This window comes from Podarcis muralis, chromosome 6, assembly GCF_964188315.1.
Source record: "Podarcis muralis chromosome 6, rPodMur119.hap1.1, whole genome shotgun sequence".
NCBI classification, from domain to species: Eukaryota; Metazoa; Chordata; class Lepidosauria; order Squamata; family Lacertidae; genus Podarcis; species Podarcis muralis.
In genome coordinates, this window is record NC_135660.1 from 55,507,092 (window position 1) to 55,651,270 (window position 144,179).

At 41.4% G+C, this 144,179-nt stretch overlaps 1 protein-coding gene across 1 annotated transcript; it reads right to left on the bottom strand.

Annotated features, from left to right (window-relative positions):
* Window positions 1-17,523: 17,523 nt before the first annotated feature.
* CHST15 (carbohydrate sulfotransferase 15) lies at window positions 17,524-91,190 on the bottom strand. Its single transcript, XM_028730010.2, has 8 exons — window positions 90,462-91,190; window positions 42,889-43,900; window positions 38,650-38,989; window positions 34,268-34,405; window positions 31,010-31,166; window positions 22,209-22,365; window positions 20,944-21,091; window positions 17,524-18,215 (listed from the first exon to the last, which is right to left on the bottom strand). Exons 2-8 carry the CDS (start codon window positions 43,432-43,434, stop codon window positions 18,025-18,027), a joined length of 1,677 nt encoding a protein of 558 aa, XP_028585843.1. The 5' UTR covers window positions 43,435-43,900; window positions 90,462-91,190; the 3' UTR covers window positions 17,524-18,024.
* Window positions 91,191-144,179: the final 52,989 nt, after the last annotated feature.

Consider the following 144,179-nt stretch of genomic DNA (forward strand, 5'->3'; position numbering starts at 1 on the left):
CTGACAACTCCTCTGGCAATTAGGTTATATCCTGATACACTTTAAAATCAACGTTCACTCTTCTTTCTCCAAAACCTCCAGGCCAAATTTTCACTGACTTTATAGCCCTTCTAGCAGGTGAACTGATTAACAAACTCAGCACTAATACAGATATCTTTCCACCTGAGCTTCAGGTGGCCTCTCCATCTTCCTGCATTTGGATGTTTGCTCAGGTTTGTTGGTTTTGGTTTGTAGTCAGAACTACCTTTTTAATAGTTAGAAAAACTGCTTGGGGGCAGGGAGTGAACATGTCATATCACAGGGGTCAGCCAACCAGTGCCCCGTGCAATTAGCTTATGTTGCAAACAGGAAGAATCAGATTTCTGGGATTCGGTCCTGGAGAGAAGACTATGGTTCCTCTTCTGGTGTCCCACTCATGTGATGAAAAAAGTGGGGAGAGATTGCAGCAGCCCCCACTCATAGAATGATATGTGTACATAGTCCTCTATTGCATGAATGGCAAATATGCCACTGATTGGACACCTGTTCACCTATACAGAACCACCTGTACCTTCAGGTGTTTGCATGGGGCCTCCTGTCAGAATTTGTACATGAAAGGAAAGGGTCCATAGGGTCATTAATCTTGTGAGCAGAGCCCCTGAAGGGGGTGGTACATATCTGTGGAATATGGCAAGTGGAATTTCTCTGTGGGGTTAATAACTCCAAGTTGTGTATGTCATGCACAGCCTAAGCCTTCAAAAAGAACTCTCTCTTTGTTGTTCTCGCAATAGGTGTGTTACTCTCTTGCATTCAGAGAGAGAGGAGCAAATATCCCCATTTCTTTCTGCAATAGCATTTATCTTCTTAATCTTGGTAGAACTGATTTTTCTTTTGTTTCAAACCCTTGATGATAAAGTACAGTGGTACCTCAGGTTACATACGCTTCAGGTTACATACGCTTCAGATTACAGACTCCGCTACCCCAAAACTAGTACCTCGGGTTAAGAACTTTGCTTCAGGATGAGAACAGAAATCATGCTCTGGTGGTGCGGCGGCAGCAGGAGGCCCCATTAGCTGAAATGGTGCTTCTGGTTAAGAACAGTTTCAGGTTAAGAACGGACCTCCAGAACGAATTAAGTACTTAACCCGAGGTACCACTGTACATAGTATCTCAGACATTTAAAAACAATGAATAAAGTATCTAAGCTTGTATACTATGTAACAATATGTAAAGCTACTTTTGAATAGTATCACTCACTAGCAAACTACCAGACTGTGGAATGTGACTAAAATAGATTTGTTCCTGTCCTGCATTTGCCAACACAGGTGGGTGGATTAAATTATCCTCTAACTGGCAAGACCAAGGAGCTTTCCAATAGGTCAGAAAAGGTTGCTAAGAGAGCAAGAAGCTGTCCAGCTATAGAGTCACATGGAGCTGAGACAGATAAGATGGTACACCAGGATTGTCTATGCACCACTTGCATTAGTTCTGGCCCACCAACTAACCCTGCCACTCAACTCCTTCCTGGAACATCAGCTGGGCCCTGATCAAGACAATGTGTTTGGCTATTGCCCCCTTTTCCCAAAAGTCTTGTTCCTTGTGGTCTAAAACTCTGCTTGAACACCCTTTCATCTCTTTTCTCAGGATTGTGGGGATAATTTGGGGGTGAGAGGTGGAACCAGCCAGAATGCATTTGCCCCCTAAAATCTGGGATCCCTACAAGTGTGGCACTTTCCTTGGTGGTATATGAGGAGGTTTATGAGTCTCCACTGGCCCCCTCTTGATTCCCATATAGGAATTAGGGCCAACAATGGGACCCTCCTCTGAGCAGGTAGATCTTACCCGGATTTAGTTGTAGTTCCTGTAGGGCAAAGGTGGAAACTTTTTCCAGCCTCTTGAGCAACCTTACAAGGGACATATGCTAGTAGTGGCTGGGGCCATAGGCAAAAGTGGGACAGATATGGCTCTTACATTTATACAACAGGTTGTACATTCCCAAGGCAGAGGTTTCCATGTACACTCACAACTCTCCATACAAGCAAGCAAGAGGCTCAATGACACATTCTAGGCAAGAAGCCAGCATAGCTCAAGGACACATTCCAGCTGGGCCAAAGCTGGTAAGGGATTAGGGGAAGAGGATGTGACATGGGAAGTGGGTGGGGCCTAAGGAAAATCCTGGGAGTCAGACAGAAAGATTTAGATGGTGACGCTGGGCCCCCTAGGCCTGAAATTCCCCACCCCTTTAATAGATCATTACCATTTTGCTGTCATCAAAGTTGGTGGTAACACCAAAATTGCCGTTTACTGGGTTGTTTTTTTGTTTTTGTTTTTTTGCTTTTAATTGATTTTATTTGTTTGCATTTTATCTTAAGTTGTTTTGAGATTTTCTTTTTTATATAAAGCAACTAACAAATGTAATAGGGACACGGATGGCGCTGTGGGTTAAACCACAGAGCCTAGGACTTGCCAATCAGAAGGTCGGCGGCTCAAATCCCCGCGATGGGGTGAGCTCCCATTGCTCGGTCCCTGCTCCTGCCAACCTAGCAGTTTGAAAGCATGTCAAAGTGCAAGTAGATAAATAGGTACCACTCTGGCGGGAAAATAAAGGGTGTTTCCGTGCACTGCTCTGGTTCACCAGAAGTGGCTTAGTCATGCTGGCCACATGACCTGGAAGCTGTATGCCGGCTCTCTCAGCCAGTAAAGCGAGATGAGCGCCGCAACCCCAGAGTCGGTCACGACTGGACCTAATGGTCAGGGGTCCCTTTACTTTTACCTAACAAATTTAATAAATAATAATAGCTCACATAATCTTCTTTTTCTCAGTAATAAAAAATAAAACATCAGACCTGTTACTATTACAGGTACACACTTGTAACAGGCCTGTATCTATAGCTTTTCTAAAGTAGCTGTCATGTTGAAGAGAGAAGAAGAAGAAGAAGAAGAAGAAGAAGAAGAAGAAGAAGAAGAAGAAGAGTTTGGATTTGATATCCCGCCTTTCACTCCCCTTCAGGAGTCTCAAAGCGGCTAACATTCTCCTTTCCCTTCCTCCCCCACAACAAACACTCTGTGAGGTGAGTGGGGCTGAGAGACTTCAAAGAAGTATGACTGGCCCAAGGTCACCCAGCAGCTGCATGTGGAGGAGCGGAGACGCGAACCCGGTTACCCAGATTACGTGACTACCGCTCTTAACCACTACACCACACTGGCTCTATAAATAGAAGAGGCCTATTTATTTATAAAATACATCTAATACATAATAAAACCATGTGAAATGTTGTTAATTATCTCCCCCCCCCCCATGGATTCCGAAATGTGAGAAGAAAGTGACTTTTTGGTCTTACTCATCTACTGAAATACAGAGTGCATCCATTGAAGTCTCAGCAGAGTTAATTCCCTCTTCAAATTAAATTTAGCTTAATCCAATAAAGAGTATTCCAAGGAATATTCTCTTTCTATATCAGGATGTTGGTTAACATTGGCCAAAGAGGTTAGGTCTTTTTGTATAAATAATATGTCCCTGGGGCATTGCTTACATTCCAGTTTAGTACCATGCCATCAACATAGTACCCAGAAACCTCGGTAATTGGATGAATTGAGCAGTTTTGTAACACCAAGCACTTAATCTGGTTTGATCTATGCACATAAACATATCCTTGGAAGTTGCATATGATTTAATTTTAGCAGGAAATTAAATAGACACGAAGTGCTCATCCTTTCTGGGAGTGCTACAGTCACTTCTCAACATCATCAGCATAATGACGTGAGCGCTGCTTTTCTGTTGCTGAAGATCCCTGAACAGAGCCCTTCTAGCCACTTCTCAATATGTGCAGAAAAGCCTGAATTGTGGCCATACTGACTTCCAAATATCAAGTAAAAGATCCAATATTAAATATTAGTTCTTATCAAATAGAATCAGATACCAAATGTCAAGTGTCAATAATCAAACCCTGACAACATTTTTTTTTTAAGCCTGATGGCCATTATAAAATTACTTTAGGCTATATATGAGTCTCTGAGAATACTGGAAAAGTTGTTTGGTATCCCGGTGGTCCTAATCAGAGAAACGTGAAAACCAGATGTCAGTTTGGGAATATTCTACAGCCTACAGCATGCTCCCTTTCTCCTTCTCCACATGAGTAAAATATCACAGTTCTTCATGTGCCTCAAGCAATTTTTCACTCTATTTTCTCTGCATTGAAAAGGATCTCCCCTTGCTCTCCACTATCAAAGCATCTGCACTGGGGATTGCCACAGAATCTAGGGAAATCTGCAGATTGAAGTCCCAAGTGACAGTATAGATAAGATATACAGTAATTTGCGCACCCTGGGATCTTTGGGAGAATGATAGATTATAAATACTTTTAACAAACCAAATCAAATTAAATAATTAAATTCAGCTGCTGGGCATGGAAGCCATTTCGAAGTTTCCACGCAACTAGCAAATTGCAGGCAAAAAGTTGGGCTCCAACGGAAAGTGCCCAATAAACTCATCCTTTCATACAAAGTCTGCTGTGAGCCAATATATCAGTGAGAAACTGAGGTATTTCCCCTCCTCACCTCCACTTACATAAGCAAACCTAAGTTTGTCACAATTGCAATGGAGAGCTGCAGCCAATCAGAGCACCCCAAACATAGAGCTGAAGCAAATTAGGTCACACTGCTGAGCATATCTGTGTGATGCTTGTGTTTACAAAAACTTATTTGTTGCATTGTACTCTACATTTTAGGTGTTGTCAGAGATTGAGATCTCCTGAGAATAGATTTTTCCTTAGAATGTGGGAAGCCAGCAGATTGACCATTGAATTTCACAGGGTGGCAAGGCCACTACTCTCAAATGTGTTGGCTCTGTCATTGAGTTTTGCTTTGACAAATAACAACCGGAGTGATTCTCCATGTTTTTAGCCTTTTAATGATTTTTCTCCCCTTTTAATTAAAAATGGATCAAAATGTTCAAAAGCATGGTTGAATTAAAGTCAATAGTCAATATAAACAGAAGTCATTTCCCTTCTCTTAAAACATCTTTGGCACATGCCATGAAAGTGTAATTTGCTGAAATGTAACTTGTGCACCTTTTCTTTTTTTAAAAAAAGAAGCACTGCAAATGCATAGCAAATAGGTATTTTAAAAATGAAGAGCAGAGCAGCTGCCCCCATGAATCTGAGAAAATTGTAATAACTTTGCTTACTACAGGAAGAACTTGGATTTTACATACAATATAAAAGTGTTCTGTGTAAAAGAGCTATGTGGTGCCATTAGTAACAGTGCTTAGCATTTACCATGGCAACTGCTACTTCAGTAACAAAGAGCAAGCTGAGATCTCCTAGAATCTAGCACACAAGTTTTCATCAATTTCCTATATGCCTGTAATGTGTAACTAACGGCTAACTTCATTTTGTACTATACACAGTGGCGTAGCGTGGGGGGTGCAGGGGGGGCCGGCCGCACCGGGCGCTCGCACTCACAGTGCTAAAATCAGTGCTAAATTCCATGGGTTAGGGGGCACAAATTACTTGCCTTGCCCCGGGTGCTGACAACCCACGCTACGCCACTGACTATACACAAAGAAGAAAAATTGGTTAAGGCGACTTGGGGAAACTGCAAGATATACTTGTAACACATGTCTGGACTTCGTTGCTCTGTGTGGAAACTTCAGGAGAGCAATGGCAAAACAATCCAGCCTCTCAAAGAGAGATGGAATCTGAAAGCCACATTGGCTCAGGAGAAATGCACTAAGAATTTCATAAATTACATTTATTTATTTAATTTGCCCCAGCAAAATGGCTGTCCTTTCACAGTCAAGCTGAGGGTTAAAAGACAAAAGGTGTGCTTTTGCTGCTGCTTATTCCATGACTTGCTTCTTTATCTAACCATTAGGAATCACTGTCATCTACAAGGATTCCCAAAGAATTGTTTGTGTCTACCCCTGGATGTTCTCTGCAAGCAGCTTTAAAGTATCTGCAAAACATAATGCCAGTTAAGGTAAATATTTGTGGTCTCTCTGTTTCTTCTACCCAGTGATCTATCTCTCTCTCTCTCTCTCTCTCTCTCTCTCTCTCTCTCTCTCTCTCTCTCTCCACACACACACACACACAACATGATTTCCAATGAGCTGAAATGTTTTGAAGGCTAAGAGACGGTCCTTCAAAATCAGGTATGTTCCTGAAAGGACCAGCTACTCATCTTGCCACTGTGGAAAACCAGCTTTTGCACATCCTTTCCCAACTTGGTACCCTACAGATGTTTTGGACTACAACTCCCATCAGCCCCACTGAGCCTGCCCAATGGCCAGGGATTATCGGAGTTGTAGCTCAGCAATATCTAGAGAGCACCAGGTTGGGGAAGGTTACCTTAGAGCACAGTTAGCCAATGGGATGTCTTCCAGAGAAGGAGCAGAGCTCTTAAGGGGAAAGGCTATAGCTCTGGAGTTAGTGCATATGTTATGCATGCAAAAAGTCCCAGGTTCAATGTACTTTAGTTTTCAATATTTGTTTTTAAAAGTATTACTAGTTTTATCTGTGCTTTATTGATGATTGCTTTATGTAATTGTTAAAACAATTTTGTGGATTTTAGCTGTGTTTTATCAGTGATTCTATTATGCACATCACTTGGAGAGTTTTGTGATTAAGTGGTTTATGAATATAAATAAGTAAAAATAATTCCCTAGTGTGCTCAGTGAAGGCTGGAAAAGACTCCTGTCTCAGACCCTAGAGCAGGGGTAGGCAACCTAAGGTCTGGGGGCTGGATGCGGCCCAATCGCCTTCTCAATCCTGCCTGCGGATGGTCTGGGAATCAGCATGTTCTTACATGAGTAGAATGTGTGCTTTTATTTAAAATGCATCTCTGGGTTATTTGTAGGCATAGGAATTCGTTCATCATTATTATTTTCAAAATCTAGTCCAGCCCATCACATGGTGAGGGACGGTGGACTGGCCCACGGCTGAAGAAGGTTGCTGACCCTTGCCCTAGAGGGCCATTGCCAGTCAGGGTCAACAGTATAGAGTTAGAGGGTTCATTGGTCTGACTTACTGTAAGGCAGCTTCCTATGTTCAGATCTTGTTGGACTACAACTTCCATCAAAACCTCAAACTCACAATTCCTTTGTCCCCAAATAAAGGAGAAAATTTTGGATGCCAGTTTTGCAGGACAGAATTTTCTTTGTTGCTTACCTCAGCTGGGGGGGGGGGCGGTCCATCACTAAACCTATTTTGCCACTTGCAAATAGGTTGGGGGATTTGGAGAGGCATTTTTTTTTGCTCAGAGCTACAGAAGTAGTAGTCTGAAGAGGTGGCTTTGCATGGGATGGTTGATCATGTAGCAGCATGTTTGCAGTCGTCTCTCTCACAGCACAAGCCTATGTATATCTACTCTGACGTAGTTCGATGACATTTACTCAAAGCTAAATTTTATCGGGGACGTGGGTGGCGCTGTGGTCTAAACCACTGAGCCTAGGGCTTGCTGATCAGAAGGTTGGCGATTCAAATCCCCATGACGGGGTGAGCTCCCATTGCTCGGTCCCAGCTCCTGCCAACCTAGCAGTTCGAAAGCATGTCAAAGTGCAAGTAGATAAATAGGTACCGCTCTGGCAGGAAGGTAAACGGCGTTTCTGTGCGGTGCTCTGGTTTCGCCAGAAGCGGCTTAGTCATGCTGGCCACATGACCCAGAAAAACTGTCTGCGGACAAACATCGGCTCCCTAAAGCGAGATGAGCGCGGCAACCCCAGAGTCTTTCACGATTGGACTTAACTGTCAGGGGTCATTTATTTTTACCTTTAAATTTTATAGGGTTACAGCCTCAATCTCTCTATTTCTTACATGTGTCTATACCTGCAATAGAGAATATCTAATGCTGTAGGTATCCATTATACCGAATGCCTTTCCCCACACTGACTTCAATACTGTATGTTTCTAACTTGTACATAAATGAAAACTCTTGTTCCTCTGGGTTAAAAACAGCAAACTTTTTAAACTGGTGGAAAAAAAAAGCAATAGTGCCCTCTAGTGATTTGCCAAGCACTGAGCAGAGCTGTGTAATAATGCATCCCAGGGAATTTAATCTAGGGCCATAAATGGATTAGAATTTACTGATTTGTTGCATAACAGATAGCAGGACTGTGCAATTCTCACTGCACTGTATCTTTCATAAATTGCAGAATATCATTGTGATCTGTCAAATTACAATCTGTCTATATCACAGTCCTGGTTATTCAAATCAGTTCTGAGAACACTTACAAGTGCTAATCTGAAAGATTCCAAATCCATATATGAAAGGTATTTCACTCCTCATAAATTAAATAAGATATATCAGCCGAATCTATTTTGTTGGAGGTGCAGGAAATTAAAAGCAGATTATATCACATTTTCTGGAGGTGCATCAAAATAAGAAATTTCTGGGGCAAAGTCCTTAACACAATACAAAGAATAGACCATATCAAGAAATCCAAAATATTTACTTTTTTTGTTTACTAAAAACAAAAGTGAGAGACATAGACTTGCAGCTTGTTTCCAGCTTACTTCTGAGAGCTAAGATATGTATCACACAATTATGGAAAGAAGAAAGACCCCATACATTAAGAGAGTGGATACAGAAGTCCTGGGAAATTGTTTTGTTAACTAAATTGATCTACCAAAGGAAATAATCAATTAAGCAACAAGAAGATAAATACATGAAAAATAGGCACTTTAAAAAAATACTGGAACACAGAAACAATCTAAAACAATTGTGCTTATATGGAAATCAGAAGTTGTTCCTGCACTATACAAAATCATTGTGTGTTAATTTGGGCCTGGCCTCCTCCATCCCAATCCTAAATACTGTACACATGATTTTTAAAGGAGTATTTGTTCATGTGTGCACATACATAAATTGAAAGAGGAGAAGTAGTAAAATTACATACAGGAAAGTTGATGGCATTTCAAAGATTCTTAACATAATGATTATTATTTGATTATATTTCATAACTCCAATGAAAACTATATCCAATTCAAAAAAATCATGCTTGTATGAGATTATTTGCAAATCCTATAATTAATGTTTCTTGACTGCACTAGTTTGATTCACTTTCATAATTATCCTTGATGCTTCATAATAATTAAGTATTTAGAATAAGCGGCATATGTAAAATTTAGAGAGTTCATTTCAGAGATTTTGACACCCCTGTAGTGAATGAGACAGTGAGCTGGGTTGCCAAATCTGCTTCTCTAGCCAGCTGGTGGGCTGGACTACAATTTAGATTCCTTGTAGTTATTTAACAAGGTTGGCGATGATGGGGGGACTTTTTTCTTCAGCACATTGTCCTAACTGAGGATCAGAGAAAACTAGGAAATGATGGCCTTTAAAGATGAAGCCCAGACTTGCTAAATAAAAAGGACCAAGTGGATCAGATATTGCCAAATCCACATGCCCTGATTCTTCCTCATCAAAAATGCTTCCCTCATTCCCCAATCCAGTTGATTCCCACCCCACTCCTGACTAAAACCCATCCAAATACTTTACATTCCCTGACAGTGATGATGGCAGTTTTAGTTTTCCTGTTGTGCACCTTTCACTGTTGTCTACCCTTCTGGAGCAGCCAAAACAGCACACACTACAAGAATACATAAGAATAGCTCATCGGGATCAGGCCAGTAGCCCATCTAATCCATCACTCTGCTCCCAGAGTGGTCAACCAGTTGCCATAAGATAATGGGAAGCCTGCAAGCAGGACCAGGGTTACTCTTCCCACCTGTCATTCCCAGCAGCTGGCCTTCAGGCAAACTGCCTCCAACAATGGCGGCAGAATATCATGCAACTGTGGTCCATGAACCCCTTCATTCAGAGGGACAATAGCATGTCCCTTAAAATACAATTGAAAATTGTACAGCATCTTGCTACAACAGGCAGTAATGTTGAGTGTCTGCCAAGAATCTCGGCAATTTTCAAGTGGTCTGTAGAGGAAAGTTTGGGAAACACTGGGTCAGACCATGCTTATTGCAAAAAGATCTCTGTTGCAGCAAGGCATGCTGGGATGAAGGAGCGACAGCTGTTTTCCCTCTCGAGATGTAAAAGCCAGCAGCAATTTGGTTTTGCCACTAGCATTAACCAGAGCCCAGCAGAGAACAGAAGCAAAGAAAAATGGAGATATCTTTATATTAGCAAACCTGAAGATTAATTTTAGGTGATGCACAAGGCATGGAATCTATTGAAGCCAATTCAGGTAGTGACGGGTGCTGAGCATGTTGTTCTTTCCCCTCTGGGACAAAGGTCTGTCATTAGGCAATAAATTGAAAGGTGGTGGTCTTAAACTTTTGGAGCAGCTGCTTTTGATATTCTCTAGTATTCAAAATGTAGCCATGGTGCATATTTGTTTATTTATTTACTGTCTTTATAAATGGAGCTCAGGGTAGTTAAAGTCACAGTATACAGTCATAAGTGCAGGTGTAGCGTATAGGCAATGTACCTTTTGCAATTGCCACACAACATCATTTCCTGGCCAATCCTTCAGTGTAGCAGCACCAATGTTCTGCAGCTCCCTGGCTGTTAGGATTAGGCAGGTGCCTTCATTGTATTGTTTTCCATGTCTGCTATAAAGGTTTTTAAAGGCAAGCCTATCCAAGACACATAATTTATGATGCCTTAATAGCGGGATTTCCAATTGTGCCTTTAAGGTATGTCTTTTAATTACAGGCTGCCTTGTTGCGCCACAGTCCTGTAGAAAATAACAGATGCCCCATATTTGCACAGAACAATCCAATGCCACAGATTCATAAAAAAAGCCCTTTGTTGTTGTTGCTTTCCAAAATTCTGATCTTGTACGCTGCAGGATCCCAATGGCTTCTAGCAGCTTTCAGCTCAGCGGTCTATTAAACCCCCACCAAGTTGACTTGTGTATGAATCATTTTAAGCACCATTATGTTGATACAGCACAGGGACAAGGCAGCTATTTCATAAAATGTTAATGTTTCAAAGGCAAGCCTGGATAGGGGCTAGAGGAGCTTGTCACTATCGAAAATAACGATTACCATCAGCCTAGGGCAGGGAAGTTTCACACCCAAGAGCCATACTGGAAACTTAGTTACTTATCATCATCAGAAGAGGCCATGGCAAGATTGCCACTTTTTGTTAATGTACCAGGGAAATCTCCCAGTGCATCTCTTGCTAGCTGAGCCCTCCAGTTGACTGGGAGGATAAAAGGGGGCTGATCTTGCCAAGCCAAATTTATGCTTGCTCTTATACAATATCAGGGGCTCATATTGCATCCATTAATTCCTTTTCAGCATCTCTGGACTGCTTTTCAGAGAAAACCCCAGCTGACATAGAACATAAAACATTGCACGACAACATCCTGTTCCACTGCAATGCAGCCATGTTAAACAGCAGTTTCAAACATCTCACAATCCAGTCCAACACCCATATAAAGCTAACTAAGCCACGGGAAAACCATTTTATGCCAGTGTCCTCGTCAGACATGTTCAGTCTGAAGAGTGCTTCTAGATGTGCTGAATGTGCTCAAAAATCCCAGCAGTCCAGAACCCTGTGTGATCACGGTGCATGATTATGGGGAGGTTTCTACATGTATTCAACCAAAGCTATACAGCGGTACCTCAGGTTAAGAACTTAATTCGTTCTGGAGGTCCGTTCTTAACCTGAAACACCACTTTAGCTAATGGAGCCTCCTGCTGCCACTGCGTCGCCGGAGCACGATTTCTGTTCTCATCCTGAAGCAAAGTTCTTAACCTGAAGCACTATTTCTGGGTTAGCGGAGTCTGTAACCTGAAGCGTCTGTAATCCGAGGTACCACTGTATTCAGACATTCACATGTAATGTAAGACAAACCCTCATGTTGGGGTCAGGACTTGCAGGCGCAGCCCCTTCTCCCCTCCAGATATTAAACCAATGGCAAACTGGCCCAGTCCTACTAAGATCTAGTGTGTTTTGTCTTTCTGGTCTTGGTCTTCAGTCCTGACTTGTTCAGTTCTGCCTCCTCAGGTTGTGTTTTCTCTTTGGTCCCTACTCCCGGCTCGTTCTACTTGTTCTCCCTTGGGGTTTCCATTCTGTTCTGGGTTGCTCTTTAGTCCTGACTCCTAGTTTCCAGTTACGGGCTCAATCCAGGCCACTGTCCATGCCTTGACACTTTACTTGTATGTTCTAAGCATAGGAATACAGGGAGCTGCCTTATATGGAGTCAAACCATGGGTCAACCTAGTTCAGCATTGCCATTACTGACTGGAAGCAGCTCTCCAGGGTTTTGGACAACAAGCAGAACTTCCCAGGGACTGGACTTGGGAACTTCTGCGTGCAGAACATATGTTCTACCACTGAGCTATTGGTCTTTCCCTTATATCAGATCAAAAGACAACAGAGTTACCATTAAAAGAAAAAGAAACTATACAGGGATACATATGGCATCAAACAATTTCCTGCCATGGTTTGAAACAAAGAACAGCTGACCAGAACACAGTTGTTCTTTGAGTATCCTCACTGTGTGTGTTTTGCTGACAGTTATGAAGCTCTACAGGCTCACAATTGGTTGGTTGGTTGGTTGGTTGGTTGGTTGGTTGGTTGGTTGGTTGGTTGGTAGCCCACAAAAGCTTACATCATAATTAATGTGTTAGTGTTTAGATACCACAACAGGTATTTTGTGTTGCCTTATTTCATGTGTTATTTTCTGGGAGTAGGGGGCCCCATTTTGGAAATTGCCCCCCCTCCTTTAATCTAAATCATAGTTAAGAGTAGACCCAGTGAGATCAATTTACTTTAGTGGACCTACTCTGATTTAGTTGGATGCAACCCATAGAATATAAACTAATATGATACATGGCAATTCAGCAATTTTCAGTACTCATGGCTATAGTGTAGATCCACCCTTTTTTGTGACAAAAATGTCCTATATTTAGGTTGAAGAGTCCAGAGAATATCGAAACAGCAACCTCCTTTCCACCATATGGATCTAAACTTACTTGAAATAATTTCAGAAAGTCAAAAAAAGAGTTTGAAGTAACAGAGAAGAAACTCATCTGTTTTGCAAACTTATTGCAAAGAACAGTGTTATCCATGAACGCAAGGTGGCAGCACAGCACTTGCCTTTCCTCTTTTTAATCTATTATTTCAAAGGCCAGCAGAAAAAGATAGTGCTTTCACTAGGGACAGACATTGTTCAGGGTAACGTTAAACACATGTACGTGCTCAATCTGGACAAGGTATCTAATGTAAATTGCTTTCTTGCAAAGAGCTTAGTGTCTTCTTATACACACACACAAAATGCCTCTGGCTTAGTTGGGAAACTTGGTTAATTCTTGGCAAGGTGACAGATGCATAGCTTGAAGGAACTTCTTTGTTTATCTTGAGATTATTAGGTTGAAAAAAGACATGCCTGAGCCCTGGGATCAACAGGCCACAATGCCTTGTTTTCTACATAAATATAAAAGTCAGTTTGTCTTGGTTCAAGGCTAATTTTTTCTTTGTGGTATGATTATACTCTGTTTCTGCTTCCAGCTTTCCAAAACTCATAGATATATTGCAAAGCTTTACTAAAATATTTTTTGCTACTAAAGGCACAAAACAAGAGGTTAGAGGATGTTTTGAAATCCACCCTTTCCTGAATCTATGTTATCTTCAGCCTCCCCTCGATTCCCACAGTTAAAGAGAAATTAGTGGAACTAAATGATAAGTCCTAATTAATTTGTATTTTGACAATGTATGAAGCTTGACAAGTACTCTGGCAATGGTGCAAAACCTTGGTCCAGGAAATGCTGGTCTTTTAGGCTAAAGCGTCACTCTGAATGATAATGCTGCTGGGATATTTGGGATTTGTTCAACTGGTCTTAGTCCAAACCAGATTGCAGTGCCCTGTAGGTTACTCATTATCTCCTTACCCTTGAAAACAGTATGGTCAAAACTCTGAGGCTCGTGGGAACGTGATCCTTGACCATAAACAAGTACCAAAACATGGGACATATAATGTTGGGAAGGTAGTTTTAAGAACTTGTGGGGAAATTTTCCCTTACATTTATGATCTCTTTGTAAAAGGAGAGCAAGCAGGCCCTGGGTCACCCATTTTCACTGGTGGCCCCAGGGCTGGTGAATAACCTCCCTGAAGAAACTCACTACACAACTGGACTTCGTAATTGTAGGCATGCTGTTAAAACTTTTTACTCTGCAGCTTGTTGGTGTTTGGTGGAAATATTGCTCTTGTTTGCTGTGTTTTATTACTCAGTGCTGGTTTGATTCTACACTGCCTTGGGTATCATTCTTTCACAGAAATGTTATAAATAATATAGAGAGATATATATACAGGGCAGACTATCCTGACCAGTAGTGTGGGTTGGAGAGAGATCTGGGATACATCCACTTGACTCCACTAAGCTCTGCCAGCAGGGCGTGCATCTGAACTACAGTGGAATGGAGGCAGGGTGAAGAAGAGTTGGGCCACCCAAGGATCTGCTGGCTCTTAAGCCTGGAGTTGGCACAGCAAAAAAATCTGGGAGGGAGGCTTCTGTCCTAGATGGCATGAGCAGTGGGGCTTCATATATGGCAGTGGCTCCACCATTTTGTTCAGCCCTGCTGCTTGTTGGTCTAGAAGTTAGGCTTGCCCCCTTATTGCTCCCTATAACACTAGATCCCTAAGCAAATACACACCCCTGAGCTTACGTTTTGTGGTGCATCATCAGAACTCGCTATGCATTGGGCCCATCTATTTTTTTCAGCCTCTAATCTATTTCAATTCTCTTCACTGCACGATGGGCTGAGTCACATAACTTGGTGTGAGATTTGGCAGAAAAATAGAACCACAGCCTAATGGCCAAACTGCCCATTATATGAAGCACACTGTTTAAACATTCAGTTAGGTTCTGCCACTTCAGCCCCTTAACGAATGTAGGAGGGCCATGGAAGAATTAACCTCCCCGCTCCCCCATTTCCTGCTCCCTCTCTAAAATCACCCTCCCTCCAGGTGCTTTTTGCCCCGTAAGGTATTGAGGAAGCAAATAGCACATTCTAGATGTCTTTGTTGGTGGTAAAGAAACTGGAGGGAGGATTTAACCCCCCTACCCCACATGCCACAACCCCATCTAGTCTTGACCCAACCACCCCCACCCCCTCCTAACAGCTGCTTTTCTTACAAAGGAGAGCAGGCAAGTCATAAACATGTGTCGCACAAGGACTTTATGTAACATGTAGTTTGTCCCTATGATGGCTCTCTAGTGTCATGGCTAACAAACATGCTGAGGAATGTGTGAGATCTGCAGAGAATTACCCTCAACATCCTCCCATACCTTTAATCCACAGCTGCACTCCAAGAAATATTACCTGTCTGCTTTTGCTTTTCCCCTTGAGTGGGATCCATGCTCTTAGCTATCCCGGGTTTCTATGCAATAATAATGAAGGAAAGAGGCCTTTCAAAGAGGTCTCCAAGAAGCAAAGTGTGAACTGTAGGAGAGAAAATGGAAATAAAAATATAACAAAATGGATGAGAGTCTCCTGGGTAGGGGTGTGAGAGAGGGAGGGGTAATGGAGGGAGATATTGAAGGAAGGCTTCAAGAACGAATGTCTGCAATGAAGATCTCATCACACTGCTCCAGGGTCCTGCAGGGCTGTTTTCCTTTGGAGTTAATGGTGATGGTGGTTGTTTTGTTTTGGGTTTTGTTTTGTTGTTGTTTTTGCAGTGTGCGATATGCTTTTATCTGTGCCTGCTTGGCAGCAATACTTTTTATCTGTTAAAATTGATCTTCCCAGTGTGCTTGCATTAGTATTTTGAATGCTACAGTTAATATTCCCTTTCCATTTTGGAATCAATACCTTGCGGGGAGGTGGACAAATTCTCCATCTCTTTTTGTCTTTCAGAACTTTCATGTACTGTATGTTACTGAGGTGCCAGCTAATTGGCTAGGGCTGAACTTCCTGGATGCTCTTGGGGACAAGAAACACTTTCTGATGGAGTGGTGTGAGAAGGCAGCCGATGATCATTCCCTCCTGGTCCCACTCATCCCCATCTCTTTGAAAGCCAAGTGGAGATAAACTGCATTGCTAGGTGGGTGCCAGTGTTGATACTTCCTCTCTTTTTTACATGGTTATTAATGATGTTGCTGTTGGGAGAGCATAGATTATACAGTAAACTAGTTAAGCTGATGTAAACTAGGTCTCATGGCAGCTATCTTAATTGTGGTGTAGGCCTAGCTTGCACATTGTTTGATTGTGTAGCCCAGGGGTGTCTACTCCACAGGCTGTATTTAGCCTAAGTGATATGTGGTGGTCCTCAAGACCTCCAATAATGCAATGTTTGTGGTGGCAAAAAGAGAGGGGGGAGGAACCACTCTGCTATTGACAGGCAAGGTGTGCAAAGGAACCCTCAGAGGTTTTCAGAGTAGTTAAGCCTCAGCATTTGTGGTTGAGAAGCCAATAACAGAGTCGGCTTGAGAATCATAGGTCTGTCGCCTGTTGCTACTGCAGTCACAACAGCTTGTATCAGATACATATCTCAGATAAGCATCCTGCCCCCTTCCATGGGAAAGCTGTGGCACCATTTTGCTTTACTGTGGGCTGTGATGTGCTACTTCCATTGAGTCCTTCCTGGGGAAAGTTTCTTTTTCTTTCTTTTCTTTTCTTTTTTCTTTCTCATGCAGAATTTTTTTTAAAACTAGTAGCCATTGAGAAGGATGCATGGGGTGTTGAGGAGGGGTAGTACCTCTGGTGGGGGACTCATCGTGCTCCTTCTGGAGTAGTTTGTCTGCCTTTGGTTCGCACCCTGCCCTCAACTCTCACCTGTGGCTCCTAGAAGCTGTTAGCATGTGACTGAGGCCACATCCCAGGAAACTGCTTTGACCAGCCGACCAAGTACTACTTCAGAATGAATTACTTGGACCCTGGGCAGTTCCTTGGCTGGAAGGTTCAAAGAGCTAATCAAAAAACTCATCGGTCTAGAATGGATAGTGAGGGAAGTCAACTCAATATGTGTATGCATGAATTTGTGTGTGTATGAGTATGTGTGGCGAATTTGTATTCTGTTTGTATGCATGCACAAGTTAGAGCAAGTGCATGTTTGGTGGCCCAAACCACTTTGTCCTAGCATGTGGCCATTCTTGAATGCTGCCCTTGGGCTGAAAATATTAACCACACCTGGCCTACGCTTTGTATTGTTCAGGACAGGAAATAATCATCAGGATTTTAGGCTGTGTACTTCAGTGGAATATTGTAATTCTATAGCTAGCTCTGCTCTGTAAGTCAAACTCCCAGTACTTTCAATAGCTTTTGGATGAGACCCATATTGCATAGGGATAGAAACAGCATATAACTATATGGAGCATATAACTCCATACCAAACAAAAAGCAAAGCTATAATTTCCCTCCCTCTTCTTTTATTTGATTGTAAACTTATTATGATTGGATCATATTCTTACATCAGTTTGAAAGTCAGCCCTCTTTTCAATTAATATTTTAGAGTAAGTCACCATTGAGAAAATTCTTCTCTTGATCACTGTTACAGGGGAAGGATTCATTCTGCTCTGGGCTTACTAAAACACAATCATCCATTAAAAAGTTACTTGGTTTTGAATTAAGTTGCACAGCTCAGGCAGATTCAATAGGTTTATTATGGGCAAAGAGAACACATATTGAAGAGTTTGTTGAAATTAAAAACAGACTTCCAGATGAAAATCAATTAACTTTTAATGGTTAAAAAGCTGTTTTGAATAGTTTCAAAAGAACGCAAGACTTATCTTAAAAATTAGAATGAATGTGCATTTTTAGGTGGCTAGTGCTTTCTGTACTGTAACAATAGCTTAAAAATGGCATTTCAAAAACCATAACCACAGAATGCAAGACTGCTTCATATCAAGGCTATTGGTGCACTGTTTGCTGAGAGAGAGAAAAGTTTACAAAAGACATTGATAGAGCTTTATGTTCTTCTATGGCAAATCTGATATAACTTCGTTGACATATTGTATGCTGAACATGGAGACAAAGATTTAACTGCAGTAGGCTTGATTGGCCTCAGAGTGGGCAATTGCTTGCACCTGAAAACAAGAGTTAAAAATAATCCCAAGCACTGTGTTTGTGGCACCGGAATTGACACATCAGGATTTTTTCCATAAAAAAGCTTCATCAGAAAGAACTTGAGCCAGTTTTGTGTTGAAAGGCTGATAGAAATCTCGTAGAATTTCCTTTGTGATAGGTAACATAGGGCCCAAATTGCGATCTTCAGGCCTCCTAGTGTTTGATGCAGGACTTTTGGTAATTAGAGCTTCTTCTTTTTCACTTAGAGCACCTGTAGTAAAATTAAGAAAAGGGAAAAGATAACCACAAAATATGCTTGTATAGCTTTCTGTTATGAATTTCCTCAAACATTTCCAAATTAAGTGACATGAGATGTATGAATGTGGCTTTTGGACATTATAGCTTGTTGTCTGAACAGGAAGCATGACTTCTTGGCAGTGCCTGAAGCACACACCATCCCTTCTATTAGGACCAAACTATACATGGCATGAAATGTTTGCAAGCATTTACTATACAATATTTTGGTTTTTCAATTGTTGTTCTTTTGTTCTTTTCGGCTGGTAGGGATAAGCAAGATACAGCCCCAAGGAATGTAGAGAAGAAGCTTAGCCTTTTCTGTACATGCACCAAAAATCCCCCATCCGCAACTGCTATTGATGCCAATGGAAACTTCTCTGCTAGGGCTAATATAGCAGCTTTGGAAAGAACATATATGAAGAAGAAGAGCTCTCTGCTGGATCAGGCCAAAGGCACATTCCTGTGCCCTGTTCTCACAGTAGCAAACCAGATGCTTGTGGAAAGCCTAGAAGCAGGACTTGAGCACAACAACACTCTCCCTACTTGTGATTCCCAGAAACTGGTATTCAGAAGCATGCTGTCTCCAACAGTGGAGATAGAACATTGTCATCATGGCTAGTAGCCACTGATAGACTTGTGCTCCTTGAAGTTGTCATTAAGGACCTTTTTCAGTGTGACTCCATTATGTGAGGAAAGGGTTAATTCTCCCCTTCTCTTGCACAATGGCTCTGGTTATTTTCACTTACATTCCCACACTTTAAGGAAGGGAATTCATGCATATTGAATGCTTGCATGCATTTAACCTCAGAATATTGTTTGCCCCATAGGAACATGAGCTTGAGATGCAGAAATAGGGGTTCTAGCCATTTTGTCCTACTCAAGAGTAGGCCCATTGAAAAAAATGGCGATAATTAACTTTGGGCCTTTAATTTCAGTGAGTCTACTCTGAATAGAACTTAGCTGGATACAACCCAAGGTATGTTAGTGCAAAGGGACCATGTGAAAACATGAAGAGTGTGACTCCTGTTCCACTTGCAAGCTGTAGTGTACAAGCCATTCTAAGTAAATATATGTTCTTTTCTTTCTTTACACCATGTAAAAAAAATAATTCCCTGCTGGTGCTGGATTGTTCTAGCTCAACACCCTAATTCCCACATATTAATACAAGTTTAATGCAACTGTTCTACTCCAGGTTATGTTCTGTAGTATTTAGACAGTTTTTAAATACTTAAAAGTTAACTGCATTTAAAACATAAGATGATTCCGTCCCCCATGTATCACTTAAATCATTTTGCATCGTAAGCAGCATGAATTGTTCATCTATTTTTAAAATGTCTAAACCAACCTTCATCCAAACAGAATAAATCCTTATGGCTGATTGTTTTCTCAGAACAATTTAGCATAAAATAATCATGAATGTACATTCTTTCTCCTTTTTTTCTAAAAAGTTATCCTCTTATGATGGAGCTCCTGATGTCAGGAAGCATTTATGTCACTCATGCATAGAGGTCCAGCACACCCTCATGCAAAAATGATAGCAATTCACTTTTGAAATATATTACATGCTGCAACCTTTTGATGATCTAAAGCAGAGGTAGGCCACTTTGACATCTGGGTGGAGCTGAATACAAGCCCAGGAATCAGCTCCACTTGGGAGCTCCTAAGTGGAGCAGTTCCCAGCAGGACTTGCATTGGTGCCATTTAAACAAACAAACAAAAAACACCAAACCCAAGTCCCATTTTTAGGGGAACAATTGGAACCACATTCAAATGCTCCCGATTGTTCCTTTGCAGTTGCAGCTTTCCCTTACCCACAGATGACAGCAGGTGGACACGGCAAAAGGAAAAATGGCCTCATGGGCCAAATTAGAATCCCTGGTGGGCCTAATTTAGCCTGTGGGCCATGGTTCCCCATGCCTGATTCCCAAGCCTGACCTAAAGGCTCCTATTTAGCATAGCAGCACATGGTGATCAGTTTCCACATAGAAATGGTTCACTGAAGGCTATTTTTGATATAGATACCGTATTTTTCTGCTTCAGCGTGCCCCGCGCTCCGGGCAGCAGACTGCTATCCGCAGCCTAGGGAGCTCTGTGGGAACTCCTGCGGGCTCCCCAGGCTTGCTGATAGCTTCCTCAAGCCTGGAGAGCGAGAGGGGTCGTTGCGCACCGACCCCTCTCGCTCTCCAAGCTTCAGCGAAAGCCTGCATTCGCCCCATAGGACGCACCCAGATTTCCCCTTCATTTTTGGAGGGGGGAAAGTACGTCCTATAGGGCGAAAAATACGGTAATCACTAAATTGCTCCATGTGGAGGGGGCGTGTGTGCAGCCATAACTTGATGCAACTGCACTGCTTCATAAGTCTGTACATCTGCCAGTTCTTACAAGGAACATGCAACATTCTTAAATGCAATATTCTTATACTATTTGTATAGGAAAGCATGTGCCAAGTGACCCAAAGGTAACATGAACCTGTGGATTAAAATTAAATTTAAAATAGCATACCTCTTGGTTAAAAGACAAAGAATGGCTAAATTTAAGCAATTTGTTTTTCTTTAAATTTGAATATATGTGATCTAATTACAGAGCAATTACCTGGGCCTGTCTGAGAGCAGATTTAGGAAGGGAGCTGCAGCAGAAGCCTTAGAAAAACAGGACAAATTCATTAAATGTGCTTTAATCAGAAAGGTCAGAAAATTTCCTACCTAAATCCAGAAACTGGAACACCATGTGCATAGTAAACTTAACATTGGATGCATGATCCTCCAAGCGGAGAACTAGTATTTGATCTTTATTAAAAACTGTCAGCCAGTCCAAGAGAAAAACAACATACAGACCAACTTGGAGCCTTACCTAAAAGAATGAAAAACAAAATAAATTATTGTTTTAAGAAAACACTCCAAATGAATTGGCCATGGCAGACAACAATAAGTGAGATTATGCAAGGCACAGCTTTATTGCAGGAATGTGACATACTCGTGGGTCACCATAGCAGAGGGCTCCCATTCCCGAAATTAGACTTTGGAAGGTTAACTTCTTATCTCTGCCTCTGCACCCATATTAGGCTTGAAAAACAGCAAAAAAACATTTTTAAAGCCTAAATGGAGATGGGGAGAAAGTGAGTGTGCATGTGTTGTGCATCCTTGCAGGGCTCATGTATACAGCTGCAGCACATCCATTGTACCCACAACAGTTTATCTGGTTTGCAAATGTGCCCATGGACCCAGAAAAGTTGGCAACCCTGGCATACATGCATCAGGGAAGCCCAGCAGGGAGGTGATACTTCTCCCTCAGCTGGTATGCTGCCCTCCAATACTGGAGGCAGCATGCAGCCACCATGGCGCACAGCCATTGGATTTGTCTAATCCCCTTTGAAAGCCATATCTTGTGGCAGCAAATTTTATATCTTAAGTATGCATTGTGTGAAGAAGTACTTCTGACTTTCCAACATTCAGCTTCATTGGATAATCTCTTGTTCTAGACCAGTGTTGTGAGAAAAGTAGAAAAATGCCCCCGTCTTCATTTTCACTGTGCCATGCATAATTCTATACACTTCTATCATGTTCCCCTTTACTTCCCTTTCCCTCCAGACTAAAAAGACCCAAATGCTGTAAAGGTTCCTCACAGCGGAGAAAGGGGATAGTACATGAAAGGACCCATTAATGCTCTAGCTGGGTGCTCACCTGATGGAATGCTCCCATCTTACCAAAGATAAACAGTTAAATCCCCAATTTAGAAGAAGATCCAGCCTTTTGTCTTCTATGTGGATGGATTTGTTTTTAAGCAGAAAGATTTTGTCATATAAACCACCAGGTTCAAACACAAGTTTATGAAGATAGTGGCTTTTTTCTGGTGTTTTCTTTTCCCATTCTATAATGTATTTGTTACATATTCTAATATGTGATAATACCAGCTTCATGAAATTCTATTTTCTAAGAATCATATCAAGTGAGAACTGAAATGTACGTACGGGCATGGCATTGTTAATGGTGTTGTTGTACACGCAGGCTCTCAGGGAGTAATCTGCCAGGCAATTTTCAAAGAGCTGCAATGATTCAGCCACTTTTTCATGGAAGTCTTCTACAGATTTGTTAGCACTTGCAAAGTAAAGATAATCAGAATACAATCTGTAAATGAAATAACACAGGAACAATTGAAGCACAATTGCAGCTAAGCCATCCCACATCATCATCATAGTAATAAACCAATAGCTATTGTCCAGGCAAGAAAAGAAAGAGTGCTATTTGTATAGTGAGGCTGTGCTTTAATTTCTTGTTTATTCCAGCAGAAGTCTCACAGCTCCATTCCAAAGAAAATTAAACTGAAATGCCAGGCTGATCCAAGTTGCCTATCTGGCAAAGGAATCCTACAAGTACCTCACCTTATTGGAGCATACTTCCCAGCATCTTCCCACCATCTCTTCGGTCATGCCAGGGGTGTCAGATGAGAAAAAATATTATAGGAACAAGATCTAATAATACTATTACTTGTCTTCTCTTTGCTAACCTACCATTTTTATCTCTCAAACTAGCCATATGAACCACACGATTCAGATCTTGACCCCATATTGCTCCTTGCAGACTATATTCCTTGCTGCTCTTATTCATTCTTGTTTGCTACCACTTTTATATTGATTATCCAAGTTGCATGGCCACTCTCATTAGTCTTGCTTATTTATTAGTCACTCCTTTCTTCGATTCCCCATCTTCAGTTATCTTACTCTCAAGCTCCCTCACCTCCAAATACCCTTCCTTCAGGGTCTTCTTTCCCAGTCCAGTGTCCACTGAACACTCTTTTTCAGCCACCTCTCTTCTGGTCTCACTATCTGTTGATTCCCTCCAGCTGTGGCCCCTTCCCTGACCTGTGCCTGCTACACAAAGTCACACTCATCCCTAGGAACCACCTTGACCTTGGAATTTTGATACACTTTACTTCAGCCCGCTGTCACCTTTTGTTTTAAAAGATGTTTTAAGGTAAAACACCTGCTAGCAGCTTCAAGCTTGTTTACTTTGAAAGATATCCCCCCCCCCTTCCTTTCATGTGACGAATAAAAACTCTATTGATTTTCATGAGAAGGAGGAAAAGAGAGTGCAGCAGAGATGTCAGAACAGCCAGAGGTGGGGAAGGAGGGTCTCACTAACTGCTGTGTCTCTGTGTGGTATGTTATAACAACAGAGCCATGTACGAATGGGAAGCTCTGTCTGTAGGTGTAATGAAAACAAACAGAAAAGTGTGCCACTCCCAGCTTATATTTCACTGACAATACAGACGTGCTGAATATTTGGCTGTGCTTAAAATTTTGCTGCCTTAGGCAGCCGCCTGTTTTACTGTGCATGAAATAGTTGGCTGTGAAACTGGAAGATATGAGAAAAACAGGAAGGATGGAGCCAGCTGATTCATTAAATGCGGCACTTTGAAACATAAACAATTTTCCCCCACTTTCCCTGCAGAAATGTGTGTGTAGAAGAAGGTTAGCGCTCACTAAAAGCACATTATCAAAAGAAATCGAGAAAGGTGAAGTTTGCAATTTCTGCCTTGAGTAACATCAGTGCTAGCTAATAGCGCTTGCTATCTAGGTTAGACAGGCGAGAAGGTGGCCAAGAAAGTGAGCCAAAAGGATGGCTGGCATATGCAGCTCATTTAGATGGCTCTTTCTTGCCAACACCATTTAATCACATTCTCTAGATCCGAGGTGGGGAACCTGTGGCCATCCAGATGTTGGTGGGCTCCCAATCATGCTGGCTAGGGCTCATGGAAGTTGTGGTCTAACAAGATCTGGAGGACTGCAGTTTCTCTATGCTTGCTCAAGATGGCAGGAAATTTAAACAGATAAAAATAAGCAACATGATCATACATATCCATTCCAAAATAGAACACGAGTATGAAATTCTGTCTCAGAATTAAAATCTAATCTTATAGGAGGGCAGCAGCTTTCTGTATTTATATTACCATGAAGTTACCCCCTAGAGTTTAGGATCAAGAAATAAGAATTGCAACTAAGCTAGTCACAATTGTGATAGAGTGGAAATCACTTTAACGTCTGGGATAATCTGGACATATGGCAACCCATGCTGGGAGTGTCATTTAAAATAGCTCAAAAACTTCAAAAAAAAGTTGGGGTGGAGCTTAACAACTTTCCTGTCCGGATTTTCACTTTCTGAAATATGGCAACTCTAATTGCCATAGTAAAGTAATTGTGATTACTATTATGCAATGCTAATCTTTGCATTTACACCCATAACAGCTAATATTTTGCTTGATACCAAGGGACATTCCTCAAAAAACTGGGGATCTGTCATTCATTTTGATTATAATCAACTTCAAATATGTTTCTCTCTGTGTGCTTTCTGTTGTTATCACTTGTTTGAATATTAGCAGAACTATGCCCAGCACAGTATGCTCTGTCAATGGTCTATCAGTTATACTTTTTTAGAACAAAAACAATTCACTAAAATGTGTATCTTAAAAGACCAATCAGATTCTTATAACCATTTTCCCATTACAGGAAACTCATGCCTATATCTTGGTTAAGTACAATGACCTTTAGAAAGGGTCTTATCTCTTTCTCCAAACCCCTTAACTGAAATCCATCTCCTTTCTGATGACCTTTTCCTGAATAGTCTGTTTATGTATGTGTGTCACAACAGAATCCTATATATGTCTACTCAAAATTAAGTCTCAGAGATCAGTGGAACATACTCCCAGGTAAGTATGGATTAAGATGCAGCCTTAGTTTCTCTTGGTAGAACATTTCTCCAAAGAGGGAATGAAATTGATTTTCCCAAGAGTTGTTAGAGATACATATGTCATGTTTGTATGTCCAGATAAAATATGGTTTGTGCACAAGCCTTGAGCTCTCAAAACTCCCCTCCCTCTGCATGGCCAAGAGGGGGACTTTGCTGAACTAGGGAACCTGGTTCACATTGACTATGGTTTATTTAAGCAGTACAGCTTCAGAAACCAAAGTTTCAACTTCCTATGTTTTTGAGACATACCATGATTAGAGTTATACCACAGTCCCTGCCTCAGAGAAAAGGAGGTTAAAACTGTTAGCTAACTAAAGGGTTGATTAAAATGAAAAGCTTAGGAAGTCCTTCTCCCAGATGCAGGGGAGAAGAGATGGCTGAAGCACACCCTACACTGTTTAGTGATTAAACTATGGTACACCAAGGGGACTTCATGTAGACAGTGGAGTGTCCACAAACTCCTTCTCAGGAGATTCTCATATTCTAATGAAATCTGTATAAGTTGTAGGATATTTCCTTATTTATTTATTTTGCTTTGTGGGACATCTTTATAAAAACCAAATATTTGCTGATGAGGATTTTAGCTGCTCTTGCTACTTATGGCTCACTTGATGCTGCTACCGACTGCCATAATCTATCACAATTAAGTGTAGGTGCACATGACTGCCTCTTCATCAGAAAAGATTGCAGAGGAAATGGAACCTAGCATAAAAAGTGGAACCATTTCTTTCAAGCACAGTTCCATATTTCAATTCTATCAGCATAAATACTTGGTTCTTGATGTGTTCCCTATGTTAACAATTTTGCAGAAGCTGTTTAATGATAGCAAAAATGAAAGGCTGAACCAGGCTTTAAATAAATGTTCACGGGTGGTCACATGGGCCTGCAGCTCTCAACGGTGTGACTGTTCCTCTTCCCTCTGTGTTGTCATGGTACAGAAATGTGTTTTTCCACAACTAAGGAAACATGCAGCTGCATGGTAGCTGCCTGCTTGTCTCTCTAATGCCAGAAGGAAAAGAGAAGGAAAACAAAGGCATTGGAAAGGAAAAGTGAGTGAGCAGGCATGCCATAACACAACAGTCACACGAAGTGCTAGGGCAGCAGAAGAGCAACTGCAAGTGCAGCTGCCATAGTCTTCTGTTGCATTTCTAAGTTTCAACTATTAAATAAATTGCTGTATGAATCCCCTTGTTCGTGCAGATTCTAGGAAAGGAAAATATGTGCACTGCAGCTGCTGCTGGAATATTGGGGAATAGCACCAATGAGGAATATCTAGGCATTACCACAACCATGGCCATTGTATTCTCTTCCAGCACCCAAGATAACTCAGATTCTCTTTTGGCCAAATACTAATATCTCTGAAGATATTTTACAGCTGAGCTACGTGATCCATCATTATAGAATTCCATGGCTCAAAATGACTGGAAGTCAATTAGTTTACAGGGGGAAGCTATGCTGTATATCAGTGTACAACTTTTCTAGACATAAAACACATATTTAACTCCAGTCCAGTTTAGGACTCTTAGTTTTTCTTTCTCCATCCCTACAGCATTCCTCTAAAGAAAACCCCAAAACAATTAAATAAATAGTGACAATAATATTGGTGTAACCTCCCTTAGGTTAGGATGAAACCAGCATGCGGGTCTTTACTCCACCCATCAAATATTTACATTATGGCAAGGCACAGTTATGCTACTTGGCTGTCAGGACTAAAGAATTTACAATTCAGCAGTACATACAGGGTTAGATTTATCCCGTGGTGAGAGAAAAAGCACAATCTATTGTAATGGAAACTGTATCCATTACAAGTGGACAAAATTGGTATCTCCCAAGTTAAGGGGGTATATTACGATATGAGACAGACACTAAAGCAACAGCTGGTGAATATTAGAGTCATATTGCAGAGCATTTCCAGATCATTTACAGAAGAAAGCCACTTCATCCAGCTCTCTTGCATACAATTACCATCTGTTAACATTCAGAGGCCACAAAATATATTTATCAAGTCAACAGTGCACTGTCTGCCATGCAGGGGGCCATGAGGTGACTTGGGCAATGGGGAGCACTACTGTTGACAGCTCTTATTCTATGTAGTGCTGCTGATGAGAATAGAATTCTAATAAGGAAAACATTCACATCAGGCGGTAGTGTGTTTTCCCTATGACTATCTTAGAAAAAAAAATTAAAAGCCAATTTACATTCTAATATTTGATTTTTATATATGTGGCCATGATGCAGGAAATGCTGATGGCACTGGAAACTGATTTACCACCTTTTCTCCCATTTTGTAAAAATGACTGATCTGGAAAGAGGCAGAGCCTATGGACACAAATCAAATGAGACAAGGCAAATAGTCTATGAGACTGATCAGATTTTACTTCCTCCCCTACTTCCCACTGTACCTCCTTTTCACAGGGGGGAAATGAATGAACCATACGTTCATCCATTTATTTGAATATGGCATGACTAAAACTTCTTGGAAGGAATTTAATGTCACAGTGGGCCAGTTTAAGATTTACATCTTCCCTTGTATCAGGAAAAGAACATGTGATCTTGCATGAATCCACAGCTCTCCCTAAGTATAAGCTGATCAGAAACAGCATATGAACGGAACCTTTAAATAGGGATAAAAGTTATCATTTCCCTACAAAAATAATCTCATTCCTAAATTCCACAAGTTACTATTTTCAACCAGTGGTGCAAGTAATTATAACCTCTTTAATAGTTTTATACCCCGACCCCCCTTCTCTTTAGATGCTAATGTGTATTACTTCACAAATGTGGTAAGCTAGCCCTCCTATATATAGAGTCTCTCTTGTTCAGTCTGCTGAGTTTGACCTTCCAGCTCTGTTCTAACCAGCACCACTGTGTTAGAGATGAACAAAAATCCCCACGTTCCACTTGAAAATCATTTGAGTTTTCCAAGCATTTCCACTGAGAACATTTTATTTTCAAGCACTTGCAAAAGCCTTCGAGCTTTTGTGAATGCTTGAAAATGTGCCCACTGAACTCAATGCAGGCATGATGCCTCCATTAGTTTTAATAGACAGATTGAAACCTGTTGTGTACCCCAAAATGGCTGATGAGGGACAAAAAGTGATAACAGCTGGGAGCAGCTCCTGCTTGAAATCCTGGAGAGCTGTTATCAGTCGCTGTCAACAAGACTGAGCTAGATGGACCAGCGGTCTGATATGTTAATGTTTCAACAGGCAGATATGAACCTGCGGCATTCTCTCAAACACCTGGCAGGAGGGCAACAAGCAGTGCACTATCTAAGAAACCTTAGGACTGAACCTAGCACATTAAAGCCTTGGGGAAGAGGGGAACAGAACTGATGCAGGAGACTTGCTCAAGTCACCTTAGAGAAAAGTGTATCTTTGCAGCAGCAGAATAAGCTTCTGATCCTGCAACTGTAGTATTCTCATTGCACAAAAGTAAGCAACAGTGAGTGATATCGCAGTAGTAGGGAAGCTTGCTTGTTTCTTTTTAAATACAAAAAGGGGAGATATGTGCCATGAGGCTAGAAAGGAGGAGCACATAGACTTGTGGGAGACAACTATGTGCTCCCTTGCACCACTTTTTCTTTTCAAGGATTACACAAATGCCTGTATAGCATTGTGGTAGGAATGGAGAAGGCATGGAAATAATAGCTGACAGAACCAAGAAAAAGAACCACAACCACAAATACAAATACACCTTAGAGTTGGGGGTCCCAAACTATGGTCCATAAACTTCACCCAGATGGTCTGTGGATTTGTAGTTGAAGATGACATATTCATCACATTAAATATAAGTATTGATTTTTGAATTGTACTTTTATTGCTTCTTTTGTTTCACATTTTGCATTTTATTATATTAGGATCTGAATCCTATGGCATTCAAACTGCAATACAATGAAGTACAATATATGAGAAAAAAGAGCAATAAAAATAAAATTAAGAATCATATAGCATCTAGCACAGCACATTTCAATTGCTACAACAGGCAGAAAAAACAATTAAGTGATCCGCCAGGACCCTGGGCAATCTTCAAGGGGTCCATGGGGTGGAGTGTGGACAGTTTGGAAACTACTGCCTTCGTGTGCATAAGCTCACATCAAAAGATGTGGCTGAGTATTACAGATGATATTTTCCTTTACTATCCTTGCCTGGGGTCTGCAGAGCAACATATATTGCTTTCCAATATATGTTGCTAGCCTCTGCCTAAAATATACACAAAAGAAGAAAAGAACTGAACATGCCTTTAGTAAACTGAGGAAACTTAAATATTTCCAGAAAACAAATGTTATTACTTCAAGCAATACTTTGACCAAAAACCATTGGAATAACAGGTGGGGGTTGGGACCTGAATTTCAGCTGTCCTGCATTCCTCAGATGTCCAAAGTTCTTTATAGTTTCACCTCTTTCTGCCGTAACAGTAAAAGGATGAAAGTCATGGAATCCACTCCTAATAATGATTTATATACTCAGAGGAATGGTTGTTTGAAATTTAAAGCTTTGTTCTGATTTATCCCAAACTAATTATAAAAAGCAGACCTCAGCACTAGTGGGCCTTGCCAGGATGTAAGAGCTCCAAATGCCAATGCCAAGCCTGGATGTGGTGACCTTAATATAATATTACTATTATCTGTCATTTTACATATGATGAGACGTCTTTTGAATATAGTTAATGAGACCTGAGCTTAATCATGTCATCAAGGCTTTTTTACTTAAATCCTTAGGAAAAGATGGTGCTATATTGTTCCAAAAAACTGTCTGTACCAGTTGCCATGGGCTCTTTCAGGAGGAAGAGCAGGACAGAAATGTTACGAATAAATAATAAGAGAATACCATGTGACTGTTGAAATAAATCACTTTACCATTTAAAAAAGGTGAGAATTGGACCATGCAATACAAGGCAAACAAATCCTTATATCTCACCAAAAACAGGGATATTAAGAAGCCGGTGGAATCCTGTGAAGAGGGTTAAAATATTTATTCCCATATTACTGCTAAGGAGTACATGTCAGCAAAGGCTGAAGAACTGTGTTTCCTTTTCTTTCACTACAACTTGGAGTGGACTCTTGACCAAGGTACACACTACCTTGTGCAGGGGAGGAAAACCTGTTGACCTTTATTTCCATGCCTTATAGCAGATGGGATACATTTGCCTTTTTCACACTGAAATTGCCCTAAGCAACTGGGATCTCCACACAGTTCCCGGTTTCCATAGTTACCTGCATCTCTGCTAATGTCAACAAGATGAAAGATTATCTGTTATGGGAGTTTTACTTGTTCAATTTTACAACTCATATCAGTTCAGATTGCATACTGTATTAACTCTTTCCCAGATCATGCACAAGAATTTAAGGTATTCAAAGTTTCTCCAGTATATGGAAATGAGGATTGAAAATGTGATTAATTAATTCAGAATGGGAAGTCAAAGCTACCAGAGACTGTAATTCACCTTATTCTGAACACTAAGCAAAACAAGGAACATTCGTCCTTTGGTCCAGGGCCACAAGCCAGTGGTGGGTGTGGCTACTCCACCCTCGCGCATGCACTCACACATCTTCCTAAGGTAAGCTAAGTGAATTAGCTGACAGGGAGATCAATCTGATAAATAGTGAGGGGGGCAATTTGCATCAGGGCTGGGTGGAGAGGTTCAAACCTCTCTGCCCTCTGTCGTACCATGTCTATTTTAAATTTTCTTTTCTCTATTGCTGTTACCAATGTTGTTGAAGTCTTGGGGGATTGCATCAGGCTACTGGGCTACAGGTAAGCCATCTCTATTCTAGAGCTTCCTAAAGAATCCATTTCTACACTAAAAACACTATAGCTTTCCAGATTGTATTAGTCATATTAAAAACAAGTTTTTTAAAACAATGGATTCAATGAGGTGGTACGAGTGTTTATGGAGTCGAGTTGCAGGTGAGTTATGCTGCTCTCAACTTACCAATTTTGGGGGCAGCTGTCAACTATCCATGAGAACAAATAAAAAGAAGAAAATACATTTCTTTGATACTATGTAAATATTGCTTGCTAACCTTTCAACAGGATCCCGAAGCATAACAATCAGCTTTGCATTTGGCTGGAAGGCATGGATGAAGTCCTGTATTAAGAATGGAGGCTCCCCTTCTGTACTGTTGTCATAGAAGAAAATCCAAGCATTGTTGTCCCACATTGTCGAAGCACTCGCCTCTCCTAGGAATGAAAAAAAGCTGCAGATCAGTGTCACTCTAGATGACTGGTTCATTCTGAGCACTGTTGTAAATGCACTGCAGGACCAGAACATTAAATGAAATATGCTAGGTCACTTCCTATTCTTGGCTATGGCAGCCAAAAATGCACTTCTTAATAGTTGAGGGAGTTGGGTATGTCTTGGGCGGAGACTGAAAGGAAATACAATTGAGATTCCTGCATTGTTGGATTGGATGATCCCTGGGATCCCTTCCAACTCTACAATCATTTGATCTTCAAATATCTGAAGGGCTACCACATGGAAGAGGGGGCAGGCTTATTTTCCACTGTTCCTGAGAGTAGGGCCCAAGCCAGTGGATTCAAATTACAAGAAAGCTGATTCTGACTAATCATTAGGAAGAACTTTCTGACAGTAAGAGCTATTCAATAGTGGAACAGACAACTTGAAAGGTAATGAACGGTCTTTCAAAGGAGGTTTTTAAACAAAGGTTGGATGGCCTTCTGTCACAGATTCTTTAGCTATTATTTCTGCATTTCAGGGGCTTAGATTAGATAACCCCTTGACTTCCCATCCAACTCAGAAATTCCATGATTCTATTGTTTCATCATCTCTCTCCCCCACCCCATAGCACCACAACACAAATTAATAATGTTTGTGAGGAGGAATCCATATTTAACCCATGATGAATTAAACGCTGCTGCATTTATATATCAAATGAGAACAGCACAGTCCAAAATATACCAATTTTTCATAGACGCTAAAAGCATACAACATATGATGAAACTGCCTACTTTCATTAAAAATGGCTCTTTAATGTCTTTAGCCAGAGATTAATGGGAAAAAATCATGTTGTGCTTTCATAAACCATTCTGGTAAATTTATTATAATAAGGATCAAAAATAAATAAACCCTGTCTAAAATGCCTGGAGCTGCAAGGGTAATGTCTTGTGTAGTGTTTCTGAAACCTCCATGGCTTCATCTGGCAATATAAATACAACCCAATAAAGATTTGATTCAGAGATGTTTTTGATTGTAAAATTACTTTCCCTGGTAAAGTTAGAGGGATGTTTATAGTTTTAATTATATCTCTCCTTTTTAATCATTTGACGTTTAATAATGTGGCTCCCTAAGAAAATCTCATATTTTCATATTTCCTATAGATGGATTCTTGACTAAATTGTATTTTTAACAAGGTAATAAAAAAGTTCATTATAATGAGCATTATAATTCAGATGATTTCCTGTAAACTTTATTAAGAAGAGGCCATGTAAACATTTTCCTTAACAAAAATTTCAGCTCCTTGCAAAGGCAATTGCTCAAAAAAAGTACATTAGCCGTTTGAATTAGCATTCTTCCCCTTACAAGAGACCGATAAAATAAAAAATGTAGCTTGTGTGTGTCCTTGATAATAAAAGTCCAGAAACAGCACTTGAGGCACAATATTTGTTTATAGAAAGAGCAGTGAACCTGCTCATATCACAACAAAATAATGAGGCCTAATAGCTTCTTGATTTAAAAAGTCAAGATATGTCAATAATGTCATAATAACTTTCGTAGGTCACAACAGCTTAGACTTTCCCCAGTCTCAGTAGACAGTAGAATAAATTGGTCCCTTGAAGGAAATCCAACGTATCCCATCTCTTACACCTAGCAAATGTTTAGTGTCGCTATATTTGGCTCCTTTATATAACTAAACAGCAGCACAGCAGGCAGAAATTACAGGTGGAGGTTCCTATTAACACTACATCTCCATCCCATGAAAAGTTTTATTTCCTAAAGTTTCCCAGGGCATTTGTGGAGTCTGAGCAGACTTTGTTTCCAGCCTGCTGATGCCACACTTGCAACTATCCTGGGCTATCTTCCCAAAAAGCAAAGTGCTGTTGCTGAATTAGGGTGACCAGATGCAAAAGAGGAAACCTGTGCCTTTAGCATTGTGTAGAAACAGATATTTCAGCAGGTATAGCTTCTCATGCAAACTACACCACCTGAAATTCCCTCTCCTACCCAACCATTAAAGGTGCAAAGACTCTGTCCTCTTTGACATCTGGTCAACCCTGCGCTGAATGCACCCTAAGGGAAACAATAGAGCTAAAGTCCCATATACGTTATCTCATATATTCTTCCATACCCATCAAGTTAATCAGATTATTTATTTGCTTCATATGATGTCATTTACTGTGGTTAAATCAGTGGGACATAGTGATGGAATGCATCTAGATTTCACTAGCAAGTGAAGGTATTTTTTATTCACAAAGTTTTTGCCCGATTCTGCATGTTTGTATTTCTTTGTAGTTTTTTTTTTTTTTTTTAATTTTAGATGGACGGCATGTTGCATTGAGACGCGGGTGGCGCTGTGGGTAAAACCTCAGTGCCTAGGGCTTGCCGATCGCATGGTCGGCAGTTCGAATCCCCACGGCGGGGTGAGCTCCCGTCTTTCGGTCCCAGCTCCTGCCCACCTAGCAGTTCGAAAGCACCCCTAAGTGCAAGTAGATAAATAGGGACCGCTTTATAGCGGGAAGGTAAACGGCGTTTCCGTGTGCTGCGCTGGTGCTGGCTCACCAGAGCAGCTTCGTCACACTGGCCACGTGACCCGGAAGTATCTCCGGACAGCGCTGGCCCCCGGCCTCTTAAGTGAGATGGGCGCACAACCCTAGAGTCGGACACGACTGGCCCGTACGGGCAGGGGTACCTTTACCTTTACCTTTTTATGTTGCATTGAACACTATATTGTTGCCAAGGTGCTATAAAGTGTTATAAATAACTAAACAATATTAATGCATTTTTAAACAGCCTCTATTTACACTGAAAACAAGGTGCAAAATTAAAGATTTATAATGCTCTTATTTTCAGACAGATGTTTGCTCAACTTTTCATTACTAGTTGAAGGCACACTTTCATGATGCTGTAAAGCTTGCATTACCCTTTTGCCAACAAAAGTGAAATAAAATGCCTTATCCGCATTTTTGCTATCGTATACTTAGCTTACATTGCTAAGATACAGAGGAGATCAGTGAACTCTTATCTTAGTACAGATAACCACCGATGTTATTAAAGCAAGTCTCATACCAGCAACATAAACCCCTATAAGCAGTAGTTTCTGTACCAATAATTATCTTGCTGGAGTCTTTCGCATTGTCCCCCTGCAACACACTCTGAATCTGATGAGCAGCCAAGTCAAACAAGTCCAGGTAATCTTCCACTGGGTAGCGATCATGAAATCCATCCCTCAGACGAATTATCCCTGAAAGCAAAAATAAATAAATAAAGTAAGCCTGGAATCTACAGTGGTATAGTAGAGATGTTTACTGCTCTGCCTTTTGGACTATTTGGTGGAAGACCGTGTTCAAATAGCATAATCATAAATAGGATACGATAGTTATTCAGTTATACTGATGGTTCAACAAGGAAGTAACATGAATAACTATTTTCTTGCATGGTAGTTGCAGCAGGAATACTGCTTGCATAGAAATAGAGCTCTCAAATAACACCTGGTATTGAATTAGTGGACACATAACATTTGGGAATTTCTTTTAATGAAGTCAAAAGAACCAGGACAGAGTCAAAATGGCAATATAGCAAACTGGATCTGATGTGGTTAAGTACCATTAAAAAAACTTATTTTCTCCAAATTATCAAATACTGCTGTGAAATGTTCTGAAATTTAAAGAACTGATTTATTCTGAGTATATCAATCTCATTGTTTTTCAACTTATTTTATAAACACTGTATTCTATTATTTTTTCAAGTTCTTTTTTATTGTAAAATTAACAGTAATAAAAAATGTCCAAAACCCTAAATAAATAAGGATATGATAAAAAGAGTCAGAATGGTTGCATGATTAATTTGTACATAATCTATTCCATGTAGCAAGTTCTTTGTAGTCTACATGTACATGAACATGAATAAATTGTTCTTATTTTTTCTTTAAGCCACCTTGAGTTCCTGTCAGGGAAAAAGGCAGCACTATGAATAAATATATAATTACAATTATACATATGTGTGCATAAATACGGACATTGATAATTGTGTATTTATTTCACATGAGTGTAAATATTATTTACATCCTGGCCACATAGTAACAGAAGCCACGTTTGTGCTTGCTAGGGAAGCTCTTAGTGACAAATCTAAATGGTGTAACCTTATGAAGAAGATCACAGGATGACATTAAATAAGGAAGTGCTAATTAGCATGGACTTAACCATCCAGAGGTTCTTTACCTTTAACCTTTGTATTATAGAACTGGCCCAGTAACCCAGAAGCAGACAGAGCACAAGGAAGTTCCAATAAAATATTTTACTGGAAGATTCTTATAAAAGGAATCTCTTTCTCTTCCTAGATTATGGTTGTTTCATTAGGCAGAAAAGTGCACGAGAACCATGAGTCAAAGAAAGTCTGCCTAGTATCTTCTATACTAAAGCACAGTCTGCCATTGTAGAAATGAATGAATAAGGAGATATGAATAGGTCAGAGCAAACTACAAAGACTTCAGAGCAAAGAACCGGGAAATGCAACCAAGAGAATTATGTAGAAGGTCCACAGGATTCTGGTTTTGACCAGGTATTTATTATAATGCCAGTGTTTGTGAAGCTGCCCCAAAATATCTAGGTCCTGGCACATCTAGGCCTGATGGCAAGGAAGTGAGTACCTGATTCATATTGAGCAGGCTGCAAACTTCACAGTGCTCCTGTACATAAGCATGGTATGGTCTGCATGCTTTGAATTAGTTTTTCATGGCCTCCTTCCTTTTGGATGCTGCTGCAGCAATAGCCCAAAGGACCTTATTTGTGCTGTGCCAGGCACAGTAGTCATAAAGGCTTCTTGCTTTTAGTGTATAGCAGTGATGACATATACCTCAAAAGGCCTTGGAGGTCTCTGGACAGATAAAACAAGGCATGGCATGGTGGGCAACCCAAGCTGTATCAAGACACATCATTGCATTAGAATTTAGTAGCTCCTCCCAATTTTTATAGTGTGCTCTGCCCTGTCAGAACTCCAAATCCATAGCTAAATGCCAAATATTAGCAAAATATGGAAGCAAGCCTACTTATAATATAACTTGGAGTTCTGGAGGAAAGTGTATTTTTTGCTATTATGTTAATGAGTTTCATGTTCTTATTTTGTGTTTTTATGTTGTAAGCCACCCTGTGATCTTCGGATGCAGGGTGGTATATAACTTTAATGAGGAAGAAGAAGCAGAAGAAGGCTGGTTTGTGGGTATCCTTCCATACTGTTACATGTAACTTGTTAGCATGCCTGTGTTCCACTCAGAGTGGCATACATAGTCTTCTCGGCCAGATGGCAAAGCCCAGAGTTTCTCAACTTTGGAGATGTACCTGCCTGGTCCTTTCAAATAATTCTAAAACAGTTGTTGTTTGCATTTGGCCTCAGAACATGGATTTTTATTTGAAATAAATTCAAAAGTTGTTTTATTGGGCCAAGTACAGAACTCGTATAAGAGACAAACCACAAAGAATATGCTTGAAAGAACACTGCATACCAATTAAAATCCCTCTGAAATTAGTTCAGCTCAATTTTATTGAGTTTGTTGCTTCAACTGCCTTAGTAGAGGAAACCAGTTGTACCAATTTAGTCCATTTCAACTAGATTGACTTCACTCATACTTGAAGACATTATCAAATATAATCCGAAAAGCAGTGGTTTCCTGTTCAAACCAATTTGCAGACAGAAGAAGCTCTGTTGTGTATTCATTCTAAGGCTTTATCTGGAGCAGGAGGAGGGTGTGCACAAATGAACCTATGCCCTGTGTGGTATAAACCTCAGCCTACTAGGCCATCTATATCACTAATCATAAGCCAAAACACTGGTGTTAAAATCCATAGAGGCTAAACTGTTCCCTTGTGTCTTGAGACGTACTGAGCAGAACCAGACTGAAGTGAATACAACCAGGCTTGGCAGGGAGGGAGCTCAGTTTTCAGTAATAAAAAAATAATGAAAACATATTCTCTACTACTTTGATATTTGAAGATTTGAATCCTTGCAACTCTTGAAAGCAAATAAAAATAAATCTGTTTCCTGAACTAAAAATCCTAGGAAACCCGTCAGCAGAAGGGCAGCAGGGTCAGTGTCAACATTCATCGGCAGAAGCCCAAGGATTCCAGGTGCTGACGCTGGTCCTGCTTTCAGATAATCATTGTAATTGCTTCCAACCCTCACTCCTGCCAAACTGGCACTCAAGCAAGGTAGATATTAGAAACTGTTGTCACTATGTCCTTGAATGAGCTCATCATCAGATGGGAACTAGCACTAAGTCGTTCACCTTTCAAACCAGGCCAATACAGACTGTGGAGTCAAGCTCTGTTATACAACACTATGCAGCTGAAGCATCTGGGCAGGCTAATCACACATGCCTGTATTCTGAGATAGCTCAGTCGGTAGAGCACGAGACTCTTATTCTCAAGGTTGTGGGTTCGAGCCCCATGTTGGGCAAAATATTCCTGCATCAGGCGGCTGGACTAGACGACCCTTGCAGTCTCTTCCAACTCCACAACTCTATTATTCTATGCAACTGGCACCTTTCCTCCAAAGGAAAACCCATGCAATCTGCTTTATCCTTGTGGCTGCATCATCCATATATCAGCCACAGGCCCAGCACCAGAGTTCCATGGGCAGCTGCCCATGACATGAGCCCTTTGCTTTGGGCAAATGAAAACCACTGATTCTCCAGCACTACAGGCTTAGGAGCTGAAGCACCCAGCATATTAACTCCACAAAATAAACTACTCCTACACAGGGACCTCAAATACTAAGAGGGGGCTTAAAACAGTGGAGACTAGCAGAACTTGCTCACTAAACTGCCCCCCCTTTTATGATGCTGCTGCATATACCTGTCACTTTAAAGGTTAAGGGGTGAGAGTCCCTGGGGGCAGGAAACCAAGAGCCCCACTAAACCTGGTATTGATCAAGCCACATGGAACTGTCAAAAAGAAAAGCAGCTCTCATGTTACTGCAAGGCACTGCCTGAAATGGATTTTTAGCATCAACTCCTTTACCTAAGCCAGAGCAGGTATTTTGAAAGAACTGCACAAAAAGGCAGATTTGTATAGACATCTGCTTATGGCCAAACAACAAACAGTGCTACCCATACTAGGTTTTTCTAGTTGATGACAGATTATAAATTTGTGCAATGTTAAGACTTGTTCTGCACACAGCTGTCAAGCAACCTGGGCATTATATAGATCAATTAATTAATATTAGGGCAGCCTATTGTTTATACCAATCCAGCTGATAGGCTTCTCTATATTAGGCTGCTGATTTGGGGGCTTGTTACGTGCACTTCCAGTGGGTATCCAAGGCAATTTTACCACAGATACAGACATTAAGGCTAGACCTATTGGTTTCCAGCATCAGGTCTACTGCTAAGTAGGGATGGAGAAACTTAAAAATGAAGAGATGCTGCTTCCAAAGGAAGATTTAAGAATTCATTTCTGCAAAAACAACTCTGTGTCAGATAGTGTGTTTACTCACCAAACCTTTTCCTTGTCCACCAGTGAGGCTCCTTAATTGCTGAGAATCTCACATCAGGATGTAACCTGAGCCTATCATAAAGGTCTGTTGTTCCGCACTTTGGCTGGCCTATGATGTAGAAATGGGGAAGGCAGCGTAGCCGGTAGTGCTTCTCCTTGTAATGATACAAATGGCTCCAAAACACCTTTCTAAGGTAATCAAATATTGTCCTAAAACGTTTGGAATACAATGCATATGAGTTTGTAGCATAAGGATCCCTAGTAGTGTTTCCTTTGTATTCTTCATACCAACAAGGATTCTTGCTGTTTGGAAGAAACTTGTTAGGAATTACGGAGAACATCTGCAAAACAGAGAATAAAAGCTCTCATTAAGGCAGGAAACGAACATGGTACCACTTCCGGTTATGATAATCCTATTGTTTACACATTCCAGACATTTTAATGTTCCGATAGCCTATGCTGTTGCACAGATATAAGACCAGGAGGATATGTAGAGCTGACAGAGAAGAGGAATATATTTGTAAAGCCCAGCTCTTAAACACAAAAAGAAGTGATATGGTTATAACCTAAATATTGCATCTATGCAGACTTCCATAGATAGAATTGTATTTTAAGAAATTAATTCCTAGAGCAGATGAATTCATCTATGCATAACAAAATTATAATGCATCAACAGAAGGAATAATTTGAGAAAAGCAGCACACACTACATAACACAGCAATTCTCTACAAAAGCTTCTGCATAGCAACCACTCTATTAAATATGAGGGGTTGGGAACCTTTTTTAGCTCAAGGGCATCTGGGACCCACATGCCAGTGCTGGGTGGTACTAGAAGCAAAAATAGATGGAGCAACAAATGTGAATTTTACCATTGTACAGTAGGCTAGTTTCTATACACATTCTCTCTCTCTCTCTCTCTCTCTCTCTCTCTCTCTCTCTCTCTCTCATCCATCCAGACAAGCAAACAGCATTATCAAAGTTCAAGGATGCATTTCCTGCAGGGAAAGGGATTCAAGAAGGGTGCAAACCAGGACTGGTGGGGCGTGGGGCTGGAAGAGAGATGTAGGAGTGACCGGCAGAGTGACCTGAATGCTGCATTGAGATCATACACCCCTAGACTACAATCAGAAGGGCCAACAGGATTTTCTGGGTCCAGTATACTGTATATGGATTGGCCACATTGACCTACTCACAAAAGAGACCACAGATTTGTATATGTTTTGCGTGATAAAATGTCTGACAGCTAGAATGTGAATATCTTTCCCCATACTTGCACTTAATCTGTTGAATTTTTGCCTTCCACACAGCTTTCTCCAATGCTAGCCCATAAGCGAAGCCTAGGCTGAAATCATGTACTACTTTTACCTGGGAGTAATCCCCATTAAATATGAAGAGACTTATTTCTGTGTAGACACTGTACAGTACTTCATTGTACCTGTAAGTTAACTGCAGAGTGAATTCTTAATGAGAGACTGGTCTTTAGTTCCTGAACAGACATATTGAAGACTATTTGCAACAGTTTTCACATTTTGCTTTTGCCATTTCTGCTTTTCATCTTGTTTTAGCATGGGCAACTGAGAACAGAAGACCTGATGCTACAGTTGTAGAAACTGTCACCCTGAGCTATATCTGTAATGAGTTTGCACAGCGATTCACACACTTCTTCCAACATGGTCATATCCCTGCACAAACGTAAAAGAAACACCACATAATGTTCTATAGTATCTTCAAGCATTCTGCCACCTGGGTGTCCGACTTCACACAGGTCACTTTCATGTTGCTTCCACTATAGCATCCTATTGCAAAAACTGGACCTAGTAAAGAAACAAGTTTATGTTGTATAGGGTTATGATACTACTGGACAGTATACCAATGGCTTCAATAATAGTCATAGATTAATTTACTGGATGGATTATAGGGTAAAGGAAAACCAAGGTGAATTTTCAGAGCCAAAGCAATAACAGAAATCTTTGGGAGATCACCAAGTGACTCTTGTGGTTTATATGGAACTAATTCAGAAATGTTAGGGAGTGGTTGGGAACATAGGAATCTTCCTTATACCAAATCAGACCATTTTTTCATCTAGCTCGGTTCTGTCTCTACTGACTGACCGCAGGTCTCCAGGATTTCAATTCCCAGGCAATCACTCACAATAACACTAGTTCAATACTTATCTAAGTGAACCAAAGAGGTACATATTGAGCTTCACTTGATATTGCATAGGAAGGATATAAAGGTAAAGGTACCCCTGCCCGTACGGGCCAGTCGTGTCCGACTCTAGGGTTGTGCGCCCATCTCACTTAAGAGGCCGGGGGCCAGTGCTGTCCGGAGACACTTCCAGGTCACGTGGCCAGCGTGACGAAGCTGTTCTGGCGAGCCGGCACCAGCGCAGCACACGGAAATGCCATTTACCTTCCCACTAGAAAGCGGTACCTATTTATTTACTTGCACTTTTAGGGGTGCTTTTGAACTGCTAGGTGGGCAGGAGCTGGGACCGAATGACGGGAGATCACCCCACCGCGAGGATTCAAACTGCTGACCATGCGATTGGCAAGCCCTAGGCGCTGAGGATTTACCCACAGCGCCACTCGCGTCCCAGGAAGGATATAAAGGTAAAGGTAAAGGTACCCCTGCCCGTACGGGCCAGTCTTGACAGACTCTAGGGTTGTGCGCTCATCTCACTCTAGAGGCCGGGAGCCAGCGCTGTCCGCAGACACTTCCGGGTCACGTGGCCAGCGTGACAAAGCTGGAAGGATATAGTTCACCAATATTAATAGTCAACCTAAACAGTCACACCTAAGAGAGTATCTCAGCTTGGTATTGTGAACACTGGAAAACCTGGCTGAAGGTTATTGAAATGTGCAAGTCCAATAAGATTAAGCAAACTGGAAGATATGCATGCAAGGAAATAATAATTAGGAAACACTGGTTTAAATGAAGATGAAATACACAGATCAAATTAATATTCAAGTTTAGTTAATAAAACTGTACCACTTTCATTGTAAAGAAACACTGACTTCTAGTTGTTTAACATAAATTCTATACCTTTCTGAAATCCCTCAGAATTACTTTAGCATTTTAGAGTCCTAAAAGTCTAAGGAGTAGATTGTGCTTCAAAATGTTCATATGGACCTTTAAGCGTGTCTCCATCCAATAATTTTCTCTTCCCACATACTCACAAACATCTGTTAACACTCTACATTCCTGAGCATCTACAAACTGCATATAAGAAACCTCCTTGGAAGAATTAGACTTATCTAGATAAAGTATTCTTAGAACTTTCTGTGTTCACTCTCTTCAGGTCTGATTTACCAATAGCAGTGGTAACCACATCTCTGTTTCCTGTACACCAGTAAAATTATGAGAAAGCATGTAGTGATAAGCCAGTTTTCATGTCTGGTATTTATATAGCAGCAATTGCACAAATTAGATGCATGCAAGGAGGAAATCTTAAAATCTCTTTCTGTGATGGGCTTTGTCGACATGAAAAGAGCTTTTAAGTTCTCATACTTGCTTACTAGGCTCTGGGAGGCTCCCTCAAGATTCCATGGGACCATCGGAAATCTCATGAGATTCCAAGGAATCTCCCAGAGCCTGCATGAGACCTTCCCACAACCCAGTAAGCCTGGTTTCATGGAGGGCAAGGCCCACTTGCAACACCAGCTTCAGAATGGTAGAAAGCGTCACGCTGGGGCACTTTTGGGATTTTTCTGACTATACGCAATTTTGGCTTTACTCGCAATCCTCCAGAATGGACCTGTGCAACTCGTGAGTCTATTGTATATACAATTGATAAAAATCACTTCATTTAAGGGTTTGATCTGACTAGCAGAATGTCTATGATCATCCAGCTACAGTAACTACCTCACTGTTTGATCTGATCTTCCCATATTTCCAGAGGAAAGTTAGAAAGCACCACAGTGGCTTTCCCTAGGCTCCAACATGTGTGTTCCAGCTTCTGAAACTATCTATTGTTCTCAATCATATCTACTACTGGGTCATATCAAAAGCATGAATGAAGAGATATACACCTATACAACTGATAGGGAATCCCAACACCTTGCTAAATGTCAATGTTAACCTAAACTGAAGTGCATCTGCTTTGATTCCTCAGTGAGTGTTAACTTAAGAGTGCATTGGCTTATAATGGCATCACTGTGTTGGTGTTGCATAGATACTACAGAGAGTAATGGTCAAGGTTACCATTTTTCAATAATAGTTCTCCCTCTTGTATACTCACATGCATCTCTTGTTTCTTCAAATCTTCTAAGTCTGGAAGATGTCTAGTTATAAACTCAATGTTTGTAGTAATTGTGTCAATAATTACTTTAATGCTTGGATAATCCTTTGCATATGAAATATTCATTTTAGATGTTTGGTAATGGTCTTTCATATCACAGAGGCTCTCATTGTCCATTAAGTTTGAACTGCTAGTAAAAGCTCCATATCGTAGTGCTGGCTGCATCAGCAAGAGGCCACGTTTAGCTCCAGTCAGTATATAGGATGCCATCACTAGCATCATTATTAATAATCCAAACATTAAACTGCATAGTTTTCCTTTCTTCAAGCAAAACAATCCAGTCCAGCTTTCACTGTGATAAGTCCTTACTTCTAGCACTGCAAGCAAGTTCATCTGTTTGCTATCCACGTGCAACAGAACTTTATTTTTATCTCTGCACAGAGAAGGACACTCTTTAATATTGTGAGTTGGCCGCTGGCACTTGAAACACTGTCTGTGCAAGTCATTTGATAACAATGCTATGCAACGTTGAATGCAATGCTTCATATTAGTACCATTAAAGAATTGGTGTAAGGAGCCATTTCAAATGGATGAAAGTCACTTTCTACAAGCAATCCAGAAACTTTGTCAAATCAGTATATATATATATATATTTAAAATCAGACTAACCAAAATAGATGGCAACTACTGAAAATAATATGGCAATGTATTAGAGGCACATTATACTTGATCTGGACATACAAAATTTTCTTTTTAAGTTGATGATGATGACTTCAGGTTTTTCCCATTGAACAAAATGAGGAGAGTGGGATTTCACTGTACAGAGTGAAGAGACACAAAAAACAAAAGGAGCTCATTGTCCTTTCATCAAAATTAAACAAATTTAGGTATGTGAGAGAATAGGTTCTTCTTGAGATTTAAATATATTCCTTTAAAATGTAGGTTCCAAGACAGAGAAATGATCTGGAGGTCTTCATTTTTATAATCACTTCAGAGGATTCTGTTGTGTAACCTAGAAGAGAACAAAGAGAAAACGTGAATAAAATTATCTGTCCAGAAGTCAGACCAAAGTGTTACTCACTTTATTAGGCAATGGACTATTAACCCTGGTTGATGAATCTATGCTAAATTGCATATTAAGCAGAAAGGTAAATTCTGAGTACTGGGAATAAGTATAGATGACTTGAAAATGATTTGGACAGGAACTTGAAGGACTAACTACCTACATGAACTTCCTGAACTACTCAGCCCCTTTTGAGTGGTATCTATCCAGTGCCCCATCCGCTGAGGTGAGGATAGCAACAAGAGTCAGGGCCTTCACCAAACCATAAGGCTTCCCCCCCCCAATAATTTGGCGGGGATTAAATTTCTGCTTTTTGCTTTGGTTTTAATAGCATCTGGTGCATGCTTCTGAACTGAATTTGTTGTGTGTGTTTATCTGCTTGATTTTTCCTTGATTGTTTTGTGGTATTGTAAGCCATCTGAAGAAGCCTTGTGATTAAGAGGCAGGATATAAATATTTGAGATAAAGAGATAGAAAGATGAGGTACATAGAAGGAAAAGGTGGTGAGCGTGTCAACTGACAATTTTATGCTGGGATACTCAGAAGACTATGGTACAGATTACAAACTAAGAAATCAGTTGGGTCAAGATTATCCAGTGGGTCATTCTAAAAGCTAATCTAATGGATCTGTAGGGCAAGAAAGCTGTTTAGAAAGGGAGCAGCATCCATGGTTTGTGTGAAGGCTCCACAGGCAAATTTTGAGCAAAGAATAATACTAACACAGTGTAGCAAAAATCACCAAGTTTGTATTGGGCAGGAAGAAAAAGCCATGGTTAAGGGTTCAGGAATATGGCAGCCCCTAGAGATTCTCAAAAATGAATTGTGGCCACAAATTGATTTCTGTTTTCCAGTCCTTGCTTGGACATACTCATTATTAACCTAAGCAACAAAGGGGTAATAAGCAGGATACTTCTGGAGAGAAAGTAATTGAATGTCTCTCCTTTTCAAGATCGATAAAGAATATTAAGCAGCAGCACCAAAAAAAAATGCATTAAACCATTAAACTGTTGCAAATAAATTTTAATACTGTGGAGGTAGCATATTCCAAGAATTCAAGGGGAAATGAGAATATGGCTATATCAGACCAGTGCATTAACCCTTTCTCTAATGTGCAGTTCAAGAAGAAGCACTTGGACCTTTAGGTATGTATAGCACTGGGATTTTTTTCTCTTCGCTACCCCATGAAACAGTTGTGGTACTTGTGGTAAATCCAAAGTCTCACTTAAGCACACAGAGCCAGCAGCACAACTCTTTGAAACAGAGCGTAATTGCTTACATTCTATTAAATTAAAATGTTGATCGCAATTAAATTTCAGCAGGATAGAAAAGCCTCTAATTCCATTATGACATACTGCATTTAAAGTATCTATAGCATCAACTAACATTTTGTTTATATCATGAAGGATTTCAGAGATGTAAACATTTTGACCAATCACATTTTACAAAACATAACTGAAATTATGTGTGCTACAAGAAAAAAAATGAACCAAGAAATCACTGTAATGGAAAATTAAGACATGTACATTAAACCACACACTGCCGCTGCTTAGGGATGCTATACAATTTCATTCAACATTTATTAAGCACACCAACCTGATCCCCACTTCCCAGATGAATACATAAGATTGTAATGTAGTTGTTGCATTGTCTTCTGCTGCTTTTGTAGGAACTCTACAAGCTGAGTTAATGGCAAATTAAACTTCATTCTTGATAAGGCCCGGGAGCCTACACTGATCAGTAAGCCAGTGTGGTGTAGTGGTTAAGAGCGGTAGTCTCGTAATCTGGGGAACTGGGTTCGCGTCCCTCCCCGCTCCTCCACATGCAGCTGCTGGGTGACCTTGGGCCAGTCACACTTCTTTGAAGTCTCTCAGCCCCACTCACCTCACAGAGTGTTTGTTGTGGGGGAGGAAGGGAAAGGAGAATGTTAGCCGCTTTGAGACTCCTGAAGGGGAGTGAAAGGCGGGATATCAAATCCAAACTCCTCTTCTTCTAACCAGCTCCTTCAGCCAGACCACACCTCTGACTCATAGATGTTTCTCTTAAAGGTGCCACATGTAGGAAACTGTATTAAGTTGCTAATGCATGTATTACAGCAGGCATCCCCAAACTCGGCCCTCCAGATGTTTTGGGACTACAACTCCCATCATCCCTAACTAACAGGACCAGTGGTCAGGGATGATGGGAACTGTAGTCCCAAAACATTTGGAGGGCTGAGTTTGGGGATGCCTGCATTAGAGATATCCTTCCGCTTTCCATTAGGGATACTGTTCTTGGCTCAGAAAATGTAAAATATGCATTAAAATGTTTAGATGAATATAAGAATATGTTTAATTTATGTCAAAATGCATATAAAATATGTTTTAGGAGACTATACAGGCAGAAATGCATGTTTTGTTGGGGAGAAAACGTCGGTAAATGTGAATTTTCATACATTGTTTTAAAATGCAGATTGACATGTAAACAGGATGGACTAGATTTAGGAATGGGCTTATGGATGCAAAATACACATGGACCAGAAATAGACATCCATCTATCCCCAACTGTTGAACCACAGAAATAAAATGAAAATTATGCACATAAGAACTTAGTCAACAAATAGGGTTCCCTATGCTGGCTAATTGGCTATGGAGTTTGAGAAGTGCAGAAAACACTTTCCACTACAGCAGAAAAATCCCTTATGTTTAAATTATATGTTTGATGACACATAACCTTTTGAGGGACACCTAAACAACTTATGCAAATACCAAGCTTTCTTCCTCCTTTTTGTGCCAACTCAAGAACACTGATTGGACCCAGATCTTAATAACTAACACAGCCATAAGTGTCCCTTTCCATGAGAAGGTGATCAAGAAGGTAGTGGCCTCTCAAGTCAAGACATTATTGGAAGTTTCTATGCCAGGTACAAAAGTTGTTATTCACCCAAACTTTTAGTTAAAGTAGTGCTCCCAACTTTGTCGGAGCAAGATAAGTGAAATCTCCAGTCCAAGCTCACGAAGAATCTATTTATATGTTATTTGTAAACCTCCTTTCAAGACTGCATTTTTCTGATTCAACCAATTATTCTGGTTCCACAGTAGCGAGAACAAAGTTTGCTAAATAGGACACAGAGGAAATCAGATAAGATTCAATATGGTTTATAGAATACATGTTATTAGACGCCTGCATTTACAGGTGTTTTTGACTCACAGAAAATCTTTCCATCTGCAATTTGTCAAAAAAAAAAAAAGAATAGAGAGACAAAGAACACAGAATATAAAGAACACAGATTCATGTTATCATTGGCACTGGAAACAGGTACATTCCAGTTTTTACTTTGTAAAACTAGCAAATGTATAAAAGAAAATTACTACCATGAAGTCTTCTTACCAAACTAAGTCTTCAACTACCAGTTGCTGCTTGAAGTGCACAATGTTTTCTTATACAGTTCTTATGAAAACCAGCTGAGTCCCTAAGGGCTTAACACTGACTTACAGGCATAATTACTGTATGTTTGAAAAAAGTTTGTAATTAAAATCAGCAAATGACAGAAAGTGGAGCATTTGAACTGCTTCTTGTGCTGAGCACCGGCTTATGTCTGAGTAGAATTAGAAGACCCAGAAGGAGCCTTCAGAAATGTTCAAAAGCATTATTAGAGATATATGTGCCAGTGCATAAATAAGAACCTTCATATAACAACTCCTGAAAATAAGTTTCAAGTTTCAATATGATTACTCACATTAGTAAAAGGAACACATGGATGGGTTTTAATGACCCTGCAGGCTTTAAACTAAGATGTTAAGAAAAGGGAAAGAAAGAGAATTGCAAAAATAGTAAGCTCTCTTCATAATGATTGCATAATATGATTATGGAACATTTAAATAAATGGGATGAATTATTTAAATAAACAAGACAAATATGTGATTCACATTTAACAAGGGTTTGTTTCACTGTGATCAAGTAGTATATTTGCCCACCAAGAATGATGAAATACTGTAAACTGCTATAGTAGCTAGAGAATAGGAAATTACTCACCCTTTAAAATTAACTTTTAAGAGCAAACTTTAACAGTGACATGTAACATTTTTTCTACATGTTCAATATCATGGTGTTTTAGTATACAGCACTTGCAAACCGTATGTAGCAATCCCAGCAGAAAACTTTAATAACCTGAAATCAGGATGAAGGAAGAATCCATTGTATCTGGATTTATACCAAAGTGAGCATTGCTGCATCTTGCATTGAGTGCCCATTTATGTGTGAGTGGCTTGTGCAGTTTATTAAAAGTAGCCCAATCAATTATATGCAAAATTATGCGCTGTGTGTGCGTGTGTGTGTGTTATAAAAGGACCAGGCCCCATGCAATACTACATTTCTGAAGAGTAATTTTGCAAATATTAATACATGCATACATATTAATACATAAGTTTCTGGGTAGTTTTCCAACAGCACTTCCCATAACACAGCAAGAGAGTAAGAGTAGCCAGTAAGAGAGGCAGTGACAGCCAGTGTAGATAAGTGGTTAGAGTGTTGGACTAGGATCTGGGAGACTAAGGTTCAATTCCCCACTCAGCCATGAAGTTCATTGGGTGACCCTGGGCCAGTCGCTGGCTCTTAGCCTAACCTACCTTCCACGGTTGTTGTGGAAATTAACGTGGAGAAGGAACAACCATGTATGCCATCTTGAAGTTTTTTGGGGAAAGGAGGGGAATGTAAATGCAATAAAGGATGTTATCAGATTACCAAAGTACAAAGCTGGTACATCAGCTATACCTGGTGAAATATGCTATAGGCCACAGAAGTTAGTTGGGTAGCACCACCAAGCTGCAAATCTAATGGAATAGGGACAACTAAACACTCCTTCCCAAGCCAGACAACCCCCCACGCAGCAGCAGCAAATATTCTATATTTTACAGACTGAGCTACGTAACTGTTCTTGATATTATGTTTTTGTACACCTGAAGATACAGCTGTGACTTCAGAAAACTGGTCCAAGTCTTTCAAATGGGAGGAAGACCAGAATAGAGCTATTTTTAATGTGTAAAATGTCAGTGGGTATCTGACTGACTTGGGGATGGAATCCAAGCAACTCAATTCTCACCCTGATCCATCAACCTGCTCTCAACTTTTGTCTGGAGCTACGAAGATGCTATGAATAACAATTTGTTAAAGAGGATATTTGGAATTTCTCTTCAAGGCCCATCAATGCAACACTTGTTAGGAAGCTCCATTCTTGAAGCCAGACAAAGCTTCTATGACTGACATTAATTCTTATTCTTCTAAATATGAACTGTCAAAACTATATTAAAGAATGCAGAGCTATGAATCTTGCATAATGCTTCTAAGCCTTGCCCCCATTCCCCACACAAGCAAATTTATTGTGACACTTCATATGGAAACAAAATGAATAATAATTTATTAGACCTCTACTGGAATTTATTGGAATGCTTTGAAAGGTATTTGCATTTGACGAACTATACCATTTGAATGTGCATGCAATGCAGTGATGATAGATGGCATCGATAGCTGGAGCTTGTTTCAATATGGATCTAATTTGTGTCTGTAGTTCCTAATTCAGATACGCATGTGGATCTCCTTAGCTTGATTAGAGTGATTTTTTAAAAAATGAAACATTCATATAGAATATTACAAACCGGTGTGAGAGCCCCTGTTAATTGCTACACTAGTAGAATGATGCAACAGGGAGGCAGTACATGTCCAAATCTCTCCAGCTGTTTTGAACTACAACCCTCATCAATCCCACCCAGCACAGCAGGTGTAGTTTTGGTGATGGCTGTTGTAGTCCAAAACATTGAAAGGACACCAGGCAGGCAAAGACTGACCTAGAAGGTGATTTATATTAATTTATTAGGTTTGTGAAATGCTCTCCCAAGGGAGGCTTGCCTAGTACCTTCATTATACACATGTAGGCAAAACCATTCATTTTCAACCAGGCCTCTGCCAGGAGAAAGACAGGTGAAATGTGTCCTTGTTGATTCTCCTTGACCTCTCAGCAGCTTTCAATACCATCGGTGATGGTGTCCTTCTGGAGCAGTTGTCCAAGTTAGGGGTGGGTGGCACCACTTTGCCGTGGTTCTGGTCCTACATCTACAGGTTTAGTAGTGCATGTGCTGGACTGATGTCTTGTTTCAGTAATGGACTGGATGAGAGTCAATAAACTGAGACTCAATCCAGAGAAGACAGGGGCACTGTTAGTGGGCATTTCCCTAGACTGGATGGAAGGTTCCCCCTCTTGATGGGGTTACTCCTTCTGAAGGACTGGATACACAGCTTTTGGATCCTCTTCTGTCACTTGAAGCTTGGATGGGCTCAGTGGCACAGAGTGCCTTCCATCAGCTTTGGCTGATGTCCTATCTTTGCCTCTATCTGGACAGGGATAGTTCCACCTTCTGCTGTCTATGCTCCGGTAACCTCTAGGATAGAATATTGCAATGGGTTATACATAGTTCTAGCTGGGGCTGATTGGAATTGTAGTCCAAAACATTTGAAAGGCACCAGGTTAGTGAAGGCTGATCTTGAAACATTTGGTTGGCCACTATTGTATTTAATGCCAGACCATATGGACTTTGGACTGCTCCAGCAAGGAAGTTCTTATAAAGCATGTCCTTCTAGCCCAGTAGTGTGGAAACTGTGCACTCAGTAGGACCAGATGACTGCTTCTCCAGCCCTTGCCTTCAGTTCCTTTAGCTACTATGTGAGTGTTATGTATTTATGAGATGAAACATTTATTTTTTTCCCTCAATAGCTCCCACAAGAATAGACAATTCTTAATTAGCTCAACTGGTGCCCTTTGCCAGATTTCAAATGTACTGTTTGTCAATAGTTTCTTAACCGTCCTAGGCAAGGAATGCAAATTTTATTCATGCCTTATTGTATGACATGTCAACTCAGAAATATTTGTGCAATTAAGATTCCAGTCTTTAGTATTTATACTACAGATTGCTGTGCAGAGGTCCCTTAAGTTATACAGTAGTCATCAACTGCTCTCTTGGAGTAGCAAATGTTCTCCATTTATTAATATTTTCCCCTCAAGAGCTACTGTGAATTCAGTGTGATAATAAATTTACAAAAAGTATATGAGTAACTAAGTGAAAAGGTTTCTCACAGCTATATTAGAGTATGAATAATGAATTCTTTCAAGTTCAAATCGTGTGACCAGAATAAATTATGTCAATTAAATAGAATAACAAGTTTGCTTGATTAGTGTTATTCTGGTTTCAAAAAGGAGTGGAGGAACATGCAAGCTTGTTTTCAGTACAGTTGTACACCAGAAGTCAAACAGAATCTGTTCGACTTCCAAAACATTTGGAAACCATGGTGCAGCTTCTGACTGGCTGCAGGGAGCTCCTGCAGCCAATCAGAAGCCGCAGAAGCTGTGTCGAACGTTCAGGTTCCCAAGAACATTTGCAAAATGGAACACTCACTTCTAGGTTTGTGGCATTCGAGAGCAAAACGTTCAGGATCCAAGGTACAACTACATTCATTTTCTGAAGCCAAGAAACCAGATAAAGACAATATACTTGGGAAAAGGACAGGAGCAGTGGGTCTCTCTCTCCATGCCTGATACAGAAAGGTGGCTTCACCTTTCTACAAAAGTGGTGAAAGCTCCCTGTCACCCACCCCAATCTCTCTGAAATTTGCACAGTATTTTTGTGAACTGCTTTTTCCATTGGGGGACATAGCTGAGCACCAAATCTTGAGTGGCAGTTGTCACTGGTGATGGAATTTGTTCACATTTGTCTATGAATTCTGAAATATTTAGGGTCCTGATGTAAGGCAAAGCAACATTTGCTATCCAGGGAACTCTTCTTTTATAAACCTACATTTTCCTTGAACCAGACCAAATTTACCAACACATTCCTCCTCCCTCTTGCTCTACCCCTTTAGAGTAAAACAAATTTTGACTGATATGGCAATCCTCTATTGCAGCAACAGTGCTCTCTCCATTTGTAATTCCAGCAACTGGTATACAGAGGCATACTCCTATATCATTTTACACAGAAGTAAGGCCCACTGAATTCAACAAGTCCTACTTCTGAGTAGATATGGTCATGAGCACACTTGTTAGGCCCTTTCAGCCATTTCTTCCCCTCAGCATTACCTGGTATCTCCTGCTGCTACCAGCCAGCCAACTCCACCCCTACTTCCTTGCCTGGCTGAAGCTCCACAAAGAAGACCCAGAACGGGGCCTCTACTGCATACCCCAGCCAGCTATAAACCCTCTCCCCTCCCTATGCTGGCCAGAGCATAAGCACCCTAAAGAAGGCTTCTATAAAGGGCATGTTTCTAGATTACATTCTCCTTGACTCACCCTTTCACTCATGATCATCTGGGCTTTGCCTATACAAATAGCAATATTTCACCAGAAATTTAATCAGTTCCTGAATGTATTGAGCACTTTGGTGTTACTGTTTCACTCCAGCTCTTGGCTCCTAGTGTGCTTTGCAGCTTTTACAATCTTGTGTTAGCTTCATTTCTTCAACGTTCCTGCCTCTCCTAAGCTCTTTCTGTGTCAGTTTCTTGGACTTCAAAAAAAAAAAAAATCAATTGTAATAGTAACAGAAGTAAACAATAACATTCCAAGATGGTAATCTCAGCAGCGATCCATCAAAGAAAGCTTTTTAAAGCAATTTTTTAAAAAGATGCTGGCAAAATGTCAAAAGGGAAGTGTCCAGCAGTTTTCCTTTAGGCGTATGTCCCACAGTGTGGGTGCAGAAATAGAAAAGGGTGAGGAATCTTGTTCCTTTGCAGTGAATATGAAAGAGAACTTCACTAATCCCAGGGACTGGGGAGAGCCATATGATAAAAGGTGTTCTGATACCAGCTATTAGCTCTGACCTTTTTATTTGGTGGGCTACTAATCTGTATTGTTGTGACAATTTGACCACATAACAAGTACTTCCCAGGCCATAATATGCAAAGGACACTAGTGCTAGTCCTTTAATAATAGCGGTTCATGGGTAGAAATTGGAAGACCTGAAATTGGTATTATTAAAGACTAGGTTTGGGTTTTTTTTCATTTTCCAAATTCCTGTCTTAGGTTTAGAGCATGGCATAGCACTGTTCTGCCAGTACTTACTGTGAATAAAAAAGCCTGATATTGAACATGTATGACAATAAACTGTGGTTTGAATGTGGAAGAAATTTCACTGGCCATAGTATATGTGAAATGCACACATGGATAACTTGTGAAATATGTTCCTGGAGACCAAGCTGAGTGAATACTTCTCAGAAAATGAATTCTCTCTCTCTCTCTCTCTCTCTCTCTCTCTCTCACACGCATACACACACCTAGAAAAAAAACACGCTTTGAAGAATTCTGTCAAAATATTTGTGAAGATTGCCATCCACCATACCCCAGCCAATGCCCTAGGATGCCCAGGGCACTGTAGAGCATGCAAAATCATGACTCAACACAATTGCTGCCATTGCCACCTAAAGAAGAAGAAAAGGAGGAGGAGGAGTGGTGGAGCCAGAAACTTAGGGAAAGAAGCTGTGCTATTTCCATTGCTAATTTACATCCAAAAAAAACTGTTAGAGAATTTCTCATCTCCCTGAAAAAATGGTGAAATGGTCCCCCCAATTTCTCTGTCCACAAACAGGGTGGAGAATTTCAAGAGTCATTTGTGAACAGCTCTAGACCAAATTCTACAATGAAGGATGTCATCATGTTCTGTTGTAATACATCATCAGTATAATGGATACCAAGTGTTTGGGGCCCATTCCAAGATACAGGAGTAGCTACAATACATTCACTGCACTTTACAGAAGACCTCCCTGATGGCGTTGCCCATTCCATTCCATCCCATTCCACATGTACCCCATTCAAAAGTAGCTTATATGGTTCCCAGAAACTCATCCATTCAAAAAGACCTGAGCTTTTTAAAAAATTGTATTCCAAAGGGGGTGGGGCAGAACCAGCCACCACCATTTGAAAGAGTTTAAGTGCTATTCAACTTGCAACTTCTGCAAATGAACTGCAGGAATAATAAAAGTAAGCTGTATATTATTATTTTTAAATGTGATGTCGTAGTTCAGTAGACCAATGCTCAGCTGAATGTTTAAAGTACTGGGCTTCCCTGATTAACTTTTTGTTAATAAACTTTGTGTGAACTTGTAGCTATTTACTTCTGAGCAATCAACAGTCTGCCAAAAAAGAAAATCAATTATATGAGAAATCACTACCCTCTGTGACCGTGCCACAAAAAGGCTTGAGTAATGGTTTTGAAAGCCCATATGACATGTTATGCTGGTCAGTGACCTTCTCCAGCTAGAGCACTCTGGCTCGATATAAAACTTCTCAAAATTCAGCCGGGGGGGGGGGGACATTTGTAACATGTCTGTCAAACAGTTTCCTTGAAGGCAAAACTAACAGCTAGTGGAGTTTTAAGACGGCTATTAAAAAGAACATTTGGTAACAGTCAGAAAATATATACACAGCCTGCCTAACAGTTGTTCAGATATAAACTTGCCATCACAGTTAAATTTTTACAAAGGCTACAAAACACAGCATTTTCACTTAAATAATAGTTTTATGGATTGCACTGTAACTTGTTACATTTGTCCTAAACGATTCAGTCCAAATATGTTGAAACCTACCATCACTGCTGTATTCAGTGAGAACAGGAAGCCATCTGTGTAAATCAGCATAGCTTCATAGTTATCAAGAGGGAAAACAGCTATTTAAGTCTGCTACTCAGGATCATTGTTACTAAATTCATTCCTTTTAAAAGAAGCTACAGAAGTTTCATTTCTATTACTAACTACTCTTGTTTGCCACAAATTCTTATTCAGCTGCGCTTCTCTAGAACCCATTCTTCTGTTGATTGGTTTTATTTTCAAAAAATATACTTCCTATTAGGATATAAATGAGTACTTTTAATGGCACACCCAAAGTCAGAAAGGTCAGATTAAGTGGAGATTTAGCTTAAGCTTTTCTAACTCATATCAGGCTTATAAACCTGCAATTGAGCTCTATATTTTCATGTTCTGAACACTCAGAATGCACTGTTGTTATTGTTGACATCCTCCTGTCTCAAGAGACAATGGAGTGAGTTAACAGCATCATAGGGACCTCCCCAGGGTGCAAGCCTGATCAGTGTGTATGGAGGTCCTGGGCTGCCTAGAGAACAAGACCACCCCCCCGCCCCACCCCCCACCCCGGTCTCACTGATGTGGTCTAAAGGAAAGCAGAGCGATATGTTTGGCACCAGCTTAGCTGCAGGAGCTGCTGGAAAGAAGCATACAAGGTGCCATCCAGCCGTTTTAGGGACTCCACTCTGAATTTATGTAGGCTTCTCCCAAAGATATCCCACAAGGCAGCAAATGTCTCTTATGGCAAGAGTTTATCTTCTCCTAGAAGGGCTACCTTTTCAGTTTGATAAGCCCCATTTGCCCCTCACTACCCTCTGCAGCAGACACTGCCTTCTTCACAACTGGATCCACTTTTGTTCTCATTGGCTTAATCTACCAGATTTAGCTGTCTTCACATGCAGGAGAATCATAGAATTGTAGAGTTGGAAAGGACCCTGAGGATCATCTAGTTCAACCCCCTGCAATGCAACAATATGCAGCTGTCCCATATAGGGATCGAACCTGTGACCTTGGTGTTGTCATAACCACACTCAAACTAAGGTTTTGAGACCCATCAGCTACCCTTACCTGGTTTAGCTGGTCCGTCAAAGCTGCTGTCACATGCTGACAGCTTCTAGGAGCCACAGGTGAGAGCTGAGTGCAGAGTGAGGACCAGAGGTGGACAAACTACCCCAGAAGGAGCATTGTGTGTACTGCCTCTCCTCACACACCCCAAAATGCACTAGTTCTTAACTACTGCCCTACTCCCTCAAAGCCTCAATAATGCAACTTTCTGTGGCAGCTGCCATATCAGTCTGTGATTCAGGGTGATTACATGTCTCTTACACAATAGCTTGATGGAGTAATTAAAACTTACCCAGGATACCAAAGTATAAACCAGGCATAGGCAAACTTGGCCCTCCAGATGTTTTGAGACTACAATTCCCATCATCCTTGACCACTGGTCCTGTTAGCTAGGGATGATGGAAGTTGTAGTCCCAAAACATCTGGAGGGCCGAGTTTGCCTATGCCTGGTATAAACTAAGTTAACTGACCCTGGCATCAAAGGTACATTTTTAAAAATAAATTAAAATTTGTTTTTAAAAATTTAAATTTAAATGTAAAAATGCTTAGTGTGTAAATATTCACCTCTTGCATGATTTTTTTTCAGCTTGTAAATTCATGAAAGAGCACAATTGGCACATGTTGGTAAAAATGCTCAAAATTATGTGTGTTTGAAAATATATATATAGACTTCCTACTTCTGCAGCCACACTGAGCAATCTTCCCAAGCATCCCACGCTACCCTGGAGATTATACACTAGAACTAGGGGTTGGGGTTAAAAACACATTCCATCTGCAATCTCACAAAGACAGCTTGGATATATTGCTGCAACAAATTCATAACAAACCATACATTTTTACAGCACAAACTTTGTGTCTGTTTAAATAGTGCTGAAAGCTTCCAATATTTCAGTTCCTCTTCAATGGAAACTAAATACACCACAGGCTTAAATGTTATAATATGCTGTTTATGGTAATTAATTTTCACTCCCTACTCATTGAAGTATTCAACTGATACAGAATGACAGCTAGAAAATGCACAGAGACCAACTGGAAACAAATTATGATACAAATTATACCAAAGTAATTTGCATATTTATGAGTTTAGTACTATCGAGGGTTGTGCTGTTGTTTTAAGCAAATCTATCTCCTTTTTTTGGAATGTAACAGAATGATAGAGAGATCTTTCAAAAGCCAGATTAAACTGGAATGGACAGAAATGGCACAACTGATCCATTACTAAAACACTGTGAAGTTGCAATACTTTCTGAAAGGTCACTAAAATACTATCACCTACTTGTGATATATAATCTCAGAACCTGTTATTCCTATACTCTGTGATTATAATCTCCATCAGTATAGAAGAAAGTGGTCTGGGGTGAGCGATTTTAGCAACTATCCTTTGTCATGGTCAGATCACCTCCGGGTAAGATTTAGATGTTCAGTGGTTTTCCTGCTCTACAGAGCTGGGAGACATATTAGAATGTTTCATCCTTGGAAGCTGATGGAACTAATTGATTTTCAGATGGCTCTGGGGGGATTTTCTGGCTGATATAACTGGCACTGCTGTTGAAGTCCGGGTTGATCTGTGGAATACACAGATGACCTGGGCCATTTACACAATCACTCATGAGCACCCTCTCCCGCTTGATGTAGCCTAACCGTCTCCTTGGTATGCACCTGGTATACATCGGGGAGAGCAATGAAACAAGCTAGGATATGGCTAGAAAACAAGTGGAGGAAAACTCCAGAAGAATGCAACTGAACACTGGTAAGAACCCACTACTGAGCCTATTCAGTGGCAGGGAAGGCAGCAAAGAAGCAGCACTTCACTGTTTCCTTGTATGCTCACTATGCCATTCAGTAGTATGTGGGCAGTATGGGGTCTTTTAAAGTCTGGCCTGAAGGAGGGGGAAGAACCAACAGTGGTCCACTGCAGGCCCATGCAGGGCAGGGGGGGGGGGGGAGCAGGTACGCTTGCCTTTGGCATCAGAAGGCTAAGCTGGCTGGCAGACACTGCCAGGGACTGGCTGCTTTTTTTGTTTCTAACAAGACTCCTGCCATGGACCTCACCCAAGCTCTGCATGGGCCAGGCCCACTGCAAATCTTTTGCAAAGCACTTTTAGAATAAAATCACTTGCATCTTCTGAGACCTATTATAGTAGGTGAATTTCAATAGGTATCTAGAGCACTGTAGTTCTCAAGTCTCCAAATACAGTTCCTTAGGAGAGCTAAAGGACATCTTCTATAGGAACTGGCACAAAATATAACATTCCCCCCTTACTTAACTCATTTTCATATGAAAGATGATTACTTCATTTTATCTGAGCTCAAAGGGCTTCCACTTGATCTATACCTGGGTGGGAAATCAATGACCGATATATACATTCAACTAAAAGATTTGAAAAATGTTGTGCTTACATGGAGAAGGAAGAGGGCCTATAGCGTTTAACAAAGGATGGAAAGGGGGGCACATGGTTGTTGTTTTCTGGAAAAACTTTTGGAACTTTGAGCTGCTTCATATACTGCATATTGCCTACACATATATTTTCCCGTGTGTGGGAAAATACACTGTTGTGTATTAAAATTGCACAAGAGTCTATTTTCCTGAAAGTATATGTGTCTATAAGCCTTTGCAGTTGCTATGCATCCTTCCACAGAACATACTACCTTTTCTATATTCCTTCCGAGTCTTGATTATTTACTGGCCTGTTGGTTTTTGTATTCCTAGACCGAATCCTATTATTTTGCCCCTTTCTTGTTTCATTTCTGTGGATCTCCTATTGTGTTCTAGACTAGAATCTTTGAAGACCTGCATCCCTGGCACTGTTCTATGAATGTTGCAGGTGCATATGCAATGGTGTCTTCTTCTACATACAGGTTCCAGTTGCATTGTTATGGTAAATCTTTTTTTTTAATTAGTAAGGAAGACAGCAGTGGGACCTATGGACATTGTTTTTTATTTGAACCTTGGAGACTAGATGGTGTATGCTTTAACCCCGCAACATAGATCTAGATCCTCCAAAATGCAGAGCAGTTTTGCTCATTTGCATTAGCCATTAGGAGAAGAACACCGGGAGAGGGTATTAATTCCATTTTTAAAAAAAGAAAATTCTGAAGAGACAGAATTATCATTCATTAGTCTCACAATAAACCATTAAATTGTTGAGAATAAAGATCAGGAGACAGCTAACTAGGGATTTTTAACCTAGACTGACTTCATATGATATGAGTTAATGAGCTGAATACATAAACTTTTAATAGCTGGGGAAATGATATAGCATTTGATCTTAGAATCATGCCTTTGACAAAGATATCTGTGAAGCATACAAGCCATAGCTGCCATCAGCTCTTGAAGTGCTTGGGCAATTTTGAATTGACAATTATATAGACACCTAGTCGTACATGATAGACTTCTTATCCCTTTTCTTCCTAGCATATGTACATGAAGTCCAAACACAAGTTGGACAGAAAGAGAAGATATTACAATGAATTTGAGGAAATACATTTCTTCCCATTTTTCAACTAACTGGATTCCATTTAATTCATACAAGAACAAGATGTAACAAAAATGATTAGCTTTGTAAGTGATATAATAGCACCAACATGGTATTAGTAGTACCCATGATTTGACATATTGTAATATTAGCTTTGAACAATCCCTTGTGTTCATTTTGCATTTTTGCTACAAAAAAGTTAAGTTACTCAAGGCATTTCCTGACCTGAAGATACAGTATTTTTTATAAATCTCCCTCTCCCCCTTTTTGAACCCTGAGCTTGATTTCTATATATGCATAAGTAATTAGCATTCTGTTTGTCTGCAATGCAATGAAACTCAGTTGAAAACTTTGATACTGTAATGACATTTAGTAAACATTTTCAGGACAAAATTACATATTTCAGATTCAATCACCACCTTAGCCTCTACATGCATCTTCAAAGTGGTGTGGTAATCCAAAAATAGAATGCAATGCCAGACCTGCCTTGAAGGTCAGAATTAAAAGGTGAAGTACATGCTCAATACCCTTTCCATATTTGTGAAAACTGCAGTTTGAACACACGATCCTGCCTTATACCAAGTCAGACCACTAGTACACCTAGTTCAATATTGTCTACTCTGACTGGCAGTGACTCTCCAGGGTTTCAGCCAAGAGTCATTGTGTGCATGCAGAGCATGTGTTCTGCCACTAAGCTTTGACCTCTCCCCAATTCTGCATCCATTCTTAAGACAAAACAAATTTCAATGCAATACTTCCCTCAATGTTGAATAGTCAAAATAAAATCTGGTGTTCATTTCCGGGGCACCATACTCATTTCAGCTATGAACTGCAACATAAACTGGGACAGTTTATTGCAGCACAAAGCAAAATTTCACTTAAAGACAGAGAACACAGTAGCCTTATCCACATGACAGGATAAGCCTTGGTTGCAGCTTCTGCACATTCACACAGTCTAAGTAAACCATGGTTTTGCTTACCATGTTGTAAGAACCATAATTTTCCATAACTGCTAGGCCTATGCATGTCTTTCCAAAGGCATAGAAACGAAGCATGTAAAATATGTTGTAGTACAATATATGTCTTAGAGCAGGGGTAGGCAACCTAAGGCCTGGGGCCGGATGCGGCCCAATCGCCTTCACAATCCGGTCCGCGATGGTCCAGGAATCAGCGTGTTTTTACATTAGGTGAATGTGTCCTTTTATTTAAAATACATCTCTGGGTTATTTGTGGGGCATAGGAATTTGTTCATATTTTTCCCCAAAATATAGTCTGGCCCACCACATGGTCTGAGAGACGGTGGACTGGCCCACGGCTGAAAAAGGTTGCTGACCCCTGTCTTAGAGACTAACATATTATCCTGAAAGCTGGTAGGCACATTCAGGCTGCAATTTTATGTTTATGTTCAAACATGAGTTTATCCTGGCTCTCCCTGCATTCTGCAACACACACCTATTTTTAAAGACAACTATCAAACATTGTCACTTACCAGTATATTTCTGGTCCTAATGTCACCTTCTGCAATTCTCAGAACACTTAGAGGGGGGGGGGTAGGCTTGTTCCATCAGAAGTAAAGCCTCTGGATGAGTAATGTCATTTACATGTGTCTAATTAAATGTCTTTACATGTATGGAATAGCATTATAAATTAAATCTGGGCATGTCATGATCTGAAGCCTAAGAGAGATGACTTTACAGGACAATAAATGCTAATTACAGACTATTAATATTTTGACCTCTTCCACACTTAGTGCAGCTGAATAGAAGCCAGAGGAAAAGCTTCACTAATTCTGCATGGATTTTAATGAGCCAGAAAGATTCTGGCTTGCCCTTTTGCTGAAAAGACAAATTCCACAACAGCACATCAGGTAGAGTTATTTTGTCATCAGTAACTAAGCCAAGGCAAGCTCATTAACGTGTTTTAAAAATGATTCTTTTCCTGTGGTGTTAACCACTTCACTCTTATTAATGCAGAAAAATGTCTACACCAATACAGGCTTGTCAAGTCTTTCCCCCAACCCATGAACCTCTCCAAGAATTTTGAGTGACACAGCAAAGTGATAACGCCAATTTCCCAGGAGCTGCACTGACTGCTTATGTGCAACCAGGCCCCATTCAAGGTGTCAACTTTGAACATACAAAGGATACAAGCACTTGATGGAGTTCCATGTCTGCCAAGCCAGCCTTGTAGCCTGCAGAAGAGGCACTTCCCATCAAAAGGTAGGGCTCATCGCACTGTGACTTGTGTTAGGGCTTTCTCTTTGGTGGCAGACTATTAGTGCAACTTCCTCCCTCTGAAGGCACAGCTGATGATTTTGCACTGTCAACATAAAACATATATTCCCTCCCAGGCATTTGGCCTTGGGCAGGGAGGACGGGATACAAACAAATATTATTATTAATTATTATTATTAATAAGCCGGGGCATGGCTACTTTAATGTACACTGCTGAACTGTTTTAATGATTGGAAACTTTTTTTTTTTCATCTTGCTTCATTTAATGTTTAAGCCATACTGGAATCCTATGAAATGAAATTCAGTCTAGAAGTACCATCAATCAATCAATCAATCAATCACCATGGTTTAGCATTACGAGCTATTGTGATAAGCCATACAATAAAAGCCAAATCATACTAGATGTTTTATACCCTTCTTCTCCATTCTCTTAAAAAGGTATGGTTCATGCTCTAGTTCAGTAGCAGACAGCAGGGCAGTGTAAGGTAAAGGTAAAGGGACCCTGACCATTAGGCCCAGTCATGGCCGACTCTGGGGTTGCGGTGCTCATCTCACTTTATTGGTGTAGATAGGGCTATATTGGTCACCTGCCTTCTGAACAAAGAGCATCAGTTCCTGCGAGGGAAAGGAGAGGGGCAAGGTTCACGGAGCTCAGTGCAGTGCAGGCATGGCAGAACAAGGCTCATATTTACTCTGCTGCTGCACCACACTGCTCTCTCCATACCTTGCCCCATCTCCCTCTCAGGAATCAGCACTGACACTTCTTGTTTGGAAAGCAGGTGCTCAATGCCAGCCCCTACCTGCACCACCCCACTGACTGCTACTGCCTTGGTCATATATCACCTACTAATATCTTCTCTCGGGTCTTGAGTAGTCTCACCTTGGTCACCTCACATCTGTCCAACACTCCAAAATATCCCACCTTTCACATTGCATTAATTACATGAAGATCCTCCTTACACTGGATTCCAGTCAATTCCTAGATTCAGCACAAGCTACTTGTCTTTGCCATTTGCACCTCACAGACTCCATTTGTCTTGCCCCCTTTTCTCTGTCATTTTGAAGCCACAATGCCCATGCTCTCCACCATGCCCTGTTCCTTCAAAAGCCTTCTCTCATTTCCTCATATACTTGCATCTGCCTCCTAAAACACCTGCATGATGCCACCTCTTCATTTTTTGAAATCCTCCCTCAAAACCCACTTTTCATGAAGCTTTTGGCACAACCCCCTAAATCCCCATGTTCTGCTGCAAACTGGCCTGTAAATTGGTCTGCAACTAATTCTAAGCATGTGACGCCAAAACAGATTGCTTCACTAGGAGGAATTCAATACCATTCAATACCATTCAATAACCAGTATTACCATTGTTTCCTCAGTGCAAGCAGTTCTGTTTACTAGATGAAATGGACTCTCCCCCTCCCCTCGCATGCTGTTCAGAGGGTGTTCACATGTGTACCCTCGAACCAAAATAGGGGGGCATGGGGGAGGAGAGGAGGGCAGCTCTGTAGCACTAGCAGGACCTGTGGCACGGGCTCCTGATAGTACCACTATTTAGTGAGTCCAGCCCACTGTTTACCACTGCCACCACTTGCTTCCCCCTTCCCTTTATAGCTTGACTTTTCTGAATCTTAGATGGTAAGCTCCTCTTTCCCTTGTACTCTGCAAAGTGCCATGCACACCGATGGTGCTGTATTAGATGGTCTGAAGATGCAGAACTTTATGTATCTTGTTCTCACAAATAAGGACTAACTGGTAAATGAAAAGATAGAATGTAGCCAGGACAAAACCAGTCATGTGATGACTGAAATTGTGACTCTGAAGAAGGCAAGAAAGGGAAGAAGCCTTGTTCCCTTTCTATTTTATTTTATTTTTTAAAGCTGATTTAATGGAGCTAGGGAAGTGGCAAGAAATAACTAATGTGAATCGAATTTAAAAGGGAAAGGAGTTCAAGGAAGTGTTTCGTTTCCCCCCTGAAAGAGACACATCTGAAGTCACAGGGGAGAACAGTAACATTACTGCTGAAAAGAAGAGAAAGCTCAAGCAAGATCCATGTTCATACAATATCCAAACAGCAAAGGCATGATATAAAATATGACAAATAATAGCAGAAAGGCATTTGCAAACACATTTCTAAAGTAAGCAGTTAAAGTCACTGGTCTATCATGCAAAACCAGTTTATTATGAAAAGAATAAACTTCAGGACGCCTCGGGCTTATGTGCTCTTGTGTTTCTCTTCCAGTGCAGTCACAAGGAGCAGTTCAGAAGTGTTCACTTCCAGTTTTGCTTAGGCACACACATCATCAAACCCAACAAACCATGTTTAATGTTAACTAGTAGTTGTTTCAAACAAGTGAATAGATTTGAAACAAATTGTCACATCTTTAAACAACCCATAGTTTAGTGCAACATTCAGGCATGGCCAGTGTGGGGCCTACAATGGTTATACTTACTACATTTTTGGTAACATGCGTAGTTGCAGTAGCCTCATTCACACTAATCTCGGTTTCTGTAGACTCACAACACTTAAAAGCTACCAAACCTCTTAGCACTAAACATACAATAAAATCAAGCCAGACACTGCAACTGCATTTCTAACGAATCTCAACTGAGCTGAACTAAGAACTAAACTGGCTAATAATAAGTTACTTCACTTTAACTCATGCAAGAGAACCACTGCACTGATATGCAGAAGTGTAAAGCCAAACACTCTATATATTACAAAATAGTAAATGTCCTGTCCTGTATAGATTTTTTGTGTGAACATTTTTGACAGGTTCAAAGCTTGTCTCCTTCCCTTCTGACCTTTCCTCATAATTGCTTTAAAATCAAAGTATTACTCTCTCACTTTGAGTTGTCCATAGTTATCCTTAATTATTTCAGCAGGTACCCAAATTTATTGGCTTTATAGCATTGTGATGTCATCGCATTCACCATATAATCCCTGACTACTCACCCATGTGAGTAAAAAGAGCAACAATCAGAAAAAAGAGTGGCAGATAATGGAAACAACAGTATCAGGCTCTGGTGATGTTATTACATGGATATAAAGTGACAGAAGAATATCTTCAAGCATTGTGAAAATTGCTCTACTCTTTTCTTTTTAAAATAAACTTTCACTATACTTAGCTGAAACATGGGATATATTTTAAGCTACTATTGTCAACAGTGTCGTTCTCATTGTTACTTAACTCTCCACTTCTGCAGAGCTAGCTTCAAAACTAACACTTGTAATAATTATAGTCCCATGTACATCTATTATCCCACTTTATATGAACTCGTTTCTGGAACCCCTTGAGAGACTACTTCCCCGAATTCCTTCCAAAGCATACAATTTATGACACAATTTAACATAAAACATTTCTCAAGGTTCCAAAGATGTTTTCCTTACAAGAATAAAAAAAGGATGTGGAATGATGGATTTAATATACTTTGTGATTGCTTCACTTTTGAAAGAAAATGAATTCAGAAGTGACATCAGCGTAAGGTAGTTACCAATATGGCTGCAGCAGAACAATTCTTTTAGCTTGAAGTGAGCTACCAATTGTTCACTTCTTGTAGCAAGGTGTCCTCGCATGTGGGAATGCATCTTGCTCCAAAGTATGGCGTGGTATATATTAAAACTGCTGCTAAAATTGAACTCCCCCTACCCGCCACTACCTGTTTAATTAGGTATTGTATCAAATGATGGTCTGCTTCTAAGTTCATATATTCAGAGCCAAACTTCACACTGGCAAGAGACCCTGCTCTTTAATTATGGGTCTGCCCTGGTAACTTGAAAATGGGGAGATTTACAGTGCAAAGGGGAATGTTAAGTCATGACTCCTATAGAGACATTTTGATGAAACTGGTCAGAGGGGAAAGATAAATGGGACAAGAATGTGGATTCAGCTAGATGGAAGAGCCCAGTGGTCATGGGGGAGGCTGTGCTCTTGGAAATACTGAGCTATATCTTGGGGAGGAATGCAATGGCAATAACTGAACCAAGTAACATGTATACCAGTGGCAGTAAGGACAGCATGTCAGGGAAGCTGATGAGCCTTTCCCCACATCACACATACTTATACAAGGCAATCCTTAATGCTAATCCTACTCATTGAAGTTAATGGACATGAGTAACTTACATTCATTAATTTCAGAGGGTCTACTCTGGGCACTTTGTTTGACTACCACTCTCTGAAACCATCCTTTCAGCCACTTTTCTTCTGTCCACTTCTAGCACTGGAGACCAGCAGAAAAGGTACAAATGACTTCAGGAGACAAGCCAGAAGTGTGTAAGCAGCAGGTGGCGAAAGAACAGCACTATCTACACACTTCTTGAGCTATAAATCACAACTGCAGCTTTACATGTAATTTGGCACATGTACACCTGCTGTCATCATATGCATTTTGACCTTGAGATTTTAGCAGCAGTACATTTAAAGATATATAATTCCTTAATTTGCTACAGGTTGTACCAAGAGTCAGTTCAGGCTTAATTCTAGTTGTACACTTTAAACTTAGACTTTTGTAAATTGTACACTTTTTCTATTAATCTCTCAATCCTTTTGAATCCATGCTTACTAAGAGGACATGTGTGTAAAATTGGTAGCCCATGCAGGGTATAAAAGGTAAAGGTACCCCTGCCCGTACGGGCCAGTCTTGACAGACTCTAGGGTTGTGCGCCCATCTCACTCAAGAGGCCGGGGGCCAGCGCTGTCCGGAGACACTTCCGGGTCACGTGGCCAGCGTGACATTGCTGCTCTGGCGAGCCAGAGCCGCACACGGAAACGCCGTTTACCTTCCCGCTAGTAAGCGGTTCCTATTTATCTACTTGCACCTGCGGGTGCTTTCGAACTGCTTGGTTGGCAGGCGCTGGGACCGAACAACGGGAGCGCACCCCGCCACGGGGATTCGAACCGCCGACCTTTCGATCGGCAAGTCCTAGGCGCTGAGGCTTTTACCCACAGCGCCACATGCAGGGTATACAAGTATCTAATTGTGGCACTGATGTGCATCACTGATTTGTGCAAGAACACCGTCACTCAGCTATGCATAGACATGCAGAAACTAGCTTCTTCATATATTTGCCACATAAGTAGATCAAGAGGAGTGTCTGTGGTATTGTTATAGCAGAGATGGGGAAAGAAACAGGGTGTTCATTCATCTGATATCCTAGAAACGTGATGTTTCATACTGCTCACTTTATAGATATATTTTAGTATTTGCAAACATTATCTGTCTTTTGAAAGATATCTTCACCAAAATGTTCTGTCACTTATAGCTTGTTCTGCAGCAATTATCAACATAAAAATCTAAATATATGGCTATGATAAAAAAAAACTGGTGGTGTTGATTACACAGAAAAAGAGCAAAGGCTACAGCTAAGAGACAAGGACTTCTGTCATGCTTACAAATATCTTTGCTACAAATCAAATGAGAATTGCTTTGGAGGGAGGGGGAGGAATAAAAGGGCAGAAAGCAACAGGTGGGACTGATAAAGAAGCATGGCAGAATACACCAGCAACATAGGTATCTACATTTTGCTGCCTGAAGCCTGGAACGCTGTCTCCACCACTACACTGGTATCAGACTAGGAACAAGAGGTCATATTTCTGCAGGCAGCACCCCAGCTTAAAGGATGCAGGGCAGGCTTAGTGGATACAGAACAGCCATATTTTCCAACACCTTGCTGCAATCCTCACCTCCAGTATCTGCTGCCTGAGGCAGTTGCCTCACTCTCCCTAATGGCAGGGCCACCACCATTACCTACTAAAACTGATATGTGGAAGAGTTGGTGCAATTTATCCTGCTAAATGCTGGGAAAGACTGACGTTGGCTGCTAGTTAAGATGTCCCGCACACTACTCAGATCAAACCGAAACCACACTAGATAGATTACACAATCCACTTGTAGGAAGCTGAAGTAACCTGCAACTCTTCTGTTTGGGACAAACCTCCACAACCATGAATAGCAACCCCATTCAAACCTTATGAGTGTGGTGTCTTTCTTGGTGGCCAGTCCCCACATCCTTTTCCAAAACTAGGTAACCCCTAATGTCCTCAACCAACCCTGACACAAGGTAGAAAATCTTACTCCTCTTTCCTCTCTTTCTTGATCTTCCCCCTGAATCCCTGTTTGATTCCCTATATTGATTTCACAGTACCTTCTCCACCACCAACCATAAAATCTAAAGCTAATAAATGTGCCCACAGTCACGTTCCCTGTTCTTTCTTTCAAACTCAATTTTAAAAAAATAACTAAATTGCCCAAAGGCTGAATGAGAAATAGAACTTCCCATTGGGAGCACTTTTCAAAATAAAACCCATTCTAAAAGCAAATCATAGATTTGAGTCCTGAGGATTCAAAATCAAAATTGAGAAAGCGGATTTTATATTATCCAAATTCTGCCATAAGAGCACTGGGCATAATACATGCACCATAGCTATAGTTCTTTATCTATGGCATCATCAACAAATTATACCCTCAGATATGAGACAGTTGATGGGTGAGTTTGTATCCACCTGGAATCTTCTTGCAGGGGTAAGGTGTACAAATCTAGCATAAGAAGTACCTGATGTTCTTCCAAAATCCTGCTCCATTTTGTCTCTTTCTCTGTTCTATTTCACCTGTTTCAAATACTTGGCCACATGGAATTTTAAACAGTCATAAAGCTGTATTTTTAAGAATACCACATTGTTCCTCTTGGACTACTCCAAACCAGGTTCCCACCATTTCTTTCCACTCCTCTGTCAAAGCTTACCAACCCAAGCCTGATCAAAGCAGCCCTGTATGGCAGCTCCAAGAGGACTGCCCAAAAGTGTAGAATTACTGCTTTAGATTGATGTCCACTTATTTGGGATTAGCTACCATTTTTACATTGAAGCTTGCCTGTCCTAACTGATGTCTAGAAAAGGCAGGAAGTGGGCTTGTATAAGTCCCAATTGTGCCACTTGTTCCCAACACTTGCAAGACACAGGACCAGGCCTTGGCTCTTGCAAAATGTAAAGAGGACATCCAAATCCACCACTTCTGCTCTCTCAGCAACCTCCCACTCACTTCACAGGCTTAGCTGCAGTGGAAGCAGGGAATTGTTTTTACCTTGCATTTTGGAAGAGAGAAAAAAACACTTTACCAACAATCAGTTCTGGAGCACTATGTCTATAAATTAATGTCTCATTCCTTAGTGCTGTCACAGGCAGGTCTAAATTATGTGCATATGTTTTCCACTGTATATAGTCACCATAGCAGGGCACAAAAGGTGAGAAGCTGACAAGGAGAATTATTAAAAGAAAAGTGATGAAAAAGAGAGAGAGAATGTCAAGAGTGATATGTCAGCAAATCCAGGTGCCACTTAGTGAAACATTTTAAAATCTGATTTATAAAACCATAACTTTGTTGAAGGACCTGGCACTTCGAGGATAGAGATTAGCTAATGGCTACAAGGAAATATCAGCCTCCATCATGGGCTAAGCGAATGCTAGCTGTTCAGCCCCACCCCTTGCCTCACATGACCTCAGTGAGTTCTGCCACCTAGCAGGCAGAGGAGGTAAAAGGACAACCACCGTGAAGGCCGGGGGTGCCAAATTGCCTCCCACATTGAGAGGGTGTGGTCATGTGACATGTCATGTCACATGGTGCTGTGCTTGCTTGTCCCAGCCACAGCCCAGCAGCTCAGAAGCTGGGCTATGGCTGGCACGAGTGAAGCAAATATCTTCTGCACTTGTCCCAGCCACCACCTGGCTCCTGGGTTACTGGGTGGAAGCTGGGGTTGTGGCACATGGAGGGGTGGCAGCCCTCTCAAAATGGGGGGAGGCACTGCCGTCTGCCAAAAAATACTGAGGGAGCTGAAGTCCCCAGAGCTTCTGGTGAAGGCCAAGGATTAGAACAAGAAATGCCACCTCAAAAATCCTGGCACCATAGTGACACATGACTAATACTTCTGTTCCTGATTCCAGATATAAATGTGATTTTTAATATTCTGAAAATATAGCAACTTGTGCAAAACAATGAGTTGGATCCAGGTTAGCCATTCTGGCAATAGAAGGATTCCTTTTGTGTACTATTTATGAAAGTCCCTGAGATACAGAGTAAAGGCTCCCTGCTAGAGGAAGCATGGAAGCGAATGTCACCAATCATTCATAGCCCCTGTAGCTCCCTGAGCTGCCTCTCATTTCATCTCCTACATTTATCCCACCTTTCTACTGCGATAGAGCCCAAAGCAGCATACATCTGGATTCCACATATGGACACATATGCAGACTTGCTTAGCTTCAGTAAGGTGGCCATCTCATGTGCCTTCAGACCACCCCCTGGAATTTGACCTGCTCTTGAGTACCCCCAAAGCCCTACTGAAGATGTTAATGTCCGACAAAGTGAATGTGGGCATAATATGGAGTAGTGTAAGCAGGTGAGCTTAGCATGTTTACGTGTGAAGCTTAATTAAATTATTATTTAAAATGCTAACTAAATGGCATGTATGGCCTTAAATGGGAATAGCATTTACTCATTGAGTAAATACAATTTCTGTAAGTTAGATTTTTGAACATATTACAAACTGGATCTCAGTCATGCAACTCCAATTAAAGTAAACTGAAGATATGCAACAATAATCCTGATTAGAACATTGAGTTTAGGAATTTAATTAATCTAATACGAATTTCATGTTTTCAGAACACTATTATCTTTTCTGAGAACTCCTACATACACAGCAGCTGCAATTTTCATGCTGACACCACTAGCACAATATTTTGTGAGCAAAATGTGAATATTTTGGGAACATATACATCTTTGCTACTTTTTTTTCCATATGGGGATGCTAAAGGTACCCCTGCCCATATGGGCCAGTCTTGACAGACTCTAGGGTTGTGCGCCCATCTCACTCAAGAGGCCGGGGGCCAGCGCTGTCCGGAGACACTTCCGGGTCATGTGGCCAGCGTGACAAAGCCACATCTGGCGAGCCAGCGCAGCACACGGAAATGTCGTTTACCTTCCTGCCAGTAAGCGGTCCCTATTTATCTACTTGCACCCAGAGGGTGCTTTCGAACTGCTAGGTTAGCAGGCGCTGGGACCGGGAGCAACGGGAGCACACCCCGCCGCGGGGATTCGAACCGTCGACCTTTCGATCAGCAAGCCCTAGGCGCTGAGGCTTTTACCCACAGTGCCACCCGCGTCCCCATGGGCATGCTAGTTCTCTTCAAATCATATACCCCTACCAAAATGGAATCTTGAACTCTGGCACCAAAGTCAAGTACATTTTTACACACTAAGCAATTAAAAGTGGAACCCTGCAACAAAATGCTGAAATGTTGAGTGCTTCTGTTCAGGTTTCAAGCCACTCCATTCCATTCCATCCCTTACTTTCTCATATTTTTGTTCCCCTGCAGCCAAGCAGCCAGCATTCCATGCTCACAGACCATGCTCAGTCCTCATTGGACTGTTCTGAGGGCGTGATCGCCATTTGAACATGTGTGTGGCTTCCCACCCCCATTTTGGGTTTCTTTGGGGGTTTTTGTATGTGGAAGGGAGAACATAAGGTGAGATGAACGTACTTATGCTCCCAAATACATTAAATTATTTAATTTCTCTATTTATGTCAGCTCCCTTTTTCACCTCTGGGGAACAATAAAAACAGCTTCTTGATGTGAACCAGGAAGCTATTTATCCAGTATGAGATGGTATTCAGAATGTCTCTGTTCTCCTGCTCTAGCAGCTTCAGTGTATCTTCCCTCCCATCAAGATGTCAGTTTCTACCCACCCCTCTTCATCTCTCAACCTTCCAATCCATTGAGCTATCATGGGGCTCTTTTGAGTAATTACCTTATTGGGGTAAAAAAAGTTCCTTCCAGTAGCACCTTAGAGACCAACTAAGTTTGTTATTGGTATGAGCTTTCATGTGCATGCACACTTCTTCAGATACACTGAAAGAGAAGTCATCAGACCCTTATGTAGAGTGAGAGGGTGGGGAGGGGTATTACTCGGAAGGGTGGTGGGAATGGGTGATTGGCTGATAGGTGTGGTAAACGTTGATGACTGTTGACGACTGTTAACAACTGCAATTGGTCTTACAGGAAAAAGCAAGGGGCGAGATGGCTAAAAATAGCTTTATCGTTATAATGAGATAAGAATCCATTGTCTCTATTCAAACCAGGTCTCTCTTGCTTATTGGGAATTTTTTCCTGCAATTCTTATTTACTTGTGAGTATCTCAAACTTACCCCTAGTCTTCTGGTCTGCCTCGCCTGTCCATAATTAATGCAGTTATAACTACATAAGCACAGGAAGACTCAATTTGGAATTAGTATAGAAATTATATTATATAGTTAAAACAGCAAAGTTGTCTTTAAACAGTTCAACCAGAAGAGGGAGAGAGGTCTTAGCTATTCAAACTTACTTAAAATACAGTAGCTTCAAGCTTAAAATAATATAATAAATATCTAAATGTTAATAAAAGCTCTACAAATATCATCCTCATGGAAGGAGATGCAAGAGGTTTGCCACTAGATACTGAACAACTGATGACCTTTGGGACGTACATCAAGAGTAACAGAGGTTAAGTTTTGGAATAAAACAGGGGAAACACTAAAAGGTCTGAAAAAATTTAAAAGTTCAAATAAATGCATGATCTCTAAACCCATATGAAGATTCTCAAACGACAGACTCACATTTTTCACTTTTTTGAATTAGAACAAGAACATGGTACAACATGTTCTCCATCTCCAGCTTTGCATCAATATGCAAATTGTGCAAAACCACATGGAACCAAAATATGCAAATTAACAGCCGGCCTCATGGAATATCCATTCAGTGCTGAATGTTCCTCATTCCTGAAAGAGGGAACAATCTTTCCACTTCTGATTAAACACAAAAACAACAGTTACTTCCTTTGCTCACTGCTGATGTTGACTAGGACGATACTAGATGTAAAATCACAACTAGTCCTAAATTAAAGTGCAGCAAAAACTAAAAGTTAGTGCAGCCTAATGTTATAGACACTAAGATATGAGCAGATTTGTGAGTCATATCTTACCTCAGTCATGAACTCAGTTGGTGGTGATGGTAGTAATAAAAGTGATGATGATGTTAATGATGATGATGATGATAGCAGGCTGTTGTACAGATTATCATGTGTGAATTAATGCAGATCAAGGGGTGAAACATTTCCTGGCCTATACTCTTTAAGGCAGGGATAGCTAATAAGGTACCCTCCATGTAATTTGGACTACAACTCCCAACAGCTCCAAACTGCATGACCAATGGTCACAAGATGATAAGAGTTGTAGTGCACATCATCTGGAGGACACCACATTGGCCACCTCCAGTTTAAGGCTACAGGTGGGAATTACATATCTAAATGTACCCTTACCAAAATAAACAAGTCATCTGGGAACACCAAAAAATAGCATGTTTTGGACCTACCTGGGCTTAGCCTTTTTCCTGACATACTAATTTTCTACAGAGCAACACTGGTGTGGCATGTAACCAAATAGTCTTATCCATGGTTGCTCCCATACTATAGCTCAAGGACAGCCACTTTAGTGTCCTCCATGTGTTGCCCAACTCCATCTCTCAATATCCCTAACCAATACCCATGCTAACTGGGGCTGACGGGAGCTGGAGTCCAATGACAACTGGTTGTTGCTCTAAGTGCTAGTCAGAAACAGGCCAGATGGCTAGTCTTCTTATCTAAAGTTGGGTTCAAAGGGAGTTAGTTGAACTTAGGTCCCAATAAAATCAATGGGACAAATTAAAGGTAAAGGTACCCCTGCCCGTACGGGCCAGTCTTGACAGACTCTAGGGTTGTGTGCTCATCTCACTCTAGAGGCCGGGAGCCAGCGCTGTCCGCAGACACTTCCGGGTCACGTGGCCAGCGTGACGAAGCTGCTCCGGCGAACCGGCACCAGAGCAGCACACGGAATGCCGTTTACCTTCCCGCTATAAAGCGGTCCCTATTTATCTACTTGCACCCGGGGGTGCTTTCGAACTGCTATGTTGGCAGGCGCTGGGACCGAGCAACGGGAGCGCACCCCGCCGCGGGGATTTGAACCGCCGACCATGCGATCGGCAAGTCCTAGGCGCTGAGGTTTTACCCACAGCGCCACCCGCGTCCCAAGCGAGATTTAAGATGAGATTTAAGATTAGCATCATCTTAAATCTCATTGCTTCAAATGGAAACTAAGTGCAGTTATCTTGGACTAGACCTACACTTAGACCACTTTTATGTTTGTTTAAAATAAATGGCCTTTAAATCTGTAGTCATGAATGAGCTCCAGAACTGGATACAGTGGTGCCCCGCAAGACGAAATTAATTCGTTCCGCAATTTTTGTCGTCTAGCGAATTTTTCGTCTTGCGAAGCACGAAATCCCATAGGAATGCATTGAAAATCAATTAATGCGTTCCTATGGTCAAAAAAAGTCCAAACAAAGCCAAATTTGGTACAACAACAGTTTATTAACTGCTCTTTAAAGTCACACATACTGTAAAGAGCAGTTCAAAAATTGAAGGGAAAATAAATTAACTTTATAAACAAAACATGTCTTTGTTTTTAGACAAAGAAAACAAAGTCGCGAGACGTTTTCGTCTTGCGAAGCAAGCCCATAGGGGAAATTCGTCTTGCGAGGCAAATCGAAAACGGAAAAACCTTTCGTCTAGCGAGTTTTTTGTCTTGCGAGGCATTCGTCTTGCGAGGTACCACTGTATTGGAAAAAAGATTTGCTTTTCCAGATTCTGAAAAAGACAGAGCACTAAACTGCGTATTGTATGAACTTTGGCACACCCAAGCATTGCCAACTTTCTAAACATGCCATGCTCATAGATTCCCAATTTCTGGCTTTGAACAGATTTCAGACTCTATGGCTACACCCTCTGTAATGGCTAATGATGTGCAAAGTCTCTGTGTCCTTAGAATATACACATCCCTATTTCCTTTGGTAGCACACTGTGCTGGTCCCGGGGGGAAGGTTACTGTTACCGTAGTCAAAGTTCAGTCCTGAGTCACTAGCCTGGAAATAGTCCACAAGGTGCGAGGCGAGGTCCAAAGCAGGGAGCCGGGCAGGGAACAGGAACGCTGGAAGGTCAGAAGCAGGAAGCCGGGCGAGGAACAGGAACACTGGAGGAACAGGACTGGATGCTGGCCGAAACAGCTCTTCAATGACGATGTTGCTCCCGCCACCTGGGACCAGGCTGACTGGCCTTTATCTTCTCTGAGGCCAGGGGCGGTCCCGGCCCCCAGGAGCCCCGCCTCTCCTGGCCTTAAGGCGAGCACTCCTCCTTGGAGAAACCAGTTCCCTTCGCCTCTCTGTCCTAAGCCTCTGCAGTTCAGGAGAGGCTGAAGGGTTACTGGGCCCGGGGGGAGACTCACCTGCAGGCACTGAGTCCTCAACCACCTCTGGGGCCAGAATGGATTCACCTGGTGCCTGCTCCTGAGGATCCGGCACAGGTGCAGGCTCCTCAGAATCAAGGCCCTGCCCCAGTTCAGCCGGCCCTGGAGGCAGGGACTCCTGTGCCGGCTGGGATTCCTCCGGTTCACTCTCAGAATCGGAATCCCAGGCCATCACACACACACTGGATTTCAGTAAGACTAGGGTTTTACCTATATTCTGCTGCCTTTTTTTTTTTTTTTTTGCTTTTTATTGACATTTATTGAAAAGTAAACAGGCAAAAAAAAACCACACACACACACACTTATTCATTAATTTTAAGTATCATCCACTTATTTACACAACGTTAACACACGTCTTGACCTCCCTCCTATCCTGTGACGGTTTTCTTACATCTTTTCTTCTCCTGCAGTCTCTAAATCTATGATTTACGCATAACAAGGTTTATGTTAGGCCTACTGTAGTTTTTAATTTGTTACAGTTACTTTCAATGTACTTCACAAATTTACTCCATTCTTCAATAAACTTTGTATCTTTTTGATGTCTAATTTTGTTTGTCATTCTTGCTAATTCTGCATATTCAAATAATTTTGTTTGCCAATCCATAATTGTGGGGGTCTCTGTTAATTTCCAATTTTGAGCTATCAGTATCCTAGCTGCCGTTGTCGCATACTGAAATAAATTCTGGTTTCTCTTCAGATCGTATAAACCTTTCGCCTTTTACATTCTGCTGCCTTTGAATGCTTGAAGCAATACTGTACTGACTTGTTACTAATTCCACATATATTATGTGTTGTGGCTATATTTTTATTGCTCTTTCAAGATACAACAGGACAAGGGACCATAGCTTAATGGCGCCACATGTGCTTTGCATGCAGATCAATACTTGGTATTTTTGTTTAAAAGGATCAGAGAACTGCCAGTGTGTTGGAGTGGTTAAGAGTGGTGGACTCGTAATCTGGTAAACAGGGTTCGCGTCCCTGCTCCTCCACATGCAGCTACTGGGTGACCTTGGGCCAGTCACACTTCTCCGAAGTCTCTCAGCCTCACTCACCTCACAGAGTGTTTGTTGTGGGGGAGGAAAGGAAGGAGATTGTTAGCTGCTTTGAAACTCCTTAGGGTAGTGATATAGTGGGATATCAAATCCAAACTCTTCTTCAAATGATGGGAAATATCCCTAGCCAGGGACCCTGGAGAACTGCTACTTGTCAAGGGGACAGCACTGAATCAGATGTACAAATAATCTGACCTGGTAGAAGGCAACTTCCTATATTCCTAATGTGTAAGAAATCTTGATTCAATTGGAAAGTGCACAATTCTACCACTCTAAATTGTGTAGATATTGTGAAATGATTCTACATCCTAACATATATGCAAATATCTTTTTTAAAGGTATAACTGTTCATTAACTAAAAAGTATTTTGATAATTGCAACTGTGTAACAGAAGAACAACATTATTGTGGTACTTCCAGCTGATGCAGACAATGATGTGCTTTGTCTTTATCTTACATTTATCTCCCACCCCCACTCCTAATAACTTTAAAATAAAGGGGATCAAATTAAACAAGAAAAAACCTCCTCAGGGATGAGTATACAAATGAACACAAAATATTTTAGAACAGATTCTGGAATGCTTTTGCAATTTACAACCCAATGTTCCAGTGCTGGAGGATAAAAGCCTGAAAGACTAGGAAATTATTGTGCCCACTTAAAAGGCTACTATTAAGTAACTATTAAATCCTGGCAGAAGCTTTTTATACATTTCATTGTACAGTGCCAGAATGAGATATCTCCAAATTGTAGCTTGTGCCATCCAAAAATTATATATTATTTAGTGAGAACATTTTGATGTGCTAAAACTGTGTTGGATAATTGTTAGTGAGTGGCTGTGGAGGAGACATTCACGGAAAATGCTTCAATCATAAAATTACTTAAATTTGATTTAACAAAACTGAATTGCAGTGACATTCAGCTAAAAGCTACTCATAAAATATCAAGAAACCTAAAAGAACAGTTACAACACACTGCTCTTATGCTTTCACTACCTTGCTGATAAAGACAAGCACTTTACTCATGCAGTGGCAGCCCATGAGGTAGGGCAGAAAATGGTAAACAGCCACAGCCTCGGAGTGGCTATAAGAGGGGGAAGGAGCTCTATGAATTTGCCAGTAACCTTAGGGGAACCAAGGCTGGTGGCAATTCAGGCAGCACCCTATACACCAATGATGAGGTTGTTGCTGGATTACAACTCTCATGCTGGCTGGCCCTGATGGGAGTTGAAGTCCAACAACATTTGAACGGCCACAGGTCCCCAAGACCATTGGACCATACAATTTCAGGGTGCTGCTGGCTATTCACCAGCTGTGCTCTTGTGTCATCCTGCAAAAGACACTTCCTTCCTCCAACAGATGCTCATCAGAAAGGGTCCAAACTCTCTTGCCACTCAGTCTATGCCTGATATTGATCACTGGTGTTTACTGCCCCCACCTTATCAGCTGCCACTGAATCCATGATGTTTCTGAGACACATAGTAAGTCTATAAATTCATCACACATTATCTGCACACAGACTTTAGGTCTCTGTAGTCAAAAGCTGGCTATAGCACAGATGGAGAACCCCCCAACCAAGTTGGAATCCCACAATAGTTTGTACCCACATCCTACAACTACTTAACTAAATAGTACCTGGGAAACAACAACAACTGTAAATTCTGTTATGGAAAATGACCATCTCTGATGACTGGGGAAACAAAAGACATATGGACTGAGATGAAGCAGAAAGGTGGCATTTTAAGTGTTAGTGCTAAGCTCTGTAGCGAAAAGTGAATTATGCCATCTATCAGACTACGTTGAAAGGTAGCACCATATCTGGCTTCTGAACTTAAACATTGTAACTGCACAATATGTATTTTAGTTACTGCGGTGGACTTCTTACTGGACTTACAGCTGCATACTCCTATGCATCGAAAAATAACTCTCCACTTTTTTTTTCACCCTCTGTTGTTTCTTTCACTCTGTTCTTTTTATCTTTTTATCCCACTTTGTTCTATAGCGTGGGACTACAGACCTAAGCTACAAGTGATCCTGCTTAGTATCTTTGTCTGTGTATAGAATACAGAAAGCTGTCTTCTGGATGCTTCCACATGGCAGTTTATTGTGGACTTGGTTTGGCTCGTGCTCAAACACTTTTCACAGTAATGATATATCGCTATTATCAAAATGCCAGCCCATACTCCCTTACACTCTCTGCATCAGATATAAAGGTTTCCTTGCTGGGTCTTAAAAGTCAGGTTAATCCGGGGGGGGGGGGGGCTGAATTAAAAAATAAATTGGAAGCCTCATCACTTCATCAACTCTGAACCAACCTCAGATAATTGCTGGAGATGTGGTACTGTGGGAGCAGGTCTGTACCCATAGGCAGACTGAGGGGAGCATGACCAATTTAGTCGCACTGGGCCTAGAGCTTCGGGGGCATCACAGGGGCACCACAACTATTATATAGACTGGAAGGTGAGAGGCAGAATGAGAGGTGGGGGTGCTGGATTTTGGCATTGCACAGGGTGCTGCTGAAATTTGAAACCCCAAGATCTGCCACTGCTGTACCATATGCTTTTGGGGTATGTGGTGATAGCACCATTGTGGAAGGAAACTTTGATTTATATATGCATGCCAAGATGCTTTACTTTGCACTAAAACAGCCATACCTTTCTTAGGCATATTTTCAGAATTTGTTATCCAAAATGTTTGAAGACTTCCTTGCAGATTACTGTCAATATATGTATTTAAAATAGCCTTACAAAATGCACTTTGGTTTGTATATTTTTATGCATCTCTGAGTCACCTGAAGCTCATGTTACTTGATTACACATCACACATCTAGCAATTCACTGAAACAGTTTAAAAGCCAATATAGTTTTGGAAAGGGGGGAGGCAAACACCTACAAGGGAAAACTGTCAAGTGTGACAGTGAATTCACTAATGTGAACTCTTTACTGCTAGCCTGATTTATTCTGACTCATTTCTTCAACCTGAGATACTCTGTGTTTTGTGGCCTTCTAAATGTATGTATGTGTGAATAATATCGAAACTATTTGAACAGATGGAGAATGTATTGCAAAAAGCCTTACAAGAAGTATTGTGGTGAATTATCCAGAACTATGTAAAATGGTTTCTGCCGTATGCATGTCTTGGATCCTTGAACGCTGTGTAGGCCTTATCTGAAATAACTGTTATATCAGCTCCTGAATCTATTTTAAAATTAATGGTTGAACCAGATTTGTTTGTATTTTTCTTGTTTGGTCAAAACATACATTCCCCACGGTAGGAAAAACAGAGGAAGGAGGAGTGGAATTGCACGATGTGTTCATATCATGAAACGCCAATGTCCAAAAAGCACACTTTACAGGGTAGATAAAAGTCAGCAACTCAATGCAAAAACTATCACATTTCGAACCAACATGGTTTATTGTCAAAAACTGGCAAAAAGACATTGCAGATTCCAGCTACTGTTGTTATCAAATCTAGAAGACTTAACAGAAACTGATGACATCTTTTTTCACAGCATAAAGGAAAGAACTGCCATGCATGCTTTGTAACTATACAAAGTTAGAAAGAGAAACAGTTCATGTTCACTGAAAATGTGATAGATCATAATCTGGATAATCTCCTCAGTAGTGGAATGGCTGCCCCAATTTAACTAAACTATTCATTTTTCCTTGTACAGGAAATGGTTCTGTTTTCTTTGTCAAGTTAGGAATCTACAACTTTTAAAACTTAAATTCTGACAATATGTCAAGGAAAACTTCAAGGGCACACCAGCCAGTAAGCTAGTTGGGGAGGGGGGATTCTATTTTAAGCAAGAAAAAAACAGACACTACTCAATACAATTCCACACAAATACAGTGCTACTAAGTTCAGTGCAGCATAGGGATTAAACAATATAAGGATATTGAGGGAACTAAGTTGTCTTACACTCCATTTCTGAGCATGAGTCGAAGTGGTGATGTTTATCTTTAACACCACATATGGCTTAGGACATAAGTACCTGACGTGACATCTGCTCCCATTCGAAACTGTCCATGGTATCCTTGCCATTCAAGGCAAGGCTATTGGGTGACCACAGATTGAATCTACTCAATCTGAATTCCCTCCCCAGGGAGACCTGCCTGGCTGCAACATGCTTACCTCTCAGCACCAGGCAAAGTCGTTTGTATTCCCTAAGGCTTTTAACTGTATTTGTTTATTGTGTTGTTATTTATTTTATTGTAATTCAGTTTTGTATTTTATCATGTTTTTTGTGAACCACACTGGAAACTTTGGTGAATTATATAAGCATTTTGAAGAAAATAAGCAACTTATGTGATTATGATTTCTAGTGTGCAGATAGCAGGGATGGGGACAAGGCAGCATCTTTGTTAAATCAAATGCTTGCCTGCTGCACTGGTGTGAGCGCTTCTCTACCCTTTGAAAGCAGAACACATATATAGCAAGTGAGATGTTAGCATTACAGGCACACACCATACGTTTACTTTTTAGCCATTTTCATCCATTCATTTTACCTTTCCTAGATCCCAAACAGTTAATTCTCTAAAACTTTGGCCATTAGAGTTGGTGTGTCTTCTCAAGAACTCATTCTTCTTAAAAGAGTCACAATTTTTCACAGCATTTCAGGAATAGAAGGGGATGGGAGAGATCTGCCAATAATTTTCAGGATGTGTTTCTTAAAAGTAATCCCCGGAAAGTGCAGTATACATTTGTCTTTTCCTCTTAATGTCCATGATAATAGCATCATGGATCCCACCCTTAACCTCACAGGAAATAACATTTACCATCTGGCGCAAGTTTGCCTTCACATAATAGCTATGTGAGTGGCAAAAAAAGGCACAAACCTAATCTGCTGGCACTAAACCAAAACATTGAGCAAGCCTGTGCAACTAATACAGCCTGTGCCCTGGTTATATTAAGTGTGTGTCTCACACACCATGATCAATAACATGTCAAAAACAGGAATGTAATTAATGAACTTCCATGTGTCTTCTGAATGCTAGAAGGCTGCTTTGTAAGCTCATATAATTAGTCAGTTAGTTAGAGCTTTCCCCATCACTCCCAGCAAAAATCGTTCCTTTTTGCCTATTTTTATGTGATTGCATATTATTCTTGAGAAAGTTCAACTACCAGATCCTTACATACACCAAAGGAAACAATGCAGGCAGTCATAAGATGACACAATCTGCCCTTCACAGACCATGACACAGTACAACTACAGAAACAACTCAATTAAACTTGGGGGGAGACATGAATAGCACTAAGAGCAATAACAGCTCTGGGAAATGACACCCAAAAAAAAAAAAAAAATCAAGAGAGGCCTTCTTGGCACCTACTGGTAATTTTTGTACTTACCAAGCAGAAATTCAAAGTTAATAAACAATAGGATTGCTTATGAGCCTCACAATCTTTGTCAAATCATTCAACATTTTGAACACTAAACCCATCCTAATCTCAAGGTTGGAGCCCCATATTGGTCAAAAGATTCTCCATAGCAGGTGTTGGACAAATGACCCTTACAACCCATTTTCTAGGCTACTTATCTTAAGTAATGAAATAACATTACAGTAATATTGAGGTTAGGGACGCGGGTGGCACTATGGGTTAAACCACAGAGCCTAGGACTTGCCGATCAGAAGGTCGGCGGTTCAGATCTCCATGACGGGGTGAGCTCTCGTTGCTTGGTCCCTGCTCCTGCCAACCTAGCAGTTCGAAAGCACGTCAAAGTGCAAGTAAATAAATCGGTACCGCTCCGGCGGGAAGGTAAATGGCGTTTCTGTGCGCTGCTCTGGTTTGCCGGAAGCGGCTTAGTCATGCTGGCCACATGACCTGGAAGCTGTACGCCAGCTCCCTGGGCCAATAAAGCGAGATGAGCGTCGCAACCCCAGAGTCGGCAACAACTGGACCTAATGGTCGGGGGTCCCTTTACCTTTACCTTTAATCTTGAGGTTATGTTTTATAGCACCTTAGAAGTTCACACCAAAACTAAGTAGCTGGTTATCTTCAGAATATTCCTGTAGTACAAGGAAAGGCCTATTCAAGACAAAATATCCACTTAATTCAGTAAGATTTTCTTAATTTAAAACAAGGTTCATACAGAAAAGGACTATTCACCAATACTGCTGTATACACCAATAATTTTTTAGGAGTCGAAGGTGATGAAAATAGTTATTACAGGGACAAATGCAATACAAAATGTTTGTATACAAACCTACCATTTTAACTATTAATTAAAATTGTGTATTTTAACAGAACAGGTTGAACCAAGATCAAGGAGCAAGATGGGAAATAGAAAATAATCTGCAGATTAGACTGATACGACTTTTTTCATAATGATTCGTCCCTAGGCAATGCCCCAGGAGTTCTGTTTGAAGCACCCCTCTCAACTTAAACATTTTGAAAAAATAAACTCTATGAGTCTACGATTCTATGATATATGCTTACAAGCACCTAGGGGGGAAAACCACACTGATTTTATAACAGTTCCAACGAACAGCCAACCAACCTTGAGTTACCAACCAAGTATGGCATTAAAACTAACTTGACTAAGGAACATCAGAAGTAGACCCAATTGATTCTCATGACTGCTAGGAGAAGCACACCTACTCCCTTTATCCAAAATTACGGGTAATTATGCCTTGAATACACAACAACAGAAAAGTTAGCACTAAGGAAGGTAAGAAGTGAGAAGTTTCAGTTAAGTTAGAAGTAAATGTAGAGTAGGAGTAGATGACTTGAATCAAGAAAAAGCTAAGACTGAAAACTCATTTATAAAGTGCTTCCTTTTATCATGAGAGATAAATAAAATTAATTTTGAACACCATATCATGAATCATAGTTAGCAGGGCAAAGCAGCATTCCCTGTAGTGTTTGAATGAAATGTTGTACTATAATTTATTACAGGAGATACAAGGAAATCAAATGTGTTTGCTGTACTAAAGCCCAAGCAATTAAATGGATATTCTTCATGTTTCAGTAATGATGATATTCAAGGAATCTAAATAATTATGATTTCCATTGCATTATTATTTTAAAACTATTTTTTCCCAAGAAAGCATCCTTTAATAAATGCAATGTGAAAAAAATGTTTTTATGGGACTGCCAAGAAAAACAATCGTTTCATTAAGGTTAACAGATTTACTTTCTCAAGGATCACTTGCACTTGGAACACAAAGGGCAGATTAGAATCAGCAACCTTTCTATAAACACAACAATGCTACGAGTTAGCTGACAACCTGACAGCATGATCCTTCCCCTCCCTATTGCCATTCTGAAGCTGTGTGCTGCTTCACCAAGGGCAATGCAGCACACCCTGCCAGTGCACACGTGGTACTCCTATCCCCCACATTCAGCAACCCAACAGCCAACATGTACTGGGAATTTGAAGAGAATTGAGCTGCTTGATGGTTGGATGTGAAGGGTACAAAGTTATCTGTGAAGCACTGAGCATAATCCACTGTGACCCTGCATAGTGACAGCCAACCAAGCTCAGGGCAGGTAGAAAGGAGGGAGATCTACATCAGATATACAGTGGTACCTCGGGTTACATACGCTTCGGGTTACATACGCTTCAGATTACAGACTCCGCTAACCCAGAAATAGTCCTTCAGGTTAAGAACTTTGCTTCAGGATGAGAACAGAAACCGTGCTCCAGTGGCACGGAAGCAGCAGGAGGCCCCATTAGCTAAAGTGGTGCTTCAGGTTAAGAACAGTTTCAGGTTAAGTACGGACCTCCGGAACGAATTAAGTACTTAACCCGAGGTACCACTGTATGTACATATGAGTTGTGGCACTCCCTCCCCACATCTTCATTATACAGTTTCCGGGCTTCTGACATGTTAGGTCACATTATTTTTCAGATTGCAAGGTGTTTTAAAATTGTGTTTCAAGGTTGTAATCAGCCCTGGGACCTTAGGGTGAAGGGAGGGCAATTGTAAGAGCTAAACATGCACATGTTCTGCACGGATGCAAGAGAGATTATGTCATTAGTCTGAATATATAAGTAGGTTTTCACTGGATGGATTCTAATTATACTTAGACATATGCAGCTAAACATATATAAAAATAGCAAACTAATTGTCCGTATGCCAATCTAACGTTATTTTCTTGCCCATAAATCAATGGGAGTCACTCTTTTCAGATAAAGCACAAGGAGATGCAACTGAGGGCACTTACAAGGAGGAAGGTGGTGTTCCTGACACTTCCCAAGGTCACAGACGTGAGGTGCAAATTCAGTCTTCATCTAAATGATGTCTTCAGTACATTTTCTCCTAAAACTAAAGTCAATGGTTCCTATTGACTTCTTTGGGAGCCAGTAAAGGGTTGTCCATTGGAGTAATCTGTCCCCCCCAGCAACAGAAATGGAGGGAAAGATTTATGGAGACAGGGGAGGATATTAACAGGGAGAGGGAGGGAGGGAGGGAGGGAGGGAGGGGGGGGAGAGAGAGAGAGAGAGAGAGAGAGAGAGAGAGAGAGAGAGAGAGAGAGAGAAGTGGGGACCTAATTGTGAGTGCTGAACCAATGTATTGCCTTGGTAATGGACACAATGAGAGCCAATAAACTGAAGCACAATCTAGACTGAAGCAGTGTTAGTGAGTGGTTCCCTAGAATGAATGGCTAGGAGGTGGCCTGCTCCCGATGGGATTACACTCCCTTTGAAGGAGTAGGTACATAGCTTGGCATTTCTTCTGAAACCATCGCTATCTCTTGAGGCTCAGACGACCTCAATGGTGTAGAGTGCCTACCATTCACCTTGGCTGGTGGCCCAGCTACACTTCCATCTGAACAGGGGTAGCCTAATGTGTGTTGCCTATGCTCTGGTAACCTCTAGGTTTTAATACTGCATTTTTAAATAGTTCTAACCTGAGCTCATGTTGGAGAATGGGTAAGAAAATAATTAAATATAGTAGTAGTAAGTAGTAGTAGTAGTAGTAGTAGTAGTAGTAGTAGTACAGTGGTACCTCAGGTTAAGAACTTAATTCTTTCTGGAGGTCCATTCTTAACCTGAAATTGTTCTTAACCTGAGACACCACTTTAGCTAGTGGAGTCTCCCGCTGCCGCTGCACGATTTCTGTTCCCATCCTGAAGCAAAGTTCTTAACCCGAGGTACTATTTCTGGGTTAGCAGAGTCTGTAACCTGAAGTGTCTGTAACCTGAAGCATCTGTAACCCGAGGTACCCCTGTAATATATTTTCCTTCCAGCTCTTATTTTTCATTTCAGTGCTTGCTGAACTTCTATCCTCCAGCCACCACTCCCTTTTTCTCCCAGCCACTACCTTCCCTTTCTTCCTAAACCTCTTTCTTTTGAGCTTCCTAGTACTCAGTCTACCTGCCTTGTCCAAACAGATCAGCCTGTCCTTTGGGTTTGAAATGAGGTTTCCTTAGCCAAACCTGAAATCACAGACAACTTCCCTCAGCAGACAGAATATATATGAACATTCTGTGGCATAGCATCTGCTCAGCCAAAAGGTACCAGGGGCATCATTATCACCTCAATAAAGCACACTGCAATCATGTTGGATGAAGCTAGTAAATTATTATTCCTAATAATCCCCCCCCCCAAAAAAAAGTATCAATCCCTGGTGTTTTGTCACAACTGCTGCTTTGGAATTTGATGGTGATGGCTGCCAGCTGAGAACTACTATCCTCAAAACAAGCAGGTTTTTTAGTCAGCTGGAACTACTGGGCATTCTATAATTATAACACCACTTAGCAATTATATAGTATTTTCTGAGTGTTGAAAGTAGAGGTGGACGGATCAAGCTATTTCCAGTTCATGTCACTTTTGTATGTGTTCATACACAAATCCTCTCTGTCTCATTTTCACATTAATTGGAGAGCTTTTCTTTGGCCAGCATGAAAAACTACATTTAAATGTGTATTTTGAGCATATTCTCTCACAAAATATGCATTTCATGTGGAACACAGGCAAGACTGAATAGGTCACTGTTCCCCACCAACTTGATGATAAGCAATTTTCATCAGGATCTCCTGTCCTCAGTTCAGTTACTTATATCTTAATCTGTTTTATGTCTTCAACATATTGGTAGACATGGAAAATGCTCTCTACAATGCAGAAACTACTTTCAATATTTTGTTTCTCAAAACAACTACTACCCTAATGTTGAATATTATTTTCACAGTGTTTCCACATTTTCTGTTACTTTCTTGTCTTCCCCAACAAAGAACTAAATGCAAAGTTATCAATATATCAATTGTATCAAAAGCCAATGTCAACAAAAGCAGTACATGCAGCAGAGAATTAGTCAGGTTAACTAAAACTATTTGTAAATGCATATTTCTATCAAATAAGAGGTATATTTAAAATGTGGGTTTTATTTATAATGCTTTTGAGTTATACAGTTTCATATTTTTCTTTGACTGTTAAGAAATATTTGAAATATCATAGTTGAAATTTCTTAATTTGCTCACTTGCTAGCCTTAAGTCACTTCTTGTTGGGCAAAGATAACAAAACCTGTTACAGGATTTCATATTGCAATTGGAAGCATTTTATAATGCAAATTTGAAGTTTTAACCTATTCTTATTTCAGTTAAGGTAAATAAAAGTTGGTTTTGATGTTAAATTTTGTATCAGTTTCTAAACAAGGGCTGGAGAACCTTTATCAGCCTTGGGGCCACATTTTCTCATGGATAACCTTTCGGGAGCCATGTGTCATTGGTGGGTAGGTACAAAGGCAAAAGTGAAGGCAGCCAGAACCCAAAGTGACGAGAGCAACAGATGTGATTCTTATCTTTGAACGTGACTACATTCCAGTCATGCAAAAGTCAGTGGTTCCTACACCCACACACCTCCAGCTTCCATCCAGACAAGGAAGAGACATCACCATTTCAAGGATGCTTGACAGTCAGGCAAAAATACTCAAGGAGAATGAAGAGCAGGGCCAGGGAGTACCATGGGCAGGAGAGAGGGGCATGGCCTAGGAGTCCCAAAGGCTGGACATAAAGGATTGTGGGGGGCACATTTATCCACACATCCAGCCTGAAATTCCTTACCCCTGTTCCAAACTGTACAATTACTGACTTCAGACATTAGGCTTTGGCTCCATATTGAGTATATTTATAAACACTGGAATGGTTTTCAGGATACCCTCAGGGTCCAAGCACAATAAATACTGTTGTGTTCAGTGACCTTTATATAAGCAAAGCATTCTTTTCAGCATGTAAATTAATTTTCTTCTCTTGGCTTGTAACAAGCCAAATGACTATTTTGACTCAGTGCCCAACTGTAGGAGAAAGTAAGATAGTGGCAGAGAGTAGGACTGAAACTTTTAAGATATCATAAGACAGCCAGTTTTGAGCAATTATATTCAGCACATTTAATGAAAACTGGTAATTATAGTGACTGGTGATTTCAGGAATTCCCCTCCGTAATTACGGTAAGCAGAAGACTAATGTTGTTCAATGAAATGTTTGTCTACAGAAATGAATAAACAAGCACATCTCATTCTGTCATCTCTCCAAAATATTTACTCTTCATGAAAAATCATTGCTAACCAGTAATGTGCAAAATTGAGTCATTCTTTGATTAGCCCAGATTTACAAGTTGCCAATGGCTTTATATGTCAGAAACAAGAGATATATATCTTAGATATGCTTCACATAATGAAGGTAATTCACTGCTATATAAATTCAGAATGGATATTCACTGACATAAGATCTGAAACTGTTGGAAGAAGTATTGAAGCCATGGTTTATGAAATGAACAATAAGTGACAGTATTCTTTATGTGAAGACTTGAAGAATGACTTTGCTAAAGATACCAGTATTTGTCTTTCAAGTCTACCAATAACTATGATCTAAAGGGTCAGATGTCTACAGAACAAAGTATCATAATAGTAAAATGAAAACATTTATCACCAATATAGCAATGCTTAAATTTAATGGTGATTAGATGCTTAAAGTTTTTGTGTTACAGTGGTACCTCGAGTTACAAACACCTCAGGTTACAAACGCTTCAGGTTACAAACTCCACTAACCTGGAAGAGTTACCTCAAGTTGAGAACTTTGTGCCAGGATGAGAACAGAAATTGTGTGCCGGTGGCGCAGCAGCAGCAAGAGGCCCCATTAGTGAAAGCACGCCTCTAGTTAAGAACAGTTTCAGTTTAAGAACGGACCTCCGGAATGAATTAAGTTCGTAAGTAGAGGTACCACTGTACATAAGAACTTGTTAATGAACTCTGAAGCCAGTTTCAGCAGCAACAGACAACTATTAAGTTCATCAGTTTGATGTGAATATTTCATTATTATCAGAATATATTTACTAGTTTTATCCCCATAAACACTTTTTCTGGAAGACATATCTATCTTGATTTGAGTTAAATGAGGGTGGCAGCAGGAAGAACAGCCAAGCCGCACTTGAGATACAGGCTATTTCACAATTCTTTCCTGACAAATCACCATAAAAATGCTGTAATTAGCCAATCAGCAATTCTCAGTTTTATAGTGGTGAGCCCAACAGGCAACCCAGCGAGGTGGCAACAAAATTGCATTATCTTAGTTATTATGCAACTCTTCTAAGGCCTTGCTTCAGACACACAACATTTTGAAAGGGCAATTTTTTTTCTTTCAAAAAGAAAAATCAAGTACCCTTTTCATTTCACAGAGTGTAAATGCTGAGTAGCACAGCCTGTCTACTGAATTAATGGATGTGTGTATTAAGAAACAGACACAACGCACTGCACGCCTCACTGTTATTATCAATAACTTAAGAAGCAGTGAGAAGGGCAATTTTAAAACTCTGCTTAAAAGAGGATTTTAAAGGTTCACATGCCAAATGCAAAACAATGTGCCTGCTTTTCTGACTTTTCAATGCTTTTCCCCCCAGGAAATTGCTATCATGTGTTGCTTTACAGGAGAAGACGGAAATGAGGGGAAAGTTAAAAGCATTTCAAGTTCATCACCAAGTTGTCGCTGAACAGTGACTACCACTAGCAGAAAGCACGAGTCAATGACTGACCAGTGTCTCTGTGTCAGATGAATCCACAAATTGTCTTCTCTACAGATGCTGTGGCCGATATTGTCATGGCAGAAAGCTTTTTGGCAAGCAGTCTAATCAAGCAACCGAACGATACTATGTCAAGAAACACAGTTCTCCACAAACTGTGCTAATATATAAAGGGCACTTATAGACACATTCACCAACTCAAACACACATGCATTCATATATAAATGGGTCCATACAGAAATTTCCATATCCTTATAATAGGATTGTCAGATCAAACGATACGTTAGAATGATTATTATTTCAGATAGTCTTATAAAAGCTGGCATTCATTCAAAAGCCAGAATGATTTAGCAAAACTTCATCCAAAAACGTGTGTATCTCTATACACCCTCAAGGCAATAAAAAGAAGTAAATGCTTCCAGTTAGCAATACAGTATGTTTCGTGCTTGTTCTAATATATAACAGTAAAATGTAGTCATATAGGTTTATGAAGCAGCGAGGGCTTATATGATCCTGTTTAAATATATGCTACTGCATTGACAGAATGCCTAATCTACATGCTTCCCAAGGATTTTACACAAATACTATCGACCACACCACACTCCTGTACAAAGAACTCCTACAAGCAGCCAAGCCTGCAGCATGCCAACTCAGCGTTTGAGAGTGTCAGGACAAATATCCCAATCACGACTGTGCTTCTGGTAACGTGCCATGTGCATGCGTTATGCCTTTGCTCCCATCCCTTCTTATCATACTGGTCTAATATACCTTGGAAGTCCAAAGAGAGGGCAGCACTTATCAGAGCCCTATAGCCTGCCTTGGATATGGCTGGTGCTAAATAGATGTCAGAAGTACAACTATCAGTGGCACTAAGCGGGCAGGAGAAGAAAGGCAGAAAGAGCCAGTGCATTATGACAGAGTTCTCCCAAAATAACTCATCCATGTTCCTTACAGTACCCCAGTAACCCTGTTTGGATGAGTGCACGGTTATTCTAACGTCTCTTAATTTCTGAGGATTTCAGCTACTGCATCTCCTTAGCCTGTTGACTGTCAGCCCGGTATAGTGGTTAGAGGGCACCCTGGTTAAAATTCCTGCGCTCCCTGGGTAGCTTTGGGCAAGCCAGTCTCTCAAAAAGCCAGCCTATGGCAATAGGCTCTGGAGGAAGGGAAATAGGGGCTAAGATCCTACAAAGTGCCTTCAGCTGCTGGGAAGGAGGGCCGAGTACAATCAAAGCAGCAGGGGCAAAGTTTCCTTTTGTTGCTACACCTGTGCCAGCCTGCGCCTCCTGCCAGGAGGGTGCAGAGACGACTCCCAAGGCGTCTTCAGCGCCTCTTCCCCACGCCCAGCCGCCGGTGCCTGGCTCCGCTTTCCTCCGTGCCCCTCGGGCTCTCCAGAGGGGCACCGCGCGCTGCCACCTTCCCGGGCAGGTCTCGCGCTCCTACGCCTGCGCACTGAGGCCGAGCCCCCCCCCCTCCTGCGCACCCCACCCCCTCCTCGACTTGCTCCACACAACTTCTTCCCACAAAGTGGAGACGAGAGCCGGGGTGGAGCCCCAGTTCGCGCGGACGCCGGAGCTCTCGCCTGCTGCTGACCTTGGGGCGCTTCCCCGGCGGCGCCGCCCCGCGCTCACCAATGCGGGTCCCAAACGAGACCCGGCGGCGGCGGGGCGGCACGTGCCGCGGCCTCCTTCCCCTCAACTTCTTTCCCCTCAGCGTCGCCTCGTCGAGCCTCCACGGCCAGCATCTCTCGCCGCCCGCGCCCCGCCTCGCCTCCACTTACCTCGCTCTTGTTCGCCCCTTTCTTCTCCTCCTCGCACTTTCCTGACGAGGGGACGGCGGGATGGGGAGGAGGAGGAGGGTCGAGGAGTTCGCTCCGCTTCGCAGGCAGCGCAGCCTAAGCCTCCCGGCTCCGGCTGGCGGCGGTGCTGTCGCGCCTCCAGCCGCTTGTTCGCTCGCGAAGCCGCGCTCTGCACCACACGCCGGGCAGCGGCTGAGGGGAAGGAGGGGCGGGGCGGAGCCGGAGCCCGAGGGAGGGAGGGAGGGAGACGTGGTGCCTCGGACCTGCCGCCTTTCCACAGCGAACGGGCGCGAAGCTAATTGCCTGCTGTTACAGGGAGAGCGGCGGCGGCTGGGGCTGCTTCCCTCGCGCTCGTTCCGGGCTGAAAGAATGAAGGCGTTTCAGGCGGTTACCGGCGGCGGCGGCGAGTGCCACGAGCCGAGCGCCAAGAGAGCCCAGCCCAAAGCTGCGGGCTGATACTTTCCGAGCCCGCGGCCGCCGCTCTCGAGTCCCCAGAGGACGGGGAGCGAGTGAGTCTCCGCGAGGCTAAAAATAAAGAAGTTTGATTAAAGTTCCTTGGCGCTCTTCGGAGCAGCAGCCGCAGCTGCCCAACCCAAGGGTGGCACCCTCGCCACAGCGCCGCGAAGGGAAGGAGAGGCTAGCTTGGACCCTTACTCGAGGCGCCGAAGCCCAGGCTCTGAGGAAGAAAAGCAAAGGCACGTTTCTCCCTACGGAGATGAGATGCTGGGAGCCTGGGCCAATCCAGAGTTCCCAGCGCCATATACCTCTTCCCAGCGCCGCGTAACCTAAGCTGCTGCTGCTGCCGCCGCCTCCTCCTCCCTTCTTCTTTTCAAGCACTTCCACTCACCGATTGCAATGTCAAAATCCTGAAAGAGGTTTCGTTATCTTTGCCTGAGGAGAGCAGATCTGAAGGCTGCTTCACCTGTCACAAGATCCTTACTGAAAAGTCGGAATTGGCATGCAACCCATGCCTGCACCATCACATGTGTATAAGATGTTGCTGAACGGCCAGGCAACAAAAAAAAAAATCACCTAAGTGTGCTGCTGTCATATGCAATGATCTAAATGCAGCATGCAGGCGAATTATTTGTGTAGAAATGCTTGTTCGGTGCATTTGACAGTTGTGCAGGAAATGCAGTGGGGTACAAGGTACCTTAGGTTGTGCAGTGCAAAGAACAGAAAAAGGAACACTTTTTTGTTTGTTTTTTGTTTTAGTTCAACCAAAGGTATGGCCAGCCCCATCCCGTGGGGGGGGGGGGGTAATACAGCAATTCCTGAATTCTCTGGCTCTGCCTCTCTATTCTGAACCACCAAAAGTTTGGACTGAAATGTCTTACACTGCTTCTGGAAGATGCCCGGCTTTGTCAAGTTTCCAGGACATGAGAAAACTTAGTGCATATTTTGGAAGCAAGACCTGAAAATCCATTCAGATGTTATCTTTACTCAACAAATAAAAGAAAGTTCATCCGAGAACTGCCATTTCTCCAAATTACACTCGTTTCAGTTAGAGCTGTTGATTTAGTAGCAGAGTTTCTTGATGATTAGCCCTCTTTAACGATTCATTAATTGAGTGATTCAATATTACCGTACTTTGTCCCCATATTGAAAAACAAAAAGTCTCTCAGCCTCACTCACCTCACAGAGTGTTTGTTGTGGGGGAGGAAGGGAAAGAAGAATGTTAGCCGCTTTGAGATTCCTTCGGGTAGTGATAAAGCGGGATATCAAATCCAAAATCATCCTCCTCCTCCTCCTTTTCTTCTTCTTCTTCTTCTTCTTCTTCTTCTTCTTCTTCTTCTTCTTCTTCTTCTTCCCTGTCACCCTCTATCTGAATTTGCATCTGAACAGATGTAAAAGACTAGGATTGAGGTTGAATCCCAACAAGACAGAAGTACTGTTTCTGGGAGTTAGGAGACGGGCAGGTGTGGGGGACTCCCTGGTCCTGAATGGATGTGCTGCTGAAGTTTCAGGTGCACAGCCTAGGAGTCATGTTGGATTCACAGCTGTTCATGGAAGCGCAGGTTAACTCTGTGTCCAGGGCAGCTGTCTACCAGCTCCATCTGGTACGCTGGCTGAGATCCATATACTAAACAAAGGAATCAGTAGGCCTGAGAGAACAGCAAGGTTTGCAGAAGTGTGAAATATCCTTAGAAAAAAGCCCCAAACAGAGAGACCCTAACAAATCTTATTAAGGTCTCAGTATGCTAAGTGGCCCCAGAACATTGGGGGGAGGCTGCGGTTAGTGGCTTGAATCCTGAAAAGAGGGTATTTCACACTCTAGTATTTTGTTGTAGGTGCCATTTGTCATTCAATAACAACCAACTCTTTATCTTAGATGAATCAGCCCAAGACACACATCAACGACTGCTCTAAACTGCATCCACTATTTTCAACAGTGTTTATTAAAGCATTTGTTTACTAATTTCAACTGTGTGTAAAGGAAATTGAAAATTCCTGCCGCTTTCTTGGATGTCATTTATTTATTTTAATGGCTAAGGCTGCAATAATAGGTTAACTAGAAAATAAGCCCCAGTTTGACTTATTTCCATTGAAACATGCATAGGAATTAGTTAGAAAGATAGGCATCCCTGTGCTAACTAAATCTCCTTCATCAAGACCAAGCAACATGCCAAACTATGGCCTTACAGACTAACTTCATTGAGCATCCATAGACCATTCTGGATGCTACTCTTCTGTACCTGCAGTTTGAAAATAACTTTCAGAGCACCTGAAGCTGCCTTTGCATGTCATATCTATTCAAACAAGCAGAAACCTTTGCTATTTTTTCCTTGTTTCTCTACCCTAGTGGTAGGAAAAGTGAAATCTGCAAAATGTTTATTTAAAATATGGGTGATCAAGTGCAATGACTTCCAACCAGTTTGTCATGTAATGGACCCCTTGCCTTTATTTTATTGTATTAAATTTCTACCCCACCTTTCAGCGCCCAAGGCAGCTTCCAGATTAAAAATGCAAAAACACATTAAAAAGTAATGAGATAAAAACAAATACACCACTTAAATCATTAAAAACAGCTGCAAGAGAGGAGCATAAAACAAATGGGTCGGTTTAAAAATACATACGTTGCCACAGCATGTAGCACATGCTAAAAGCATGGCAGTGGGGTTTTTGGAGGGTTTGTTTTTTTAAAGGTCTACAACACTCCCAAATGTTGAATTTTTCAAGGAGTGTAAATCCCCACCCAGCATAGGCCTTCACTTCAAGCCCAGTTCAGATCTTCTACTAGGTGGAAGTATTTCTGTCTTACAGGTATACCTCAGGTCCTTTGCTACGGAGCCATCAATCCAATGGGATCTTTTGATTATAAACCACTTTCCTATTGATGAATACATATGTCTCTGTTCCAGTGACTTCCAGCTGCATATGCCATAAAATGTGGTTTCTTGGATTGCTTTAAATTCCTGCTTCAGGGATTACCGTTTGAAAGCAAAGCAAATGTAATCCTTATAAGAAACAAGATGTCTCCATTCTGAAGAAAATCAATTCCGCTTTATAATTTGAAAAGCACAGTAACAGCGTGAAAGATTGAGTAAAAGCACAGAAGTGGATGTACTTGTTATGAAGAGCATCTGATCCTAGAAAGTGAAACTACACAAGGCTTTTATTCGGCCATCTATTCACTCCATGTTTCTGTCTAACCATTTGAACTTTGGGCCTTACCCAAATTCTTGGCCCAGTTTTGAAATTGTAAACCTTCTGAAAACCCTTTCCAATACTGCTGCTGAAGAACCCCTGGGCACTCACATCCTCCCAACATATGAGTCGATACTGCTTCCCTGCTACCTCTCTTTCCTAGTACAGTGGTACCTCGGGTTACATACGCTTCAGGTTACACACTCCGCTAACCCAGAAATAGTGCTTCAGGTTAAGAACTTTGCTTCAGGGTGAGAACAGAAATCGGGCTCCAGCAGCGTGGTGGCAGCAGGAGGCCCCATTAGCTAAAGTGGTGTTTCAGGTTAAGAACAGTTTCAGGTTAAGAACGGACCTCTGGAACGAATTAAGTACTTAACTCGAGGTAACACTGTAAGCAGCAGCAACTCAACTGTCAACTGTTTGCCACTCATCAGCTGAGAGTATACCTGCTCAACACTCCCCTGCAGCTTCATTCAAGGAAGCATGTCCACCACCAATGAACCAGTGTTAGAAACTCAGGTGTATAAGCTAATTGCCAAATGGGACCTTAAAGCTAGGTTACTGTCATCACAATGGAATGCCTAGGTGCCATTTCGTTTTGCAGTAGAATTTCTTCTTATTCTTATTTTTATTATTCGATTCATTTCTATACCACTTTATATTTTAATGGGGGGGGGGGGGACTCAAAGGAGTTCACAACGCATTGAAACAGCAAATAAAACAATCCAGAATAAAAACAAATTCAAGCTTCAAGGAAAATATTTTAGATCCTTCTCTAAGAGACATTTTGTTCCCCATTTACTTACTTACTTACTTACTTACTTACTTACTTACTTACTTACCTACCTACTTAAATTATATAGCCCCACAGCAGAAGTACTCTAGGCAGCCAGTGTGGTGTAGTGGTTAGAGTGTCAGTCTAGGTCCTGGGAGATCACGGTTCAAATCCCCATTCAGTCATGAAGCTCACTGGGTGACCTTGAGCCAATCACAGCCTCTTAATCTATCACACCAGGTCATTGTAGGCATTAACTGAGGAGAGGGGTGAACCATGTACTCCTTGGAGAAAAAGCTGGGATACAAATGAAATAAATAACCTATTCTACTGGACCTGCACCAGTTGCAAAATGTGCCCGGCACCTTGGGAATTTCAAGCACTACAAATAACTCCAATACGCTTTCAAGGAAATTCAGGGTCTACCAGACCATAATTTGAAAACCACAGTGTTTATCAAATAAGAGCTATTAACAAATAACTATACACATAACAGAACACCACAAACTTAACCTCTGGCTTTAGAGATCACTCAAAACAAAGCAGTCTAACATTTCTTCAAAAAGCAGCAGTTCAGTGGAAAGCAAAGCACAATAAAAGTCGATTGTGTCACATGCTCAAGTTGTAACCTACCAGTCTGAGTCTTTTGCTCCTTAGAACAAAGCAAATCACTGTTAATCAGAGAACATATGCTTCAGCCTTGCCAACACTGCAGTCCTATACCATGTCCACTCAAAAGTAAGTCCCACTAAGTTCAATGGGGCTTACTCCCAATCTATGGGATCTTGTTTCAGGCTGAGGCCAAAATAGCTTTTCTGTTTAATTCAAGGCATCCAGAGCCTTCTTTATGTGTTCTTCATAAGCGTGTGAGAATATAGAGTCTCGGAGTGCAAGGCTGCATATAGCAGCCCATGGCCAGTGTTTCTGTTCCTGCTGGTTCCTTTGCATGTTGGGTAGGAAGGTCTGAAGGGCGATTCTTTGTATGGTAGCCAAACATGCTTAGAATCACCCCTGATAATGCAGAGTTCCTGATCACTAGAAGGATCCTAAGCACACTCACTTGAATCCAGGTAGAAGATACCTTCAGATTTTTTTGTGCAATGCAGAAAGTTCAGGGATGAAATGGATGGGACCAGAATGCTGGGATGGGGCTGGCACACACGCACACACCCCACATCCCCATCATGCTTTAACACACTTCTGAAAGATGCCTAAAGAGGGCTGTAATGGGTATAATGCAGCACTGAGATACAGAGATAAATCTACTTCTCGATAGCCATAGGATAGAGTGGGTAGGGAAGCAGACTTTCAAAGCATCCCAGAAATCTTGATGGAAACAGCTGGCTCCATTGAAGGCTCCTAAGGCTTCTCTTTATGCAATTCACAAGTCTGACTAAAATTAGTTCGCTCTACATAGGAGGCGAGAACAAGGGGAATTGTGCGGCCCAGCTCCATTATAACTATTCCTGCAATGGTATGCATAAAAAGGCATTTTACAAATTCTAGCATATTTTCTTTTTTTAAAACCCATTGCTGCAGCAAAGAGTTTAAAACTCTTACCATTTTGCTCACAGAGAATGTGAGGAGTCCTGCCTAAATCTGCACATCAAGTGATTGATAAAAGTACTCAACCATCTCACATATTGCCCTGGCTCCATGTATCTACACTTTGCATTGGTTTTTCAGCTCCAATCCTGTTTCTCTGCAGGCTGGGGTGAGCATGGGGACAGTAGGCACTTTCAGCTTCCTTTCCTAACCACCATCACCCCCTGTTTTCCTTATATATTTCATTTGCACACATTTCCATTCCTCTCTCTCTCTCTGCAGGTTTAGAGGAAAGAAGCTGATGCTTTACAAATGTCTAATACGAATTTGATACATGATGGAATTAGTGCCATGGAATGCCGTTGAAAGAAATGAATGAGGCAGCAATGCCAATGTGGAAATAAACCCTATAATCATTCACAGATCCCAGGAAGTGACTGTAAAAGAATACAACAGAACTGTATGGGAGGGAGGCAGCTATGGAACAGAGCAGAATGAATGATTGAAGTACTCCCGATTCTTTCTTATCATTTCTCTCAATAACTCTTTCTGCTCAGACAGTAGTCGTTCTGTTTTTCACAGCATTCATCCTACTATTCCATCCAGGTCCTTGCTGCTCTGCACAAACCTGGAAATCTTCTTCCCCATAGCTCCATTCTTCCCATTCCCTCATCTCTTCCTCATTGTTTTCCTCTTGCCCCTCCCAAAATCACCATCCTCTTTGCAGGTGGTAAATTTGCAGAAACATTTGCAGAAACCTTTTTCCAGGATGCAGGGCAAAATGTGTTTCAGTCATGGGGTGGAGATTACCAGGTACTGTACTGGTGGCAGAAGTGGGTTTCCCCCTTCAATGTTGTTTTGCTACCACCATGCTTGATAGCATGTAAAACACATCACCAAATTTATTTATCCTCACAAACAACTGAGAGTGAGTTGGCTGAGAGATTGCCCAAGGTCAGTCACTGAGCTGCAGAGATGGGTATGGATTTGAAACCTGAACTTTTTCATCCCATCTCATAAAATGCTGTGCACTGTACAACACTGATATGATCACTGCTTTGTTTCCTATTACAGCATTGATCTAAGAATCAACATTTTAAGTTAGTGTTTTGCTTAAAAGAATCGTTTGCAGTAACTGCAACTCCCACAAATTCAGCTTTCATCCTCCTCTGGTTATGTATAGTTCTGGGTGGATCAAGATCAGACAAACTTTGTTTGAAAAGTAGCTGCCACCTACTCTCATGGTTTAAAAAAAGGTTTAAATGGCAGGATCAAATTCACATTTACCACAGTGGATTTTAAGTGTACTTGGGTGTACTTTAAGGGTACACATATTTTAAAAAGCTGTGAAAATGCTTTTTTAAAAAAACATTTTGAAAAATATATTGAATTTGGCATAGCTCACTTTCACCATCTAGTTTCACATTTGTATATGGCATTTCACAACACATTTAAAACGTTTATTTTCAACTGTGTAGTCGAGTTTCTCATCTCTCAGTGAAACACCTGACTGCGACACTAATTAAACCTGTAATTTGAAAAACTTGCATTTTTTTCTGTTCCTGCTTTGAATTAGATATGTTGCCTCTTCAAAAGAAGGGTGTGCATCACAGAATAAATCATGAACATGATTATTCTTTAGAAAGCAACTTATGTACACATATTTTAGCACACACTTTCTGATTATTTTTTTTAAATAATGATGATATAAAGTCTATTTTCCCTAAATCATATTGAAGCAAAATATGTAATACCACTTAAGGTTGTTAGTACCAATCCTGGGAACATGTATTTAATTCTTCTTTTGTTATCTATATTACTTTCTTCCTCCAAACAGCACAAAGCAGCATCAATTATTCTCCTTCCTCCCCCTGCCCCAAACACAAACACACACTTTTTCCTCTTAACACCCCTGTTAGGTGGTTTAGGCTGAGAGCTTCATGGCTGAGTAAAGAGTTGAACCTTGGTTTCCCAACCCTAATCCAACATTCTAACGGGGGCCGCTAGGGGGCGCATCGGAAGATGGCTGACAATACCATCTCTCCGGCTCACACGAGGTAATTAAGAGGCTGTTATGGGAGTATGCAGCCTCCCTCATTACCCCAAGGAATGGGGAACGCTGCCTTGCCTGCTGTGCCCTTAATTCACCCCCAGATTCGAAAGGGGGTGAGGGCACTAGGCACAAAAGCCCTCGTGTGGGTTGGCTCTCCTGGATGCTGTCTCTGATCTGCGCAGCTAGTTGCAGGAGCTCAAAATAAACAATCAGAACAGAAGCAAACGCACATACTTCAAGCGATGATCGGGAGTAAGGACTGCTAACTAAAGGGATCTCTGGGAAGAGGAGCGATGGGCTGGACTTAACAATAAATTAAGAAGAAGAATAAAGCAATAAGATTCATCAAAGGATCGGTATGTCGGAGCGAGACTGAAAAGGAGGGGGGAGAAAAACTTCTTTTTTTGTCTTATGTGAGTACCCAATAATCCCCCCCCCAAAAAAAAGAATCGTTGCAATTACTGATCACAAGCAGGAGGAATAAGAACTGTGTGGAAATTAATTACTATGCAAGGACGTGGCTTATGGGAGCATCGGGAAACGAAAGTAAGTCCTTTGTGACGCAGTCATAAAAAGAGATTTATCATGGCAGGCCTGCCCGCAGGAATCCAGGGGGAGGAGGACTATGGCTGTTACTATGTTGGAGTGTGGGTTTGGCCTAGCAGGGCCCCCTGAGAAAATTTATGATGGAGCGGCGGGCCTGGGGAGATCAGGACAGACTGTCGGAATGTTTTGTACGGAAGTGTTGAAATGGCGTCTGTCTACTTTTATGGCTCTTGGATGAGTGTAAAATCCACACAGGCTATAATAACGTTTGTCTTCAACCCGCTTGTGGAGATTATCAGAGATCACAAAGAAAGGAGATAACAACAAGAAGATGAGGAAAACAACAAAGAGAAGATTGAACAGAACTGTGAATATTATTTTGACAGAACTGTGTAACTAAAGCAGCAGCAAGAGAGATGATTGGATCCCTTTCGGAGCTCGAAGCATGGGTACCCCCAACAAAAATTTTAAAAAATTGGCTGTGTAATTTGGAATTATTGTGATTTGGAATTAATGTGATGTGATTGGCCTGTTAATAAAAAATATTTTTTAAAAAAACAACATTCTAACCACTACACCATAGCAGGAGAGTGAATGATCATCCCTCTGCCTAATAATCCTTTTGTCCATGCATACAACACTTTCACTCCTCCCTTCATGTAAGCAGGCAAACCAGTGGAGAAGCAATAATTAAAAACTTCAGAATGAACTAGGATTTTAAAGCAGTTTGCAGCTGGTTTATACTAGCATGCTCTAAAGTCGTTAATCAATTTCGGTGAAATAGGAAACTACAGTTAATTAAAGGGTTCCTGGGCTGGATCTACACTGATTTGTAAAAACGCTATTAAAGGCTATTAAAAAAAGTTATATAGCTCTCAAAGCAATTTCCCATTGCCGACGAATCACTGCTCTGCAGTGCCTCTGATGTCACATTTTTATAATGCATTTTTAACGTTATAACCAATGACTGTGGATTCACCCCTGGTTTGTTTGCCAGCTTGAATGAAAGGGAGAAGTTTAAGGGTTGTGCACATGGGCAAAAGTATCATCCATATCTCAGTTTATTAAGCCAGGATACAATAATCCCAATGCAGCTAGTGACTCTTTAATTTAAATTACTTACTAGTAAGAAATCCACTTAAGAGAGGAGCCACCTTTTGCAACTCTCATCTAAAACACCCAGTGTACACATTGGTATCAGCAGTGTACTAATTATTAGTATGACCATCAACATTTCATTTGTATGTACAGTATGCTGCCTTTCCATATATCACAGCATGCTCAAGGTGGCTCACAACATGAGGCAATTTACATAATTGCAAGCATAACAAAAGTAGCCTTAAACAATAAATAAAACACATCAAAAAGTACACAACCATAATCAATTTCCACATAAATCGTTCTATGATCTAAAAATCAATATACAAAGAAACCCTAAACAATACCTCAACCCAAGTAGCCTCAGCTTTTGTAGCTGGAGTCGGTTAGGGTCCCACCGCCCACAGCCAGGTGGGAAAAGGCCAGCAAGGCAGGGAATAGGTCTCCCAGGACTCACAGCGAATATGTGAGTAATAATGTTAATTACTATTTGTTATTTCTGAAGTTCATAGATTAACAAGGTACTGGAAAATGAAACAAAATTTAAGAATTTTTTTCTCAGACTTACAGTTTGAAACAAGTGATACTCAAGAAAAGGAGAGGCGTGAAAAGACAGAGGAGAGATACCAATGTGAGAATATTTCAGTGAATAAGTATGCTTTTAACATTTAAACAAATTAACAGGAGCCAGATAACTCCATAGAATCCTTGCAGTACCGTAGATTCTTAAGGCCAAACTAATGAAATCCTTCTTAAAAAGGGCAAAACAATAATCAGTTTGCAATATGTCTCTGCTGCTGTACAGCAATTGAAAAATGTTTCATAATCTGTTAAGATGTTCCAAGGAGTAAAGTCTGATGAATCAGCCTTTTCTGTAACGCAGATGACTAAAGTTGAGCCATAGTTTGAATTGATTGCTAAATGCCAATGATTGCTAAATTAAGCATTGCTTTATTGTATTTTCTCGTTATACTTACTATACTTATCATTTTTTGTGCTCAAAGAAACCTCTACAATATGTAGCAACCTGTTCTGTGTCTGCTTCTTGAGAGCAAAGGATGCACATCTACATGTTCATGCACACATGCATGCAAAGGTCATGAACCTTGAAAGATGTTGCATTAAATCCTGAAAGAATCCCAAAACACCATATTCTACTACTGTAGATTTGTGATTGAATTACTGTGGAGGCAGCTGATTATTTTCTGCATGCCTTGGCCTTAAATTACTGTCATTTTTAAAATTGATAATTTTATCTTTTTTTGTAAACCGCTTTGAGGTTTTTGTACAATCAAGTGGCTTAAATTTTTTATGAAATAAATATAAATAAATAAACTACGCATGCCACTAAACTTTTCATTTGAGTAGCAACTTCTGTTTTTTAATTGCTAGTAACAATCATGGAGGCATTTTTAACAGAGCAATGGCAGGGAAAGAGAGTTGAACATCCTCTCTCACATTCCTGATACACAAACACACACTTTTGTGCTATTAGCAACTGAATTAACAAAAATCCACATCAACAAATATGTTTAGCATCACAATAACTTGGCCCTGATTGTGGCTTTGCATAGCAGTCTATGTCCAATTTGTTGGTGCTATGAACTGTAGGACTGACAAAGCATTACAATAATAGAATCCTAATGATGTTGTTGTTTAGTCGTTTAGTCGTGTCCGACTCTTCGTGACCCCATGGACCAGAGCACGCCAGGCACTCCTGTCTTCCACTGCCTCCTGCAGTTTGGTCAGACTCATGCTGGTAGCTTCGAGAACACTGTCCAACCATCTGGTCCTCTGTCGCCCCTTCTCCTTGTGCCCTCCATCTTTCCCAACATCAGGGTCTTTTCCAGGGAGTCTTCTCTTCTCATGAGGTGGCCAAAGTATTTGAGCCTCAGCTTCACGATCTGTCCTTCCAGTGAGCACTCAGGGCTGATTTCCTTAAGAATGGATAGGTTTGATCTTCTTGCAGTCCATGGGACTCTCAAGAGTCTCCTCCAGCACCAGAATTTAAAAGCATCAATTCTTCAGTGATTAGCCTTCTTTATGGTCCAGCTCTCACTTCCATACATCACTACTGGGAAAACCATAGCTTTAACTATACGGACCTTTGTTGGCAAGGTGATGTCTCTGCTTTTTAAGATGCTGTCTAGGTTTGTCATTGCTTTTCTCCCAAGAAGCAGGCGTCTTTTAATTTCGTGGCTGCTGTCACCATCTGCAGTGATCATGGAGCCCAAGAAAGTAAAATCTCTCACTGCCTCCATTTCTTCCCCTTCTATCTGCCAGGAGGTGATGGGACCAGTGGCCTTGATCTTCATTTTTTTGATGTTGAGCTTCAGACCATATTTTACACTCTCCTCTTTAACCCTCATTAAAAGGTTCTTTAATTCCTCCTCACTTTCTGCCACTTTCTGATGATAGTGGACCAATATAACAATACATATGACTGGCCAACACAATACTATAACACTCAGTGCAGCATTGCGGTACTCAGACTAGCATCAGGCATCTGAAAGTGGCTCCTTGTCCAAATGGACAGCAGTGATGCCGTGCAAGGGCACTTTAGAGAGGCACCTCCACCTCAGAGTAGGGGAAAGATAGCAGAGGATACATGCTATAAGTCTGATCTGAGACCAACACACATCTCCATCAACCAGTGGTGACATTAAGTGATTAGAGGCAAGTTTACTAGCAGCTGCAGCAGCACATGCCATTCACTTTCTTGCAACCTGCAACTCAATATCAGCCTTCACCAACCTGGTGCTCATCATATATTTTGAAGTCAGATGCCAACTCTTATCAGTCCCAGTCACTGCTGACTGGGGCCAATGCCAGTTGTAGTCCAAAACATCTGGAAGGCATCTGGATGATGAAGCCTGCTCTGTATGATTAGGCTGCCGGAGGGTGTTTTCAAAATTACACATTTCAGATTAATTATCTTATGTGAATTAAGTTGCCAAGGGATAAGTGATTAGCATAGTAAAAAATATATATGTAGATCCAACTATTTCTATCTGTATTCTTGGAGAACTCTCATTAGGTTGTTTGTCCACAGACACAAGCATACTAATATGCTTCAGAAAAGGAGAATACCCCACCTTTAAACCAAATTTTCATCACACTGAATGATGGCTAACAAATCTAGCACAAGAGAGACCGAGAGACAGCGAGAAAGGGACAGAGAGAGATTGTTTTTCTTCTGAAAAGAAAATAACAACCAAAGGATTCATATCTCAGATTTATTTGTGGAGCAGAAATGAGCAAAGTGAGAATCCCACAGGTGCCTCAGCCTACCCATGTCTCATTTACAAGCCAAAATGCAGCCTAAGAGTCTTTCGAATGCTATGATGTACACCAAGGAAATAACTTGCCGTGAATGAAAATTGTTAATATATTGGAAGCAGCCCAAGACCTACGTATGTTTTGGTGCTACAAAAATTGAAAGAAAGGGAATTCCTGTCTATCTTTCCTTCTCTCAGTACAGTTACATAGCACTGAGGCAAATTATGCCCACTACTAATGCCTCACTCAGGGAGAAATGTAATAAGCAAACTCCAGACAGGTTACTAGCCTTCTTTCAGTGGAAATGTTTTAAATCTTAAAAACCAGATTTTTCCCTTACAAAATTGCCCTTGGGAATCACATTTGTAGGCTCGTAAATTCTGGACTGAATCCTGGAGCCTAGATATTCAATCCAAACTCTGTGCAAGTTTGTTCTAAACAAAGGCTGAGGCAATATGCAACAAGGAAAATCCAATATGAAATCCATCACTTGTTTTTAAAGAGCTTTCACTTTCCATGATATGGTGCTTAGTTTCATCCTTTTATTTCTTATTCATAACAATGACACTAAAGCTGCAACTCTATACACGTCTACTCAGAAGTCAGTCCGTCCCATTGTTCCCAGGTAAAGGGCTATAGACCTGCAGCTTAAATAATTCCTTTGACATAATGTTTACATCCTTCAACAACTTGTTGATCAGCATCATTTCTTTCATAGCCCTCACTGAGAGAAGTTATACATATTTAGCCCTTTCTAATCTTTTCTCATAAACCACTGTCCTCAGACCCTAAATCATTTTTATTGCTGCTCCATGAATTCACTTCAATTTGTCTGTCTCTTGCAGGCAATAAAGTTCCCAGAGTAAAATAAGACATACTTGACATAATCTCATCACATCACTATAGACAGGGAGCATTATTTTCAAGAGACCTTTAATTAATTATTAGAATTTTATCAGTGTTTTAGAATTATAGAGTCAGTGGGAATTGATCCAGAAAGCTTCAAAGCGATAAAGATGGCATAAATGCTGTAGAGATTTAAGGGCTCCGCTTATATTAAGGAACACTGCACACTCCTTTTTCAGTGGCATAAAATACTATTAAAAACAAAATTTTAATGTGCAAGTGGAGAGATAGGAGCCTTAATAACTTCATTAATAGAAAAGCCCATTCTTTTCTTTTTTTTAATCTCGGTTTTAAATCTGATTTAAGTGATTCTAATTATTATGTGCTGATGGCATCATTACAGACTTAAGTGCGTAGACTTATACCGGCAGTGGCCGTGATCCAGGACCATAGAATTGTCAGTCAATCAAGGAAAAATTATCTATTTAAGATTCATCACATTATCATAACTGACTGCTTAATACAGAGCTTAATGTACTGGCTGTCCCCCCCCCCCTACATTTTAACCTTTCAAAATGCTGTGATATAGGTTAAGCTGAGAGAACATGACTGGCCAAAGATCATGTCTGAGTGGGGATTTGAACCCAGCTCTCTCTAGCAACACGTACACAACACAGGTGCTCTCTGGTATTTCTGCAGGTGGAAACATAAAAGGAAACAATATGTTTTCTCCTATGAAGCTAACAGTGCATTTCATTACAACCAAATGGCATTTAAATGTCATTCTTGTCGCCAAAAACCCACTTATGAGATTTCTGGAAGCACCCTTACTTACTTCTTAAGAAATATCCCAAAGAAATTGAGAATAACCATCTGAAGGAATATCGATAGTTACTATATGGAGCTACAATTGGCACCAAATCAACACAGCCAGATAGAAATTTTGTGGTTGCATATTCAGGATGGTAAGACTGAGAAAAGCATTGCTTTAGCTCCATCTGGTTGGTACAGTACTCTTCCTTCAACTATGGGCAGCCAGACACCTGCCAGGGCAAAGCTGCATTCCTCAAGGTTCAAGAAAACCCATTCCAGATGTTCAGTGGTGGCAAAATAACATATCAACAGCCCTCCTGAAGTAGATGTGCTAATTCCATTGGATGAATGTAATGAGACAAGCTCTTGCTCAGCTGCTTTGTGTCAGTTAGGATCACTCTGGGCACCAGCAGAAGGAGTAGTTGCTATGCAATGTACGATTATTACATTGTCCCTAGATGTAGCATTAGTCCAAGAACCAGAAGCAATGGTTGTGAAGGATTTCCTGACTAATACATGGAATGTTTTGTAATAGCCAGAGACCTCCTTTCAGACATAGAATTGTAGCGTTGGAAGGGAACCCAAGTCCAACCCCTGCAATGCAGGAATTCTACCCACAGCTGTCCCTAGGTGGGCTCGAACCACCAACCTTCTTGTTAACAGCCAGACACACTGGCCCATTGCACCACAGAATGTTCAGGATGCTCACTTGAAGGACTCTTGCTCAGTGCTAGAAAAAAGGAGAAAGACTCTATTTCATTCTATTGTCTTCCTCTGGCCTTTTTTGCTTATTCATTTATTATTTTGAAGCTATTTTGTCCCACAAATCAAGGTGACTAGATAGACTAAAATGAATAAAATTCCTTAAAAACAAAAACTAGAAGTGGTTTGTGGGTTGGGGCAGACCCACTACACTAGCATACCAGTCGATGGATATTTATTGCTTACTGGGAAGAGGAGGAGAAGCGAAGAGGTCTGCATGGTGCAAACACATTGGTGGAACCGACTGAGTGCTCCTGCATTTACATCATGTTGACACACTCGCCCCTCCTGCTAAGCAAAAGCAACCCATTTGCTGGCAAGCTAAAGCAGAGCTCTGCTAAAGTGAATTGCTTCCACACAAACCCCCCCACCCCAATATGCATTCAGATTAATAAGTTAATAATATCCTACATGAGAAGCAAAGTTGGCCCTGAGCCAATAAAAATTGCATAATAAACCAACAGTTCCCTCACTGTGAGAAGCGAAGCTACAGGGAACCAGGCAGAGGGCCTTCTCAGTAGTGGCGCCCGCCCTGTGGAACGCCCTCCCACCAGATGTCAAAGGAAAAAACAACTAACAGACTTTTAGAAGGCATCTGAAGGCAGCCCTGTTTAGGGAAGCTTTTAATATCTGAAGGACTATTGTATTTTAATATTTTGTTGGAAGCCACCCAGAGTGGCTGAGGAAACCCATTATTATTATTATTATTATTATTATTATTATTATTATTATTATTATTACAGCCTTTCTTAAAAAGCCAGGTCTTCCTCAACTATCTGAAGCAGTGTGGTAATGAAGAACTCACTCGTCTGGGCATCAACCTAGATTTTACTTTGGCCATCCAAAGTAAGAATAGTGATGGCCAAGGACAATTATGAGAACATCAAGACTGTGTTGAAAAATAAAAGGGGGGAGCATATGAAAGCCTAAGGATCTATTCTTCTATCACTGTCCAGAAATGGTACTTACAGGACCAGTGAAGAAGAAGCCTAGCCTGTCTGATGCTGATGCTCTTTTCTTAAAGCACCTGGTTGTGAGCCATTTGTGGACCCTGGCCAGCCACGTGTACATTGAGACATTTTCTCCAAAAGCCTGGGAGGAGGAAGGGAAGGGTGCTGCAGTCTCTTGCTGAAGCTTTGGGAACAGGATGGTGTTACAAAGGCAGAGGAAACCAGCTCAGATTCTTGACCCCTCCTTGCCCCAAGGTGGTTTCTAGTATGAACAAGTCCTACAGATGGTTCATCCAAAAACATTTTATATTCTGTTGCTGTTAATCAGAGAGAAGTAGTCTGAATAAAGCAGTGGGTTTTGTTTGTCTGCTGAGCCCTTTACATGCAGCAACTTTCCTTTGGCCAAGCGAGCATGGCAATCTCAAAAACAGTCTGGGGGAAAAATTACGCTGCCAATTTTCCAGCGGCACACGTGTGAGGGTGGAGTGACCTTTTGTAAATGCTGCATGTTCAACAACACAGCCATTGCTTTTTCAAAAGGCTGTTCGCAGTGGCTTTGAATGGTTTCCTAAACAGGTGTTTTCCTGCACTTCCAACAGGAAAACTTGCAAGGGATTTAACAGAATGAAACCGGTTTGTCTGCCTTGCTAAGTCCATCACAGAAACACAGAACTTGGAGACCATCTATTCCAATCACGTGTTCAGGGAAAGATCTGCAGTGCAGGGTGCAGCTACAACATCCTTGAGAGTTGGAGATACAGCATTTGCCTAAATGCCTCCAGCAAAGGAGGGTCCACCACTTCTTTACTCTGCTCTATTCAAACAGCTCTTGCAGTTAGGAAGTTTCTCCTGATATTCTGCTGAATTGTGCTTCCCTGTGATTTCCACCCATCGGTGATCGGGAGCTGTGTATCACTACCTATCTTTTGCACTGTGCATGAATGAAATTTAGTAAAACATCATAAACGGTTTCTTTTGCTTGCACATAAAGCATAAACACTTTTGTTGCACACTTTCTTCCCACCTCCCCTACCTGCTCTGCCCCCCAGGCAGCAAAAACAGCAAACATAAGAAGGAGGGTAGGGCAAGTAGGAATCACACCAGCCAACTACTTGCCCTACCCTCCTTGTTATGTTGGTGGAGTAAGGGCATGTAGTTCCATGTTTACAGAGGGCTTTCATTTAATCATGTAAAGCAGCTGCAGTTGGCTTCAGGTTGGGGGGAGGAGGGAAGATATTTAACCCTTTCCTTCTCTGTTTTCATCTGTTCATATCGTTCCCACTTGGCTGTTGTTGTTTTTCTCTCCACGATAAATAAAAGGTTTAAGAAGTGCAAAGTAGGTGGTTTGTCATTAAAAAGCAAATCAAATTTAATGCTTTCCCCATCTCTGCTTCTCTGTAAGGGCCACCCAAAGCTTTGATGTCACTCCACATTGGATTGATACAACAACATTCAGCTCTGGGGAGGAAATATACCACAGCAACACCCAACACTTATGTCAGTAATACAGCTGGAAGGACACACATGACATTCTCTCTATCTCTCTCTCTCTCTCTCTCTCTCTGTGTGTGTGTGTGTGTGTGTGTGTGTGTCTCACACACACTTTTTTTAAGCAATACAAAATTTGAGACGTGCAACTTTTAAAAAAACATTTCTTGGAATAATGTGTTCCACTCATTTGTGCAGCCTTTTCATTTCCACGGAAATGTAATATATGTGAATGTACTTAATCTTGTGCCCCAGGTAAGGAAGTGTAGGTCATTGGGCCATTTTGTGTGCACTTCAGTACCCAGCATAATTTGTCCTTCCTAATTCATTTATTATTCCTCCCCATCTCCTGAATACAAAATGCTGCCTTTAAAATTTGATCACAGATGTATTATGAGTTGTCCTTGAATCGCACAGCTTATCTGCCAACCCACCTCCTTGCTACTTGCCTATCTTTCCTGAACCCCTTCTGCCCACGCTTGTTCAAGTCATAGCTATGTGGTGCATTCTATATATTATTTTGTATTGCAACAATTTTTGCCCTGTATTTTTTCTGCCTCTTTTTTCCATGGCTTGGCTGCTGCTGGAACACTCTTCCATTTATTTCTATGAGGGATCTGGAGATTTAAGATGTGCAAATCATCCCAATAATCAAAAGTCTTCTAAACTAAATCTTAGCAAAATGTACATTCCATTTCTCAGGTTCGATGCCAATCTTCCTTTCATAAGCCACTTCATAAGCCCAGTCACACCCATGAGCTGTACACAGGACCAGCCCTACCATGAGGCAAGTGAGGCAGCTGCCTTGGGAGGCAAATACTGAAGGGCAGCGAGTGGGGAGACTTCTGTGTGTGCATTGCAACCTGTCCTGAACCCACTAAATCAGGTCACTGCCCTCAGGGTAAAGTGGAGGATGTTGAAATAAGATTGAACTATCTGCTGAGCTCCTATTAAATATCTTCCAGGACAACACACACACACACACACACACACACACACACACACACAAAATATTGTAACTAGACACTGGAAGGACCTATCAGGAGTGAACATAGACCACTGCTACCAAAATGTATGGTAAACCACCCTCCTAGAGAAGTTAACCAACAAACTTAAATTAGCATGGGGACAGGCAAAGGAGGATGCCTTCACTCTGGGGGCGGAGAGCAGGAGGGAGTGGGGCTGGGCATGCTGATCAAAGGGGCATGGTGCACATCCTGGGGGCATGGCGCACCGCCTGCTGGGGCATGGCACCCAGCGCTGGCAGGGGGGGCAGCCGCAATGGCACCCTACCGGGATCATGCTGTCGAGGGTGGTCCGCTCCCACCGCACACCTCTTCCTCCCCCAGTGCTTCACCCCAGTATGGTTCCCATTTATCACATACATAGCACAGCAGGACAATGACCTACCCCTCACCCCAACAACATACAAATCAATATGCCTAATTTGAACCAACAACCTAATCTCACGCATAGAAACAAGCCTTTTCTCTGCTCCCAGCTCACTTCCTGTATCCAAACCAAGTAGAAAGAAAAGTGCTTGAAGCAACAATTTGTGGAAAGTGAAGGCACAGCAAAGGATAGATTCAGTTTCCCTCTCCTATATGCTCCCATGATTCTCCCATTTGGTATGCAAAAGATGGTGGACGCATACAAAAAAATGCCCCCATTATATGCCACCCTGCCCTTCCGAACAGCATATTCACCCAAGAGCAGCTTTGATTAAATAGTTTCATTTTGCAACAGTTCCCTGAATACTATTTCAAGGATGCATTTATTGAATATCTATTAATTTTTGACACATCTTTTCAATCATGTAGTCATTTCTGGATATCATTCCTCGTTGTCATGAATTGTGTTTCTTTAGAATATTAATAGAAACATGGGAAAGCAGGCTCTCGTTAAACTTTTTCTCAGAGAACTGCAAAATGGGATTGAGAAAGAATTTAGGGTTGTTGGGGGTTTTGCCAGGGCGATTGTGGGAGAATGGATTAAACCATAAATGCCTAATGTTTTGTTGTTGCACGGACAGGAGTGCTGCTATTTTTCTATCAATAGGCTGAAAACAGTAGCATTGGCTTATTTGTATATGCTATGTATGAGAGGGGCCTGGCTCTCATTTAGACTGTGAGAGGCCCTGGGTACAGACTAGAGATGTTCATCAACCATACCACCTTGCTTCAGAAGATAAACCTTGGTGACTGTAATGCCCTCTTGATCCCTGCCATCTGGAGCACAGCTGCATCAGCAACAACACCAGCCCTGAGAATGACAATTTCCCAGGCCTACTGACACCTGAGGGTTATTGGGACAACTACATTCTGCAGGCCTACTGGCAGCTAGGTCACTGGTATTGCAGAGGTCCTAGAGATGGAAGGGAGGGAGGGAGGAGTCTTCTTTCTTTCCTGCCTTCTGACTTTGCTGCTCGAGGGAGTGGGAACCAGCTAAGTGGGTGGGAGGGAGGGAGAGATGGTTAGTTTGGAGACTCGCAGCAGGATTTTGGAGGAGGGTGTGACTGGACCCTGTTGCTCTGCTAACAATATAATTTGGGCCATTAGAGACATTCAAAAAATTACACAACCAGTTAATCCCTGGCACCTCCAGATAGGATTGGGAGAGATTCCTGCCTCAAACCCTGGAGAGTTCCTACTAGTCAGGCCCCATCTGCACTATACATTTAAAGCAGTGTCACACCACTTTGCAGAACCATGGCTCTCCCCAAAGAACCCTGAGAAGTCTACTTTGCCATGGGTGTTTAGAGTTGTTAGGGGACCCCTATACCCACAGGGGGGGTGGCGCTGTGGGTTAAACCTCAGCGCCTAGGATTTGCCGATCGCATGGTCGGCGGTTCGAATCCCCGCGGCGGGGTGTGCTCCCGTTGCTCGGTCCCAGCGCCTGCCAACCTAGCAGTTCGAAAGCACCCCCGGGTGCAAGTAGATAAATAGGGACCGCTTACTAGCGGGAAGGTAAACGGCGTTTCTGTGTGCGGCTCTGGCTTGCCAGAGCAGCTTCGTCACGCTGGCCACATGACCCGGAAGTGTCTGCGGATAGCGCTGGCTCCCGGCCTATAGAGTGAGATGAGCGCACAACCCCAGAGTCTGTCAAGACTGTCCTGTACGGGCAGGGGTACCTTTACCTTTACCTATACCCACAACATAGCCACAATTCCCAGAGTTTCCTGGGAAGAGGGATTGATAGTTAAAACATTCTGAACATTATAGTTATATGAGGGGAATAGGGGTCTCCATTAACACCTCTACTTTCCAGGATTGCTTGGGGCATGACTGTTTAAAGTGGTATGATGATGCTTGAAATATATGCAGATGGGCCCTGAATGTGGACAATACCAAGTTTGATGGACCAGTTGCCTGATCCAATAAGTTATGAGGCAGTTTCCTATTCTTAAGGTGGGAAAGGGAGCCTTAGCTCAACATGCAGAAGGCTCCAGGCTCAATCTCTGGCATCTCCCATGTATGGTGGCTGGGAAAGCCCACTCTCTCCAAGACCCTTGCAAGCCCTTCCCGCTCAGAATAGAAAGTCCTGGGGAAGATGGGCCATTGACCTGACTCAGTATAATGCAGCTTCATGTGCTAATCCAAACTTAGTGGCTGAAAGAACAAAGGAGAATTGAAGGGCTCCTGCACAGTGGCTAATTTCTTGCTGAATCAGGCAGCCTGGTATAGATCCAATTTCTGCAATTCCTCAACCTTGCATGAGAAATGGCAATTGCTGAACAGAACTTTGAATGCAGGGATACCCTGCCTAATAGACGGATGGGATATTTATTCCAGATATTAAGCAGCCAGCCTCTCCTGCTTCTATTCAGCCAAGCTAGACATTTGGTCATCCAAGGGAGGAGGAGGGGGACGGGGAAATCAGAGCTGTAGTTGCTAGGCAACCACAGGATGTGCTTTCAAATTACCCTCAGACCAAAGTCAGCTTTCCTTCTCATCTGAACTTGGCAAATGGTCAACCAGGTCCAGTTCCTCTGCAGCCCCCATGAGCGATGCAAAGAGGGAAATTGGAATAAGTGGAAGTAGGGAAATGGAGGTCTGGCTTCACAGGGCAAAGGAGGCGTATTCCTTTCCATCCTGCCTGCCCCCTCTCAGACACACACAATAGTTCAGTGTGTTTCTTTGTGACTGCCTTGTGTTTGGAAAGGCAAGTTTGATACAAATCAAGATGGAGGCTGAGGCTCTTCTTCACCTGCAGACTGCCTCATGTGGCTCTCTCCTTGAGAGCCAGTGTGGTGGAGTGGTTAAGAGCGATGGACTTGTAATCTGGGAAACCAGGTTCGCGTCCCTGTTCCTCCACATGCAGCTGCTGGGTGATCTTGGGCTCCTCACACTTCTTTGAAGTCTCTCAGCCCCACTCACCTCACAGAGTGTTTGTTGTGGGGGAGGAAGGGAAAGGAGGTTGTTAGCCGCTTTGAGACTCCTTCAGGTAGTGATAAAGCGGGATATCAAATCCAAACTCCTCTTCTTCTTCTCTTCTTCTTCCTTTTTTGTTCACCAGATGTGTGATGTGCATTGTCTTGCCTTTTCTTACTTGTCCAATGTCAGCATAACTTTTAAAGGACAGAAAGTCTCCAGAACTTTAAGAAGAATCCAGAAAATTGGCTTATATAATGACAGAGGTTTGTTTTCTGTTACAGTTTTGGCAGTTGATGTTTTTCTCTACCCCTACATTAAAAAGTTGCCCTCTCTGACATACACTCATCTCTACTATTCAAGATACAGGAAGTGTGTTGGTCATCCAGCTCTCCCCCTATGTTGTCTTAAAATGTTCTTGCAGGGTCTTTCATGGAGCTTGTCATTGGTTGAGACAGGAAGAAATCTGAGGCTCCTTTTAGACATTGAGTACCATGAAAACACAGATATTGAAGGTTTTTTAAAAGATCCGTGGCCCTGCATATATAACTACTGTTAATTTACCTTAATTTATAAAAGACTATGGTACATGTGCATAGGTACATAGGCACTCATTAACATCAGCAGTCCATGAGGATCTGAACATGATTTGAAAAAAGAGAGTAAAATCAGCTATTATGATGTCACAAAGAAAAACGATTTTGGTTTTATCTTCCTTAGTGAGCCATCACTATATATACTCGCCTAATATCTTGATATATAGACTGCTAAAAGCCAGCATATTTTTGGAATCATCACAACTATTTTTATTTTTAATTGTGATTTTCATTAGGGTCCAATAGCTATTCTTCATGGGACTTCTTTTTCTTTCAAAACCATTGCATTCAACCTCACTGAATGAACTTGTTTGTCAAGAATCAGAGTAGCAAGAGGTTTTCTTAACTGATTTGCACTGAAGGAAGTGGTTGGTTCTGCAGCCACAATACTGAGAAGTATTGCAACAGTACTATAAAAAGAATAAGGATGTTGCAAAGTTCAATATAAGGGCCTTAGTCCTTTGTGTCCAAAGGAGTGTAGTCAGCTAGATTTCTAAGAAACAGGACCCACGGTGACAAAAATTCCATGAAGTGCTAAACATGGAAGTGCTAAACTTGTGTATTTTTATGACTTTATTCATAAACCATATACAATTCAGGTGGATATGTAGAGGTTTCAGAGAGACAAAGTAGAGGGCAAGATATTACGATTGTGTCAGATTGCTTCCTCTGTACAGTGGTTGACTTGCAGCCAAAATCATTGTTTTGCCATGCATGTTCTCAGATTCCCAGGCTATGTAGTAACCAATCTTCTCATAGAACCAGAGATTTTCCAAGTTACTGGTGCAATTCAGCTGAAAGCCAGGGTGACCAGAGAAGGAGGAGAAGGAATCTTTTCTAGCTGTTGTTGTATAGACAGAGTTTAAGGAGCTGTTGAGTTCCCCATCTCCTGCATAAAATGTTTCACTTGCTCATATGGTATTTTTCTGTGGCACAGTGTTGAAGGACCAGCTAGATCAGCCTGCCCATGGAGGTTTCTTATAAATCCAGTGGGATCCTGAATGCCTTTGAGGAGTTTCCATTTGGCACGGCTGGTACTGCTGATGGTACTCAATCAGTTCTGCCTGGAACTGCATTCGCTGTGAAGGAACAGGTTCTCAACTTGAGGATATTCTTTGATCCAGCCTTGTATACATAAGATATACATACAGATTAAACATAAAGTGTCAGACACATTTGCCTGCTCTCATCAATCTCTTTTATTTTATCTGGTTGTCCTCATGTTCAGGCTCTCACAACTTAAGTTTGCTAGAGTGCATTGAAGATGACAATATTAAAAGACTAAGATACAAACAGAAGACGGCATACATGCAATTTGCCTGTCCCAGTACAGTGACTCTTTTTAGCTGTTCAGTAATTATGGCTTGCAATGTTGCATGGGTGGTGTTCCAATCAAAGATGACATGACACTTTGACACTGATACTAGCTTACTATCTGTTTAAGTTATCATATTAGTCCTCCTCACTTGTCTCTGCCAAGAAACATGCATAGTGCTCTGTTACCAGCAATGCTTCCTCCCTTCCGTGCAAATGTTAACATAGCTGTGCCTGGAACCTTTCAGAAACAATTTCCCACCCCATAAGTGAAATGTATCACTTGCTTCCATCAGTAATCATGTATTGAATGTGCTAAACTCACAGTGCCATGCCTTCTTTTGCACATTATTGCAACACCCATTATCTAAACTCCAATTAATTTTCATGCAATTGAATAGTTTCTTCTTTATGTTAATGCTATTGGATTATATTTTTTATTAAATAAATAAAAAGAAATATATTTTTAAAGAAACTTCAAATAACTTTTTTTTAGGTACCTAAAATGCATTATATACCATCCTGGTAAACTACAGACAGTTTCAAACTGCATGAGCCGATCTCCATTATTTATTTATTTATTTACCAAGTAAGTAAGTAAGTAAGTACTGCCCAGACCACTCTTTACCAAATAGTCACAGGGCAGTTTACAAATTGAAATCATAAATACATAACATAAAACTTTTTAAAATTGGCAGAGCAATCCAAACTTGCCATTGTCACAGCTCTGCCAAGCTTGCCCTACATCTGGCCACTCATGGCAGTGGAAGGTTGGCCATTGGTCTTGCTGATGGAAACTGGAGCCCATCAGTGGGACCATGGGTTAGGCACCTGCCTAACCTATCAACCTATCACAGGTTGATATGGAAGGAAGCCCTTCTCCAAGTACCTCCAAGCACTACTGGTCCAGTATTGTCATTGCTGCCTACCTCAACCTGGCGCCCACGCTATGTTTTGGCCTACAATTCCCATCAGTCCCAGCCAGCATGACCAATCTTCAGGGATGATAGGAGTTGTAATCCCAAACATCAGGAGAATAGCAGGTTTGGGAAAACAGGTATACTCTGACCAACAGCAGGTTGCCAGGGGATTTCCCACCTCTGCTACTTCAGACCCATTCAGTTGCAGATGCCAGACACCGGATGGAATTCAACAAAGCACTAAGGGGATTGTTCCATCAGTGCAAACATTACTGTTTGCCCAGTGGAACAATCTCCCCTATCCTCCTCCTGCACATTGTTCTAGGATTTCTCTGGGCCATCCAGAGTGGATTTGCAGGAGGTGCAGGAGTCCTTGTGCTGGCTTCTGCCACAGGAATAGAACAGTTGAATCTAGCCTTCTGAGCATTGAATCTTCTCTATTAAAAACATGTGCTCTGTCACTGAGCTATAGCTCCCCACTCCAGCAAAGGTGAAGTAGCCTGTCCTCCTTGATATCTGGTCACACTGGTAGCCACCATCTCAAAGTAAATGAGGTTGATAAGCAACTGAACTTCTGTGCTTAGTATCTTGCTTGCTGTATCTTTTGTGAAGAAAGCAGAGCCAAGAAAACTTCATACACTTATGGTGAAGCTCTCATCTGCCCTATAATTTTAAATGTTTGTAAATTCTAATGGTTGCCTCTTTTTAGAAGCACTGTGTACCCGGACTGTATGTACAGAAATACACTGGATGATGTCTGTTTATGCAGTTTAATTAATACCTTATAACATTTGCTGTGAACTTTAGTGATATGCTTCTCAGGTCTCTAAGAAACTGTTTAGGGACATCTAAAGAATTTGCTGACATAAAAATTGCAAAGAATCTGTTTATTGTCAACTTACTGAAAACCTGATATTAGGGGTTGTGCTAGGATGCTTGGGGGGGGGGGGAGTTGGATGTTGCCATTTGTAAAATGGCTTGAATTTTTAGCCCTCTTTTCATCACAATCCCAGGGTGAGGTACAATAAAATAGAACTGAAGCTACACATCTCAATAATAATTCATAAAATCTGGAGCAGGTAAAAGCAACAGCAGAAGCAATAACAGTAGCGATGCCAGAACCTGGTCAAACATCAGCATCCTATAAAGCAGGTGTGGGGAGCCTTGCTTGAATATATGGACCTTTACATAAGGATGTAAGAAGAGCCTGATGGACCAAGCCAATGACCCATCCTGTTCTCACAGTGGCCAAGCAGAAGCCTGTAGGAAGCCCACAAGCAGAACCCGAGCACAAGAGCATCTCCCCTGCTGTGGTTTCCAGCAACTGGTATTCAGAAGCATACTACCTCCAACTGTGGAGACAGAACATAGCCATAATGACTAGTGGCCATTAGTAGCCTTATCTTCCATGAATATGTCTAACCATCCAAGTTGGTGGGCATCCCTGCCACTGTTGGGACGTAAACCGCGCTGGGCTTCTGAATCAACTTGGAAAATGCCAGGCAGCTGCGTTCTCCCCCACAAGCACCCTCATCACTCTTCTGTCCCAATGCGCTTCTGTGACACACATCCGAAGATATATGCACACAATACTGTAGCAGAGTCCAAGCAGCAGAAATTAGGCATTTGAGGGTTAGAAATCTAAGCTAATTTATTATGTACAAAAATCAAGTGTTACAGAACAAAAAAAATGGCCCCTCTCTCCTTCTTCTTCTCCGAGAGAGAAGAGGAAAAAACAATAGTACAACATAACAGAACGGTGTAACTGAACTTCCGTTCTCATGACTCCAATGGTACGGAATGTCGACACAGACTTGTGATGAAAACAATCACACATCCAGCGACGGGAGGAATGAAAATCCCAACAGCCACCTGTAAACACAATGATGTCACAATTGTTGATGGCATCCACCTGTCTTGGAAGACAACAGGAGTGTGATTTAGGGGGTGAAGTCAAACAGCTGGAAGGTTGCAGGGCCTGTTATGGTTGTAGAGACCGATACGGGAGAGATGTTTTGTTGCAGCTGGGGCAGATGAAGCAATCCTGTTGTGCTGCTGCAGATTCACCACAGTTTTTCTTCTCTCTGTGCTCCACCCAGCGGTCATTTCTTCTCTGGTCACTGCTAGAGAAGACTGTCTGTCTTCAGGCAAGGGACTCCCACATGGCAAGGCTGATGTTGCCAGCCTTCATGCCATGTTTGCAGACATCTTTGTAACACAGAGCTGGTCCACCAATTCACCTGGTGCCTGATGCCAACTCCTCATACAGCTCATCCTTGGGGATTGTGTCATCTTCTATTCTGTGAATATGACCAAGCCAGTGTAGATGTCACTGAGACATGTATGTGAACATGCTGGGAATGTGGCTTGGGAGAACACATCTTTGTAGGAGACTGTCCTACCATGTGATACCCAAAATTTTCCTGACACAGCAGATGTGGAAGGCATTGAGGCATCATTCCTGGTGGTTGTAAGTTACCCACGACTCACTTCCATAAAGCAGCATGCTCAACATGTAAACCTGGTATACCTTCATCTTGGTACTGGACATTAGCATCACATTCTCCCATACCCTTTTGGAGAGGTGAGCCATTGCTGTAGCTGCCTTGCCAATTCATTTGTCCAACTCAGCATCGATGGAGAGGCTGCTGGTTATGGTGGAACCAGGCAGACAAAATTGCCTACCATCTCAAGCATGTGGTCACCAATGCTGATGCGTGGAGTGCTGGTGACATCCTGCAATTTTTTCCATTAAAAATTCCATCAGTTCAATTTCATTTCTGACACTAATATATTAAAGGAATCACTGAAAGATAATGGAATTATTCTACAAGAGAATCTGGCCCAAAGGTATTTCCATTATTGCACACATGAAATCATTACATACAGATACTCATTGTATTCTTTTCACAGCTAACAAAATGATCTTCACCCAAATTTTCACATGCGATGTGCGTACTGAAGACAGGGAGGGAGAATGCCACAAATTCTATTTGAATATGAACACTTCTCCCAACATTGAATTTTCTTTTGTATCAAGGTTACTTCTGACTTTATTAGTATTCATTTTCATTTACACTATTGCAAAGTCGTTAATGTGATAAGAGTCTTCCTATCTTTCTCAACAATGCGTATTCATTGAAAGCATGCACAGAGCAAATTGGTAAGATGATGGAACATGGCAAAGTACAATGCAAAGGAGCCTCTAGGAAAAATAATATGGATTTCTCATTCTTTTCAGCGGCTTCAGAGGAGCCAAGCAAGATAACACCGAACTGAATTCATCAGAATTTGCAAGTGTTTGGAATATTCAAGCTGCCCATGAAAAAGACTTGAATGGGGGGGGGTCCTTTTCTAGGAGACAATGACTTCCATGACTTTCAGGGAGAACCTGCCCTGCAGTATTATTTCATTTAAAATGTTACTGCTTGCTTACAAATAAGAGAATGTGTAGGAATTAAGGATTCATTAAGTATTACTACAACTAGACTTGCTCTACTTTACTCTGTTTCAGAAGAAGGTTAGTTCACCACTCTTGTCAATCACATTCAGGCTTGGGGCAACTATGAGGAAGAGTAAGCAGTAGATGATGGGCAACATTAAATATGGTAAACTTCCAGTTACACAATTTATTTATTTATTTTATCTTTCTGATTTTCTGATGCAGGCACCAAGGTGTCTTGAGCCAGCCCTTGTCATATAGTAGATACAGCTTGCAAATTTATCAATGCTATATCAGCTATATCATACAAAACCAAATTAAACTAGGAAGCAGGCGAGGAATCCCTAACACTGCTCCATAGCAACTAAGACATGACAAATGTGGCAAAGTGAACAGCATCCAGAAGGAGATCCTGAAAGGGGCAGACTCCCTCGCTATGAATAGACAATGGATGGGGAAGTGTCCACAAGGAGAAGGCAAAGCACGGAGGAAACATTGCCTCTAAAACCACTAGTTGGAAAATTCCCTAAACCCATTAGCCTAAAGCTAAGCATTCAGAACGTCATTCTTTACTGCTTAGACGAAGAGATGGGAATTGACTGGGCAAATCTTTTGGAAGTAAATGTTTCCTGGATCCTAGATGCTATTACTGGGAAATCAGATTAAAATTTATCAAACGATGCCCTCTGTACAATTATCTAGCTCTTTTAAAACTAATGACGCTTTTTGTTCTCCAGATTTCAGCCTCTTACATCTACTTTATGGGCTTTATCTGTGACATGATCCTCTATAATGAGTGAAGAGCAAAGAGGACCTCCATGGCATGATTGGTGGTGTTGTACAGTTCAAAGTAGATTATACTTCCGCTAATGCAGCTCAGCCCAAAGCATAGTTGAGCCTGGATCCTTGTGATTTCAGCGAGGCCAAATCAGTTTAAATGTGATAGCTGTGATGTGGATAAGACTATTAAAATGTCCCTATAGCATCAGAGTGGGAATTACCTTCATCTGATGGCACAGCTGTAGCACCCCATGCCATCTGCTCAGGTCTTCCCCCATGCAATCATTGCCTAGTAGGCTGGATGAGGGGCATGTGAGGCTGGGCTTTTTGAATGGGACAAAAACACTGTGGAATGAAGCTATGGGAAAGTGGTTCCTGCCCCAATGCTGTAGCCTTCAGCTTCTTTTGAATATTGGTACAATTCCCAAAACAAGCAAGTGCAGCTTCCTTCTCTATACTGCAACAAAGACAGATTGATTTAAAAAGATCTAGGCCTAAAGTTGCTCACTAATGAATAGCCACAATGATGAGCCATTTGCAAATAATGTAAGCAGTTTCAAACACTGCTGCAATTAAAAGATGCAATATCTTGGATCATTATTCTTATTCATTATTTTTTTGCTTTGGCTTCCAAATAGCCAATCTTCATGTCAAATATTTCCATAATTTGTTATATTCAGCTCTTGTTTATGGAGCACTAAGGCAGAGAAATGGAATAGCTTTTTAATTTATGAACATTTTTATTATTTCCCCCCCAAATATTAGATCTAATGTATTTCTATCTCTAAATTCATTTTAAATGATACTTTGAGGAGATTACATTTTAAAACTATTTTAATGCAGGGTCATCTTCTTTGAAATGCTGATTCACATTTATATGACATTAAGCATAAGATGGGTGGGTGATGCAGGTGAATATCTTTTTTTAAAATGCCTGTATTGTGTGTATCCCAGATGGCTAGCCTTCTGAATTCATTTCTGCTTTCGTATTACAGGTTCAGCTTTCATTCTCCCCAGTACAACCAATCTTCTGTAGACATTCTTTTCAGTCAAAGATATAAAACAGAAATGGGCTTTGGGGCCAAACAACAATTGATGTTACATGCATGGTGGGTTTTTAAAAATGGAAATTGCATCAACTGGTGGATCTGATTGTTAGCTGGACCAGAACAAGTATGGTGAGGGAATTTAAAGCTGCTTCAACCTGGAGAGAAATACCTTCACTAGGTCATAGACCTAGAAACAGTTGGAAGGGACCTCAAAGCTTGTATCTGCACTGGAAGGAAATCCCTGATTGTTATCCCTAGTTTGCCCAGTGGTTGCTGGGCAAATGGGGCACTGCCCCACCAAGCTGGGTCTGCCTTCAACCAGCCCCACCTGCTCATCTTCTTACTTACAACCTCTAAATGGGGAGACATTGCCTGTCACCTTTCCTGTGCAAATTGTAGCACATTGTGAGAATGGTCCCTGGATGTTTACTGGGTAAGGAATTTTGTACTTTACCCAATAAGAGATGTATGCCCATGCCTGAATGTGAGGACAGGGAAGCAAAAAGATTATCGAAACAGCATAACCAGAGCATCACTAAAGAGAAAGCAAGCATAATAGGTGTTGTCTGCTTTTACATCGACAGCAATTTGGGCTACTCTGGGGCCTCTACTCTGCTTCTTTTTAACAGGGAGTATTTCAGCCTTCAAATATGTACCATTTTGATTTGCTAGTTGCATGCTAGTCAGCAACATCGACCATACTGTAAAATTAATCCCTGTTTCCCACTCCAAGTGTATTATGACAGAAATGATGCTCCATAAAGATGAAGTACCACATGTTGTCTTGTACAAAAAGCAATCTCCCGGCAGTGGGAAAAACAAAAATGTTTTGCTCAGGCATGTCCAAAACTTAGATAAGCTGACAGACACAACATGTTAAGTTTGTCCTTGGTGTTTTCAGGCATTTCTGACTTTGCCCGGAACAAAGAAACCATGAAGCATTCTCCCATGCAAGATACAGTTCAGTGAACTTACTCTTTGCCTTCATTACTGCATACTTCTCAGTACTGAACCAAAACTTCTCAGAAAAGAATTTTCTGAGAGTGTTATCTCCCTCACCCTGCAACTGGAGAAGAATTCCACGACCCAAGAGAATATACTGTGAAATGTACACCCCCGCACCATTTCACCTACTGCACTTAGGATGGAGAATTTCGGGAGATGGTGATCTTGCAACACATGCTCCTTTCAAATTCCCAGAAGCTTAACAGCATTAAAATCCCTGAAGAAGAAGAAGAAACATGAATAGTTTGGGGGGACATTTTTCTCTCCCAAGCTAAATATCACTGTATCTCAGGGAAGTACAGTATCCTCAAGGCATTGTGCTATGCCAAAAAAGGGGCATTTAATGAAGCAATCCTAACTCCCAGCCAGGAAGCTGTGGGGTTGAATGAGCAGAACTGCCCAGCCAGAGCAGAGGGGGCGTCCTGTTATTTACTGGGTTTGTGCTGTGTCAATTCCAGGCTCTAATGTCTTTTCACATGCAGTAGCTGGCTATAGGCATGGGGCAAATAGACCAGGGTTTGAAAATCAAACAGGTATGACTTATTAAAGCTTACCATAACATAAAATGTTTGTTTGCAGATTACTTCTATAACAGTACTTAACTGCTTAAATATACCGCAGCTGCTGAAAAGAGATTACTTTCACTTCACTGATGTTACTGCTGCTTTAAAAGAGGTGTCTATCTCTACAACTAAACCATTAGCCAATTACTATTTTAGCTCCACCGCAGTTAAATCACTGGCTGATTACATCATGTCACCTGAAGTCTTCTCTCAGGTCTCTTCCCCACAGTTATCTTACGGACTTTACAGATATTTTTACTGTTTTGCACTGGATTCAACATAATAGTTGCACTAGCAGGAGCCAACACAAGAAGTCCCTAGAGCATTGAGCATTTCCCTGTCTCCTCCCCATTCTTGTGTCCCATCCCCACTTGGTTCGGGAGGAAGCCAGGAGAGTTTAACAGCTTCACTTCCAAATAATAATAATAATAATTTCTCTCATCCCCAACCATTTTATAACATGTTGCTTCTCATCACTCACACTTTGACTGGGACTCACTTTGACTGTGGAACAAAAGAAGTGCTCAGAAGAAAAAGTCCCTTTTATCTACTGCTGCAGCAAAAATGCATTTCCTAGCCTATACTAGTGCTGAGACCAGGATTCAACACAGGAGTAGCATATGAGTTCCCCTTTCAGCGTTATTTGTGTAAAGGCCCGGTAGTTATTTTCTGATTTCACTTGTAGCGATCATTATCCTGAAGCCAATTAATGGATATGTCAAGATTTGCCTGTTCCCCTGTTCCCTTACTCTTATGATATATGTACTTACCCTTTGGCTGTGGAAGTGCTCGCCAATTGACAACAGCAGTTTTTAACATTACTAATATATTCCATGGTGCCTATTCATAGAACGTCTCTTGACAGGCATTAGTAACCATGGTAGTTTCCTAACAGTAATAGAGCTGCTATCAAAATGGCTCTGAGGCTAGAGTAAGAGGCTAATTTTCAAAGGAGTGCAATTTATTCATATCACACTGTTGCTGACATAAATTAGTTTACATCCTCCACATCAACTGGGTAGCAGTAGCAGATACTGTGCCAGCATAACGCACCATTCTTTATTTAGTTATTTACAAAATGTATTACTGGTATTTTTACTAGAAATGACCAAGTGGGGGATGTCAGAAAGCCAGTGCAAATTTTAGTATAAGGGGAAACAGTGTACAAGGGTCCTAAGAAAGGGTGAGGATTGTTTTTGTGTATGCATTGTGTCCAAAATAAGGTTACCAGATTTTTTTCAATTAATCTGGAGACACTTTTCAACTTCAATGGATTTTGCATGGAGACTGATTTTTAAATCCGGGAACTGTCCCCGGGAAACAGGGACGTCTGGTAACCTTAGTCCAAAACCAGGAAGCAAAAAGCAAAAGTCAAAGTGTCACAGGTATGCATCACACTAAGACCCTTCCCATCTTTGTCTCCATCCTCTAGACCAGTGTTTCCCAACCTTGGGCCTCCAGCTGTTTTTGGACTACAACTCCCATCATCCCTGGCTAGCAAGACCAGTGGTCAGGGATGATGGGAATTGTAGTTCAAAAACAGCTGGAGGCCCAAGGTTGGGAAACACTGCTCTAGACAGCCTCCATCCAATTTGCTGATATCCTGCAGCAACTGTGATGTCCATAACTTTACATAGTATTCCTGATGAAGTATGGCAAAATAATAATAATCCCTTTTTATTTAAAAGGTCCAAACAATGTATAAAAAGGGGGGTGTTATGTACTGAAGTTCTCACCCTGGGCCAGCAGGGTGATACTGTAGATAGTTATGCAAATAAGGGATCGAAAGTGACGTTCAGTGATTGGATAGTTTTAGAAAGTTGTTACACTTATGTGTACTGGAGCTCTATATAAGCAGGCTGCCTGAACCCTTCAGCTCAGTTCTGTTCTGGCCTCTGAATAAACAAGAGCTGTTTGAAGAATCGCTGTGTTGTCTGATACGTTCACCCACAACTTAACAGGGGGAATCTTAGGAAGCTGCTGATCTGGACTATTACTGTTGATGTAGCTTACAATTGTGTTAGACTTTTAGCTATCACATCACACTGCTCACTCATGTTTAGCTTTTGGTCTAGTAAAATACATTTGAAATGGAGGGGGCGAACTTCAGAAAACACTTGGATAGTAGATATCTGTGATAATTAGCACACCGATCCAACAAGGAGAGGGACAAATCTGTCTCCAATCTGTAATCTTATAAGAATGCTTCTTCTTTTCAATAAAAGGGTTTTAAGATTATCCCCTACTTCAGAGATGACAGACTCTGTATTATGTTGATCTGCTTGATCCTTCGCATGAGCTTGTCATTACAGAACACATCAATTCCCTCCACGTTTGTAACTCTAGTAGGTATACCTTAAAACTCAGGTTTGATCTATCTGTGATAAGAAAGGGTTGTATTCTCATGTGTGGGGAGGGGTATCCAAGTACCTATATTTCCATGTGTGTGTTTTTATACTTTTGTTGAAACAAATTAGGATTTGGATTTGAAATGCATAAATTCTGGTCGAAGTGTTAAGAAAGTTTTAGTGAGATATATCAAGTTAGTAAGGACTCTGAATCCAAACTCATGCTATGTAAATTTATTAAAACAATCAAAGGTGGTGTTCTCTTCAAATATTTACTCTGATCCTGTTTGTAACTGAAGCTGAAATGGAGAACTCTTAGAAATTGAAATGATTTGGATACAGATTTTGGAGCAAAATTCACAAAGATAGCCTCTCATATAACCTTCCCACATAATGCCTGTGGAAAATCAATCTTCAGGAGGGTGTAAATGACTTGGGATAGCACCCATAATGTGCAATGAAGGAAGTACTCTGCACCCACATTGCTTCTTTAATGGAGCAGACCTGTGTGCCAAATAGGAACGAAATGCACTCCAATATTAGGTATTCACAAGTAGTTTACAGTCATAAAGCTTTAAAGAGAGCCATCGGAACATGCTGCCTGCTGCCAAAAGATGGCGAGCATTGCAGAGCATTGTCTGCTGGAGAACTTGCAGCTTTGCCAATGCTTTTAGTTTCTGTTTAATAAATCAGTAGACATTTTAATGACTTGACCCGGACTCATCATTTCTTCCTATGCCAAAGGATCTAAGAATTTAATGAGCACAGATACGTTATTCTTATCCAAGAACTTGGAGGAGGTAGGGAACATAGAGTTTGATTTTATGGTGGGCAAATGGTGACTGCACTCTGTTCTAACTCGGAGGCAAATTTAGGGCACCATGATCAGTTCCCCCTCACAGGGCACTGACCTGAGAGGGCACCTTCCAGCCTCCTTCCCAAAGCCTAGTAAGTGCTTGCTTCAGGAAGGAGGGATTTGGTCCTAGAGTCATCCTTCCTCCTTTCCAAACCCTAGAAAGTGCTTTCCCAAATTCGGGAAGGAGCTGGGAGGGCTCTAGGACCCTGTCAGAGCCTCGCACCTTCTTCACAAAGCCCAGTTACCTCACTTAGCCAGCTTTGGGAAGGCAGCATGAGGGCTCAGGGTTGGATGTCAAATTTCGGCCCTGCACAGGATGCCATATTGCCAAGGTCTGCCCCTGTCTAACTTCATGCTATGTGAATTTTCCAAACATAAAGAAGCAATTTGTAAAGATGGAAAACAGGCGATAGATGCGCAGTCACTGAGCTTGGAGTTATTCAGAGGCAAAGGCCACTGATTGCCATATGCTACCACAGATGGTCATCCGCTGCCTTTGCCTCATAATTACTGACTACACAGAGCAAATCAGACAAATCCAATCACTTGGCTGTCCAAGGGATAATTTTGGCATTTAAAATGTATTGCCACACTTAGTGTTTTCGGCTTGCAACTTGCGTGCATCTCTATGCCTGAGCACGGCCTTTTATATACATGAATCACTGTTAACAGAATGGAGATGCAGAACTGCAAATTCTGACATGTCAACTTCTACCTGTAATGTGAGAATCAGTGCTGCATAAGATGGACGACTTGAGTAAATCACACCCCAAATTGTTACATTACATAGGAATCCCATTTGGCAAATCTTGGTTCATCGTTTTTATTTAGTCCCTAGACAAAAATCCTTCAGTGCTGACAATATATCCCCGAGTTCAATAGGCTCATTTTAACTTTTTATAGAATATTGTAAAACCAAAATATTATATGTGCACTATACATTCTTTTTTGAAAAGCACATCCTATGTGAAGTGATGCAGGACTGTGAATCAACCAGGCCAGACACCACCACCCATCAATTACTGTCATTAAAGGGGTTAAGCTAGGAAGGAAAAGGAAGGAATTGGGAGAAGAAGCCAACATTCGCAGTAGAAGGCGTCTATAGTTGCTGGCAAGAAATGGAAGAATACTGGCTCCCTGACCTGCTGTTCTGGGGAAATCCCTGCTTATGAGCTTCTCCTTGCCCACCACACCGAAGTTAGGACTTGAGAAAAAGTTAGTCATGCAAAACTCCACTAACCATGCAAAAATTATTGCTTTCTTCATCAGGACTGGGTTTTTTTAAAAAAAAAAACCTCATACCCACCCTTCCTCATATGGTCCCAGGACATGTTACATTATAAAAATGTAGCTTCAATTAAAACAAACAAAATAAAATAATAAAATAAAATAAAATAAAAAATTCCTTCCAGTAGCACCTTAGAGACCAACTAAGTTAGTTATTGGTATGAGCTTTTGTGTGCATGCACACTTCTTCAGAAACACTGAAACAGAAGTCACCAGACCCTTATATATAGTGAGAGAGTGGGGAGGGGTATTATTCAGAAGGGTGGTGGGAATGGGTGATTGGCTGATAGGTGTGGTAAACCTGTTGACAACTGTTAAAGACTGCAATTGGTCTTACAGGAAAAAGTAAGGGGTGAGATGGCTAAAAATAACTTGATCGTGTATAAAGATAAGAATTCAATGTCTCTATTCAGACCTCTATTCAGTATATACAATGGTGATACTAGATGCACCTCTGTGGACAGGAAATTTCACAATTCAAGGATTTCCACAGAGAGTTCCCTCTCCCAGGTCCCCATTCTGCAGACGGCAGAACTACAAAAGGGCCTCCTCTGCCAATCTTAACAACTAAGAGAATCCATAGGGAAGGAGGCAGTCTTTCAGATAGCTGGCTTTGAGCATGAATGTGAGCATCTTGAATTGGGTGTGGAAAAAGCTGGCAATTAGCGCAGCTGTTTCAAAACATTTGTTCTAAGAGCTTTACATGCCACTTGGTTAGCAGCCTAGTCACTGCCTTTAGGAGCAGTTGGTGTTTCCAAGTCATCTTTGGGGGCAGCCCCATATAGAATGAGTTGCAATAATGCAGTTTGGAAGTCACCAGTGCATGGAATACAGTGGTCAAGTCATCTCTATCGTCTCTTTCCAAATTAGGAGTTTTTGGATGCCTAGAGTTATGTAGGCTCAGACTAATGCAGGGCCATCCACTCCCCTCCAAACTGCGATCACCATTCACCAAATACAAATATAATGCTGGTCAGAATGGTTGTTTCCATTTTACTAAGTTCAGTTTGATCCAGTGCATGAAGCCCTACTCCTGCCCTCAAATGCACACAGCAGCTGTACCAATCTCTTCTCGCTATCTCCCAAGTAAACTGGGGAAGCCATAGGCCAGTCTTTACAGAGGAAACATAATGAAGATTGTTATGCAAACTTTCAAGTGACATCAGAACTTCTTTTGTTTCGGTGTATTGCTACAACACAAAACCAGCACTGACAATACGTCTATGTCACAAGAGATATTTCGGCCCATTAAAATGTCCTTCATTTTATTTCAGGAAAATAATTCCAGTATAAGATGGCTTTGTGAGATCATAACAACTTATTTCTGAGTGAAGGAGGAGGAAACGCCAGTTTTGGCAATCATATCATTGGAGGGTAGACTATTTCACAAAGTCCTTGTGACTGGCCAAGGATAAGAGATGGGCATTTTTTAACAGGGGAGGCTGAAAATATTTGAACGCTTAAAGTGCTTGAAAAATACGTGTTTTTTTCCACCCTTTTCTATTTCGTATTTTTGTCCTCTTCCATCTCCTATTATCTGCCCACACCCTATTTCCTGTTTATTATTTCCTCTATGAAGGACAGTGGTTGAGTCAGCAATTAAGCTTATTTCAGTTTCCTGAAAGTTTGCTATGAGTAAAATGCTGTACTTTCATTGCCCTGTCTTCTTACTTTTGACAGGGTGTCAGTCATGACTTACTGGAAGATCTTTCCATGCCTCTCAGACAAAACTATTATATTTTTTCTTAGGCTTTTTTCTGAGGAGACGCAGGAGTACGCATACCCCTAAACATTTTGTGAATCTAACTTTGGCCTCATTGAGGGGCAGTATTTCAATATGAGTAGGAAAATGAGAGTACCCCTAAACTCTTTTTTAGAAAGAAAGAAAAAAGCATAGCCTACAATGATAATAATCATAAATGCAATTTTTTTTAAGTATGAATTAATTTTCATGGAACCTGCAGTAAAGTATCTATTTTAATGGCAGTTGTCCACCAGTTTCCATATGTCTGTTTCCCAGAAAGCTTTTAATGTTTTTTTTTTATGAATCACAGCACAAGCTGGTTAGTAGTTTAGATTGCAAACCTAAATACACTTACTAGGGAGTAAGTCCCACTGAATATAAAGTGTTCAACCAAACATGTCTAGGGCTGTGCTGTTATGCACTTTTAAAAACATACCTTTAGTTAGTCATAGTATAGTGGTTAGTGTTGGAGTTGGATCCAAAAAACCTGGGTTCAAATCTTCACTCACCTACAAAGCTCCCTGGATGTACTTGAACCAGTTACTACCTCTCAGCCTATCCTATCACACAAGGTTATTCTGAGGATAAAATGGAGACAAGGAAAGCAATGTCAGCTGCCTATAGTTTACTGGAAGAAAAGGAAGGGGTAGAGGTAGCAAATAATAAATATAAATAAATAAATAAATAAGTGAACTCAACTCAGCCATGTTCATCAATTTAAATGGGTCTACTCGAAGCAAAACTTAGCTTAAAGATAAAGGTAAAGGTATCCCTGCCCGTACGGGCCAGTCTTGACAGACTCTGGGGTTGTGCGCCCATCTTACTCAAGAGGCCGGGGGCCAGCGCTGTCCGGAGACACTTCCGGGTCACGTGGCCAGCGTGACAAAGCTGCATCTGGCGAGCCAGCACAGCACACGGAACGCCGTTTACCTTCCCGCTGGTAAGCGGTCCCTATTTATCTACTTGCACCCGGGGGTGCTTTCGAACTGCTAGGTTGGCAGGCGCTGGGACCGAGCAGCGGGAGCGCACCCCGCCGCGGGGATTCGAACCGCCAACCTTTTGATCGGCAAGCCCTAGGCGCTGAGGCTTTTACCCATAGCGCCACCAATAAAAATCTGTGAGAAGATGGAGCCACATTGTGACAAACCACATCATGACTCACATCCCTGTTTAAGCGACTGTCTTGTGTGAGGCATATGGTATCTCCATGAGCCCATGTTAGGTTGCACTAAATTAAATTGGCCTAACTCTACCCTTTTGCAGATAATGTAGTGTTTGATAAAGCTAAATTTAAACCTAAATGCTATCTCTTCTCTTCCTTCCGTTGCATGGAGGCAAATATAACATGGGTCAGGCTGAGAATTTCATTCCACAATGGTTGTTGCCAGATCAGAGAATGGGATTCTTAAGTAGTCAGTTACATGTACCCCACTGGTAAGCATAAGTACATTGCAATTGCATTACCAGTGTGGCACAACTGAACGTTCTTCAGCTTACAACCTCAACGTTAATGCATAACAGTCTGTTCACCATTTTAAAAACGAAGGAGGCTGCTTCGGCCTTAAGCCCAGTGTGATTCTCCTAACTATTTGTCTGAAAAGAATGAAATGTGCCTCTTTGTTTTTAGCTGCCTTCTGCTCTTTTGTTCTTCTTATTCATGAAGGCATCATTCTTTTATGAGGAAAAGATTGTGCAGCATTATATCTATTTTGCAGAAGTTATTTTGTTTCTGCCAAAACACACACACACACACAGCATTTGCGCAGCTCAAAAGCTTTGGTGCTGTGATCCAAAAGGGGGTGGAATCTCATTTTTTTGGATGCACTGCATGTTAGCTGTCTGTAGTTGTTTTTTACCCTTTGCATGGCTTGCAGTTAGGCAGAGCTTGTCGGGAGCTATTTTATGTCTGAGGTAATGTTCCCATGTGAAGGGGAATTTCCAGACTGGAAAAGAGGATTAAACCACTAAATCATGGAGGCTGAAAGACCTGAATTGTTTCACAAGGGTCTTTGTGAGTACTGGGCTGATTTGTTTTCCTTTCACTTTGTATCATGAGGGTGTTTTCACACGGCAGAACGATGCCAAGATCAATCCAAGGCTGAGCCACTGCAGGGCTGAAATCCTGCCACATGACTTTTGCAAACACCCACCAAGGCAGCATTTTAGATCCCTCTTTACCAATTGGAATTTGCACCCCACCCAGGCTTATAGGCTGGAGAAAGCCTAAAGCATTTTTTTAAAAAAAAAATCCTTGGCTTGTATAAACCTAACTCTGCTACTGAAAGTGATTCATCCCCCTAAGTTACTCTTGTTTAACTTTCCTCACATCTAAGTCTTTCAATGATGGATTTTAAATAGAAAAGCCATGATCTGGCCTAGGGAGGGGGAACCTCCAGGTCAGCCCTCCCACTTGACCCAGCCAGTGTGGCTAATGGTCAGGACAATGGGAGTGGTATCCCAGTAGCTTCTAGACAGACACATGTTCCCCATCCACGACTGGCCAAAATTAAGCTATTGATTTAAGCACAAATTTATATCTCTCTCATTGAAATAAGGACCTGTTGGAACAAAACGCAGGACAGAAGTCTAAGAAATGAATCAGTGGAGAAAGTGTTTGCATTTGCATGATCCATACCTATGAATGGGGGATAAATTTGGTTCAGTTCAAATTTAAAGGCAACTCTATGTACCGTAATTTGCACTTTCCAAAACAAAATGCAAACAGAAAGAGAGCCATCCTGCAAAATTTGCACTTCTGAATTTTCCAATGAAGGTCTCCAGCAAAATGATGTGTACAAAAGTGCATATGCCAAGGTAAAGTATGTATTGAAAGACACATTTAGTGAAAATAACATACAAAAATGTGTTATATTAGGGAAATATGAATATTAGGGTAAATGGCGGATAAGCAAAATACAAAAATGCACAAATTGAAAGAAATGCTGATGAATTTTCATAAGGATTATTTTAAAAATAATAATCACAAAGTAGCAGACAGATTCCTCCATCTTTGGTCATAGCCAGACAAATGGAAATCTATGGTCATGTTTCAGAAATTCTGAACCTTCCCACCCTCCCAGGAGTTATTTACAGTATTGCTTTTCACAAACACTATACCAAGCATGAAATTGATTCCATAGACTGGATCCTGGCCCCAGCTTTATGCTTTGTGCAAAAAAAGATATTTATTCTATTTGCCGATTCCTCATTCGCTAACTATGTTGAAGCATGTTCCAATAAGAAGTGCTACATGGCTCTAGGTAAAACTATTGTTGTGCAAGTTGGGAGCATCAGCCTCCTTTTTGAGATGCCCTAGTTTTCAGATAAAGCTGGATGCCAAAAGATTAACCAGATAGGGGCTTGTGGGGTGAATAAGGTATTTGGCACTGAAGACTTCTCAGAACACTCTGCTTTGTGGCTATTTAGATAGTTGAAGAAGGAAAATTGTCAATCTGCTTAGGTGCCTAACTTAGCCTAAACCCACTAGGGTCAATGTTTTCCCGCCAGGTCTGCAATGTGTCTACTGGGACAGAGGTGGCACTGTGATCTAAACCACTGAGCCTCTTGGGCTTGCCGATCAGAAGGTTGGCGGTTTGAATCCCTGCGATGGGGTGAGCTCCCATTGCTCTGGCCCAGCTCCTGCCAACCTAGCAGTTCAAAAGCACACCAGTGAAAGTAGATAAATAGGTACCACTGTGGAGGGAAGGTAAACAGTGTTTCCATGCACTCTGGCTTCCGTCATGGTGTTCCATCGTGCCTGAAGCGGTTTAGTCATGCTGGCCACATGACCCAGGAAGCTGTCTGTGGACAAATGCCAGCTGCCTCAGCCTGAAAGCGAGATGAGTGCTGCAACCCCATAGTCACCTTTGACTGGACTTAACCGTCCAGGAGTACTTTACCTTTTAATTTTTACTGGGAAATAAGCAGTAGGAAGGGAGGGTCAGCTGCATCAAAACCATCAAGTTCGAATACAGTGCCAAGGGAAGAGAATCAGGGAGGAGAAAAGCAGAGGAAGATAATACCTAAAAAAAGGGAATATGAATGGTGAAAAAGGAAAAAGAACTGAAAGAAGTAAAGAAGAGAAAAACTATTGTGTTTATCAACATTGTGCTATGTTTTCCTCTTCTGCATTTGCATGCTATTCCTCCTACCAGGCGTTATATGCAGCTCATCTGCTAAGTCTAGTCACAATATAAGCAGCTGGCAAACAAGACAGCCAGCGACGCAGAACTGAGTGCTATACTATGTCCGCTCACATGTTGCTCAAGCCTTTTCACCCATGTGATGGCGGCTAATAACATCACTTAAGACTGGTTACCAAAATCTGTTTCACTGTGAGGATACACGCTCTGCTGAATGGAGCTGCCAAATGTATCTTTGCAATGAAATATATATGCAAGAAAGCCTTTCAATGCAAGTCGATTCATGTTTGTATTAAAATACAGGCCTTTTCTAAATATGCTTCCCATCTTTCTACAGTCTTTTTATATTCTTGTCCACAGTGCTCCTTATTCAATTCCAATAGTGACTTCTTCTTTGGAACACACTTTTTTAAATGGATAGGCTTTATTTATCAGCATGGAAGGGGAGTAGTTGAGCCTGCCAGCCAGGCATTCAATGGAACCTGAGCCAGCCCCACTCTCATCCTATGATGGTCTTTAACCCAATTCAGGGTGAGCTCCGCAGAAGTTTGCCTGTGCCCCCTTCCCCACTTCTACTTGGGCCAGCAAAACCATCAGGGTTGCAGCTGCAGCAGTGACTCTCGAGTCCTCTTGCGTCTTGTTGCTCCCCGGCAGGGGTGGGGATTGCAACCCTAGAACCTTGAAAAGTCTAAAATGTGCAGGAACCTCCACAAGGACAGGAAGCTTTCTGCTTCAGAGGTTTGCCCTCCAACAGCTGGCAGAGCAATGAATTGGCAGCAGGGGCAGAGCAGAGTGCTCATCTGCACTGGTAACCCCATGTTTACTTAACACAAATGCAGATTGCTTGAAGAGCACTGTGGTGCTTCTCCACAGTCACCCATGCCCTCGCCAGCTTTTTCCTTCTGCTATATACACTCCTCTGGTGCTTTTATCAGTGATTCAGTTCAAGAAGTTCTGCTTATATTCAGGAGGACAAGGCCCTTCCTTTTTTCTTCTTTGTGTGTTCTGAGTGAATGACAAAGAGGAACTCAGGACATGATTTTTATTAGTCCATTGCTCAGAACACTGACCTTTCTTTTCTTTTCAAAAACCCTTTCCACTCCCTATCTAGCTTTTTAGTCTATACATCATCTAGGGAAAGGCAACTCTGACTATTTCCAATTCATGTCACTTTTCCTTCTGTTGCATGCCAGCCTAAGTTCTGACCCATTTCCACATGAACGTGCACATTTTAAAATAAATTTTCACCACAAAAAAAGTTCTTGTTTTTGTTTTTTTTACAAAATACACATTTGTGAACAAATTTTATCCCCAAATACACATTTTGGTACATTTTTAAGCTGAGAACTGCCAGATCCAAAGATCAACTGCATTTCAACCTGTGCATTAGTCTGCGAGATGTGGATCTATATTCTGGGATGAAGAAATTTGGCTAAATAAATAAAATTAAGATGCTGTCATGTGCCTCCGAGTTGCCGCATGTTCAGCAAAGCAACTGTATCTAAGCTCATGTATTTGCTCTCTGTCTTTCTGAGAACCACAAAACTGAAAGTCAAAACACAGAGACACTTGTTGAGGAGATGCTGCTGGAAATGGGAACGTTTCATCTGGGGTTGCTCTTTCCATGACCAGATAAGGTTACTTTCAAAATATCTAGGCTGAGGAGAAACACAGTGGTGGCAGTGTCTCCCTGGATGCTTCATCATCTGAAGCATCCAGTATGGCAGAGAAACCATGGAATTTCTGCTTCATCATCTGCAAATGCCTGCCCTTGATCTCCAGGTAGCAAAGATTTTGTTTGCTTTACGCCTCACAAAATTGGTCTGGGCTATCAGTTTTCCCACTAAACACGGAGGTACAGTCTGGCCCAATTTGTTGACAGCTGAAAGTGCTTGCTACTTAACTTAGACAATGAGGCGTGAGCCAGTTCCAAAGATGTTAAGTACATCTGTGCTCAGAAATCAGGCACGATTAGGCCAGCATTTTAGAATGAATAGGAAGATAGCATAAGTTGATCTTCTTTAGGGGTAACTAATGTGATGCCCTTCAGATGATGGCCGCAGCTCCAGCCAGTGTGGTAAATGGTCCAGGATGATGGAAGTTGTAGTTCAACAACATCTGGAAAGCAACACATTGACTACTACCTATATTGGGGTAGGCAACCTAAGGCCTGGGGGCCGGATGCAGCCCAATCACCTTCTCAATTCGGCCCGCGGGCGGTCTGGGAATCAGTGTGTTTTTACATGAGTAGAATGTGTCCTTTTATTTAAAATGCATCTCTGGGTTATTTGTGGGGTCTGCCTGGTGTTTTTACATGAGTAGAATGTGTGTTTTTATTTAAAAAATGCATCTCTGGGTTATTTGTGGGGCATAGGAATTCGTTCATTTCCCCCCCAAAATATAGTCCGGCCCACCACATGGTCTGAGGGACGGTGGACTGGCCCACAGCTGAAAAAGGTTGCTGACCCCTGACCTATATAGTCCAAGCCTGCACAACTTGTGTCCCAACATGGTGAATGCTGCTTATCGGTTTGTATTGTGACTGGCCAGGTGTTTAACAAACCCTTTCATCTGCAATCCCAAACAGGCAGTGAAACTACTGCCTTGTAGGCACTCAAACCCATTTGGTGGATTGCATTCAGCTTGCAAGGGGTAGGGTATTGAAGCAGAGGAGAAATTCCATTTGGTTCTCATTTTAATGCTAACTTACCTAATTTAACAACCTGAAAGCTAATGCTATTCTAGGCTGCATCAACAGTAGTGTCCAGATCAAGGGAAGTAATAGTTCCACTTCCACTTCTGCCTTGGTCACACCATACCTGGAGTAATGTGTCCAGTTCTGAGCACCACAATTTAATAAGGATATTGACAAGCTGGAATGTGTGCAGAGGAGGGTGGCCAACATGATGAAGGCCCTGGAAACCGAGCCTTATGAGGAACTGTTGAAGGAGTTGGGTATGTTAAAAAGCTGGGTATGGAAAAGAGAAGACTGAGGGGAGATGTGATAGCCATCTCCAAATATCTCAGGGGCTATCACATGGAAGAGGAAACAAGCTTGTTTTCTCCTGCTCCAGAGGCTAGGACCTGAACCAATGGATTCAAGTTATAAGAAAGAAGATTCCAACTAAACACCAGGTAGCACTTTTTGACAGTAAGAGCTGTTTGACTGTGGAACAGACTCCCTCGGGAGGTTGTGGGCTCTCCTTCCTTGGAGGTTACTGAGCAGAGGTTGGATGGCCATCTGTCATGGATGCTTTAGTTGAGATTCCTGCATTGCAGAGGATAAACAAGATGACCCCCAGGATCCCTAAACAGTCCCTACAGTTCTATGATTCTAACACAACCATCCATTAGTATTCACACGTCTCCAAATATTGCAATGCAGTTTTCCATCCATATTTTTTTTTACAAAAAGGCATATATTATGGGAAAGTGTGCATAAAATTGCACACTTGTGAAAATGTGTGTATTAGAAGAAATGCACACTAAAAAGCTGATGCATTTGCATGAGTGAAATCTGGGAGATTCCTTTCCATTCATGAAACCTGCAACACCAGAATTTTATTGTTGTTAAACTAGCCCAAAGGTAATCTAGGCTAAATATGTTTGAATCCTTCTCACCCCAATTTTGGCAAAACATTTTAGTTATCAGGGTATAAAGGAAACACATTTTCACAGAAACATTTGGGACACCAAATGCAGGGCCACTACCTCCCACCTCCCGACACATGATTTTAGTGTCTGTTAACATTTCAATGCAGCTTCTCATTAAATATAAACAGACTTCAGAGCTATCAAATCCAGGTGACATTGGCATTCAGCATTTTATTTTTTATTTTTTGCAAAGCAAGATTTTTTGTCAGATTTTAGGGAAAGAAGCAGATGGCTGGAAATATAAATCTGAGTAGGTGTTTAAAAATCCTTATGAGAGTAAGTACTATGTTAATAAGACATGTCGCTTGCTATATTGCCTTGCTATATTGTGAATGCCAGTACGTTTCTTTAAAATCAAAGGAAATAGTTTTTTTAAAAAAATATTTAAAAATATTATATTGCTTTCCATCTGTGCTGAAACTGTTTTAAGAACAACCCCATGTATAGTGAAATATGCATTTTGTGTCAAAATATTATCATTAATGATTACCTAATTAATGTCAATAATAGAACAGAACATTTTCACAATCAATTGGATTATGGTCCTTCTTCTTAGGAAGGGTGGATCAACCTAGGTAAGCCAGACAGACAAGGGTTTAATTCGAATAAGCTATCTTTGCTCAGCTATAGAAACACTGAGTAAACACAAGGCCAAACCATTCACAGTTGTGCATGTCAAACTACATGTTAAATGGAGATAAGAGTTCGCAATCCCAAAACCACATTTTGAAACAATGTTAGCATTCATTCACAGTGATATGAGACTCTGGCACCTTGTTCAGCAGTAACTTTCTCAGCAGAAGGAACCTTCAATCAGACTTCTGGATCCAATGTATTGGACTAACTCACATAAGGCCTGTTGACCCACACATTCACTGAGGGTTCAGTGGTGAGATAAGGGACTCTATCTCTGATGTGTCAGATGGGGGGGATGCGTAACTAGACCTCTTGAACTTCACATTCACCCCACACAAACTTGAGAATAGTGATGAGATAGGACTCTATCCCTGACATATGGGATTTGGGGAGGGGGACACTGTCAGAGTCTAAGTAGCAAGTGCATGTAACCAACTTGAATAAAATATTGTGGGGGCCCAGGTTAGCCCCAACCCGCATAATCTATCACATGACGCAGTGCATGCACACCATTTGAATGGGAATGCCCATCAACTTTGTGGGGGCCCAGCCTCCCCAAATATTTTATTGTGGGGGCCAAAGCACCCACGGCCAATAGGAGTTGCCTCCTATGCATGTGACATCATATCAGATTTTTACATTTTGGTTACAGGCAGGGTGTGGTTTTAACTGGGAATTCAGTGCAGGGAAAAGGAATGGCTAACCATTTGCTCCCACTACAATGGTAATCATAAGAGCGCGCGCACACACGTAACACAGAGTTTGGCTTATAAAAAGGAGCAGATGAAGGAAAGGTGGACTGCTATACCTACTTCAGGTACAAGAGAGCCCTATTTTGGCTACCCTTGTGGAAATGCAGGAAACAGGGATACATATGACATTTATCATACTACTTGCCATGGACTTCAAGCATTTTCTTTCACAAACTGCCAAAGCACGTCTGGACTGGTCACCCCATATCTACAATATGCAATGGGGAGAAAATTCCCATTCACTTCAATGGGAGCTTCCCCACCCCACCACCCCTCTGCTTGCTAAGTGCAGGCATGAGGAGCCAATAGCCCCATACTAGGAACCTATTCCAGATGTTGGCATTTTTGCAAGAAAAAGAACGAACTCCCAGGTGAACAACATAACTGACATCATACACGGTTTGCATTTTAGAAGTAGCAGCCAATGGCGGTCCAAAACATTTCTATGAAACACAGCTGTATGGAGGATCAGCTCCAGTGTGACCTTGTTGGCAGGCACTGCTCCCAGCCATGATTTCTGTGACTTTGGTTCCCTTTGCTTTTTCTCTGGTATTGCTCATGAGAATCGCCTATCAAAGTAGTCATGCTTGGCCAGACATTACTCTGGCCACCCAGCTGTACCCATATGGACTTCCTCCGTGAAGGGTATGAAATATACTATCTGAACTGGGTGATAATCTTTCTTTGATTTGGAAAGTGAGTGAGTGAACATGCGTCTGGCTTTTGTTTGGACTCTTAAATGAACTTCAAATTCATCTTACTATTACAGTGGGATGTACGGTGCCCATTTCCCAGTATTTTTTCAGATCCAGAAATAAATTCCTCACCCTTTTTAATTGCTGCATATTCCTCACAGAAATTAAAGGAAGCTTCTGTTGGTAAAACCATAGAAACATGAGCCTATAAGTTAAATCAGATGGCATGACTGAGTAAAATGCTGTTCTAAGGGTCTGACTGAATATATATATATATATATATATTCAGTCAGACCCTTAGAACAGCATTTTACTCAGTCATGCCATTATATATATATATATATATATATATATATATATATATAATGTTGCAGATGTTTTTTATTTCCATCCACCATACATTAAAAGGCTTATCCTGTGCTGTTGAAAAGTAAGCGGTTTCTATTGATGTGGTTTCTTTCAGCTGCATAAAAAGAAATAAAAAGTATCCATCAATGTTTATCTGATAACTCTTAATCTGTGGATTGCTGCAGGCTGTAGGAATGTGTCCTTTGCATTCCAGACCTAGTTGGATCTTGGCTTTACAACACTAGTGGGTTTCCCCCGCCCTTTCAGTCATTTATAAGATTAATGGAGCAAAATACCTGGAACGGTTTGAAGATGCAGAGCCCAGAATTTCACGTCAGTTTCCAAACCACCCAGCCTGGCATCACAAGCATAAAGGAACGCCACAAAATTTCAACTCACATGAACCAATTACAGGCCAACTACCTCAAGTACTTCACAACTCCCCATGTCTCCATGTGTCGTTTGACCATCCTGGGCATAGCTTAGCAGAGGGCTCTTTGCTTTCATGTTCACAATGCTGCATTGCAAGTTGAAACCTATGGGAAAAAATTGAGGAGAATTGTGGGGGGAGGTGGGGACCAGGAGCACTTCCAGACAATCTGTGTATTAAGCATTCATCTTGTTTTGTTAGTTATCTTGTGCTTTTTTCTGACCTGTAAATAAGCCACCAGAGGTTTTTTTGTACAGTTATTTGCTTCTATCCAGGAGCAGCAAGAGTGGAGAACACTCCAGTATGCACAGGCATATTACATCACATATTCAAGAGTTGAATAGACGACAAGTTCTGGGGTTCAAGTTAAGCCCTTGCCCTCTTATTGTTGGTTGCCTAGCGAAGTTGAGAGTGAGGGTGGGGTAGTTCAGCAAATGCATACATCTCCTACATGAGGCGTGGCAGCAAGATGCAGGCTCTAGCAGTTGACTATAAATAGCCCGTTTGAAGTGGTAGATGAGAGGAGTGAAGAAGTTGATGCAGCTGGAGCAAGGCGCTATGGCAATTATTCCAGTGGCAAAGTTTCAAGCAGGCATGGGGGGGGGGCAGGGAAGAAGTAGCTGACATAAAAGGCAGAAAGGATGGAATTGCAAGGAGAAAATTAAAGCTCAACAAGGAAGCCTCAATAGGTCAGGAAGGAAAGGGCATATTTGAGTAAGAGCATTGTCCCAATTTACTAAGTAATAGCATCTTTCTTGGTCCATAAATATTTGCCTCAGTAAGTTTCCAAAGGCTTATTAGATGATAAGAGAAGAAGCACATTGCCTTACTTGCATTTACTGTGGAGGTACTTCCAGAATATGCACAAGCTGATTGCACCCTATGCCTATTGATTTTTACAGGGACTAGGACATGAAGCAATAGACAACCTCACTTAGGTGCTGTTTTGGAAGGCCCAAGGAAGGGAAGGCATAATTTGGGGTCCCTATGTCTATTCAAGAAATACGATTTACAGATGTAGGGACACCGAGTCATGTGGGTCTCCTTCCCTGCAGCCTTCTAAAGCAGTAGCTAAGTGACATTATCACGAAAAAGATACCCCTACCCGACGTCCTATAATTCAAGCACTACCTTTTTTGTGAAATGGTGCATATTCAATTCCACAATAGGTAGTGATGGGCACAGTTTGTATGGCTTTAGTTTGTATGGATTAGAACAGGGCTAGTCAACCTTTTTATACCTACTGCCCACTAATGCATCTTTCTTGATAGTAAAATTTCCTTACCGTCCACCAGTGCTGCAGTAACATGCACAGTAGAACCCCCTACTGCCCACCTGGAATCCTGAAACGCCCACTAGTGGGTGGTAGGGACCAGGTTGACTACCCCTGGATATAAGACTCCCCTTAGCTACTAGTTATGATTAGTGCTTGGACTTAAATAACTCAGAATTATTATTTTTTTAAAACCCTTTGAATTATACCTGAAAGTAGTTCCTATAATTTCCAAGTGAACTGAACATGAATTAAGTTCCTTTTGTGGTGGAACTCTGGGGAATTTTAAATTCAATTCAACTCAATTTTAATTTTAAAATTATTATTTAAAAGTAATTTTCAAATAATTCAATCATTGGGTTTTGATTTTGGTGATTGCATTTTACATTTTTAACATATCTGAGAAGTGATTTGGCTGTTTAAGGTTCACTATCATAATTATTGGGGGAAACAAATAAAACCAATGTTCACATCACACTGTGTGTGTTCTGGTGTTTTCTTGGTCTTCTTAAGTATATTTGTTTACTTTTGCAGAGCAGCTTGTAAAATTCTGAAGACAGGATGGAAGGAATGCTGAGGTCCACGTGAATTAAGTGAGAATTGAAATGTTAATTGAACTGGAAAGGAATTCCAGTTGACCGAGGAGTCAAACTTGAGCTTGAACTGGTTCCTTTTTGAAAGGGGCAAATTAGAACTGGAACTTTTTAAGATTAACTTTTCAAGCATTGATCATGATTGCTATATTACCTCCAGTATCAGAGGCATTTTGCCTCTGACTATGAGTTGCTGAAGGGACGCGGGTGGCGCTGTGGGTAAAAGCCTCAGCGCCTAGGGCTTGCCGATCGAAAGGTCGACGGTTCGAATCCCCACGGCGGGGTGCGCTCCCGTTGCTCGGTCCCAGCGCCTGCCAACCTAGCAGTTCGAAAGCACCCCCGGGTGCAAGTAGATAAATAGGGACCGCTTACTAGCGGGAAGGTAAACGGCGTTTCTGTGTGCGGCTCTGGCTCGCCAGAGCAGCGATGTCACGCTGGCCACGTGACCCGGAAGTGTCTCCGGACAGCGCTGGCCCTCGGCCTCTTGAGTGAGATGGGCGCACAACCCTAGAGTCTGTCAAGACTGGCCCGTACGGGCAGGGGTACCTTTACCTTTTTATGAGTTGCTGGGGATCATGAATAGAAGAGTGACATTGTGCTCATGTCATCCTTTGTGGCCTCCCCATAAGGATCTGAATTGTCACTGTGGGAACAGAATACTAGACTAGGTAGACCTTTGGTTTGGTTCATCAGGGTTCTGTATTATGTTCTTATGATGCTATTGGCAGACCTTGTGGGGACAATCCCAGAACATTCCCTGGTTGCTTCCTCTGTGTGCCTGCCTAACAAACTCCTGATGAATTCAACAGGACAGAGGACATTATGATCCTATTGGCAGCCCTTATGGGGACATTCCCAGGTTTCTCCCACTGTGCGCCTGCTTTTCAAACTCCTGATGATTTCAACAGGACACAGGATATTGAAAAACCTCCTTTTACTCAGTGCCTAAAACATATGCATGTAGCTTGTACTCGTGGATGAAATTCCTTACTGGATGGAGGAAAATTCTTCAGAGTAAAGATGTAATGCAGAAGGAGCACCATCACTGAGACCAACTCCATAATGAATATAACTTCCCTTCTCTTGTCTTGCAGGCCAAATGGCAATATTTGCAAAATCAGAACTAGAATGAAGTGATGACAGATCAGCATTGGGCTAAGCTTATTTATTATGTCAAAAGTCGGGCTTTTTTCAGCCGGAACTCACCAGAACTCAGTTCTGGCACCTTTCAGGTAGGTGGCATTGCCATTATAAGAAAACAAGGGAGGTGTTCATGGTGAGTTCAGGCACCTCTTTTTCTCAAAAAAATAGCACTGGTCAAAAGGAAAGGCTAACCAGAGAGAGCAAGACTAGAGGACAGTCTGAAACCTACCATATTCCCAAGTAATGGATTTTGATATATCAGCAGTAAGGAAGGGAGAGAGGGAGAGAGATTCAGTGGTCTGGTTGATTTTCCCTTGTTAGTATTCTTGCTTAAAGAGAGGTGAAACAACTTCCTGGGGGCCCATGTCCCTCTGGAACATGATCAGCCACCTTGTCTGCCAGTTTCCTCTGTCCCCTCCACCGCACTCCACGTTTTTCCTTTCACAGAGCTGGGTACAGGGAGGTTCAACAGCAGCTAAGTGGACTTGCAAAAGATGTGCACTGTTCCAGCTCTCTACAGCGGACAGGCAGAAATTAGATCTGGATCCGCTGGTCAACCTCTGGATAATTATCAACAGTCAGTAACAGTTGCTGATTCCCAATTAACAGCAACAAAATGACACCCCTCCCCCACCTACCTTAAATTATACGGATGAAATAAAAAAGGAAGGGGCTTAATATAACCAGGAGTGGGTTGATGTGTGAAGGAACTTTGAGTTGCTGGGAACTGCAGGCTTCCCATAGGCATCTGGTTGGCCACTGTGAGAGCAGGTTGCTGGACCAGATGGACCACTGGCCTCATCCAGCAGGGCTCTCATGCTCTTATGTCCCCCTTTACTTACCCTCTTTCCAAATTAAAAAGCCTCAACTGTTTGATTGCCTTTGGCTTTAACTTTGGACTCCTGTTTTCTCTGCTCCTCCCTCCCCCTCTCCTATTTCAGTAGGTTTGTGAAAGTGTGGGGAAAGGAAGAGGGGACCATTTACTTCTGTGACCACTGGGAATGGGCTTTTCCAGGGGGCAGAGGGATTTGGAGTCAAGAAGATGGGCAGTGGCTACAGGATTTATGAACTATGTTCCAACATTCTTCTCCATCCCTAAGAAAAAATGCTATTACAGGAATAGTGTGTGTGTGAGAGAGAGAGAGAGAGAGAGAGAGAGTGAGAGAGAGAGAGAGAGACATTGCGTAGTTTATAAATATATATTTTTGTGAAGATAGGTTTGTTTTTGACACAAGGATGAAAAATTGCAAAATCGCCACTGAGGTCAGCTATTTACAAGTTTCTATTTTAGTAGCTAGATCAAGAGGCACTTCGGTTGCTCTCTCCATAGTTTTTCATTCTAAAGATAACTTCAGTTAGAGGAGAGAAGGCTCATTTAAATACATTTCCTGGGGAAAATGAATAACCTTCTGCACAGAAGTGCCTTTTGGGTACAAATTGCTTTCTTTTCTTCCAAGGTGACTTCTTTAGAAAGTTTAATTAAATTCCCATTTGGCTATTGACAATTCTTCTGTCTCACCATACCCATAATTGAATGATGGATGATTACGCAGTTTCCTGGGTTGTAATTGGCAGATATTCCCATTTGCTTTCTTTCATTCTTCCTCAAAACTGTGGTATGGCTTATTGATTACCAGTTAGTGCTTATTACATCATACTTACCATCATACTCTATTTCCAATGGGGCAGAATCATCAAAGGCTTCAGCAAATGTAAATTTGGAACTCAGAGACAGGAACTCATGCACTAGAGTCAACCACTTGAAAACTCACATATTAATGTAGTGGGTTTTGCCTGATGAGTTCCTAATTTAATTGTGGACCCAGAGGAAAACAAGATGTAGATAGACTAACTATTTAAGAATATGTGGACTGGGAAGAACCCATAAGTGAGCCATTCCCATTTCAGAGTTCAGCTAGAGAAAATAATTATTGGACTGGAAATATAACCTTCAAAG

What these genes read in the sequence shown, in the direction of transcription:
- CHST15 (XM_028730010.2), bottom strand. Translation starts at nt 43,434, where the DNA reads ATGAAGCATTGCATTCAACGTTGCATAGCATTGTTATCAAATGACTTG. An exon ending in GTGGACAAGGAAAAGGTTTG is followed by an intron (nt 34,406 to 38,649) that starts GTGAGTAAACAC and finishes TTTTGCTTTCAG; the next exon opens with GGATAATTCGTCTGAGGGAT. An exon ending in CCATTAACAATGCCATGCCC is followed by an intron (nt 21,092 to 22,208) that starts GTACGTACATTT and finishes TCATTCTTTTAG; the next exon opens with GTAAGGCTCCAAGTTGGTCT.